This window comes from Mus musculus, chromosome 4 (assembly GCF_000001635.26).
Source record: "Mus musculus strain C57BL/6J chromosome 4, GRCm38.p6 C57BL/6J".
Classification (NCBI taxonomy): Eukaryota; Metazoa; Chordata; class Mammalia; order Rodentia; family Muridae; genus Mus; species Mus musculus.
In genome coordinates this window covers 12,016,613-12,137,500 of record NC_000070.6, presented here as the reverse complement: position 1 = coordinate 12,137,500, position 120,888 = coordinate 12,016,613, and the positions used below count along the sequence as shown (strand labels likewise).

General features: G+C 41.0%; 2 protein-coding genes, 1 long non-coding RNA gene and 3 pseudogenes across 12 annotated transcripts; 2 read left to right on the top strand and 4 right to left on the bottom strand.

The window, feature by feature from the left end:
- Gm11843 overlaps positions 1 to 6,680 on the top strand; it is an 8,581-nt pseudogene extending 1,901 nt beyond the window's left edge.
- A 3,371-nt stretch (positions 6,681 to 10,051) lies between these two features.
- Gm11841 (predicted gene 11841) lies at positions 10,052 to 12,411 on the bottom strand (annotated as a pseudogene).
- An 8,651-nt stretch (positions 12,412 to 21,062) lies between these two features.
- Gm11839 (predicted gene 11839) lies at positions 21,063 to 23,417 on the bottom strand (annotated as a pseudogene).
- An 8,465-nt stretch (positions 23,418 to 31,882) lies between these two features.
- Positions 31,883 to 48,131, bottom strand: Rbm12b2 (RNA binding motif protein 12 B2). Of its 4 annotated transcripts, none has more exons than XM_017320453.2 (4): positions 47,933 to 48,025; positions 47,774 to 47,838; positions 44,929 to 44,978; positions 31,883 to 44,386 (listed from the first exon to the last, which is right to left on the bottom strand). In XM_017320453.2, exon 4 carries the CDS (start codon positions 44,356 to 44,358, stop codon positions 41,854 to 41,856), a length of 2,505 nt encoding a protein of 834 aa, XP_017175942.1. In that variant the 5' UTR covers positions 44,359 to 44,386; positions 44,929 to 44,978; positions 47,774 to 47,838; positions 47,933 to 48,025; the 3' UTR covers positions 31,883 to 41,853. The 4 variants fall into 4 exon arrangements, with proteins under 4 accessions (XP_017175942.1, NP_945195.1, NP_001343492.1 ...); NM_198957.2 differs by having other exon boundaries at positions 41,230 to 44,386; positions 47,978 to 48,131; NM_001356563.1 differs by having other exon boundaries at positions 41,230 to 44,386; positions 47,996 to 48,131.
- Positions 47,481 to 98,146, top strand: Tmem67 (transmembrane protein 67). 7 transcript variants are annotated; one of them, XR_001784156.1, is made up of 30 exons: positions 47,481 to 48,215; positions 49,500 to 49,786; positions 51,501 to 51,589; positions 57,533 to 57,626; positions 60,066 to 60,165; positions 61,809 to 61,878; positions 61,972 to 62,046; positions 63,545 to 63,607; positions 66,898 to 67,052; positions 67,156 to 67,264; positions 68,010 to 68,087; positions 68,568 to 68,633; positions 73,671 to 73,827; positions 74,343 to 74,466; positions 75,641 to 75,746; positions 77,606 to 77,713; positions 78,924 to 78,980; positions 80,087 to 80,185; positions 82,372 to 82,470; positions 82,669 to 82,755; positions 83,727 to 83,826; positions 83,915 to 84,054; positions 85,973 to 86,113; positions 89,611 to 89,691; positions 90,187 to 90,303; positions 91,382 to 91,498; positions 91,602 to 91,706; positions 93,934 to 94,036; positions 96,724 to 96,866; positions 97,609 to 98,146. XR_001784156.1 is itself a non-coding variant. In XM_006538007.4 (29 exons), the coding sequence occupies exons 1-29, from the start codon at positions 48,073 to 48,075 to the stop codon at positions 97,687 to 97,689; spliced, it is 3,186 nt and encodes a 1,061-aa protein (XP_006538070.3). In that variant the 5' UTR covers positions 48,048 to 48,072; the 3' UTR covers positions 97,690 to 97,857. The 7 variants fall into 7 exon arrangements, 4 of the variants coding, with proteins under 4 accessions (XP_006538070.3, XP_006538071.1, XP_030109475.1 ...); XM_006538007.4 differs by lacking the exon at positions 77,606 to 77,713 and having other exon boundaries at positions 48,048 to 48,215; positions 97,609 to 97,857; NR_110955.1 differs by lacking the exon at positions 47,481 to 48,215 and having other exon boundaries at positions 49,494 to 49,786; positions 61,976 to 62,046.
- Gm52723 lies at positions 75,740 to 90,217 on the bottom strand. The gene is made up of 4 exons (XR_003955369.1): positions 90,133 to 90,217; positions 83,458 to 84,219; positions 83,206 to 83,354; positions 75,740 to 76,189 (listed from the first exon to the last, which is right to left on the bottom strand). It is a non-coding gene; the product is annotated as a predicted gene, 52723 (long non-coding RNA).
- Positions 98,147 to 120,888: the final 22,742 nt, after the last annotated feature.

Here is a 120,888-nt window from a genome sequence, read left to right as displayed (position 1 = left end):
ATGTCTGTGTTCTGATGTCTGTGTTCTGTTTCTAAGTTTGGTGCGATCGCAGTTTCAGTTTTGCGGACGCTCAGTGAGACCGCGCTCCGAGAGGGAGTGCGGGGTGGATAAGGATAGACGTGTCCAGGTGTCCACCGTCCGTTCGCCCTGGGAGACGTCCCAGGAGGAACAGGGGAGGATCAGGGACGCCTGGTGGACCCCTTTGAAGGCCAAGAGACCATTTGGGGTTGCGAGATCGTGGGTTCGAGTCCCACCTCGTGCCCAGTTGCGAGATCGTGGGTTCGAGTCCCACCTCGTGTTTTGTTGCAAGATCGTGGGTTCGAGTCCCACCTCGCGTCTGGTCACGGGATCGTGGGTTCGAGTCCCACCTCGTGCAGAGGGTCTCAATTGGCCGGCCTTAGAGAGGCCATCTGATTCTTCTGGTTTCTTTTTTGTCTTAGTCTCGTGTCCGTTCTTGTTGTGACTACTGTTTTTCTAGAAATGGGACAATCTGTGTCCACTCCCCTTTCTCTGACTCTGGAGCATTGGAAAGAGGTGCGGGTCAGAGCCCACAACCAGTCGGTGGAGGTCAGAAAGGGTCCGTGGCAGACCTTTTGCGCCTCCGAGTGGCCAACGTTTGGAGTGGGCTGGCCACCTGAGGGTGTTCTCTCTGCCAGAGTGGGAGTGGACGTGGAATCCCACCCCATCAGGAAGGGAGTCGATGTGGAATCCGACCCCGCCAGGAAATAGCGTTTGGCTTGGCTGGTTGTACAAGTCCAGGCGTGGACGAGTGTGCTTAGAGATACTGGTGTCTTCTTTTTCTCTGTTACTATCTTGTTTTTGTTTGTGGTTTACGGTTTTTGTGTGTGTCTTTTGTGTCTCTTTGTGTTCGGACTTGGACTGATGACTGACGACTGTTTTTAAGTTATGCCTTCTGAAATAAGCCTAAAAATCCTGTCAGATCCCTATGCTGACCACTTCCTTTCAGATCAACAGCTGCCCTGCCTCCCACTCCAACTCCAGAGAGCAGCCAGCGGGTCACAGTGGTCCCGCCCATGGACCTGGAGCCTAGAGAGAAATGAGCTCGGAAATCCGGAGCAAAAGAGGAGTGGTCCCTGAGAAGTCAGTGGCCTGGATGCTGTGGCTGCTGAAGAAAAAAAGAAGAGGAGGCTGTTCGAGTAGCCGGCCAAGAGCGTTGCAGGTTCCCAGGCAGCTTCTCATTCCCCTGTCCCTTGCATCCCGTCTCTTGTTAACAGAAAAACTGCTTTCACTTTGAGATATGAGTGGCCCGATACAGCCAGCTGTGAGAGCTGTACTCCCTTCCCTGCCCCACGTGTTTTCTCTTCTCAGGCGACCCCTCCCTGAGCTGCTGGCAGTGAGTCTGTTCCAAGTTCCAGTGAGGGAGGCATCCGCCCACTTGGGGCTTCTGTCCAAGGTAAGGAGCACCTGTGAGTCTAGCTGCCAGGCTCTGATGGGGGTCTCGTCTCTGTGGGACTAGAAAGTCCCAACAATCTGACCAAGGTAACAGAAAGTTACAAAAGCAAAGAGAAGGACAGGGTAAGTTGGTAAGAAAGTTAGTGTAAGTAGATAAGAAAGTGCAGAAGAGGAGAAACAAAGAAAAGATAGAGGTCTGCAAAAAAAGTGAGCTAAAAGCAAATCTTCAGCAGACTCAGGAGAGATAGATGACAGTGGCAAATAGAGAGGTTAACAGTAAAGAAAAGTGAAAATAAAGATAAAGGAGATTAGAGAGGTCTGAAATGAGAGAGATGCTCTGAATGAGAAATATTTAGAAGAAGAACCAGTAAATAAGAGTCAGACAAGAAGAAGAGTTAAGAAAACATGAGGCTGACAAAGACAGAAACCAGAGTCAGAATCAGAGCTGTGCTGTGAGACAAAAAGATAAGAGAAATAAAATGCTGGTCACAAAAGTCAGGAAAATTAGAAAACTTAGATAGTACCTGGCAACAAACGAAAGCTTTTGGCTAAAGATCAATGTGTTTAAGAAGATAACAAAAGGGGTGCTAACACAGAAGCTGAGTCTTTAGAAGAGTCCGGTGGCCTACCTGTTGAAGCAGCTAAAAAAAAGAGACTGTGTTTCATACTCCTCCACCGACCAGTGCAAAACAAGCTAAAAAGTTCCTGGGCACTGCGGGCTTTTGCAGATTGTGGATTCCAGGTTTTGCTGAGTTAAAGAGATAAACAGCCCTTCGTATACAAAAAAAAAAAAAAAGAGAACAACCTTGGATGGCCTTGGATGCCATTAAGACTGCCCTGATGTTATCCCCAGCTATGGGACTCCTAGATGTGACTGAGAACAAAGGTATTGTCAAAGAAGTTCTTACTCAGAGATTGGGACCCTGGAAAAGACCTGTGGCATACTTGTAAAAATTAGACCTGGTGGCTGTAGGATGGCCTGCTTGTCTGCACATAGTGGCTTCTGGTCAAGGACGCAGATAAATTGACTCTGAGACAAAACTTGGCACATGTCCTAGAAAGTGTGGTTCAGCTCCCATGACCGATGGCTGACTAACGCTCTTGAAAACATTATCCAACCGTCCCCCTGACCGATGGACACATTATCAGAGCTTTTTGTTGACTGAACGAGTGACCTTCGCTCCCCCTGCTATCCTCGATCTCACTACTGCCTGAGACTTCACCTACTCATCATTGTGCTGACATTCTGGCAGAAAAAACTCATACTCAAAATGATCTGAAGGATCAGATCAGCCTTGGCCTGAGAGTTTGAGCTGGTACATGGATGGCAGTAGCCTGGAGGTTGAGGGTAAGCGGAAGGCGGGGACAGCAGTGCAGTGGTGGACAGAAAGCAAGTGATCTAGGCCAGCAGCCTCCCTAAAGAGACTTCAGCCCAGAAAGCTAAACTTGTGGCTTTAATACAAGCTCTATATATACAGACAAAGAGAGCTGTTGACATCTGCAGAGAAAGACCTAAGATGCTGTGGCTAAAAAAAATCAGATGGCAAATCTAACCGCCCAGGCATCCTAAAGAGCAATGATCCTGACAGTCTGAAGACTATCAAGTTATAGACAAATTAAGACCTTCTGGTTTTTGTGAACGTTCTCAAAATAGATAAAAGCTTTTCCTTGTAAAACTGAGACTGCTCAGATAGTCATCAAGAAGATTATTAAAAATTTTTCCAAGGTTCGGAGTGCCAAAAGCAATAGTGTCAGATAATGGTCCTGCCTTTGTTGCCCAGGTAAGTCAGGGTGTGGCCAAGTATTTAGAGGTCAACAGACCTCAGAACTCAGGACAGATAGAAATAATAAATAAAACTCTAAACAGACCTTGACAAAATTAATCCTAGAGACTGGCACAGACTTACTTGGTGCCCCTTCCCCTTGCCCTATTTAGAACTGAGAATACTCCCTCTTGATTCAGTTTTACTCTTTTTGAGATCCTTTATGGGGCTCCTATGCCCATCACTGTCTTAAATGATGTGTTTAAACCTATGTTGTTATAATAATGATCTGTATACTAAGTTAAAAGGCTTACAGGTGGTGCAGAAAGAAGTCTGGTCACAACTGGCTACAGTGAACGAGCTGGGTACCCCAAGGACATCTTACCAGTTCCAGCCAGAGATCTGATCTACGTACACCTGCGTCATGCTGAGACCCTCAAGCCTCACTAGAAGGGTCCCTGCCTAGTTCTGTTTACTAATCTGCCTTATTCTGTTTTTGTTCCCATGTTAAAGATAGAGTAAATGCAGTATTCTCCACATAGAGATATAGACTTCTGAAATTCTAAGATTAGAATTACTTACAAGAAGAAGTGGGGAATGAAGAATAAAAAATTACTGGCCTCTTGTGAGAACATGAACTTTTTACCTCGGAGCCCACCCCCTCCCATCTGAAAAACATTTTTGAGATAAAGGCCTCCTGAAACAACCTCAAAATGAACCGGGTACATTGCCAAATGATAGGACATGACTCCTTAGTTACGTAGATTCCTTGATAGGACATGACTCCTTAGTTACGTAGATTCCTTTGGCAGAACTCCATAGTGATGTAAACTTGTACTTTCCCTGCCCAGTTCTCCCCCCTTTGAGTTTTACTATATAAGCCTGTGAAAAATTTTGGCTGACTGTCGAGACTCCTCTACCCTGTGCAAAGGTGTATGAGTTTCGACCCCAGAGCTCTGTGTGCTTTCATGTTGCTGCTTTATTTCGACCCCAGAGCTCTGGTCTGTGTGCTTTCATGTTGCTACTTTATTAAATCTTGCCTTCTACATTTTATGTATGGTCTCAGTGTCTTCTTGGGTACGCTGCTGTCCCGGGACTTGAGTGTCTGAGTAAGGGTCTCCCTTTGGGGGTCTTTCATTTGGTACATTGGCCGGGAATTCGAGAATCTTTCAATGTAGGCTCTGTTTTAAGAAGATTATATCTCTCTTAGTTCAACCTTGTTAACTAACAACTGCTTTCGACCTTTTCACCAAGCAAATGACCTGGTCCAAACCCATTTTCTGCTATTCCTCCCTCCTTTAGCAGGTAAACAACCCATTTTCCACACACTGTTTACCTTTTACTCTTACGACTTAACTACTTCATCCTTCATCCTCCCATGCCAACATGATTTACTCCTGCATTCCAGAATACAGGCTTTTTAAATCTAAAAGTGGTTTCCCTTCCACTTACTCACCATGGCGTTTCAAAACATTTCTCACTCGTTTTCATGTCCTTTTCTTAGAAAACCAGTCAGTCATATTGGGTTTCTTTCTGCCCTCTCCACTCTTTATTTATGGCTTGCTTTATCTCCTCTTTGCTGGCCCTGGGAAAGAATGCATGCCCCCTGTTGAAATGTCTGTTTCTGGTTGTCAGCTTGACTATATCTGGAATGGACTACAATCTGGAATTGGAGGTCTCACCTGTGATCCAGATCTTGAGGCTGGAAGACAGAAGTTTCTGACCTGGATCTTGGCATGGAGATCTTGAGGCACAGAGGCTATGAAAAGTTTAGGCCCAAATAAAGTAGTACTTGCCTTTAATCCCAAGAGGCTAACGCAAGGAGATCTCCTAGTTCAAGGTCAGCCTGAGACAAAATAAATCCTTTAATCTTGGCCACACCTTCTGCTGGAGACCTACATAAGGACATTGGAAGAAGGAAGATTCGCTCTTCTTCACTGCTTGCATTTACTTACCAGCACATCTGTTGGAACATACTTCTACTGAAGACCAGATGAAAAAACTAGTCTCGTGGAACTGAGAAACTACTAGATCCTTGGACTTCTAATTCACAGCTGACCATTGTTGGGATAGTTGGACTAGAGACTGTAAGTCATCACGAAAAAATTCCTTTAATATATAGACATTCCATAAGTTCTGTGACTATAGCGAACCCTGACTAATACACGTGTGAAGTTCTTCCAGCCTTCTAACTCAGTTCTTTACTCTTCTTGAACAAGAGAAAATTTGGTATTTTAAATGTCCTCTTTTGAGCATTTCCTCTTCTCTTACAGATATATTTCCTTTATATTTAATTTAAAAAAAACAAAAACAAAAAACAAAAACTTCTGGGTCTGGTAGCAGGAGAAGATGGCAGTCTCCACAGGAGTTAAAGTTCCTTAGAATGTTCGCTTGTTGGAAGAACTTGAAGGACAAAAAGGAGTAGGTGATGGTACTGTTATCTGGGGCCTTGAAGATGATGAAGACATGACACTTACAAGGTGGACAGGCATGATTATTGGGCCACCAAGGACAAACTATGAAAACAGAATATATAGCCTGAAAGTGGATCTAAATACCCAGAAGCTCCTCCATCAGTTAGATTTGTAACAAAAATTAATATGAATGGAATCAACAATTCCAGTGGAATGGTGGATGCACGGAGCATACCAGTATTAGCAAAATGGCAAAATTCCTATAGCATTAAAGTCATGCTTCAAGAGCTAAGACGTCTTATGATGTCCAAAGAAAATATGAAACTTCCACAGCCTCCAGAAGGACAGACGTACAACTAACTTTAGTGGATCTCAAACTTGTCTTAAATCAGCAACCTTCTACTCATGTTAATGTCTTGATTAAATATCACCATGCAAAAATGCCCACACAATAAGTAAAAGAATTGCAGCTGGTAAACATGACCTGGACAGTTGTAAGAATATATTTAATATATGTACACCTATTATGTTTTCAGGTAACAAGAGACGTGCAGCACAATTTTCCTTTCTCTTAAAGCACTGTCATTTAAACATGAACCTGAAGTACTCAAAATGGAATTCAGGCTTTCAAGACAAAAGCATGACAAAAGAGTGTCATGTGGCCATGGAAACATTTGTTTTTCTGGAAAGTAAAGTCTCAAGAAGGAAGAACAGAAATGGCATGCTTTATCATATTTAGAGCTGCAGTTGGAATTGTTTAAAGTAGCAGATACAATGACTAGTCAGCAATTGTGTTAATTCTTGAAGCGGTGTGGGTGCTGACTACTATTAGTACAAACATAGGTTCAGGATTGTTTTGATACCTGTATTTATAATAAAAGGTGTTGGGGTTTTGAATTTCTGTTAAAAGCTGTTCCCGTTTGTTACATGTAACAGACATAATAATTTGCTTACAGTCTTTGTTTAGTAAAACATGCTTAGATGTTTTAAGTGAAGTCAACAAAAAGGAAATAGGTGTATGGATATGTGATTTTGAGATGAAAGTTAGTCTTAAAATGTAAATAAAATATGGAATGTGTCTTAAAAAAAACTTCTGTTCTTACATTTCTTTTGCAAAATTCCTCAAAATATTTGTCTCTTCACTCTTATACCTCATTAACTATAACATTTATTTACTTTTATCTGCTTCCTCTTATGTTTTATTAATACTGCATGGCTTCTATCACAAACACTGTAATGAAATCATACCCCTAGATGTAAAACACTATCATTCAAATGCTAGTATGAAAGACTATTTCTCTATTTTAATGCCCTACACAGCATTTATATTGTTAGTAGACAAAACATTTAGGTTAAGCAACTTCTATAGCTTAACTGATGGAATTCAAATTTTGTTTCAGCAAATTGAAAGCAGAAAATTTAAGTGAAATTTAAATATCCAGATAACATTACTATTGATATTGTAAAGAGAGCAAAGTTTGGTGGCTACCTTGTAGTCAATACTCAATAGCACATACTTTTTTCCTCTGAACCCTTTCCTTCACTGGTATATTTCTTCTCAGCTGTCATACACACTCCACTAGTTTCTGGCACTTTAATGAATAACCCCTTCATCTCAAGTGGGTAGCATTGAGCTACATTGAAGATAATTATACTACTTACTCAGGGTTGTTTAAAAATGATTGAAATATATATTAAAATAAATTTAGCACAAGATATGAAAAACTATTTGCAAAATTAATTGAGGAGACATGAAATGCCTGTTGTTCAGCTCCTTTCCTTACTCATATCTTAAATTTGAAAGTTGTTGTCTGGTACATGGCAGCCACCTAAAATTAAGAGGGATGAACCAGTATGCTAAACAAAGATCAGTAGTCATACACCTTCAGACTTATCCTTTTTTTTTTCATTTAAGCTATTATGAATTGGCTGAGCTGCATGCTCTTCAATTACACACCAACAAGAATAATATAGATGATACAACCTCAAATTTATGCTTAATGGTTTTAGTTTATATTACTTCCTAGTGTTCTTATTGCCCAGTAAGCCTACAGTGTCTAGTTATTTTGAAGTTAACTGTGTTTCTCTATGTCAAGTCCTTGCACTACAGATAAACTCTATTTTCTAGAAGTTTTGTCAAGTTGCATATCTTCAAGGAAAACTGGAGTCAAAATGCACCCACAGCATGCTTGCAGATTAATCCAACCATTCTAACTCTCCTTTCTTGGTCTTCATTAATTTTAAGTGTATCCAGATAAATTATTTGCAGTTCAATAAAATAATGACTCAAAAGATTTTTTAAAAGGATTTTTCTTTTCAGGGACCTATTTGAGAGCATACAACTTTTGTCATACATTCTACAAACCAGACCAATGTTAGTCTTTTGACAAAGAGACTCAAAAGACGTCAAACGTTTTTAGATGCAGTTCCCACAGGAATTAAGAATATATACCAAGGGCAGAGCAGTGTTTTTTATTACAAATCCTTATCTTTTCTTAGTAAGCAAAAACCAAGGCAAGCTACTGATAAAAAGACAAAAACCAAAAGCAGTATGTCTGGCAATTTTATTGGGGAGAAAAGGATAAAGAGTTAAATACAAATATAACAAAAAGGACAGCAAAATAAGATTAAAGATTAAAAGCCATTTTTCATTTTGTCCTGGAAGCCATACATTAGCTATGACTGTCATGCCAAAATGTTTGTGCTGTCTGTAAGGGTGTTTACTTTAAAAGATAACATTCATATATGTGCAAATGTGCTTTTCAAACCAAGTGAGATGAGTTTATACACATGGGGGTCTATGAACAAACTAAGAAAGTAGAAAAACAAGATCTAATGGGAAAATCATTTGCCATAAAGATATTCTTGTATTGCATATAAAATCAGTGAGTGTTTTTTCTGTATTGCTTTGTTAAAACTCAAGCTAAGGAACCGAAACAACCCGTACCCTCAGTGGAATTTAAATAATGTAAAAACATATCGTATTTCCTTTGTTGGGGACTGTATTAGTCAGGATTCTCTAGAGTCACAGAACTTATGACTAGTCTCTATAGAGTAAAGGAATTTGTTAATGACTTACAGTCTGCAGTCCAACTCCATAACAATGGTCAGCAGCAGCTGTGAATGAAGACCAAGGATGTAGCAGTTGCTCAGTACAACATGGCAAGCAGTCGAAGGAGATAGAGCCTTCCTTCCTCCCTTCCTTCCTTCCTTCCTTCCTTCCTTCCTTCCTTCCTTCCTTCCTTCCTTCCTTCTTCCAATGTCTTTATATGGTCTCCAGCAGGTGTAGCCCAGATTAAAGGTGTGTGCAACCACACCTTTAATCCCAGATGACCTTGAACTCGGAGATCTCCCTGTCTTAATCTTCTGGAATTCATAGCCACTATGCCTCAAGATCTCCATACCAAGATCGAGGTCAGAAACTTCTATCTCCCAGCCTCCAGATTAGGATCACTGGTGAACCTTCCAATTCTAGATTGTAGTTCATTCCAGATATAGTCAAGTTGAAAACCAGGAATAGCCACTACAGGGATATTTTTCTAGGATAAACTCTCATCTACATGCCATTGCCACCCTCGATGAAACACGTACTTAAAGTGCTAGAACCAGGTATTTTCTGTTGCTGTAGTATTATTTCCTGACACACTAAATAGACTGTGTCCTAGAGTTTGAAATAAATTTTAAATAGCCACCCCTATATGTCTGATCCATCTTTACCTATGTGCATGGTAACCTAGCAACCTGGTGCCTCAGGTCTAAGATTATTTTTTTTCTGGACCTTATTATTCAATCAACTCAGAGGATCACTATTGAGGCTGCTGGGGAGCAGGATACTGCATACTGTGGGTATTGGTACCATGGTGACCCTTACAAAGCCTTAGCGACCACAGCATTCAAATGTTGTTCTTCAGCCTGTTCTTTAGCCCATCATGACACCATGTACCTTCTCTTGGGTCTCTACAAAGTCTCATGGGCACAGATCTCCATTCCTTTCTGGAGGCCAGAGAGAGAACTCTCAACTAGTACTACAAAGTCAAGGCACTCTCCTGTGCCCCATGTGGCACGTACAATGCACTAGGTGGGGTGGTTTGGGGGTAGATGGACTCTGAACAAAATGAAGCATTCCTGACAGTCAGATATCTTGTTAAAAGAATATTACAGAAAATGCACATGCACTAATCCTAAGGAAACAGTTTCGGGGGGGGGGGGGTGGTGTTGCAGTTGGCACACGAATGAGATCAGTAACCCTGGCCCTACCACCCTACCCTTAACACTTTCTTGACTCAGAGGTCATTGAATAGAGTTGTTCAGTTCCTTTTTTTTTTTAATAGAGATTTTATTTCCTTTATTTGAGAAACTTAAGTCTTGGGTACATCAAAACCAATTTCTGGGATGAGGGAAAAAAAAAAAAAAAAAAAACAGAACCCAAAATAGGAAAAAAAAAAAAAAAAAGAAAAGTTATCATCTGGGTCACAACAGAACCCAGAGAATATATTCTTATAATTGCAAAATTAAGGTGCTTCATAATTGACCTTCTGATACAAAATGACCTATTGAATTTGCACCTTGGTTCTTGGTGTGGAGGTCCACTGACAACTAGGACGTCTACTTAGCTGGATGCCATGAGGGGTTATTTGGCTTTTGAGTCTTATTCTTGTCTAAGAGGTAGCAGCAGCAACAGTGTCCACCTTCTGGGCAACTTCTTTCTTGGCATGATGAACCTGCAGGACTGCCACAGCTTCATCTACCTTGGAGCAGAGGGACTCCGGGGACTCCAGCATGTGCAGCAGCTCAGAGTTGTCAATTTCCAGCAGCATCCCGGTGATTTTCACAGCCAGGTTTGAATGCATTGTTCGGATAAGCGGGAACAGATGCTCCCCCAGCATCTGCTTCTGCTCCTGGTTGGGGCGCTGCAGCAAGCATGGAGGAAGTCAGGGGCTCCTGACCCTGGACATGGACTACAGGCTGGGGGGCCTGCAGCAGCTGGATGGCAGGGTGTGGGCTGTGGCCACTGGAGGCATACTTGTGTGGAGCCACAGCCCTGGGAGCAGAGGCAGCAACTGTGGCTGTAGGGACTCCTCCAGACTTGCAGCTGTCAGTCAGCCCTTGCTGGGCGGCACCAGCCCCACCAAAGTCCATAGCCAAGCCGTCCGGGCACTCAGACCCGACTCTCTGAGCAGTAGTAGGAAGGCCACGAGAGGCCGGAGCATTACCAGTTGGAGCCAGATGTCGAAGAGCTGGACGAGGCCCAGACATGCCCCGCAGGGCACTTGGCAATCCTTGGAAGCCTTGAGGTCTCCCGCCTTGCTGCCAGCGTGGATTAGGCCTCATCTGTGCTAACTGGTTAGGCGTGTAATATGGGGGTCTTCCCTGAGCCTGCGCACCTGCGGGCACAAAGTAGCCACCAGCTGCAGGCTGGAACTGATTTAAGATGGCACCGGCAGGGAGTACTCTCATCCCCGCCACACGCTGCATGTACTGCTTCGTCAGGTGAGCCTTCCGTTCTTCCTTCCTCTGGGCCAAGGCGACATACAGAGGCTTGGAGCCCACAATGCGTCCATTCATCTCGGTGACAGCTTTGGTCGCCTCTTCAGGAGAGGAGAAACAGACAAAGCCAAACCCTTTGCTTCTCCCATCTTCCAGCATCACCTTCGCACTGGTGATTGTTCCAAAGGGAGAAAACGCTTTCCTTAATTTCTCATCATCAATGGTGTCATCCAAGTTCTTAATGTAGAGATTCATCCCCTGGTACCGGCTAATCCTCTCCTGCTTCAGCTGCTCAAACTTCCGCTTCAGCTCAGCCTGCCTTTCTACCTTTTTCTGTGCACGGCCTACAAATATGGCTTTCCCGCTCATCTCGTTTCCATTCATTTCTTCCACAGCCTTCTTGGCATCCGCGTGTTTCTCGTAACTTACAAAGCCAAAGCCTTTGGACTTCCCACTGGAGTCTCTCATCACCTTGACACTTAGGGTCTTACCAAACTGGCTGAAGAGCTCTTTCAGATTCCCATCATCCACCTCTTCTCCGAAGTTTTTGATATAAACATTGGTGAATTCCTTGGCCTTGGCTCCAAGCTCCGCTTCCCGCTCTTTGCGAGACTTGAATCTACCTACAAACACTTGCTGGTCATTGAGAAGCATGCCATTCATCTTCTCGATGACCTTGTCGGCGGCCTCTTGGGTCTCGAAGTGAACAAAAGCATAGCCCTTAGAGCCGTTCTCATCACAGACCACCTTACAGGACAAGATGTTTCCAAAGGCAGAGAAAGTGTCATACAGTGCCTTGTTGTCTATGGATTTGTCCAGGTTCTTGATGAAGACATTTCCCACCCCAGACTTTCTCAAAGAGGGATCCCTCTGCGACCACATGATGCGGACTGGCTTTCCCTTCATGACGTCGAAGTTCATGGTGTCCAAGGCCCTCTCAGCGTCGGCTGGCTGCTGGAAGTTGACATAGGCATAACCCAGAGAGCGCCCGGTGATCATATCGCGACAGACACGGATGGACAGCACAGGCCCCACAGGGCTGAACTTTTCATACAGCATGGCTTTGGTGATGTCCGAGTGCAAATCGCCCACGTATAAGGAGGCCATGGGGTAGCTGCTGGCTGCAGCGTTCATCTCCCCACCCCACACGACCCCGAGCCCCGCCTGGAGGACTTCTGAAAACATGGCCTACTGCAGGACAAAAGGGGCTCCGAGGAGCTATGGCACACTCCGCTGCGCACAGGTGGCACTAGCGACGCCCGGGGAAGGCAGGAGCAGGGAGGCTCCTAGCCGGGACCCGAGTGCGGGACGACTTGCACTGGACTGCAAAAGCCTGAAGACAAAAGGCTCTCAAAAATAAAATGGCCCGCTCTTGGAGTTTGTACTCTCCAGCTGTCCTGGCTTGAGGCTTCGAAAATAAAAATTAAAGTAGGAAATCCCCTCGTAAAGGGGGCAAAAAGTTTTCAAGAGGCAATCAGATGCTCCGCTCACAGCCGCCTTGGGAACATGCGTTTCGCGATAAATATAGGCCCCGGGTTCCACGGGAAGGCGAAACCAAATCTTTGCGGGTGCCGGCGAAGGGCAGCGCGGACACGTGGTGCGGCCAGCCGGGGCGCAGGGCTGCCACGAGGAGCAGAGGCTTGCAGGGGCGGACAGGGCCCGGCCGAGGAGGATGGCTTACCACTGGATGGACAGACAGACACAGACGGACAGGCAGGCCGGAAGCTGTGAAAGTCACTTCCCTGCGGGCTCCCAGCGCAAGTTGCTGTCTGGTTCTTTTTCTTCTTTGTTCCCTTTTGCTTTTTTTCCCCTCTTCTCGCCTCGTTTCTTGTCTTCTCTTCTTTTCCTTCTTCTCCTACTCCTTCTCCTTCTTCTCCTTCTCTCTCCTTCTCCTTCTTCCTCTTTTTTTTTTTTTTAAGGTTTTTGAGGCTTTTGTATTTTTTTTTTAAGCTTTTTCTTTTATCTGTTTCAGGCTTGCTGAGTCCAAACGCAACACTGACTGCTGCGACCTGGGGCCGAGAGTGATGGCTGCAGCAGCCACTGCTCCATTTATACCCTCCAGCCCCAGGCGCTGCTGGTAGAAGGTGGTCTCCTGACCTAGGCGCAGTCGTGCCCGCCCACTCTGCCCCGGGGGCCCAAGGTGGGGCTGTCATGCCAGAGTGACCTGGAGCCCCCCCCCCCAAGGTGTCACAGCGTCCCCTTGCGTTTGGAGGACCAGCAGCACGCACCTGTACGATTCTCTTTCTGCAGTGTATGGATTGAGCCATGTCCTCCCCAAGACCCACACGCAGGTATACTGTTTAAAACATCCATGAAATGCCCAAATCTACACAAAGGGATGCTAACGTACAGCTATTGGGTGGCCCAATACATGGTTGAGCTGAATACGTAAGATATACGGAAGTTTTAAGAACATATAACCTTGAGGTTGGATTTTGTAGGTCATTACAAAGGGTGGTGGTATCTTAGGTGATGACACTGTTTTTGAAAAGATGAACAAAATTTGGCAAAGCTTTTATAAAACAAAACGCGACTGGCCTCTCCTGTTTTGTTCTGGTGGCACGCCTACAACTTAGTTTGTGCAAAAGGAGGAGGAAGAGGAGAAGAAAGGTGTATTTGGGCTCATGGTTCTAGGATACGGGAGCTACCTCTAGTGATGTCCTTACAAGGCATCTCGTGGTGACTCATGGCACAACACAAAGAGAATGCATTTGTGCATGTGAAACAATGTTTTTCTTACTAAGTAAATGCTAGTTAAGAGTTTACGCTTAGACGATGAAGGGTAATCGTTGACTTTTTACCCAAATGAAGGCTTCACTGACCATTTGAAGATCATGTTATCTCATGAGACTAACTATGTGGAGTTATAGCTGCATTTCCTTACTCCATAAGTGCCAGGGACCATTTTTTTTCTAGCCGTATATCCACTCAAACCAGAAATTAGCAAAAGGTAGAGAAATACTCTTCTACTGGCTGAAGTAAACAATTGAGGAAATGTAAGTATTTAATCAATCAATTCATTCCAATAAATGGCTAATCAGAGCTTTCCCCCAGCGGATCCGTGGTTGCCATGGTTACCATGGGATACAAGTAAGAGTCCCTCCCTACCTCTGAGAATAATTTCTGCTGACTATATTAAATAAAGAAGCCTTGCTAGGTGTACTGACTCATACCTTTAGTCTCAGCACCTGGGAGACAGATTCCCCACCCCCTCCCCCCCCCCCCCCCGAGTATTTGTGACCAACCAAATGGATATTGCAAGTTCCAAGCCAGCCAGGGCCACATAGTGAGACCTGTCTTAAAAAAAAAAGCCGGTCATGGTGGAGCACGCCTTTAATCCCAGCACTCAGTAGGTAGAGACAGGGGGATTTCTGAGCTCCAGGACAGCCAGGGCTATACAGAGAAACCCTCTCTCAAAAAAACAAACAAACAAACAAACAAACAAAAAACCACCACCAACAACAACACCAAAAAAACTATTAAAGAAAAAATCCCAAAAACAAAACAATCAAACAAACAAAAAAAAGCTGGAAAGTGGTGGTACACACCTTTAATCTCAGCATTTGGGAGGCAAAAGAAGGAGGATTTTAACAATTTTGAAGTTAGCCACAGCTGGGTGGGTGGTGGTGGTTCATGCCTTTAATCCCAGCACTTTGAAGTCATAGGCAGGTGGATGTTTGAGTTTGAGGCCAGCCTAGTCTACAGCCAGGGCTACACAGAGAAACCCGGTCTTGAAAAGCCAAAAAATAAAATAAAATAAAATAAAATAAAATAAATAAAATAAAATAAAACGATTTGGGCTTTATGGCTTTATTCCTCAGATATATTTTTCTGAAAATATTCCATAATCTAAAAAAGGGAGGATTCTAAACATTCTAGTCTCAAGCATTTTGCCTGTTTCTTCATTTAGTGTCTGTCTTTCCCTATACACAAGCCTTCTGAGAACAAGACCTTTAAATGACATCTAACATGGCACAGACTAAATGCTCAACACCTGTCTGTTGAATAAGCACATGAATTCAAGGCATAGATAAGCAAACGCCACATGCTTTTACGCTCATGACTGTCTAGTTCAGAATTTCCTGCCTCCACAACTGTCATCAGGTTATCTTCGCTGAATTTTAATCTATAAGTAGCCTAATAAAGTCTATTAACACAAGGGGTTGGAGAGAGACCTCAGCGGTCAAGAACACTTGCTGCTCTTACAGAAAGACTGGGTTTGTTTCCCAGCATCCATGTGGCAGATTATAATCCCTTATAACTCCAGGCCCAGGGAATCTGAATGCAATACATGTACATACAGGCAGGCATTCACATAAATACATGTAAAAGAATAAATCTAAAACAGTTCTTTAGAGCCTATTAATGCTTAGCATATAAGTACATATAAAGTTTTGCACAGGTGTGTAGAAGCTGTGTGTGGCGGTACACACCTATACTCTCAGAGTTTGAGAACCAGAAGCAGGGTTACTACAAGTTCAAAGTCAGCCTAGCATGCTCAGAGACCAGCTGGGTGTGGTGGGGCACACCTTCAATCCCAGCATTCCTTCCCGTGGCAGAGGCAGGCTTATCTCTGTGAGTTCTAGGCCAGTTTGGTCTACATAGCAAGTGCCAAGAAAATTAGGATTACATAGAGAGACCTCCACTGTTGGTTCACCCTTTTTTTTTTTCTTGTAGCTGTTTCAGCTGCTGTTGCTGTGTGGTAGTGGTCTCTCTGTCTCTCCAGTTTCCATGATTTTTAATGCTTTCGGTTGCTTCTGTTGTTGAAATCCAGCTTTAATCTATGGTGGTCTGATAAGATCGAGAGAGTTGGGCTGGAGAGATGACTCAGTGGTTAAGAGCATTGACTGCTCTCCGGAAGGTCCTGAGTTAAAATCCCAGCAACCACATGGTGGCTGACAACTATCTCTAATGAGATCTGATGCCCTCTTCTGGGGTGTCTGAAAACAGCTAGAGTGTACTTATATAATGAATAAATAAATAAATAAATAAATAAATAAATAAATAAATAAATAAATAAATCTGTTGGCCAGAGAGAGAGAGAAAATGTCGGAAGACACCTACAGTTTACTCACATATAATTAATGAATAAATAATTAAATAAATAAATGAATAAATAAATAAATAAATAAATATATCTTTTTTTTTAAATACAAGGATTTATTTTGATTTTCTTGTGTCTTCTGAGTCTTGCTTTGTGACTAAGTATATGTTCAATTTTGGAGAAGGTTCTGTGAGGTGCTTAGAAGGTACATTGTTTTGTGTTTGAATGAAATGTTCTGAAGATATCTTTTAGGTCCATTTGAGTCATAATGTCTGTTAGGTCCATTATTTCTCTGTTTACTTACTGTCTGAATGTGCTGGCCATTGTTGAAAGTGGGGTGTTGAAGTCTCCCACTATTAATGTGTGGGGTTCAATGTGTGATTTAATCTTTAATAATGTTTCTTTTACAAATGTGGGTGCCCTTGCATTTGGGAAATGGATTGAGACATCATCTTGGTGAATTTTTCCCTTTAACGAGTATTATTTCTCTTGATTAATTTTGGTTAAAAGGCTGTTTTGTTAGATTATTACAATGGCTACATGTGCAGGCTTTTTTGGGTCCATTGCATCGACAGTTTTTTCCAACATTTACTCTAAAGTAATGTCTATCTTTGATGTTGAATTGAGTTTCTTATATGCAGTAAAATGATGGATCCTGATTTTGAATCCATTATATTAGCCTGTGGTTTTGTTTGGTTGGTTGGTTGGTTTGGCTTTTGAAGACAGGGTTTCTCTGTGTAGCCCTGGCTGTCCTGGAACTCACTCTGTAGACCAGGCTGGCCTCGAACTCAGAAATCCGCCTGCCTCTGCCTCCCAAGTGCTAGGATTAAAGGGATGTGCCATCACTGCCCAGATAGACTGTGTTTTCATGGGGGAATTGACTGCAATGATCCTTATGTTAATGAGAAATGATGGTGAATGTGTGTGTGTGTGCATGCTCTTCTTTTCCTGTTGTGAAATTATTCGTTTTCTGTGTTTGCCAGGGTTTAGTTTACCATTTTGGGTTGGAGCTATCCTTCTCGTATCTTTTGTAGGGCTGGTTCTATGCTTATTTATTAAATTTGGTTTTGTCTTGTAATAACATGTTTTCTCCATCTATAGTTACTTAAAGTTTTGTTATATATAGTATCTATGGTCTTAGCGTCTACAAGACATTTGCTCAAGAACGTCTGGCTTTTAGAGTAGCCATTAAAAAGTGGAGTATAATTTTAAAGAATCTGCCTTTATATGTATCTTGGATTTTTTTCCCCTTACAGCTTTTATTTATCTTTCTCAGTTTTGTATGTTTAGTGCTTTAATTATTATGTGGTGGAGAGGTGGCCCTTTTCTTTTCTAGTCAAATCAGGTTGGTGTTCTCAGCTTCTTGTACATTTATTAGGCATTTTTCCTTGGGATAGTGAAATTTTCTTCTATGATTTTGTTGAAAATATTTTGTAAGACTTTGAGATGGAAATCAGCTCCTTATATTCATATCATTGTTAAGTTTGGCCTTTTCTTAGTTTTCCAGATGTCATGGAAGTTAGGAACATTTTAGAATTAACATTTCCTTTGACTGACATCATTTTTTCCTATCATATTTTCTTTGCCTGAGACATGTCTTAAATTCTTTTGGTGGTACTTTGGGTTTTTTTTTTTTTTTTTTTTTTTTGGATATTCCATCTCCAGGATTCCCAAAGTTTGTTTTATTAATTCTTTTTTCCATTTTAAAGAGTTTTATTCATTTTCTATGCCTGTTTGACTGTATTTTCCTGTATTTCTTTTGGGGGGTGGTTATATTTTATTAACATTTCAAATGCTATCCTCTTTCCTGGTTCCCACCCCCCCCCCTCAGAAACACCCTATCCCATCCTCCCTCTCCCTGCTTCTATGAGGGTGTTCCTCCAACCAACCAACCATTGCCACCTCCCCATCCTAAGTTCCCCTAAACTAGGGCATCCTTTAAGCCTTCATAGGACCAAGGACCTCTCCTCCCATTGTTGCATTACAAGACCATCTTCTGCAACATATTCAGCTGGAGCCACGTGTACTCATTTGTGGATGGATTAGTCCCTGGGAGCTATTAGGGGACTTGTGGGTTGGTAGTGTAGTTCTTCCTGTAGGATTGCAATCCCCTTGAACTCCTTCGCTCCTTTCTCTAACTCCTCAGTTGGGGACCCCATGCTCAGTCCAATGATTGATTGTAGGCATCCGTCTCTGGATTTTTAAGGCTCTGTCAAAGCCTCTCAAGAGACAGACATATCACGCTAGTTTCAATATGCACTTCTTGGCATCTACAAGTTTCTGGGTTTGGTGACTGTATATGGGATGGATCCCCAGGAGGGACAGTCTCTGGATGGCCTTTCCTTTAGCCTATGCTCAATAATTTATCTCCATATTTGCTCCTGTATTTTGTTCTCCTTCTAAGAAGGAAAGAAGCACCCACACTTTGGTATTCCTTCTTCTTGAGCTTCATGTAGTCTGTGAATTGTATCTCAGTTATTTGGAGCATTTGGGCTAATATCCGCGTATGAGTGAGTGCATACTCTGTGTGTTCTTCTGTGACTGGGTTACCTCACTCAGAATAAGATTTTCTAGTTCTATCTATTAGCCTACAAAGTTCATGAATTCATCATTTTTAGCAGCTGAGTAGTACTCCACTGTGTAAATGTACCATATTTTCTATATCCATTCTTCTGTTGAAGGACGTCTGGGTTCTTTCCAGCTCCTGGTTATTATGAATAAGGCTACTATGAACATAGTGGAGCATGTGTCCTTGTTATATATTGGAGCATCTTTTGGGTATATGCCCAGGAGTGGTGTAGCTGGCTCCTCAGGTAATACTATGTCCAATTTTCTGAGGAACCGCCAGACTGATTTCCAGAATGGTTGTACCAGCTTGCAATCCCACCAGCAAGAGAGGAGTGATCTTCTTTCTCCACATCCTGGCCTGCATCTGCTGTCACCTGGGTTTTGGATTTTAGCCATTCTGTTTTGAGGTAGAATCTCAGGGTTGTTTTGATTTGCATTCCCCTGATGACTAAGGATGTTGAACATTTTAGGTGCTTCGCAGTCATTGGGTATTCCTCAGTTGAAAATTCATAATTTAGCTCTGCACCCCATTTTTTAATAGGGTTATTTGATTTTCTGGCGTATAATGTCTTGATTTCTTTGTATATATTGGATATTACCCCTCTATCGGATGTGGGGTCGGTAAAGATCTTTTCCCAATCTGTTGGTTGCCTTTTTGTCCTATTGGTAGTCTTTTACCTTACAGAAGCTTTCCAAACTTATGAGGTCCCATTTATCTATTGTTGATATTAGAGCATAAGCCATTGGTGTTATGTTTAAGAATTTTTCCCCTGTGCCCATGTGTGGGTTCTTCCCCACTTTCTCCTCTGTAAGTTTCAGTGTATCTGGCTTTACATGAAGGTTCCTGATACACTTGGACTTGATCTTTGTACAAGACAAAGAATGGGTCGATTTGCATTTTTCTACATGCTGAACGCCAGTTGAACCAGGACCACTTGTTAAAAATGCCTTTTTCCACTGGATGGTTTTAACTCATTTATCAAATATCAAGTGACAATATGTATGTGGATTTATTTCTGGGTCTTCAGTTCTATTCCATTGATCTTCCTGCCTATCTCTGTACCAGTACCATACAGTTTTTATCATTATTGCTCTATACTACAGCTGGCGATCAGGGATAGTGATTCCCCCAGTTCTATTATTGTTCAGAGCACTTTTACCTATCCTGTGTTTTGTTTTTGTTTGTTTGTTTTGTTATTCCAAATGAATTTGCAAATTGCTCTAAGTCTATGAATTGATTTGGAATTTTGATGGGGATGTCATTGAATCTATAGAATGCTTTCAGGAGGACAGCCATTTTTCCTATATCAATCCTGCCAATCCATGGGCAAGGGAGATCTTTCTTTTCTTTCTTTTTTTCTTCTTTCTTTTTTCCTTTTTTTTTAAAAAAAGAGCTTTGATTTCTTACTTCAGAGACTTGAAGGTCTTGTCCTAAGAACTTTCCCTTGCTTGGTTAGAGTCACACCATGGTGTGTAATCTTATTTGTGACTATTGAGAATGGTGTTGTTTCCCTATTACTATATCAGCCTGTTTATCCTTTGAGTAAAGGAAGGCTACTGATTTGTTTGAGTTAATTTTGGTTTTTGTTTTTGTTTTTTTTTTTTTTTTTTGGTTTTTTCGAGACAGGGTTTCTCTGTGTAGCCCAGGCTGTCCTGGCACTCACTTTGTAGACCAGGCTGGCCTCGAACTCAGAAATCCACCTGCCTCTCGCTCCCGAGTGCTGGGATTAAAGGTTTGCGCCACTATGCCCGGCTTTTGAGTTAATTTTATATCCAGCCACTTTGCTGAAATTGTTTATCAGGTTTAGTTCAATAGTGGAACTTTTGGGGTTACTAAAGTATACTATCATATCATCTGCAAATAAGGATAGCTTGACTTCTTCCTTTCCAATTTGTATCCATTTGAACCAGTACTACAAGTACTCAACCAGTACTACAAAGTCTCGGCACACTCTTGTGCCCCATGTGGCACTTACAATGCACTAGGTGGGGTGGTTTGGGGGTAGATGGACTCTGAACAAAATGAAGCATTCCTGACAGTCAGATATCATGTTAAAAGAATATTTCAGAAAATGCACATCCACTAACACTAAGGAAACGGATCCCAGGGGAGGGGGGGTGTTTGCAGTTGGCACACGAGTGAGATCAGTAACCCTGGCCCTACCACCCTACCCTTAACACTTTCTTGACTCAGAGGTCATTGAATAGAGTTGTTCAGTTTCCTTTTTTTTTTTTTTTTAAGATTTTATTTCCTTTATTTGAGAAACTTAAGTCTTGGGTACATCAAAACCAATTTCTGCGATGAGGGAAAAAAAAAAAAACAGAACCCACAATAGGAAAAAAAAGAAAGAAAAGTTATCATCTGGGTCACAACAGAAGCCAGAGAATATATTCTTATAATTTCAAAATTATAGGTGCTTCATAATTGACCTTCTGATACAAAATGACCTATTGAATTTGCACCTTGGTTCTTGGTGTGGAGGTCCGGAGACAAACTAGTACGTCTACAGACCTTAGCTGGATAACATGAGCGGTTATTTGGCTTTTGACTCTTATTCTTGTCTAAGAGGTAGAGCAGCAACGGTGTCCACCTTCTGGGCAGCTTCTTTCTTGGCATGATGAACCTGCCTGCAGGACTGCCACAGCTTCATCTACCTTGGAGCAGAGGGACTGGGGGGACTCCAGCACGTGCAGCAGCTCAGAGTTGTCAATTTCCAGCACCATCCCGGTGATTTTCCCAGCCAGGTTTGAATGCATTGTTCGGATAAGCAGGAACAGATGCTCCCCCAGCATCTGCTTCTGCTCCTGGTTGGGGCGCTGCAGCAAGCATGGAGGAAGTCAGGGGCTCCTGACCCTGGACATGGACTACAGGCTGGGGGGCCTGCAGCGGCTGGATGGCAGGGTGTGGGCTGTGGCCACTGGAGGCATACTTGTATGGAGCCACAGCCCTGGGAGCAGAGGCAGCAACTGTGGCTGTAGGGATGCTTCCAGAGTGGCAGCTGTCAGACAGCCCTTGCTGGGCGGCACCAGCCCCACCAAAGTCCATAGCCAAGCCGTCCGGGCACTCAGACCCGACTCTCTGAGCAGTAGTAGGAAGGCCACGAGAGGCCGGAGCATTACCAGTTGGAGCCAGATGTCGAAGAGCTGGACGAGGCCCAGACATGCCCCGCAGGGCACTTGGCAATCCTTGGAAGCCTTGAGGTCTCCCGCCTTGCTGCCAGCGTGGATTAGGCCTCATCTGTGCTAACTGGTTAGGCGTGTAATATGGGGGTCTTCCCTGAGCCTGCGCACCTGCGGGCACAAAGTAGCCACCAGCTGCAGGCTGGAACTGATTTAAGATGGCACCGGCAGGGAGTACTCTCATCCCCGCCACACGCTGCGTGTACTGCTTAGTCAGGTGAGCCTTCCGTTCTTCCTTCCTCTGGGCCAAGGCGACATACAGAGGCTTGGAGCCCACAATGCGTCCATTCATCTCGGTGACAGCTTTGGTCGCCTCTTCAGGAGAGGGGAAACAGACAAAGCCAAACCCTTTGCTTCTCCCATCTTCCAGCATCACCTTCGCACTGGTGATTGTTCCAAAGGGAGAAAACGCTTTCCTTAATTTCTCATCATCAATGGTGTCATCCAAGTTCTTAATGTAGAGATTCATCCCCTGGTACCGGCTAATCCTCTCCTGCTTCAGCTGCTCAAACTTCCGCTTCAGCTCAGCCTGCCTTTCTACCTTTTTCTGTGCACGGCCTACAAATATGGCTTTCCCGCTCATCTCGTTTCCATTCATTTCTTCCACAGCCTTCTTGGCATCCGCGTGTTTCTCGTAACTTACAAAGCCAAAGCCTTTGGACTTCCCACTGGAGTCTCTCATCACCTTGACACTTAGGGTCTTACCAAACTGGCTGAAGAGCTCTTTCAGATTCCCATCATCCACCCCTTCTCCGAAGTTTTTGATATAAACATTGGTGAATTCCTTGGCCTTGGCTCCAAGCTCCGCTTCCCGCTCTTTGCGAGACTTGAATCTACCCACAAACACTTGCTGGTCATTGAGAAGCATGCCATTCATCTTCTCGATGACCTTGTCGGCGGCCTCTTGGGTCTCGAAGTGAACAAAAGCATAGCCCTTAGAGCCGTTCTCATCACAGACCACCTTACAGGACAAGATGTTTCCAAAGGCAGAGAAAGTGTCATACAGTGCCTTGTTGTCTATGGATTTGTCCAGGTTCTTGATGAAGACATTTCCCACCCCAGACTTTCTCAAAGAGGGATCCCTCTGCGACCACATGATGCGGACTGGCTTTCCCTTCATGACGTCGAAGTTCATGGTGTCCAAGGCCCTCTCAGCGTCGGCTGGCTGCTGGAAGTTGACATAGGCATAACCCAGAGAGCGCCCGGTGATCATATCGCGACAGACACGGATGGACAGCACAGGCCCCACAGGGCTGAACTTTTCATACAGCATGGCTTTGGTGATGTCCGAGTGCAAATCGCCCACGTATAAGGAGGCCATGGGGTAGCTGCTGGCTGCAGCGTTCATCTCCCCACCCCACACGACCCCGAGCCCCGCCTGGAGGACTTCAGAAAACATGGCCTACTGCAGGACAAAAGGGGCTCCGAGGAGCTATGGCACTCTCCGCGGCGCACAGGTGGCACTAGATACGCCCGGAGAAGGCAGGAGCAGGGAGGCTCCTAGCCGGGACCCGAGTGCGGGACGACTTGTACTGGACTGCAAAAGCCTGAAGACAAAAGGCTCTCAAAAACAAAATGGCCCGCTCTTGGAGTTTGTACTCTCCAGCTGTCCTGGCTTGAGGCTTCGAAAATAAAAATTAAAGTAGGAAATCCCCTCGTAAAGGGGGCAAAAAGTTTTCAAGAGGCAATCCGATGCTCCGCTCACAGCTGCCTTGGGAACATGCGTTTCGCGATAAATATAGGCCCCGGGCTCTATGGGAAGGGGGAAACCAAATCTTTGCGGGTGCCGGCGAAGGGCAGCACGGACACGTGGGGCGGCCAGCCGGGGCGCAGGGCTGCCACGAGGAGCAGAGGCTTGCAGGGGCGGACCGGGCCCGGCCGAGGAGGATGGCTTACCACTGGATGGACAGACAGACACAGACGGACAGGCAGGCCGGAAGCTGTGAAAGTCACTTCCCTGCGGGCTCCCAGCGCAAGTTGCTGTCTGGTTCTTTTTCTTCTTTGTTCCCTTTTGCTTTTTTTTCCCATCTTCTCGTCTCGTCTCTTCTCTTCTTTTCCTTCTTCTCCTACTCCTCCTTCTTTTCCTTCTCCGTCCTCTTCTTCCTCTTTTTCTGCTTCAGGCTTGCTGAGCCCAAACGCAACACTGACTGCTGTGACCTGGGGCCGAGAGTGATGGCTGCAGCAGCCACCGCTCCATTTATACCCTCCAGCCCCAGGAACTGCTGGCCGAAGGGCACCTCCTGACCTGGGCGCAGTCCTGCCCGCCCACTCTGCCCCGGGGGCCCAAGGTGGGGCAGTCATGCCAGAGTGACCTGGAGCCGCCCTCAAGGTGTCACAGCGTCCCCTTGCGTTTGGAGGACCAGCAGCACGCACCTGTATGATTCTCTTTCTGCAGTGTATGGATTGAGCCATGTCCTCCCCAAGACCCACACGCAGGTATACTGTTTAAAACATCCATGAAATGCCCAAATCTACACAAAGGGATGCTAACGTACAGCTATTAGGTGGCCCAATACATGGTTGAGATGAATACGTAAGACATACGGAGGTTTTAAGAACATATAACCTTGAGGTTGGATTTTGGAGGTCATTACAAAGGGTGGTGGTATCTTAGGTGATGACACTGTTTTTGAAAAGATGAACAAAATTTGGCAAAGCTTTTATAAAACAAAACGCGACTGGCCTCTCCTGTTTTGTTCTGGTGGCACGCCTACAACTTAGTTTGTGCAAAAGGAGGAGGAAGAGGAGAAGAAAGGTGTATTTGGGCTCATGGTTCTTGTATAAGGGAGCTACCTCTAGTGATGTCCTTACAAGGCATCTCGAGGTGACTCATGGCACAACACAAAGAATGCATGTGTGCATGTGAAACAATGTTTTTCTTACTATGTAAACGCTAGTTAAGAGTTTACGCTTAGAGGATGAAGGGTAATCATTGACTTTTTACCCAAATGAAGGCTTCACTGACCATTTGAAGATCATGTTATCTCATGAGACTAAATATGTGGAGTTATAGCTCTATTTCCTTACTCCATAAGTGCCAGGGACCATTTTTTTTCTAGCCGTATATCCACTCAAACCAGAAATTAGCAAAAGGTAGAGAGATACTCGTCTACTGGCTGAAGTAAACAATTGAGGAAATGTAAGTATTTAATCAATCAATTCATTCCAATAAATGGCTAATCAGAGCTTTCCCCCCAGCAGATGCCGTGTTTGCCATGGTTACCATGGGATACAAGTAAGAGTCCCTCCCTACCTCTGAGAATAATTTCTGCTGACTATATTAAATAAAGAAGCCTTCCTTGGTGTAGTGACTCACACCTTTAGTCTCTGCACGTGGGAGACAGATTCCCCCCCCCCCCCCGAGTATTTGTGACCAACCAAATGGATGTTGCAAGTTCCAAGCCAGCCAGGGCCACATAGTGAGACCTGTCTTTAAAAAAAAAAAGGCGGGCATGCTGGCGCACGCCTTTAATCCCAGCACTCAGTAGGTACAGCGGATTTCTGAGCTTCATGACAGCCAGGGCTATACAGAGAAACCCTCTCTCGAAAAAAAAAAAAAAAAACAACAACAAACAAACAAAAAAACCACCGCCAACAACAAAAAAACTATTAAAAAAGACAAAAACAAAACAAACAAAGCTGGAAAGTGGTGGTACACACCTTTAATCTCAGCACTTGGGAGGCAAAAGCAGGAGGGTTTTAACAATTTTGAAGTCAGCCACAGCTGGGTGGGTGGTGGTGGCTCATGCCTTTAATCCCAGCACTTGGAAGTCAAAGGCAGGTGGATGTTTGAGTTTGAGGCCAGCCTAGTCTACAGCCAGGGCTACACAGAGAAACCCGTCTTGAAAAGCCAAAAAATAAAATAAAATAAATGAATAAAATAAAATAAAACGATTTGGGCTTTATTCCTAAGATATATCTTTCTGAAAATATTCCATAATCTAAAAAAGGGAGGATTCCAAACACTCTAGTCTCAGGCACTTTGCCTGTTTCTTCATTTAGTGTCTGTCTTTCCCTATACACAAGCCTTATGAGAACAAGACCTTTAAATGACATCTAACATGGCACAGACTAAATGCTCAATACCTGTCTGTTGAATAAGCACATGAATTCAAGGTATAGATAAGCAAACGCCACATGCTTTTAAACTCATGACTGTCTAGTTCAGAATTTCCTGCCTCCACAACTGTCATCAGGTTATCTTCGCTGAATTTTAATCTATAAGTAGCCTAATAAAATCTATTAACACAAGGGGTTGGAGAGAGACCTCAGCGGTCAAGAACACTTGCTGCTCTTACAGAAAGACTGGGTTTGTTTCCCAGCATCCATGTGGCAGATTATAGTCCCTTATAACTCCAGGTCCAGGGAATCTGAATGCAGTACATGTACAGACAGGCAGGCACTCACATAAATACATGTAAAAGAATAAATCTAAAACAGTTCTTTAGAGCCTATTAATGCTTAGCATATAAGTACATATAAAGTTTTGCACAGGTGTGTAGAAGCTGTGTGTGGCGGTACACACCTATACTCTCAGAGTTTGAGAACCAGAAGCAGGGTTACTACAAGTTCAAAGTCAGCCTAGCATGCTCAGAGACCAGCTGGGTGTGGTGGGGCACACCTTCAATCCCAGCATTCCTTCCCGTGGCAGAGGCAGGCTTATCTCTGTGAGTTCAAGGCCAGTTTGATCTACATAGCAAGTGCCAAGAAAGTTAGGATTACATAGAGAGACCTCCACTGTTGGTTCACCCCTTTTTTTTTTTCTTGTAGCTGTTTCAGCTGCTGTTGCTGTGTGGTAATGGTCTCTCTGTCTCTCCAGTTTCCATGATTTTTAATGCTTTCGGTTGCTTCTGTTGTTGAAATCCAGCTTTAATCTATGGTGGTCTGATAAGATCGAGGGAGTTGGGCTGGAGAGATGACTCAGTGGTTAAGAGCATTGATTGCTCTCCCGAAGGTCCTGAGTTAAAATCCCAGTAACCATATGGTGGCTGACAACTATCTCTAATGAGATCTGATGCCCTCTTCTGGGGTGTCTGAAAACAGCTAGAGTGTACTGATATAATAAATAAATAAATAAATAAATCTTTTTAAAAAAATACAATATTTATTTTGATTTTCTTGTGTCTTCTGAGTCTTGCTTTCTAACTAAGTATATGTTCAATTTTGGAGAAGGTCACTTAAGTATACTATCAGATCATCTGCAAATAGGGATAGCTTGAGTTCTTCCTTTCCAATTTGTATCCATTTGAACTTCTTGTGTTATCTAATTGCTTCAGGAAGAACTTCAAGTAGTATACTGAATAGATAGGTAGAGAGTGGGCAGCCTTGTCTAGTCCAATTTTAGTGGAATTCCTTCAAGTTTCTCTCCATTTAGTTTGATTTTGGGTATTGGCTTGCTTTATATTGCTTTTTACTATGTTTAGGCAGGGGCCACGAATTCCTGATCGTTCCAACACTTTTAACATGAAGGGATGCTGAATTTTGTCAAATGCTTTTTCCCACTTATAGGGTTTTTTTTTGTTGTTGTTGTTGTTGGTTCTTTTTTTTTTTTTTTTTTACTTTATATAATGTATTACGTTGAAAGATTTCCATATATTGAACCATCCCTGCATCCTTGGGATAAAGCCTACTTGATTGTGGTGAAAGATCATTTTGACGTGTTCTTGGACTTGGTTGGCAAGAATTTTATTATTTTTGCATCAATGTTTATAAGGGTAATTTGTCTGAAGTTCTCATTCTTGGGTCTTGGTGTTGTTTAGGTATAAACAAGTGTGGCTTCATAAAATGAATTCGGTAGTGTTCCTTCTGTTTCTATTTTGAGGAATAGTTTGAAGAGTATTGGTATTAGTTCTTCTTTGAAGGTATGATAGAATACTCCACTAAACCCATCTGGTACTGGGACTTTTTTGGTTGGAAGACTATCAATGACTGCTTCTATTTCTTCAGGTATTATGGGACTGTTTAGATGTTTTTTGTTTTGGTTTGTTTTTTGTTTTGGTTTTTTTGAGACAGGGTTTCTCTGTATAGCCCTGGCTGTCCTGGAACTCACTTTGTAGACCAGGCTGGCCTCGAACTCAGAAACCTGCCAGGTGGTTTTTGTGATCCTGTTTTAACTTTGGCACCTGGTATATGTCTTGAAAATTATCCATTTCATCCATATTTTCCAATGTAGTTGAGTATAAATGTTTGTAGTAGCATCTGATGGTAGGATCCATGGTTTCTGTTATGTGTCCCTTTTCATTTCTGTTTTAATTTCTTTGGATACTGTCTCCTGGCCCTCTGGCTAGTCTGGCTAAGGGTTTATCTATCATGGTGATTTTCTCAAAGAACCAGCTCCTGGTTTTGTTGATTTTTCTTTTCTCTTCTCTTCTTTTCTTTCTTTCTTTTTTTTTTTTTTTTTTTTTTTTGGTATAATTCTTTTAGTTTTCTATTTGGTTGATTTCAGCCCTGAGTTTGATTATTTCTTGCTGTATACTCCTCTTGTGTGTATTTGCTTCCTTTTGTTTTAGATCTTTCAGATGTGCTGTCAAGCTGCTAGTGTAAACTCACTCCAGTTTCTTTTTGGAGGCACTTAAGAGCTATGAGTTTTCCTCTTAACACCGATTTCATTGTGTTCCATAGGTTTTGGTATGATGTGTCTTCATTTTCATTAAATTCTAAAAAGTCTTTAATTCCTTTATTTATTCCTTGACCAAGATATCATTGAGTAGAACATTGTTCAGTTTCCATGTGTATGTGTGTCTTTTTTTGTTTTTGTTTTTAAGACTAACCTTAGTCCATGGTGATCTGATAGGGTGCATGGGATTATTTCAATCTTTTATCTGTTGAGGCCTGTTTTGTGACTAATTATATGGTCAATTTTGGAGGTTTCACAAAAGGTTCTATAAATATATAAGATAAATTTGGTTCATAACTTCTGTTAATTTCACTGTGCCTCTGGCTAGTTTCTGTTTCCATGATCTATCTATTGCTGAGTGCGGTTTTGAAGCCTCCCAATATTATTGTATGGGGTGAGATGTGTGCTTTGAGCTTTAGTAAAGTTTATGAAAGTGGTTGGCCTTGCATTTGGAGTTTACATGTTCAGAATTGAGAGTTCATCTTGGTAAATTTTTCCTTTGACCAGTATGAAGTGTCCTTCCTTATCCTTTTAGAAAACTTTTGGTTGAGAGTAGATTTTATATGATGTTAGAATGGCTACTCCAGCTTATATATTGGGACCATTTGCTTGGAAAAATTGTTTTCCAGCCCTTTACTCTCGGGTAGTGTCTGTTTTCAACACCAAGGTATGTTTCCTGTATCCAGCAAAATGCTGGGTCCTGTTTACGTATCCAGTCTGTTAGTCTATGTCTTATTATTGGGTAATTGAATTCATTGAAGTTAAGAGATATTAAGGAAAAGTGATTGATACTTCCTATTATTTTGTTGTTAGAAGTGGAATTATGTTTATGTGGTGATTTTCTTTTAGGTTTGTCAAAAGATTACTTTCTTGCGCTTTCTAGTGTGTACTTTTCCTCCTTGTGTTTGTGTTTTCCATCTTTCACACTCTGTAGGGCTGGATTAAAGATATTGTGTAAATTTGGTTTTGTCATGGAATACCTTCATTTCTCCATTTATGGTAATTGAGTTTTGCTGGGTATAGTACTCTGGGCTGGCATTTATGTTGTTTTAGAGTCTGTATGACATCTGTTCAGGATCTTCTAGCTTTCATAGTCTCTGGTGAGAAGTCTGGTGCAATTCTGATAGGTCTGACTTTGTGTCACTTGACCTTTTTCCTTACTGCTTTTAATATTCTTTCTCTATTTTGTGCATCTGGTTTTTGACTATCATGTGACAGGAGGATTTTTTTTTTTCTGGTCCAATCTATTTGGAGTTCTGTAGGCTTCGTGAATGTTCATGGGCATCTCTTTCTTTAGGTTAGGGAAGTTTTCTTCTATAATTTTGTTGAAGATAGTTACTGGCCCTTTAAGTTAAGAATTTTTGCTCGCTTCTAAACCTATTATCCTTAGGTTTGGTCTTCTCATTGTGTCCTGGATTTCCTGGATATTTTGGATTAGGAGCTTTTTGCATTTCATCTGTTGTGTCAATGTTTTCTATGGTATCTTCTGCCCCCAAGATCCTCTATCTCTTGTATTCTGTTCGTGATGCTTGCGTGCATGACTCCTGATCTCTTTCGTAGATTTTCTACCTCCAGGGTTATCTTCGTGATTCCTTTGTTTCTATTTCCATTTTTATATACTAGACAGTTTTATACACTTCCTTTGCCTGTTTATTTTCATCATCATGAGAAGTGATTTTAGATCCAAATCTTGCTTTTCTGGTGTGATGGTGTAGTTATGGTGAGAGAACTGGGTTCTGATGCCATGTAACCTTGATTTCTGTTGCTTATGTTCTTATGCTTGCCTCGTACCATCTGAGTATCTCTAGTGCTACCGCCTTTTTTAAAAAATATTTTTCCTCATTTACATTTCAAATGCTATCCCAAAAGTCCCCCATACCCCCCCTCACTTCCCTACCCACCCATTCCCACTTCTTGGCCCTGGTGTTCCCCTGTACTGAGGCATATAAAGTTTGCAAGACCAAGAGGCCTCTTCCCAATGATGGCCGACTAGGCTATCTTCTGCTACATATGTAGCTACAGACACGAGCTCTGGGGGTACTGGTTAGTTCATATTGTTGTTCCACCTATAGGGTCGCAGACCCCTTAAGCTCCTTGGGTGCTTTATCTAGTTCCGCCATTGGGGGCCCTGTGTTCCATCCAATAGCTGACTGTGAGCTTCCATTGCTACCTCCCCTTTCTATCTGAATGGAGCCTGTCCTTCCTGTAATCCTGGTTGTGTCAGAACTCCTCATAGTCCATTTGTCTCTGTGATCCTGAGATTGTGGGTACACCAGAGTTCCTGGGAGTCCAGGTGCCTCTGGGACCCTGAGATCCTGGCTATGTTAGAGAGCTTAGGATTTGAGCCTCCTGAGTGCTGTGGGTCTGGCTGCAGTTTTCCTCCAAGGTAAACCAATGCAGGCTGGGAGGAACCTGAGCGACTGGTCAGGTAGAGTTCCTGAGTCCCTGGATCCTACTTGTCCCAGTTATTTCCGGTGGTGGTGTTGGAAAAGATGTGTCCTACTCACCCCTGATCCTAAGATTCAGGGCATGCTAGAGCACCTGGGAGGGGAGTCTCCTCTGGGTGCTGTGGGACTGGCTGCAGAGTTTGTGCCCAAGGTAAACTGGTGCAGACTCTGTATTTCTTTTTAAGAGATCTCATCTTTAAAGGCTTATTAAAACATTGGATTTAAGGTCATTTTCTTGTGGATCTGCTGTACTATAATATTCAGGACTTGCTGAAGAGTGATGGGTAGACTCTGGAGGTGACATATTTCTCTGGCTGTTGCTGTGTTCTAATGCAGCCCTCCAGTCATCTGGATTTGGATACTGATTTCTGAATTTACCTTTGTTAGATGGGTGCCTTTTGGATTGGTGCTTGGCTCTGGCAGGCTTAGGTATATCACACTATGTTTTGTGACTTGACTTATGACTGCTCTTAATAAACTAGACACTAAGTATATGTGTGAACTTCTTTCATATATGAGCATTGAACAAATTAACCTTATAATCGCTATGAGATGGAAATTATGCTCCTTACATCCTAAGATGTCTGAGAGATAACTGCAGTACCTATTAAGCCAAATGCCATTCCAAATGCTGGAATTATAAGAAATTGTTTACACTGCCAAGGCAAATTACCAGCCACCAGCAATGAGAAAACAAAAATTCTTTTAACATTTACGTTGCAGTTCCATTATATGTGATATGTGTTTGAGTGATCAAAGTTCCCAGTCTTTTTTGTGTGAATGTATGTCCGAAGTTTTTAGATTTTTATTGAATAAGGAGCAGCTTGCATGAGTAAAACCAGCTTTGATTTTGTTGTTTTTTTCTCAAGAACATCCTCAAATGTCAAGGCTCTACCAACATATGATACAGATACAATATAATACATATTGAATGTGGCTGTGGGAGAAGATAAACACAAAAACTGGCTTTATTTGCATGAAACATTTCTCATAAATCATAGTTATTGATTCTATGTAAAGACAGGGTGTAGAGCACATCAGGATTCCATTTGTATACTGCAGTATTAGAAGGCTCACAGCAGTGGTTCTCAAACCTGTAGGTCACCTAAGACCACCAGAAAACAGTATTTTGCATTATGATCTGTAACTATAGAAAAATAACAGATATGGTTAGGAACAAACATTTTTTTTTGGTTGGAGTCAACCACAACACAAGGTACAGTATTAAAGAGTCAAAGTATATGGGGACAGCCTTTAGTCTTAGTTTGCTTCTTTGCTTCCACAAATTGGGGATTGAGTTAGCATTCACTAGGGGGGGGGGGGGGAAGGGAGGAATGGGAATTAATTAGCACCATTTATTTGGAATAGTTGCAAAGATAAAACAGAGTTCCCATTCACTAGAGAAACTTAAGACTAGTTGTAGAGACATCTGAACAAAAATAGTATCATTACAACTACCCTTAAAAGTAAGACTTGGAGCTGCTAGCTACTGGATAGGGGAAAGACAGCACTTACCTTGGCTCTTAAGGAGTGGTAAATTTAGAGATATATCCTGTCAAGGGACCAGCATTAAATAGGCAAAGTATAACATACATTCCCCACGTAAGTCTGGTTTGTAGAATAAAGAGTGTTCGATTGCTGTGGATAGTCCTTGTTTGGAAAGCCCTGCCACAAGGAATGCTAAATAGCCCTACCTTGTGTCAATATCTTGAATAACAGCCAATGGAAAATATTCACAAACAATTTTCCCAATCCATTATTTGTCACTATATGGATGACATCCCATTGGCTGATCCAGATAAAAATATTGTGGAAAAAAATGTTTGATGAAGTAAAAAACAAACAAAAACAAAAAAACAAACCAAACCAAAAAACCCTAGTATTGCTGGGGATTGCAAATTGCCCCTAAAAAAAATACAAAAGGGGAATTCTATTAATTATCTAAGGTATAAAATAAGTCTAGAAAGGGTTAGGTCGCAAAAGGTACAAATAAGGAGAAACCAATTAAGAACGCTTAATGATTTTCAGAAGCTACTGGGATATAATAACTGGCTATGGCCACTCAAAAGCTAAACAATTTATTTCAAACCTTACAAGGTGATAAAGATTTAAATAGCCCAAGGAAACTATCAACTGATGATGGATGAGTTAGCTTGTTATAAAGGAAATTACAGGATTCACATCTAGATCATATTGACACAAAGTTGGCCTACATCTTAGTTATCTTACCTTTTACTCATTCCCTACAGGAATTCTTTTGCAGAGGGAAGATTATATCTTAGAATGGATATTTTTAGCACATAAACAGAGTAAGAAACTAAAAACTACATTAAGAAGGTCTCTAAATTGATACTAAAAGGAAAAAAAATGAGACTTTGACAATTAGTTGGAAAGGATCCAACTGAAATTGTGGTACATTTTACTTACACAGAAATTGCCTCGTTTTGGACACAAGATGAATATGAATAATGAAGCATACAATAACTTCTTGGGAGAGATTAACAACAGATACCCTAAAAGCAAGTGGCTTCATTTCATAAAAGGAATTAATTGGATTCTCCCTCATATAATAAAGGGAACTCCAATATCTGGAGCTGCTACTACATTTTACACTGATGCCAGTAAATCAGGAAAGTCAGGATAGGAATCTGAAGATGTAAATAAGGTGGCTGAGAGTCCTTATAAGTCAGTCTAAAAATCTAAATTATATGCAATAATCATGGTGTGACAAGATTTTCAAGAGTCTTTCAGTATAGTGACTCTCAGAAAAAGTTTTACACAAAGAGACTGCTGAACTTATTCAGGATGATTCTAAATTGACTATTCAACTAAAACAAATGATCAAAAATAGGAGTTATCCAGTAATACATAAGATCCCATACAAGTCTGCCAGGCCCTCTGGCACAAGGTAATAATGAATTTGACCAGCTATTGATAGGAAGTATACTAGGGGCTTCAGAATTCCATTAAAAAAAAAAAAGCACATTTACAACAAAGGTTTAAAGAAAGAACTCTCTATCACTTGGCAACAAGCCAAGAAAATTGTGAGACAAGGTCCTACTTGCTCATTATATAACCAAATGCCATTCATTGCCTACCCGAACTCTACGGGTGGCCAAAGAAGTGACATTTGGCAAATGGATGTGTTCCATTTTATAGTTTGGTATATGTGCACCATACTATAGACACATATTCATTCAGCCCTAGCATCCAAAAAGGCTGCTGCTGTAACTACACATTTGTTACAAGTTATGACCATCATGGGAACACCCATACAAATTAAAACGCACAATGGCCCTATGTATATCTCTAATAAGATGAAGCGGTTTTTCACAAATTATAATATAAAACATGTTACAGGCATATCACACAATCCTGCAGGACAAGTGATTGTGGAGAGATCTAATCAAACTCTAAAGGAGATGCTTAATAGACAATAGGGATCAACAAGAACCCCCAAAGATAGATTACATAGTGCTTTATTTACCTTAAAATTTGTAAATGCTGATGAACAAAACACCACAGCTGCTGAAAGACATTAGATTATGGAAAATCTATTCATCTAAACCAACCTGTTTATATTAAGGATATTCTGACATCAGAATGGAAAATGTGTTATGCTGGGAGAAGAGTTATGTCTGTTTCCAGAGGAAAAGAAAAGCTTTGGGTTCCTTTCAAGTTGATAAAAATCAGATATAACAAAGGAAGACCTTGGCGACAGAGAAGAAAAGGGAGACTAACATAATCAACAAAATAGGTGATGTATAAGGGGGGATATTTATGTCTATGCATATGGAGACATCTCTGGAACTGGCTGAGACTAAAATGTCTATACATAGCCAATAACACTTATTGGGTACAAATTTCTCATGACTTATTACATACCATCTTTTACAATGGCATGTATACAAAGTTATATTACAGTTTATGTGATCACACTAACCTAAAGAAAGGCAGTGATCTTTATTTTTCATTAATCAATTTGCACACCCTGCACACTCCATTTGAATGCATTTACAGAACAATATGTTGCTTTTAAGTTTTGTATACTACAGGATGAAAGAAGAGAAAGACAGCCCTGAAAAGATTCACAATCTGGGATGCAGAGATTCAGGGACCTTCCATTCCAGCTTCGCATTTGATTCTACCTCAACTACACCGAAGCTTCTTTTTAAAGGCTTGATTCCATAACTTTTCCAGAACACCTAGCTTGCCTCTCCAGACTTTCAGACTGTCATAATCAAGATATCAGCTAAACAATGAACTTTCTCAGCACATCCAAGTAGCTCTCCTTTGATAAAGCCAATTTTCCTATTTCCCTTTGGGGCCCCAGAAGGGAATTGTTCACCCAAATTCAGCTGGAAACAGACAAAATATCATCCATCAAGTTCCTTATGTTGGGGTGGATGGTTCTGGTTATTATCTGAATTATGGACATGTAGTCATTAAGTGATACTTTACAAAAGTAGCTTTGGACAGGAATGAAACTAGAGAGCTTAAACTCAGGAATTTCTACCTTTCCTCTTCTCTATCCTTCCTTCTTAGGTAAAAAGAAAGGGGGTAGAAGAAAAAGGGGGAAGATATAGTAATATCATAGAAATTATAAAAATAGACAAATAGAGATAGGTTAGCAAATTTACTCAAGCAAAACATTACATAGGTATATCTTACATTGGTAGAAATCCTTATAATCGATACAAGTTGAAGTTATAATCTCTTACATTGGTGGAGAATTTGTTTCATACAAATGTAAATATTCTATTGGTATGAATTTATTGATATAAAATTGGGATTAATATTGTTACTCTCAAATAGGCATTGTACCTATATAACACGTTTATGAGTACAAGACTTAGACCCTGTCTTAGTCAGGGTTTCTATTCCTGCACAAACATCATGACCAAGAAGTAGTTGGGAAGGAAAGGGTTTATTCAGCTTACATTTCCACATTGCTGTTCATCACTGAAAGAAGTCAGGACTGGAACTCAAGCAGAGCAGGGAGCAGGAGCTGATGCAGAGGCCATGGAGGGATGTTCTTTACTGGCTTGCTTCCCCTGGTTTGCTCAGCCTGCTCTCTTATAGAACCCAAGACTACCAGCCCAGAGATGGTCCCACCCACAAGGGGCCTTTCCCCCTTGATCACTTATTGAGAAAATGCCTTACAGCTGGATCTCATGGAGGCATTTCCTCAACTTGAAGCTCCTTTCTCTGTGCTAATTCCAGCTGTGTCAAGTTGACACAAAACTAGCCAGTACAGACCCCTAATAACTTGAGATCAAGTTCCTGGGGGTTAGGTAGAGTTAAGATTGTATGTATACATTAAAGATATTCTGCAACATCTGTCTGCAGCAATATACATGCACAACACAACCACCTCTGATGTTCAAACATTGCCCATTGTATCCTGGGTGATGTAAATCACCCTCAGAGAAGCTATAAGTAAGATATCTAAGGGAAACGAAAGATGTATAGCTAGTATTATCTTTTCAATCCATAACACATCATTTCTATTATCAGCATTGCTGCTGTCAAACAGACTTACCTGGTTCTACCATTCTCTTTGATGATTATCAAAGTGAAAGGCTGTTTAAATTTAACTTATTTTAACTTACCATTTAATTCACAATACACAGTAATGGTATTTTATGTTACTGAAGGATACTACTAGAATCGGATATAGAAATAGAGACTTCAACCTTAAAAATCACAGGGATATTTTCTGAAATATTTGTTCTATAGTCCCTTTCTCATAAAAACAGGTAAAAAGATGCCAGACATGTAAAAAAAATATTTTTTCGTGTGTTATTTTTCAACAGATATCCACCTGCCGAACAAGGAAGGACCAACAAGTAGAAGATGAAGATGATGAAGAATTAGATGTTACAGAAGATGAAAACTAATTTACACAAAGAATTCACATTTCTGTTTACATGTCATCTAACTTGCAAATGTAGAATCACTTTAAACTCACTTGACAGGTTAAACTGTAAAATGAAATGCTACTATGAAACTGGGGGCGGAGGGAAAATTAAAGGAAATTATGCTGATTAAAAAAAAGATTTTTTTTTCTGGATTACACAGTCTTTCTTTCATCATCCTACATATGGTAGTGTATATTTTTCTATATATGTTCTATTAAAAAAGATTGTATTTCTAAGCATTTCAGATTTAATGCACTATAAATACATGTGTGACACACAAAGTATGTGAGTAACAAAAGATTTAATAATGCCTCATACTTTCTTTTAGGATAAAATTTGAGGTTTTGATTACCAGAAGAGGTCAGTTAATAATCCTATGCCCTAATGCCTTAAGTAAAAACACTGCTTCTTTTACTTTTATTATATAACCTTATGTTTCATCATCTGGTATGAAAATTTAGTGTTTTTAACTAAAATTGAACACAGTAATGATTTGAGATACTGATAACAGGTTTTATAAGTGTATATATAAATGATTACATTCTAATTTTAAAAGGCCACATTCAACCTTTCGTGTTTTAAAACAAAACTGCTCTCACTCTACAGCTCTGCACATTCTACTTGTATAAGTTATTAATAATTGGAAGGCAAGTACTTTGCTAGAAATGTTGCCTTATCTTAGAATGCCATAAAGCATTAAACACACTCTGCTGTCTTATCAAGCCACCACTGTCAACATGTATATGCTTTACTCCTAAAGCTACAAAATGTTTGTTATATCTTACCATTTTCTTTTGGTAAAGAACCATGCTTTTGTGACTCTCAAAGCAATGATCAAAACAGAAGTTTGTTTTCAACAAAGAATTGCTTCCTGAGAATACTTTTAAAATTACTTTGGAACATTCTAAGTTGAAATGCTTAAGACTACTTTAAAGCCCCTAGGCAGGTATTAAGGAAGTGAGGTTGTTACTGAAATTTTATATATTCTTGGTCAGTATTAAAATTGGATGTTCGGAGGAAATAGCTATGGTATTTCTGATGCTGCTCAACAAACAGTTCTCTCAAGCATCAGCTGACTCACCAAGTTAATGTCTAAGGCGCCGCAACTGTGGGCAGTCGCTGTTCTTCAGAAAATGTGCTGAGAGCAAGTGTGGTGGTACAGCCTGTTCTCCGACTACTGAGAAGCCAGAAGCAGGACGGTCCTGTTCTCCGACTACTGAGAAGCCAGAAGCAGGACGGTCCTGTTCTCCGACTACTGAGAAGCCAGAAGCAGGACGGTCCTGTTCTCCGACTACTGAGAAGCCAGAAGCAGGACGGTCCTTTTCTCCGACTACTGAGAAGCCAGAAGCAGGACGGTCCTTTTCTCCGACTACTGAGAAGCCAGAAGCAGGACGGTCCTTTTCTCCGACTACTGAGAAGCCAGAAGCAGGACGGTCCTTTTCTCCGACTACTGAGAAGCCAGAAGCAGGACGGTCCTTGGCTTCAATGAGTTCAGGACCAACATAGTCTATGTAAGACTGTCAAAACACAGAGATGAACATAATAAAAGGAATATTATACATCACATTTTGTGGGCAGCAAGGCAAAAATCAAGCTATTTTATGACACAACCAGTAACCATGTAACTACATTAAAAATGTGAAAACTGGGCTGGTGGTTAGCATTTAGTCTAAAATGCATTTTGAGGCCCTGGGATTCATTCCCAGCACGCCCTAGCTCCCCCAAAACAGGCAACCGCCAATATGTTAAAAAGCCTATACTTTTACATCTCTAAGAAAACTAAAGTTATCAGATTGATAGTTCTGAACATCAGCTGCTAATACATAATGTAAAAATAAAGTGACGGGGGCTGGAGAGATGGCTCAGCGGGTAAGAGCACTGACTGCTCTTCCAAAGGTCATGAGTTCAAATCCCAGCAACCACATGGTGGCTCACAACCATCTTTAATAAGATCTGACCCCCTCTTCTGGTGTCTGAAGAGACAGCTCCAGTGTACTTAGATATAATAATAAATAAATCTTTAAAAAAATAAATAAATAAAGTGACAAGGTCACTGCTTAGTAGGTAAGAAGGCTCAAAGGCCACTGCTTTTTAACACTATTCTTAGCTGCTTGGTGAATGAACACTTCTAGGATGGTTCTACATATCATACAGGATTAAGTTTACTTTCTAGGTATGTTTTACTCTTTTTGATGTACATTCTGGAAAGGAAAAAAGTATCACTTGAATGCAAACTGACATTGGGTGTCTTGTTAAAAGGAATACACAGCCAGCATACAAACTATCCGTAGAGCAAATACTGTTCAGGAAATTACTGGGGCTGGGGAATGCAAACATGAAGCCTTGGACTATTCTCTCATGTGTCTGGCACTGCTGTGTTCCGTTCCCACGAGTTGATAAACAAGAGAATACTGTGACTTGCTCCATTTACTAAGTTCCAGGGTATAAATATTACCTCCCATGTATGATAGCCAATTGAAGTTAAATCTACATGTTACATGTTAGACAAGGCAATATGAGAGAGATGTGTAATAATAGTTCGCATTCTTCTATTTAGGAGACAAGTTTCTACAATAAACGTTTATAATGAAGTTTACAAAATAATAAGTCTGGAGCTGACGGAGGGCTCAGTCAGTAAAATGTTTACTGCACGACCAGAAGAACCTGAAAGCTTCGAGGAAGCAAATACAGGAAGATCCTGGAGATTTGCTGGCCAGTCCATCCAGCAAATTGGTGAACTCCAGTTTCAGTGAGTTTTGCCTCAAAAAAGTAAGTGAGCAAGATACCACCTTCGAATTCTAGCCTCCATACAAGTACACCAATACATGTATAGTAAGCTTGATAACTGAGAAAATAAGACAGCCACAGTACTTATTTCAAATCAAAGCACAGAACTGGAGAGATGGTTCAGTAGCTGCGAGCACAAACTGCTGTTGTAGAGCTCACAACTGTCTGTAGTTCCAGTTTCAGGGAATCTCATGAACTCTGCTTAGCTCCACAGACACATGGTTCACATACACACATGCAAATCACTGACTCATATAAAAGATTAAGTGAACAAATATCAAGACACAGTGCTTCTGTTTACCAGCTGTTCTCTGACTGCCCTACCATTCCACCCCAGGCCAGTTTGAGAAGCAATTACATGTTCAATAATCTTTCACATTAAGCTTTATCTTAGTTGTCTCATTGTGCTTGGCTTAGGCATTCCAAATTTTTCACTCTACCTTTAAATCCTACTAGTTTGAAGACCATGTCTTTTTTTTTTTTCAACAAATTTACTGATTTATTCTAAGTAGGATATTTATTAGTAAAAACAGAAACTTAATGAAGGTTTCTCAGATTTCCTTAAGTTGCTGAAAGTAGTCTATATACTTCTGCAATAGCTAAACAATATACAATATAAAAACAAACTTTGTTCATAATACTCAGTGTGGGAAGTGTCTGGATGAAGGAACTTAGTAAAACTGTCTCATAAAACTATGAAAATCATAAAATGAAAACAAAGAGCTTTGATTTGGAAACCAATATAATGTATCCCTGCTCCTCCAATTATAAACTCTTAAGTTCTTTTATCCCTAATTTCTTTAGATAACAACGTTTTGAGTATCATTAATAATTATAATAATAATAATTTTTTTATTATTCTTTAAATGCAACATTAAAAGTAGAAGGAAAAAATATTTACTTAGAATATTTTTGTCATGATGTTACTAAAATTAAAAAATAGAATGTAAGGAGGTGACACAGAAAAACATATTTATCAACAGGGTAAAATGAGGGATCTACTGATGTTGAAATTTGTTCTCTAAGTATGACTGCAGACATCTTGCTTAACTATTCTTAACTTCTCATTTCTCATTTATAAAATATAGATACAATAAACATTGAGATCATACATATGAAGTGCATATTGCCTAACATAAGTCAACTAGTCCTGTAACTGTGGATAAGTTAAAATCTAAGTGAGTATAAGCAAAATATAGAGTATCAAAAAAGCCAAAATTCACTTAGAAATCTGTATTTAGTGAGCCTGTGAGTAATTACAAAATATTGAAGCTAAACTGAATACAATGAGCCACTTAAACACTTCCTGGGAAAACTGTCATATCCTTTCCCAGCCTGAGAGTTCCCATTGCCCTAAACAGATTAGTTTACTGTCTTCTGAACGTTTGTGTTAGTCTTTGCAATCTACTTAGGGTATCACCTAGAGCCCAGTGCTAAGATAAAATGGTGTTGAAGAAATCACAGACCTGTCCATCATTAGTACAGATTAGATGTCCTGCTCAGCACATACTATAATATAGCTGCTGAGAGGCTCATACTACCCAGAGCAATTCTTCTGTCTTTGTTCTTGTTACACAAATACAAGTTAGTAAGTATTTCAAGAGCAATTTTATTTTTACAAAAGTTTTCAAAGTTGTGAACACAAATATTGAGAATTTCCTAAGGCTTCACATAAGTAAATTTTATTTCACAGTAAGTTCATTTTCTGGACTATTTAGTTTATAGGAGACACTGGCACAATGTCTTCACAAACAGTTCTACAGGCAAGTAGCAATAAAAGTGCCAAACCTGATTAATCAGTTAGCCTTCATTTCTTTATATGGTCTGAGTTGTTAAAATAAAATCAAAGATAAATTCACCTTCCACAAATATAACTTCCACTTTTCACAAGACTGAATTTATAACATCAATGAACCGAATGAATTCAGGAATCTCCCCTTTCAAAAACAGAATGTATGCAATTTTAAATCATTGAATAAAAGCATGTCCATTAGTAAATAAAAGGAAACCAGACTTACATAACACATTTTTCTAATCACATTTTTAAATTTTTAAATAATTAAAACTAAACTTAAAAAAAAAAAAAAACAAAACCTATACTTTCACTGCATCAATACTGTGGAAGAAAACTGTTTACTTAGAAAGGCATTCTATGTGGGGGATGGGGAGTGTGGAAGATGTCCACTGAAACAGGAAAAAAAAAAAAAGGCCTCCTAAAGCAAACTAAGCTTAACTTTGCGGGGACCAACTGGTCTACCACTTAGATCTTTAACTGCAGATAGAGCTTCATTATAATTTGTCATAGAAACGATAGCTTCTCCTAAAGGCAATCCTTCCTCATTATACTGTATTGAAACGGAATCAGGGATGACTTTATAACCATGAAAAAAGTCTAGAATTTCATTAGCATTGGCTTTGAATGGAAGATTCGAGATCATAACACGAATTATTCCACCTGAACCACAATTAAACTTTAGGTCAGGAACAAATTTTCCGTCATGAAAATTTTCCAATTTATACTTTTCAAAATCAAATTTGCCACCTTGTAGATGATCAAAGTTCACAAAGGGATGTTGACCTCTGAAATCAGGTGGGGTCCAAAACTCCTCTCCAGAAGATCTAAAATTTTTAGGAAGTCGAAGGTCCTTCTCTGGAACTTCCCTGAGGTCTTCCACAGACACCCGCCTAAAGTCCTCATCAGTGGGATATCTCAAATCTTCTTGGGAGATCCTGAAGTCCTCATCAGAAGCTTGCCTAAAGTCTTCATCAGCCACATGCCTGAAATCTTCCTCTCGGGAACGCCTGAAATGTTCTTGGGGTGGCCGTCTAATGTGCTCCTGATAGGATCTCCTGAAGTGCTCCTGGGATGGCCGTCTGAAGTCTTCTTCCCAAGGGCTTCTTAGCTGCCTATGATCTTTCTCATGACACTGCCTAAAATCATCTTCCTGTGGCCAATCCTCCAGAGGCAGTCTCCAGTCTTCCTCCCTAGAGTGGCTGGTATGCTCCTCCCAGGGGTGCCTATAGTCTTCTGGGGAGTGCCTGAAGTCCTCAGGAGAGCACCTGTCAGACTGCCGGAAATACCCTTGGGGATGCTTGAAATGACCCATTTTCCTTAAGTCTTTTGGATGATAACGAAGGCTTTCAGACTGGCCAAATGAACAGGATGACGGATCTTTTAAGTCAAACAAACAGGAACAGTCATCTCCATCATGTGACCTGGAACAGGCTTGTGTCCTCTCATTAGACAACCAGGAAGACTTTATACCAAACTCCTGCATTTGTTCCTCAGATATAAGTCTTAACAACACCTCTATCCCCAAGAATCTTTGTCGGTTCAAACGTTCAGCTTTCATGGCTTGTTCTTCTGATTTAAATCTCACCAGTGCTTCTCCCAAACCAACTCCCTTGTCATCACAAAGCAGATAAATGTCATCCTCAACAAGAGAAAAGTCTGCAAAGAACTTCTGCACTTCACCCTTTGTAACATCAAATGGTAAATTTCTTATATATATGCACAGCTTCTGACCAGAGCCAGAGAAGCCTTCTTGAGAGTACTTTTGTGAAACACGTCCTGGCCTTTCCTTCTCTAAAGACTCTGGTCTCTTCTTCTCATAGCATTCAATGATTCTCACCATTTCCTTCCTAGACACTGGATCAATAAGGACTGGACGATATTGTAAAACAGTCTTATGCAAACCCAGGGCAGTATTATAGTCTTTTTGATTCTTGAACATCACAAAGGCATAGCGTGTTCTTCTTTCATCTTTATACACAAACTTAATCTGGTCATTAGTCAGGTCAGTATCTCTAAAGAGATTCCTTAAATCTCTTTTGTTAGTATTTAAGGACAGATTTTTTAAGTGAACATAAAATCCAAGAGGAGAGCGAGAACGTGCTCTAGGAGATTTTGAATGAGACCGTTTCCGAAAATGTCTACCATTAATCCTTCTTGAAGGAGAATGCTCTTCAGATCTCATACGAGGAGTGTCACCGCCCTCGGTTGCAGTACCACCAAATTCAATCCACTGTTGTTCTGAACCCTGCATGACTTCTATAAATCTTGAACCCATGAAACTTCTATGGCATTTAAGACCTCCTGAAGCATCAACACATGAAGCAAATTTTACTATAGCATCACCATTATTTCGGCCATCATGATGTTTTAAGAGAATTACTCCATCTACACACAAACCAGAGAAAAAGACACGGACATCATCTTCATTTACTAAGTAAGGCAAACCTCGTAGAAATAAGTAAGGATTCTCAGCCTTCAATGGCCTGGTCTTTCTTGGCCTTAAGTCAAGTCCTGTACCATTTGTATGAAACCCAGCATCTCGATTAACCGAAGAGCCATATCCAGAATAACTTTCTTCTTCCTTCAGAGCATCACTAAAATGATACACGTTGCCAACCCCTGATGCCCCGGATCCTGGTCGCCCTCTTCCTACTCGAGCAGTTCTTTTCATTTCTATGGTCTTCTGCATTTCTACCTTGCTACTAAGAAAAAGCTCTACAGATGAATCCTTGATAAACCCTCCTGAGCGACTTATAGCACGTCTTGCATCTTCATCTGTTGCAAAAATTATAAAAGCCTCCCCAACTTTCCCTCCAATTATATGCACTCCTCCATCAGGAATAGTCAATCCCTTGAAGAAGTGACGGATATCCACAGGACCCGCAATAAAAGGAAGCCCCAGTAAACGGATGACTACAGCCATGCTGAGCTCAAGCCACAGCAATAATGACCTGCAGACAAAAAGGTACACATAATAGCAAGTCTTATTTTGCAGTGCCTTAGCACAAACTAGCTTAATAATACCTGGTTCCTGCCTTCTTCAGCATTCATAAATGGAAAACAAAATACTAATCCACAGAAAACCTGATGTTATCTAACTCTTAAAACAAATGCATGTTCTCCTATATAAACATACAAATAAACCAACTGCCTTAAATATTTTCACATCACCTACCCTATTCAATAGGATCATCAAAATATCAAATCTTCCTTTGTAAGTCTGCCAAATGCTACTTCACAACAAGACAAAAGTACTTTCAGACCCTTTAGAAGCACTGACTCCTATGCAGTCTGCCTCTCACTAACCACAATAGAGTTTACATATCCAGAAAAGCCAACTACGGTCAGAATACAACTTCTGCTCCCGATATTCAGCTGCCTAACACTTTATCAACTGGTCACCATGTAAAAAACAGAATAATGAGTACAAGGATCCACTAATCTATCTGATTTCGTCACACTACTGTGGAAGCCTTACACTCTGATCTCTTACCTTTGCCTTTTATTTCTTGGAGACCTGTTTATTCTGTAAAAGCAACTTAACTGTGGAAAGAAAATGAAATATAATTAATCTTTGAACTCTACAATCAATCTCAATGCCTGATATCCATTTCAGAATTACCTATTAAAGTAAAACAATATAAGGTATCACAAGTACAGCCATTATAAGTAGTCTTTTTTGTCCTAAAGGGAAACTGATTATACTTCGGCAAAAGGAACTATAACACCAGAACAGACAATTGGGAGGTACAATGAAAAAAAAGAAAAGTGTGATCAAAGTTATACTACTTGGTTGGAACTTGCTTGAAAAGAATATGAAGAAAGTATTAGATAGTTTGAGAGTAGTGGTCTATACATGAGCATATAAATATTTCAAAGCCCATTGAATTCTATTATTAAATAAAGTCCTAGCTTATCACATGCTAATATACTGAAGTTTTACATGTACTTAAAATCTATTTCAGGAGTAAAACATCAGTTTTGAGACCAAGTATTTTTAACAGCCTCACATCACTTTACCTAACAGTGATCCAAACATGTAGTTCATACTTATATCCAACTCACATGCCATTCTGCACCCTTCCAAAACATAACACTAAATTGAACAAAGCAACAATTCAAAATACTATAGTAAGAAAACTACCAAAGTTCCAAAACTATCAATATTATACAATAAATCCAAACCAATGGCTACCATATGGATCCAAATTTTAGTTCTGCATACTACCAATACAGAAATAAATGTCATTATGTTGTAATTAAGGAAAATACTATACCTTCCCTAAAGAAAAACTTAAAATATTCAATGTCACTCATTTCATACACTTACTACTAGACTTACTACTAGACTACTAAAATTTATCTCAGGCATACACAAAAACACACACTGTACCAACTTTGAGTTCAACTCTACCAACAGACACTTTAAAAAAAACTATCCTGCACACTTACATTATGAAAGCCTTACTAATAATATAGAAAAGTAAATATATAGACTTACTAGTTTTGAATATTGGAATTGCCAATATCTATTATTTAAAAAAAAAACCAACTCAGCTTCATATTGTCTAGGAAAACTTACTAGTAGCACTTTCACAGACAACCAAACAATATTTACCAAGTATCTTTTTAAAGTTGAAAAATAAATCATTGTAACTACTATTAGTTTACAAATAAAAATTGATCTTCAAGTTTGAAAAGCTGTCTTTAACAAACAGGTGGGGAGGGTCTACAGATTAAATGCTTAATCCAAAAGTTAATCAGTAAAATAATGGAACTACACTGTATGTAGCACACTACATATGGAAATTATTGAGCTTTGTTATTAAAATCTTTGCAGTACAAAATATAAAGCATACAAACACTAGATCCAAACAAACGAAAAGAAACCTGTAAGTTTGATTTCAACAAGTCAATATTCACAACCTTCAAAGAAAACTAAAAACGGCTCCTTGAAACCTGTCCACATCCAAATTCTAAGACTCCTAGGGAAACTGACTTGGCTGATTTCAACTTGTCTGTCTTTAAACTTTTTCAAATCCAAAAAGAGCGATATACCCCGAGGATAAGAATTCGGCTACAAATACATAAATTCTGAGAGAGTCAAGGAAAAAAGCACATACCAATTTAAAGTTGCCTCTCACAACACATCCTGACTTAATAATCACCTTTTCTGTTTGTCTTAACTAAAATCTTCTTCATTAAGCAGTTTCACAGGCACGAAGTGATTCAATTCCAATCCAACGGACCATAAGTTTGTTCTAATTTGTCAAATAAAAGCTAATGTTTAAACTTTCATGTCCTTGCCATAGCAGGGTAAGGTATCATTCGCCCACAATCAGGACCGTCTAAGAGAACATCTCAGAGACTCAAAGTATACACTATTTCCTTACAATCTCCAGAAAGTCTACTGACACATCAGCCTGCTCCAAAGTCAAAGCACAAATTATCCTGTCCTAGTTTTGGATGCCATTGCACAAATATCGAACAACACAATAACCCTGTTGTTTAGTGATGCCACTGCTGTCAGGCCTCTATTGAACTGCTACGAAAAGGGAGGGGATCCTTGAAATTTCATTTAATGATAAACATAAGTTAATCAACGTTGCTAATTTTACCAAGCCATCCTTCCATTTAGATCACCTTAAATAAATGATCTTATGTGTGCATCTTTTAATCATGATGCAGAGGACATCAGTAGGCTGGACTTAAGAGCTGATTTTAACGAACATAGCCATTTTCCAGACCTGGCAAGAGAGACAAGTTTTACTATGTGCCTCCAACGTTCTTACTACCCAGTATCAAGAACCATTAAAATCCTAAATAAGAATTTTCCTTGCAGAAAATCTACCTCAGTCCACAAATATCCTCTGATAAGATCTGCCTTTTATGATGTAGATGTTTAAAATAAAAAGGCGTCATGACCACATAGGGCCATAGTTCCGGGTCAGGAACCGTTAAGTGAAGACGATTCCACAGGACACACGCTTCCCCCGTTATCCATCATCATCGATGGGGAAATCCTCCGGAGACTGCGATTCGACTTAGTCCACGCTCCGAGCCAACGATCAGAGTTTCCTTCTTTTAGCGCCAGGCCAACATCCTAGGTCGGATCTGATACTGCCCCCAGACTCGGTGCCCGACGGCTTTCAGATTAACCAGGACCGCCCAACCCGCGTTCCTTTGCGCTCCGCGGTCCTGAGGGCAAACGCACCACCCCAGCTCGCCCGAGGGGACTGGCTCCCAACCTCACCGCGCCGCTCTGCGCACCTCCAGCCCGAGAAAACCGGCCTTTCCCGCGCCGCTACCAACGTGGACATGGCAAAGAAAAGAAATACCTAGGCGCTGCTCCGAGATTTTCGCTGTCAAGATCCCAGGAAGCTCACTCGCCGCCACACGGAGGCTGACAGGAGGAAGTCGGGGGTCAGCGAGCGCCGCCCTAACCGCACCAGCCGCGCTCGCCCCCCGCCCAGCACGCCCGTGCTTCCGGCTCTCACCCCCTCCCTTGCCCCATGCCCGGCATCCTGAGAAGTGCTTCGCACCGGGCAGTCACCACACACCACACAAACGGAGAAGGGACGCTCCTCGACGCCGCAGTCTCCGCACGGCCTACCAGGCCCAACACGGCCGGAAGAAAATGGAGACCACACTCCCCTCCGGTCCGGACAAACCGATGCACCGTCTCTCTGCTCATGCGCAATCCAGGCCCAACCAGCCACCCCTTGGCGCTCTGAACGCGCGTGCGCAGACGTACTGCTTCGGTTACAGTGATTGGCGGGTGTGAGTGAGGAAGGCTGTTCTCTGCAGTGTAGTATGGTTTTGTGCATGCTCTATTTCTAGGCAATCTGTGAGCCCCTGACCCACCCCTGAAAACTTCCACTGGGGGGCGGGGATGTGAGGCAATTGTAAAATATACAAATCAAAAAGGTTTCTTTTTTTTCTTTTCATCATAATGAACCGCTTTGGAAGTGGAAAGCTGCAGAGTTTTCCATCCTCTCCTGTGATTTCTGTTAAACCTGAGAAAAACAGGGCAGTTGCATAGGCAGATAAAAGCAAGCTGTATTTACAACAGGCCTTCGGGCTGCCTTACCTAAAGTATGTATTACAGAAAGCATCCCTTCAACCTTTTATTACTGTGCTGTTAGGTGTATGTGACAATTCCCAACAATCACACTATGTGGCAGTTCTCCAGTCGGGGGTTTATTGGGATGGGAAATAGAGTTATCCTCTGGGAGAGGGAGGAGAACCAGGGACAGGGGAGAAAGGGAGAATGAGGCTTTTATTAGGCATTGTTGCGCTAACAGTCTGCAAGGCTGTGCACTTTAATAGGCAATATTCATGTATATCCAAATTTGGTTCTCAAACCAAGTGAGATGAGGTGTATATGTAGGGTGCTTTATGCACAATACAGAGAAAGTATGAAATCAAGATTCAGTAGGCAAGGTTTCTCCTAGACTTTTGTCATAAAGGTATTATATATAAAATCAATGAGGGTTTCTGTTTGTATTGCTTTGCTAAAACTCAAACTCAGGACTTGAAACAATCCCTACCCTTAGTGTTTTTTAAATAATGTAAAAACAAAGCCGGGCATGGTGGTGCACGCCTTTAATCCCAGCACTGTAGAGGCAGAGGCAGGCGGGATTTCTGAGTTCGTGGCTAGCCTGGCCTACAAAGTGAGTTCCAGGACAGCCAGGACTATACAGAGAAACCCTGTCTCGAAAATCAGAACAAAACAAACAAAAAAAGTAAAAACATAGGGCACCTCCTTTGTTGTCAAAATTAATCCCCTGGGTAAACTGTCATGTAGGTGTGATTGCCACTTTCATGAAACACTTTTAAGTGCTAAAACCATATATTTTCCATTGCTGTAGTAGTATTTCCTGACACGGTAAATTGACTGCGTCCCAGAGTTTTAAATACATTTTAAATAACCGCCCCTAATTTATTTAGCATATGTCTGATCCATTGTTTCCCGCGTGCGTGGTAACCTAGCAACCAGGCGTCGCAAGGTTGAGTTTTTTTTTTTTTTTTTTTTTTTTTTTCTGAACCCTGTTGTCCAATCAGCTCAGCGGACTCACCGAGGAGGCTGCTGGGGAGCTGGAGACTGCGGACCCAGGATATGGGTACCATGGTGACGCGTACAAGGCCTGTGGCGGCCATGGCGGTCAGATCTCGTTCTTCATCCCGGACTGGCACCGCCTACCTTCTCTTAGTTCTCTGCGAAGTCTCATGGGCACAAATCTTCTCCTTCCCTTTCCGGCGGCCTGAGACCTGCGACTTCAACCAGTACTTTGACATCTCGGCGCTCTCCTGTGCCCCCTGTGGCGCCAACCAGCGGCGGGATGCACTAGGTGAGGCGGTTTGGGGGTGGATGGACTCTGACCAAAATAAAGCACTCCTGACAGCCAGCACTCCAGACATTTTATTTGGAGAATGTTTCAGAAAATGCACAGCTATCAAACCTAAGAAAGGGTTTCCTGGGAGGATACGGCTGACACAATGAGATCAGTCACCCAGGCGCCACCACCCTACCCTCCTCCAGGAACTCATTCCCCGGAGTCAGTCTCTGGCAGGGAATCCTTAGGATGGCACCTGAAAGCCGCCTAAGAAAAGTAGAATAGAAATAGAAAAGAAATAACCTGAGGCGTCTAGTGAGGTACCCTGACAGGAAAGCAAGGGAAGAAATGTGAATTAGTAAACTCTTGTGACCATTAATTCTACTTCCAAATTCAAGATATTTAAAGCTGTTTGCAACTGTGACTATAATCAGATTTTGTAAGCAAAGGAAACTGAAACCGAGATGTTGTGACATCTGTGTGACATATACTGGAAACTAAGAGAACTCTTGTCTCTTCCTCACTTTCTTTTTTGTTTTTTGTTTTGTTTTGTTTTTCGACACAGGGTTTCTCTGTGTAGCCCTGGCTGTCCTGGAACTCTCACTTTGTAGGCCAGGCTGGCCTCGAACTCAGAAATCCGCCTGCCTCTGCCTCCTGAGTGCTGGGATTAAAGGCGTGGGCCAGGACACCTGGCTTCCCTCACTTTCTACCTCTGCATTCCCAGCGCGTGGCTTTGCATCTGTGGTTACATATTCCCTTAGGACCTGTCCCTTTTATTGTTGATGACTTCTGTTTGCTCACATTGTCCTTTTAGACTTAATTGCATCGATTGGTCTAGTTCTCCCTTAACTACTCAGAATGAGTCTTTTCCTATTTACTGAAGTCTAAAATGCTGTGAATCTCAGACTGGTTAACTCTCCTGCTTTAGGCCTGGTAGAGTCTCACTTAAGGCAGTGCGGATCACTGTGTCAGAAGATGGAGTGTGAAGAGCAAACGTGTTCTGCATTGTATTGCTTTCATGACAATGAATGAAGACGTGTGTGTTGTACATAGACTCCTACAGGTGCTGGCTCTACTTAGTCCTTAGAGAATTCTTTCTTTAACTAGCTGAGTCTACTTGTAATTACAAACAACATTTATTTTCTTTCTAGAGAAAGAGTATTTGAATGAAAGCAATTTTCCAATAAGATATTGACAAAATTAAAACTCACTAAACACACATACATATGGTTTAGTGATGCAGAAATGTAATTCCTAGAGCAAGTAAGTAGTTTTCATAGTTCAATAATAATTGCAGTTTAAAAAGTAGCAACATGATGCCAGACATATTTCTAAACTTTGACCCTATTAGGTAGGTCCTGTTTTTTTCTCCATTTTACTAAACAAGAAGCCGAAGTATAGAATTCATTAACCCACTCAGTGTTTGCATGTATACGCACAGACCCATAGACACATATACATGCACAGACAGACAGACAGAGAGACAGACAGACAAAGACACCTGTTGTCTCTCATATAATGCCCAGTCTGGCCTCGCACTGTCTGTGAGCAGGGATACCCTTGAAGTACTGCCTGAACTTCCTGCCTCTTCCTCCTAAATACTGAGGTTACAGGTATACACCACCACTCCAAGCTTCAAAATCCTAAGAACTGTTAAGTTTGTGTCTTGGAGTTTTGTTTGCTAAGGACAATATCAGCTTTGTTTTTTTTTTTTTCTTTTTCTTTTCAGGAACTTCCTGTGTATGTCTACCAGGATATCATATGATCTCTAATAATGGAGGACCTTCTATTATTTGTAAAAAGTGTCCAGAAAACATGGTATGAATAATTTATTTTAAAATAACTTTTGAGAAAAAGTCATAAATGTCTATCTCTCAGACTTCAGTATAATTTCCCATTTGTTCACATACTTTAAACTTTTTTTGTTTTGGGTTTTTTGTTGTTGTTTTTTTGTTTTGCTTTTTTTGTTTTGTTTTTTTTTTTGTTTTTTTGTTTTTTTGTTTTTTTTTGGTTTTTTGAGACAGGGTTTCTCTGTGTAGCCTTGGCTGTACTGGAACTCACTCTGTAGACCAGGCTGGCCTAGAACTCAGAAATCCGCCTGCCTCTGCCTCCCAAGTGCTGGGATTAAAGGCGTGCGCCACCACGCCCCGCTACTTTAAACTTATTAAGGTAATTTTATTAGTATACATTTTGAGAGATCAGTAAAGCAAAGAAGAAAACTTTGGGGAAAAAAGACAAATTCATTTTGTTCTGAAAGTGGTTGAGTCAGATATCCCAAGTACAAAGCTGTGAAAAAAAATCTTTCTGTTTGCCTCACAGAATAACTAGGGTATAAAGAGAAGCTGAGTATTCCCTATGTAGAGCCATTCGGGGTAAAATGTCTTTGCTGTAGATGGCATTCGCTGTCTTAGATGTACTGTGCTGATCGTCTTAAATGATGCTTGATCCTCCTAATGCTACATGAGGTTCAGCAATCCTCATGCTACATTAGGTACAGCAAGTCGATGCATTGCCGGTTGCATCAATAGAAATGGAATCATTCGAAGTTTGCTTAGTTTCCTCATTACATAATGGTTCAGGGAAATTCGACTAGTGGGCAAATTTTATGGGCTAATTACCAATTAGTAGAAATATGTTTTCTAATCATTTAAGCTAATTAGGAGTGTATAACAGTTCTATTGAAGTGTTGTTTCTTATTCTATTAGAAAATTAAATCTAAGAATCTATTATCATTAGGGGTCATCCTTTGAACTATTCATCCTGTAGATCTGATTGTTATATTTATATTTAGTTCATGTTTTGGAAGTACTAGTTGTAGCTAAGTGATTGGTAATGAAGGGCTATGGGTAGAATATTGTTCCAGGGATAAGTTTACTTAAAGTCTAAAAGTTTATTAAAGCTATTGTAGGTTTTTAGTGTTATGGAAGCATGCCAAATATAAAATCATTAATAAGTCCAGTCTCTTCAACAAAATCTAATTTGTGTCAGTTTTAGCATTAGTCTCTACTGACTTCAGTTATAACTATAAGCATGTGAGTGGCCAGGCCCCTCCCCTGAGGACGTCAAATCGCCAGGTCCTATCCACAGAACACACTAACTGCTCTAACAACTGGACCCAACCCCACCCTAAAGAGAAAAAAAGCCCAAGCTCGGTACTTGAAATCCCATCAATCCCAACCCTGGAAATTTTCACCCTGGAAAGTTCTGCTGCCAAGAAATGTTATCTAAACCCTGTCTTCTGCTCAGTTCTTTGCTGCTCCTCATTCAAGCAGAGGCAGCTGCCCTCCTTGGGTTTTTCCCTCTCAATAAATCTCTTGTGTGAGATATGTTGCATGGTGCAGTGTGACTCTGTGGTAGTCCTTGGTTCCAGACTGTCAGGATACCTTTCCCGTGATGTAATGTAATGTAATGTAATGCTTACATTGGTCCCGAGACTGGATAAGTCCTCCTCATGCCTATAGCCCCCTTGCAGGTCGAAGCTTCACTGGAACCACAGCCCTCTTCTCCAGTCTACCCACAGCAGACTCACCTCCCAGCTCACTAATGGCTCAGCTCCTTACCTACCACTTAGTTCCCCTTCGGTTGGTGTAAACATTTCCCCAGATCTGAGGAAGTTACCCTTGAGTGTCCAGCACCCCTCTGGTAGTTTTGGAATCAAATGTACCTCACAGCCACAGTCTTTAAGGCTATGTCTGCCTCCTTCACCTTCATCCTGCTATTGTGCCCCCTTCTGCCCTCTTCTCCCACCTTCCCTTTGGAGCTGCCTGTAATCCCACAGCTTCCCTAGGGCCTCATGGCTTTTGTGACTGTTTTCTAACCCTTCCCTTTGGATGGGACCCCACTTCTAGAGCTGGATTTGTCCTTGCCTTCTGGCTTCTATGAAAGCACCTCTGTTCTCAGGCCTTGAGTCTCTCTTCCCGCTTAGCCAGCTAAGGCCCTGATCCCCACTGAGTACAGTGACAACCCAGTGAATGGCTCGTCCTCCTTTAGTGCTGGGGACACCTGCAACTAAAAGTTGCAGTGACATTTTTCCTCCCCTGCCTCTCATCCATGGGAACAGTGTCTTCCATGCCCTGTCATTCCCACTTGGGATGCCTATTGGAAAACTTTCAGCATGTCCACCTAACACCAGACTTAAAGGCCCCTAAAATTGATCATTTTTGCAATCAAATTTGGCCTCAATATCCCTTAGTCAGATCCTAATATTATTCAGGGCCTTTACAAATACTGAAAGTGATAGAGGAAGTAAAAATAAGATTCTCCTTTCCCTATTTCTCTTTTCTCATTTCCAAGCCCTTTGTTTTTGTCTGGTCTCCCTAATAGACACAGTGTAAATGTCCATTACCATTAATGGATCTGTAAGTTTGTTGCAAAGTGGGAGCCAGGAGCCTGACCTACCAGGACAGGGAGAAGCAAAGAAGTAGGCCAGTGTACACATACTCTTTGCTGACTGATATGTCTCTCAAGTCCCTCCTGCAATAGCCTCTGTCTATAGCCAGGGCTCAGAATTTTCCCATCTCTAAGGATTGTTTATTCTCAGCTTACTGGATTCAGTATTGGAGGGATTCTGGCATGTTTTAGGTATGCATGATATTAGACTGTTGTTTTGTGCTGCCCAACTTCAATTAAAAGCAGGCTCTGGAGTTGGGGTGTGACTCCCCTCCTCTAGATCCACCTGTACTTGTTTAAAGGTTTCCTCCAAAATTTCTGTCTCAGATCAGGTGAGCCAGCTGCCTAAGTGTCAGAGAAAGGAGAACAAAACAAAATAACAGGACAGACTATTCCCAGTAGGGACTATCGCTACTAATCTCGTACTCACTTGGTTTGGGTTTATCTCTAAAACTTTTGTAAGCATATTGGATATGATTTAAAAACTTATAAAAATCTGTAACAAACAGGTCAACCTAAAACTGGGACTCCCAGGTTGAGAGTTAAAATTTATACATAGGTAATCTTAAACAAAGCATGTGGCTTGCTGCTATCTTAGCTGCTGTCCCCTCATCTGGATGAAGGCTGACAACCACCTTTCTGGGGTTAGAAAAGATGGACTTGCTATGTGATCTCACTCTCAGCTTGTTTAAAAGTGACCAAAGGAAAAACAAAGCCCAAGCAAGATGATCCCTCCACTATTTTTGATCATGCTAATGAGCCTCACCCTTATCAGCCTCAACCCACAATTCCTTCTTTCCCTCTTCAGTCTCCCTTCCTCTCGCCACAGTTACAGGCTGTCCAAATCAGTCCTCTCCAGCACTCACTTTCCCCACTCTTCCATGTGACTCTCTTTACCTCCTCCTACCCACCCTAAACCTAGAGGGATCTTCTTCTCTGGGAGGTTGCGCAGGTGAACAGCTGGGTCAGGGAGCACATCCCCTTCTCATTAAGTGAACTCTCTCAAAAAGAGAGCGGGATCTTACGTTCTAATTCTTCCGCCTTTGTTAAAGATTTCCAGTATATCACCCAATCTTACAACCTTGCCTTCCGTGACCTTTATATGACTCTCACCGACAACATTCTCCCCGAGGAGTGCAAGCAAGTCTGGGATCAGGCTAAGGCACATGCAGATGAAATCTATCCAACTAATATTGCCCACCCAGTCAGGGCTGAGTTAGTCCCTGACCAAGACCCTGAATGGAATTATCATACCCACAGGGCATCATTGCTATGGATAAATTTATAACTTGCCTCCTGACTGGTCTCCACAAGGCCACCCCTTAAAGAGATAAATTATGAAAAAATCCAAGACAGCATCCAGAAAACCCACCTCTACTCCTAGACTATCTTACAAAGACCCTCTTACAGTATGCCGATCTGAAAATCAACTCCTTATCACCTACCTCTCCCAGAATTTCCCTGATATTAGGGCCAAACTTAAATGTCTATAGAAAGGACTCCTGATGCCATAGAGAAGTCTTAGCGATGGCCTTTAAGATGTAGCATGGGAGAGATGAAAAAGCCTGAAAACAAAAATACCTGATGCTGACTAAGGCCTATCAGTCAGCCATAGCTGCTGCACAGCCTCCCAAAGCCCAAGAGCCTCTGGGTCCCTGTGTCAGATACTGTTAGGAGGGTCACTGGCCTAGTAGTCTGTCTAAACCCTCACAAACCATTCCAGTCATGCCCCAGTGCCATCAAGAGGGACATTGGGCTGCTGATTGTCTTTATGTCCTTTGCCATGTGAGGACATCAAGCCCAAATCACCCTCTAGCTGACCACGTAGATCTGGCCATGGATGACTAAGGGGACCCTGGCTTCCTTGGCCTGACCACAGCCATGTCCAACAGGAGCCTCAGGTAGTCATAATATGTGAGTGATCCATTTGCTTCCTTCTAGACACCAGGGCCGCTTCTCAGTAATAAGAGTTCTGGGGAACCCATCTATTCTTCTTGTTCCTCTGTTATCAGAGTAGAGGAACATCCTTACCAGCTTCACCAAACCCCACCACTTAGCTGTATTTGTAGGGGTATTCCCCTTACCTACCCCTCCCAAGTGGTACTAACCAGTCCTGTCCCCTTACTGGGAAGGAATATCACAGCTAAAGTAGGAACCTGTATTTCTTTTGCTTCCCCATCCACTTGATGGCATGTTCACTATCTGTCCACCACCACCACCACCACCATCACCACCACCCCACCCCCCAGCACCTTCTCCTCCAAACCACACAGTTTGACACACCCTTTCCATTATCAGCTTCCCAGGTGGGCCCCAGGGTATGGAACACCCAGACTCCTCCATAGCCGAGCACCATTCCCTCTCATCCAGTTACAAAACCCTTTCACTCCCATGCAGGGCAAAAGGCCAGACAGCCCACCCACCCAATTCTGGTTTGGAACGTTTTATCTGTCTGCTCTCTAGGTGCAGATGGGTCTGTGTATACATAAGATTTGTAAGCACTGGAGCCAAGATGCAAGCCAAGATGGCTCAGTTGGCTATATGAATGATGTGGCAGCCACCCCATGTTCTGTTTCTGACTATTGTTGTTTGAGTGTGTGAGCTTTCTGGGTTCATTGGGTTTGAGTGTGTGAGCTTTCTGTGTTCTGTGCTCATTTGGTTTGTTTTTGCCTTCTCCTTCTCCATTGCTGTCCATCTCCTTCTCCATTGCTGTCCATCACCACCAGTAACACTGCTTGCCATGGTTGCTTTGATGGCCAGAACTTATCCTTGGGGTTTCTGGTTACTGGAGTCAGTTTACGAAAGATTGGATTTGAAAGCAATGCTTGTTTAATAAGGTATTACAGCTACACCTCCCTGCATTCATCCACAAGAATGTACCTCTAGTCAAAGCCGGACTTCTTATATTCAAACCAAGGAAGTTAACCTTCTGGTCATCTATTCCTGTCTTCTCTCCTCATCACCTGTGTAACTTCTTAAGTTATTCTAGAGTTTTCCTAAACCATGTGATATGAGGTCATAATGCCAAGCCTTATTAAAACCTTTGTTCGTAACTTTACTAAGTGACTAGATCAGTATTCTACTGGTTTCTTAAGTCAAATTAATAACTAGACAATTGGCATGTAATAAACCCACTTGGAATCATAACTTAAAATTTAAAAGCCAATAAACTTCAATTTTAAAAACATTAGAGTACTTTGGAATCAGTAAGAGTAAGCATAACTGGATTCTTATTTACTAGATTGCGTTCAGTTTTGTTGTATTTTATACTTGTAAGTAAATATAAATGTAAAAATTAATTTTGAATTTATATGATCAACTAAGAATAAAATAAATTAAAAAGAAAAATCTCCTTTTTTTTTTCAATTTTAGAAAGGCGTTACTAAAGATGGCTGGGACTGCATTTCTTGTCCTAGTGGCTTAACTGCTGAGGGGAAGTGCCACTGTCCCACTGGCCATATATTAGGTAAGAATAATATTTATAAAATAATGGTGATGAATTTTTGTGTTTATTTTATAAAGGATATTAATTTAAATGGCTTTGTAGTTGTGTAAAAAAATGTTGTAGTGCAAAATGTCATGATGCTTAACACAGCAGACAATGAGAAGAGAAATTTTAAGAATTCTTCCCAATTCAAGAACATGAATTAGCATGTCTGTTACTGTCAATACTTGGAAAAGGATAGAAACTGTTAGACTCAGGTAAGAGCTGAAAGTATTCTTCTGAAAGAATGTTTTCTAAAAAGTCATTACTTCAATTTAAAATCACTGTATATTTGAAAAACCCAAGGAAATCATTAAAAATTCCTATAAAATACAGTTTCTCAAGTTGCAAAATTAATATGCAAAAGGTATATCTATATAAAGATCAAGTCATTAGGAAATGTGATATGAGAAAATAAAGAGCATTAAAGCAGCCCTTTAGAAGAAATGCTCACGATTACTGAATTAAAGGGGTATTCAAATGAACTTGGAAGGAAGACTTTCTTTTAAAGCTAAGAGCAATTTTATTAGAGTTTAAGAGAAAAACACCTCAGAGCCAGCAAGTTGTAAATCTCAGCCGCTACAGTCTACAGCTGAAAAAGAAGAGACAACAACAACAACAAAAGATAAAAGGAAGTCTGCAGGTCACATAATCATCATGGCAGCTTTGGACGGACTGCCAAAAGCAAGCTTTCATAATGAAAATATACTCTTCATATTTGGTTGAGATGATTAAATATTATAAAAACTGTCAGCTGTCCTGCTAAACTGTATTAAGGAATGGTATGAATAATAAGTTCAACCAGCATTTATTACACACACACACACACACACACATATATGTGTGTATGTATACACAAATTCTCAAGTTTATACCACAAAATACATTGAGAATTCTGAAAGAGGAAACTATACTGTCAGATATCATGTGTATTTTATGCTTTCGACTTCAGCTATTTGTAGAACTCAAGACAATCAAAATGAGTCCAATCAGTGTGGCAATTTGGAGTGAAAAAACTGGCATTTCCATCAGTGAGGGTGAGAATGACTGCTAGCTGGTGCTAAGACAACACTGAATCAGGCTTCTACCTAAGTCCTTAAATTCCAACTAAATCACTAGTTAAAGATTTACTGTAAAGCATAAAAAGTTTTAAAATAAAGACAAACTTACATTCTTTGCATGTAAGTTTTTCTAAGTATAGAAAAACAACAACCCTTCCCTCAGCAGGAAAAATTGATAAATTTGACTGCATAAAAATTGTTAAATGCCATAAAAATAAAAATACCAAAGCAAAGGTCGGAAGATGTGGCTGGCTAAGTGGGTTAAGTACTTGAAGCCATACATGTGGACCTGTGTTTGGGTCCCCAGAACCCATGTGAAAGCCAAGTATGTGCACACATGCATAATACCAGCACCAGGAGTGGGTGGCATGTGTGCACATGCACGCAATTTGGCAAGAGACTTTGTCTTAAACAGTAAGGTAGAGCATTATACAGGAAAACATTGTTGCAGTATGGTTTTAGGTACTTCTGTGTGTGTATGTGGGCAGATGTGACTGTGTATTGGTATGCACTGACCATACTGCAAACTAAGGAAAATTTCATAATGTGGATAAGGGTTAGAGGTCCTAGTTCTTCAATAAATGTAAGGATCATCCTACAAATTATTAACTAAGATATATAGTATTTTTACTTTTTACCAGTTAAATTTGCTGATTGACAGTTTTGTACATGGATATAGCATATTCTAACTATACTCAACCTCCACCTTCTTTTATCTGTCTTGTGCCCTTGTAGCACCTCCCTCCTCTCTGCCCATACAATGTATACCATCTTGTTTGTTTTGAGGCAGGGTCTCTTGTAGAGCAGGCTGGCTTAAGACTCGCTGTGTAGTCAGGGATGAACTTGAACTCCTAATCCCCCTGCCTCCACCTATTGAAAACAAATAATCATAGGTGTCTCACCATTCTGCTGCTTTGGATATTTCAGTTCTGTTTTACACTTCAGTGAATGGTGTTATGTACTGGTACATGTACGTTTATAGGTTTGGTGTCTAAAAATAAAATTTAGTGTTGTGTGGGGAATATGGATTTGGAGGCTATTAGAAGCCCTCACAATTTTGACAACCTGCCAGCAATCTGTGAAGACACTCTCCTCATCCCAGCATGTAAGGAAAGATGTTGAGAAATTTGGCTTAGGGAAAATGTTGGTTTGCTGTTATAGTCACTTAGAAAACTAGTTCTATGTGTTTTCAGTTGGAATGGAGAAGATTTTTTTTGGTATATTTTATTATATATATGCTTGGCATGCCTTTCAAGCAAATGATGCTACTTTGAGAATTATTATTACACTGATAATTACAGGGACATGTGAATATTTCAGAGTATATAATACAACACTCACTCCTTTATATCTTGCACAGTGGAAAGAAATGTTAGTGGGTCTTTGTTAGCCCAAGCAACTTGCGAGCTTTGTGATGAAAGTGAAAACTCATTTACAAAAGCCAATGCTTTAGGAACCAGGTGAGTAGTGTACTGAAAACAAAATTCATTGATGTCCTACTTTTATGTGCCATCTGTGTATCCCAAGAAAAAATACAGGTAGTCATTAAAGGGGCTGAGATTCAGAATCCATGAAAACGTGGGCTCAAGTCTTAAATTAGCTTTCTAATAATTTGGTGTTAGATAGTTAGAATCTCCTGTATTTAGAACGGAAGTACACTCTCCATTGCATAGGTTTCATAAGCTTCTCTGTCTTAAAATAAATAAGCAATGTCTGAGCATAGTGCTTTACTAGCTGCCTAGCAAAAGACAGCTACTTTTTGGTATTATGAAATTTACACATGAGCTATAGTATAATATGTATAGAGTAGGACTCTAAAGCCACTTTATATTGTAATTGTAATGGAAAGACGTCTTGGTTACTGATCTTTTGGTATGAAGAGGAGCCATGACCAAGATAACTCTTATAAAAGAGAGCATTTAATTGGGGGTTTGCTTAGAGTTTTAGAACAGGAGTAGGCGCTGAGAGCTTCGTATCCTGATATGCAGGCAACATAGAGAGAAAGACTGAGCCCCACCTGCGTTTTTGAAGCGTCAAAGCCCACCCCCAGCAACACCTCCTCCAATGAGACTCCACCTTCTAATCCTTTCCAAACAGTTCTATCCCCTGATGACTAAGCATTCAAATATATAAGCCTATGGACGCCATTCTCATTCCAAGCACCACAAAGGGGATATTAATAAATGTTATCATAACTCAGGCACACTGATTTACAGCCCAGATATGTTGCTTCTGTTCCCTTCTTATATACACATTTACCACATGCACTCAAATTCTTAAGTGCATCCCTTTGCATGCATGTTCCTTCAGTATAAACACATTATACCTACTTCAGTCTTTTCAGTTTTCAGAAGTATACATTGGTAACTTGCCTCTTGGCACTGTTTTTCTCTTTACTTCCTAAATTTATTGTAGAAGATAACAGATCTTCTTGAGAAAGTTAGCAGCATATTATTTATAAACTCTGATTGACTTGAGCTAAACCAACCAAAATTTGGCCCTGGGTTGACCTACCAGTTTGCCCCTCTGGTCCTTCCCTAAGTCTGATCTGAGTTCCATGCCATGTGGTAGCCTGCTTCTCAACCTCATTGTTATAGGTAATTTATGTCCATATCAGCCCATCTGAATTCCCAACTAGTCCAGAACACTCTATCTCATTCCTTAGTTGAAAATAACAAAGACAGTAAGGTGTTCTTGCAGTTTTGATGGAACTGCTAACATGTTCATGCTCTCAGCTGACACTGAAGAAGTATATTAGATACCTTCTTATACAAGCTGACTTAGCACTGTTTATATGAGTTTGTTGGGCTCTGCTGTTGGTTAGTGACTTTATAACCTTTGCTGTTTAGTGTATTTAAATGTATCATCCTATACATCTTCATGTATGTAGTTAAGAAAATGGTCCAATTTCATTTATACTTTGCCTTATAAAAATGACATAAAGCTCTTTAAAGTCATACTAATGTTTTGAACTTATATAATTAATTGCTTGGCTCTCTTACTATGTTCTAATGTGTCACTTAACAAGACAAGTTCTCAGTTAAATCAGGTTCAGTGTAATGTATTAACATTTAAAAAAAATTATCTTTGTTCTATTGACCAGGTGTGTCCGCTGCGAACCAACATTTGTGAATACAAGCAGGTCCTGTTCATGTTCAGAGCCTCACACTTTAGTAAGGACAATCAAGTGGATAAAGTATATATTTTTAATTCAGTAGATGATATATTTCTATAATTGGATACTTTTCTCTTATTAATTTGTGAAGACAGGTGGATTATGTTTCAGCAACACAGGGAATTTTCATCAACGTGTAATTTCCACTGCACGTTATGGAGAGCTTGTGAGTATAGTTCTTTGTTTATTTGGGTTCTTTTTTTTTTTTTTTTTTTGGTTTTGTTTTGTTGCATATTTGTTTAAGAAAGGTTGCTCTCCGTTTCTTCCTTTGATTAATTTCAGACAAATTGAGGAAGATTTATGTGTAATTCACTGTAAAATACAAACAGCTAAAAACCAGAGTTGGCTGGCTTGGTACTACATTTTAAAAGTGTTCTTCTTCTATATCTTAGCTCATTCCTTTAATTTATATGCATTTACTTTTTCACGTAAGTAAAACTGAAATAAATTTTCTAAAAGGTCACAACAACATGTCTTGAAATTGCCAGATTTTTTGAGGCTATATCGTCTTATTGTTTTTCAATGTGAGACAAGTCCTCAGTCTTTCCCTGTCTTTCATGAACTTGACAGGTCAGGTTCCAAGACGTAGCACCTGTGGGATAACTCCCAGCCTACATCTGTGCTGTCTTTTGTTACAGTCAATGTGTGCTTTGTAAGAAAGCCATGGAAGAAAAATCAGTGTGCTCAACTCAGTACATTACACCATGTTAGAGAGCATGCACTCTCTGTCTACCTGTCCCATCACTGAAACTCTTCATTTAGCTGTAAGCATTAAGCTAGCATGCTTACCTGAACTCTCCATTTCCTCAAAGGACTCTCCAAGCCCGACCCTGCTTACCCTCTGAGATCAGGAGCAGTCAGGGTGGCATGGCCACAGATGGTGTGAGAGAATTTCAAAGGTTATACTTCACTAGCTGGTAACATACGAACTTGTCTCCTTTTGTGACTCTTTTCTTTAACAACCTTCCACATTTATTAATTGACATTCTCTCATAGAAAACATTTATGCATGTGTGAATATGTATGAGTGTGTATATGAGTTATTGTGTGTGTCTGTTTTCTTCAACCTTATTCTGCACATTTACTCATTTTCTTAAAAGAGGAAATTTTCCTTATTGAAGAGATGAATACCATACCTTGTGGTTTTATTTTAAACATGTTTGATAGCTGTGATGCCATACTCTAGCTAATCTGCTTGTGTCTCCTCGGTTAATCTCTTGTTACTCTTGTGTTCTCAGTGTCTCAGCTTTTAGCAAGATGTATGGGCAGACCTTAAAGTGTTGAGTCTTGTCCAGAGGCTTATAGCTCTAGCCCTCAGAAATCATTTATGAAACAGATCTGATGACACACGTCTGTGGTCGTAGCACTTGAAAGTAGAGGTAGGAGGATCAGGAGTTCAAGGTCATAGCTGGCTATGGAGTGAGTTTGAGACCAGTCTGGTCTTCAAGAAGCCTGTCTCAATCAAACAAAAACCGTGTATGCCTGCCTTGGTCTTCTGGCGATCCTGGCGATTCTGGTTGGTTTTAGATAGTTGTGTGTTTTCTGATTTTAGGACCTAGCAAAGGTTGTTCTCAAGCCCTTTGTTGTTTACAAAGCCAGACTAACTCATAAGGTTAAGGAATCTTCCTTTGAATTTAAACCTGTCTTTCTCTTTCTGTTTATAGGGCATGTCATTAAATTCAGAATGGTTTGCCAAGTATTTGCAGGCAACAGCAGCTGCATGCTGGGTAAGCTTAAATGTTTTTTAAATTAATTTTACATTGATGAATTGTAGTGTATTTTTAATTTAAATAAATGTTTTCTAAGTAGATATATACCTTTATATTTATGTTCTATAAGAAGAATAAAGCCTTTCCATTGGGTTGAAATAGAATACATAAGATATTATGCAGTTTACATATACAGACTGTCTCCAGAGTTGTTTGATTGTTGTCCTAGTTACTTCTTAATTGTTATGACAAAACACCATGACCAAGACAACTTATAAAAGATGGCATTTCCTTAGACTTACACTTCAGATTATAGTGCATGATGGCATGGCATGGTGGCAGGAACAGCTGAGAGCTCACGTCTTAATCCACAAGTAGAGGACAGAGAGAGAACACTGGGAACGGCAAGGAGTCCTGAAACCTCAGTGTACTCCCAGTGACACACTTCCTCCAACATGGCCACACTTCCTAATCCTCCCCAGTTTCACCGACTAGGACCCTAGTATTCAAACATATGAGTCTATTGGACTGGTTCTTATTCAGATTACCACAGTTGTAATTTACTGTCTGGAGAAAGTGAATGTCCTTTAGGAAGAAGGTAACATGGTATGTGCCAGGCCCATTCTTAGCTTTGACATGCAGAAGAAGACAGAAAAACTTCGTCATATAAGTAATTACAATGTACTTGCCACTCTTCTACATTTGTTCTAAATAAATGGCAGGCTGTTAGTATGTATCAGTAAGTATTAGAATAAAGAACAAAGAACATAAGAGAGTGTGTGTGCGAGAGTGTGGGGGGGGTAGGTGGGTGTGTTATGTGTATGTGGTGTGTGTGGTGGTGGTGGTGTGTGTGTGTGGTTAAGAATCTGTGAGTAGCGAAGTATCCACCAGAGCTGTATCACTAGCTGCATATGTAGCAGAAGATAGCCTAGGCGGCCATCAATAGGAGGAGAGGCCCTTGGTCTTGGGAAGATCATATGCCCCAGTACAGGGGAATGCCAGGGCCAGGAAGCAGGAGTGGGTGGGTTGGGGAGCAGGGCAGGGGGAGGATATAGGAGTCTTTGGGGATAGCATTTGAAATGTAAATAAAGAAAATATCTAAAAAAGGAAGCTGGGTGTAGGTAGGAGAGGCTGAGCAGAGTGAACAGGGAAAATAGAGGCAAAGTCACAGCTGCAGGGAGTAGCTGGCTCTCAGAAAGACCTGGCTCCAGGCTTTGGAAGTAGCCATAGCATGAAGAATAGATTTGCTGGGGCAACAGCAGGAGATCCTCTGGAGTCATCTTAAAGTAATTTGAATGAGGGAGAGCATGGGGCTGGACGGGGCTGGAGAAATAAGGAAAATGTTGAGCTCTGCCTCATGTGAAGACTGAGCAGCAAGGCTCACTAAGAAGTCTGATGTGAGAAAGGGAAAAGATAAGTTTTTTCTAAAGTTTTTTACTTGAATAACAAAGTGGCTTATTTTTTGTTGTAGTTTTTTTTGTTTGTTTTGTTTTGTTTTGTTTTCCAGATAGGGAAAACTGGGAAAGAAATGTGAGCAGTTAAACTCAACTAATGATCTTATTTTGTTGTTCTTAATTACTCAAGCAAAGTGGAATAAGTTCTATTTCAGATGTAATATACAACCATGGTATACCCTAAAATGTAACTATTTTCTCTAATAGTTTCTTTTTGTTTGTTTGTTTGTTTGTTTTTCTTTTTTTTATTTATTATTATTTTTTAATTAGGTATTTTCCTCGTTTACATTTTCAATGCTATCCAAAAGGTCCCCTATACCCACCCCCCCAATCCCCTACCCACCCACTCCCCCTTTTTGGCCCTGGCGTTCCCCTGTACTGGGGCATATAAAGTTTGCAAGTCCAATGGGCCTCTCTTTGCAGTGATGGCCGACTAGGCCATCTTTTGATACATATGCAGCTAAAGACAAGAGCTCCCAGGTACTGGTTAGTTCATATTGTTGTTCCACCTATAGGGTTGCAGTTCCCTTTAGTTCCTTGGGTGCTTTCTCTAGCTCCTCCATTGGGGGCCCTGTGGTCCATTCAAAAGCTGACTGTGAGCATCCATTTCTGTGTTTGCTAGGCCCTGGCATAGTCTCACAAGAGACAGCTATATCTGGGTCCTTTCAGCAAAATCTTGCTAGTGTATGCAATGGTGTCAGCATTTGGAAGCTGATCATGGGATGGATCTCTGGATATGTCAATCACTAGATGGTCCATCCTTTCATCACACTTCCAAATTTTGTCTCTGTAACTCCTTCCATGGGTGTTTTGTTTCCTATTCTAAGAAGGGGCAAAGTGTCCACACTTTGGTCTTCGTTCTCTTGGGTTTAATGTTTTTAGCAAATTATATCTTATATCTTGGGTATCCTAAGTTTCTGGGCTAATATCCACTTATCAGTGAGTACGTATTGTGTGAGTTCCTTTGTGATTGGGTTACTTCACTCAGGATGATACCCTCCAGGTCCATCCATTTGCCTAGGAATTTCATAAATTCATTCTTTTTAATAGCTGAGTAGTATTCCATTGTGTAAATGTACCACATTTTCTGTATCCATTCCTCTGTTGAGGGGCATCTGGGTTCTTTCCAGCTTCTGGCTATTATAAACAAGGCTGCTATGAACATAGTGGAGCATGTGTTCTTCTTACTGGTTGGGACATCTTCTGGATATATGCCCAGGAGAGGTATTGTTTTTCTGAGACAGGGTTTCTCTGTGTAGCCCTGGCTGTCCTGGAACTTACTCTGAAGACCAGGCTGGCCTCGAACTCAGAAATCCACCTGCCTCTGCCTCCCAAGTACTGGGATTAAAGGTGTATACCACCACTGCCCAGCTAATAGTTTCTTTAAAATCACATTCTCTATATTTGTGCTTCCTTCAGGTAACCATGCTAATATTTTGCCTAAGATTTATAATTAAACTATTGTTATTATTCATCTTCAAGTATTAAGAGTTTGGGGCGAGGCTAGAGATATGGCTCAGCAGTTAAGGGCACTGACTGCTCTTGCAAAGTACCCAGGTTCAATTCCAGCACTCAGGTGGTAACTCACAACTATCTATAAATCCAACTCTAGGGAAACTGAAGCCTTCTTCTGGACTCTGTTTGCATGGGGCATGTACTTGGTATAGACACACATGCAGGCAAAGCCCACAGACATATAAATAAAAATACTTAAACGTTTATTGTCTACTTGAGTACAGAAAAAGTATTACAAAACTAAAGAAAATATAAGCTAATTAGTAGATTAAGTACAATTAAATAATTTTTCTATTAACTTTTGCTTACATTGCTAATGTGCGCTGCTTCCTTGTGTAGACTCACGCCAACCTGACATCGTGCCAAGCTCTTGGAAATATGTGCGTGATGAACATGAACTCTTACGACTCGACCACACTCGATGCTTGTCGACTGTTCCATTACATCTTTGAAAGCACTGCTGGATTGATCAGTGTGCATTCTGTTCCATTCTGGTGAGGAAATTTGGATGTGTTAAATACTCCAGTGGTTATTTCATGAATGTTAATAATATGAACTATTTCTTCCACTTATTAAGACGATTCTAATTGTTTGTAGGAGACAGAACCTTCCTTGGCTGTTCTATGGAGACCAGCCAGGATTGGCTCCTCAAGTTCTCAGTACTACACCTCTTCCTACAAATTTCAGTTTTAAAGGACAAAACCAGGTACAAGTCCCTGTATCATAGGAGCAGTCACTACACATAATCTCTGAACTTTAAGATTTAAAAAGTAACTATGCCTGGAGATGGGGCTCAGCGATGGTATGCCTACTGACATACACAGGCCCTGGCTTTATTCCCTCGGTTCCCAGTTTCAGAAAAAAGACACAGTCACTAGTCACACTTGTTAATTTCCAAGAATATTTTGAAAAATTTACATACTCAACTATGTAAATATCAGCTATTCATAGAAACTGCAAAGTAAAGGGTTGGGCTGTTTACTTTACTGCATAGACATCTGGATTGTGTAGATATGGTGCCACTTGGAAGGTTGAGGAGGGATTTCATCACCTAATGCAAACGTCTCTCTGTCGTGCACCCATAATTTTAAGATAGCTTCCAGAAACTTCACAGCATGTCACAGCTCCTATTTCTCACCTCTCATTGTTGAGCTTTCCAGAATGATGTCCTGTCCCCACACACATCCCATGTAACAGATTTGAGAGGAAGGTCCCCGCCACAGTGCTGCTCCTAAACCCTAAAATAACACTTCTGCAAAACACCAGTCCTGTTTAAAGTGTGTTGAATTGTATCGGTAGTGGGATTAATTTACATTCAAATAAATTTAGTGGAATTTAAAATTTTCAACAAAACAGTGCTAATATTAAAAAGATAGTCAATAATGAAAGATACCCTCCAAGGAATATTTAACATAAGTTTACTGTTGTTCTTCTTTAACCAAAACATAAAGCTGAAGTTTGTTGCTGCTTCCTATGATATACGAGGAAACTTCATCAAATGGCAACCTTTAGAAGGTGGTGTTTTACAGGTAAATGATTCCAGCTAAGATACTGCTACTAATTGTCTGAAGCAGAGACTAGAGGAACAGACTAGAATATTGCTTGAAGAGAATAGTGGGAGGGTTCCTGACGCTTTTAATGAGAACTTTAAAATTACAGTGTGCATGTGTGTGTGTGTGTGTGTGTGTGTGTGTGTGTGTGTGTGTGTGCATGTGTGTGTGTTCATGCATACATTTAGCATTTGTGAAAGATAGAGGACAATTTGTGGAAATCTATTCTCTCCTTCTGGTCCAAGAGATTGAAGCTTGGTGGCGGGTGCCTTTACCTCCTGAGCCATCTTGCCAACCCCAAGTTGGAATTTCTTAACATTGTTTTCAGGTTAATACTTCCTTAGCTTTTTGTGGTCCTCAAACATTAAAAAAAGTAGAAAATAAAGCATATGTTCACAGAGGACTCTTTCAACAAAGACATTTATGAGAGACATTTATCAGCTGTGTTCTCTGTTGAAGCTTTGTCCAGACACTGAGAGAAGGCTGGATGCAGCGTATGCTTTTGGAACAACGTACCAGCAAAATGTGAGTGTGACTCTGTTTGCTAGACAGCCTGTATTTTCACTTCGTTCTACTGACTGGAATGATAGGTGAATTGTTTTTTTAATTCAGAAATTTATTTTAATGGTAATAACAATGTTATGAATTAATAAACTTATTGTCTGGGCACAGAAAATATTAATCATCAAGACAAAGGTACATTAGTATCTACAGTTTTAAATAATCTACAATTAAATATTACAATGTTCAATTTTCATAGTCAACTGTTTAACTGCCTCTAGGCTTATGTGTCTTAAACAAAATGCCACCGCTGAGCACTTTATAATAAAGTTAAATTACTATTTTATGTTTAGAGGCTACTAAAAATGTAATTCCCTGTTCAATTTACCACCCAATAAAATAACAATGCTTCCTTCCATTTCTTTTAATACATTCCTGTTGTGTGTAGTTTTTTTATTATTATGTATTTTTTTTCCTTTTCCATTTTTTATTAGGTATTTAGCTCCTTTACATTTCCAATGCTATACCAAAAGTCCCCCATACCCACCCACCCCCACTCCCCTACCCACCCACTCCCCCTTTTTGGCCCTGGTGTTCCCTTGTACTGGGGCATATAAAGTTTGCGTGTCCAATGGGCCTCTCTTTGCAGTGATGGCCGACTAGGCCATCTTTTGATACATATGCAGCTAGAGTCAAGAGCTCCGGGGTACTGGTTAGTTCATAATGTTGTTCCACCTATAGGGTTGCAGATCCCTTTAGCTCCTTGGGTACTTTCTCTAGCTCCTCCATTGGGAGCCCTGTGATCCATCCATTAGCTGACTGTGAGCATCCACTTCTGTGTTTGCTAGGCCCCGGCATAGTCTCACAAGAGACAGCTACATCTGGGTCCTTTCGATAAAATCTTGCTAGTGTATGCAATGGTGTCAGCGTTTGGATGCGGATTATGGGGTGGATCCCTGGATATGGCAGTCTCTACATGGTCCATCCTTTCATCTCAGCTCCAAACTTTGTCTCTGTAACTCCTTCCAAGGGTGTTTTGTTCCCACTTCTAAGGAGGGGCATAGTGTCCACACTTCAGTCTTCATTTTTCTTGAGTTTCATGTGTTTAGCAAATTGTATCTTATATCTTGGGTATCCTAGGTTTTGGGCTAATATCCACTTATCAGTGAGTACATATTGTGTGAGTTCCTTTGTGAATGTGTTACCTCACTCAGGATGATGCCCTCCAGGTCCATCCATTTGGCTAGGAATTTCATAAATTCATTCTTTTTAATAGCTGAGTAGTACTCCATTGTACTTGGGAGTCCTTGGTAGTATATAAAAACATTTTAACATCTTGTATATGCATACACAGAGAACAAAACCACAGTGAACAGTGCCTTCATGAGAAATTCATTGGAAGATCCATTGTGTAGATGTACCACATTTTCTGTATCCATTCCTCTGTTGAGGGGCATCTGGGTTCTTTCCAGCTTCTGGCTATTATAAATAAGGCTGCTATGAACATAGTGGAGCATGTGTCCTTCTTACCAGTTGGGGCATCTTCTGGATATATGCCCAGGAGAGGTATTGCTGGATCCTCCAGTAGTACTATGTCCAATTTTCTGAGGAACCGCCAGACTGATTTCCAGAGTGGTTGTACAAGCCTGCAATCCTACCAACAATGGAGGAGTGTTCCTCTTTCTCCACATCCACGCCAGCATCTGCTGTCACCTGAATTTTTGATCTTAGCCATTCTGACTGGTGTGAGGTGGAATCTCAGGGTTGTTTTGATTTGCATTTCCCTGATGATTAAGGATGTTGAACATTTTTTCAGGTGCTTCTCTGCCATTCGGCAAAGTTTCTGCAAGGCAAAAGACACCATCAATAAGACAAAAAGACCAACAACAGATTGGGAAAGGATCTTTACCTATCCTAAATCAGATAGGGGACTAATATCCAACATATATAAAGAACTCAAGAAGGTGGACTTCAGAAAATCAAATAACCCCATTAAAAAATGGGGCTCAGAACTGAACAAAGATTTCTCACCTGGGGAATACCGAATGGCAGAGAAGCACCTGAAAAAATATTATGTATTTTTATTAGATGTTTTATTCATTTATATTTAAAATGCTATCCCCTTTCCTAGTTTCCTCTCAGAAAATCCCCTGTATCCTCCCCCTGCTCCCCAACACACCCACTCCCACTTCCTGGCCCTGGCATTCCCCTATACTGGGGCATAGAATCTTCACAAGACCAAGGGCCTCTCCTCCCATTGATGGCCTACTAGGCCATCTTCTGCTACATATGCAACTAGAGATACAAGCTCTGGGGAGTACTAGTTAGTTCATTTTGTTGTTCCACCTATAGGGCTGCAGACCCCTTCATCTCCTTGAGTACTTTCTCTAGCTCTTTCATTGGGAACCCTGTGTTCCATCCAATAGATGACTGTGAGCATCCACTTCTGTATTTGCCAGGCACTGGCATAGCCTCACAGGAGACAGCTATATCAGGGTCCTGTCGGCAAAATCTTGTTGGTATATGAAATAGTGTCTGGGTTTGGTGGTTGTTTATGGAATGGATCCCCGGGTGGGGCAGTCTCTGGATGGTCCTTCCTTCAGTCTCAGCTCTGAATTTTGTCTCTGTAACTCCTTCCATAGCTATTTTGTTCCCCCTTCCAAGAAGGAACAAAGTATCCACACTTTGATCTTCCTTCTTCTTGAGTTTCATGTGTTTTGCAAATTGTATCTTGGGTATTCTAAGTTTCTTGGCTAATATCCACTTAGCAGTGAATGCATATCATGTGTGTTCTTTTGTGATTGGGTTACCTCACTCAGGATGATATTCTTCAGATCCATCTATTTGCCTAAGAATTTCATAAATTCATTGTTTTTAATAGCTGAGTAGTACTCCATTGTGTAATTGTACCACATTTTCTGTATCCATTCCTTTGTTGAGGGACAACAGGGTTCTTTCCAGCTTCTGGCTATTATAAATAAGGCTGCTATGAACATAGCGGAGGAGCATGTGTCCTTATTACAAGTTGGAATATCTTCTGCGTATATGCCCAGGAGCGGTATTGCTGGTAGTACTATGTCAAATTTTCTGAGGAACTGCCAAACTGATTTCCAGAGTGGTTGTACAAGCTTACAATCCCACCAGCAATGGAGGAGTGTTCCTCTTTCTCTACATCCTTGCCACCATCTGCTGTCACCTGAATTTTTGATCTTAGCCATTCTGACTGCTATGAGGTGGAATCTCAAGGTTGTTTTGCTTTGCATTTCCCTGACGATTAAGGGTGTGTAGTTTTAAAAACACACTACCACCTTTGCCCATGAGCTGCTGTGCTACCAGCCCCTCCCAGCTCCCTGGCTCCCTTTTGTTCCACCTGGCTTAGCTCTAGGATGGCCGTTGCCAAGCCTAACCTAGCCTCTCTTCTCTACCTGCCTCCGGGTCCAGGGTCTCACCACCAGCTTCCACTCAAGATCCTTGAGTCCACAGATAAAAGACACATAGATAGCTCTGTTACTTTACAATTTGCCCACTAGGCACAATTACTGGGTGCAAATATCTCCTGCCTGGAAATACATGCCCTTACCGTTTTAGTATCTCTGTCTCTCCAGTAGTGGCTTGCTCCAAGTAGCCCTGCCAAGCATCTTTAGCCACCCGCATGTAGCAGAGGCCACAGGTCCTAGGTGTCCTTGAGGCCTTACATGATTGCAGCATCTTCTTTACTCTAAAGCATGGCAGAAAAGCCCCTTCTCTCCTTCTCCACCTCTTCTTTTCTTCTTGGAACCCAGATGTCCCTCCTGTACGTTTTGCCCAACAATTGGCTCCCGGCCTTCTTTATTGACAAATCAAGACCCAATTACGGAACTAGACCTTAGAATCAGAACCTCCCCTTACACATCCCTATCTCCAAACTTTCCTTTCTCCTTCCTGTCATGACTTTCTTTCACTTTGACATTACAGTATGGTACAAAAGAATATTATGAGCCATTTAACATTTGTAAGATCCTTGGTAGTATATAAAAACATTTTAACATCTTGTATATGCATACACAGAGAACAAAACCACAGTGAACAGTGCCTTCATGAGAAATTCATTGGAAGAAACATTTTTATTATTGATTAATATTGGACAGTTGTGCCAGAGATTATTTTTGTTTATATCCTATAATTTCCAAGTTTTCTACCATGAACATGAATTTTATGATCAGACATGACTTATAGGGTGTTTTGTCATCTTTTTATAACAATGTGGACTACAAGAAGGGAGACTCTGGCGATGTGCTCATCATTCTCTCAATGATGTCCCATTCAATTCGTGAAACAATTGTGTGAGGAACTTGGTGTCTGTGCATCCATGGGACTCAGTAATATTAGGTTATTTCCAAAACAGTTGCATCAGGTAATTAGGTGTAAAGCCATAATTACTGCAGTCTAACTGACCGTTATGCACAAAAGTAGTTCATAGCTCAGTAACGACACTAGCTATATAGGCAAAGAATGGCAGAGTCTATGATACTCAAGGCTTACAGTGAACAGAAGTTGGATGGAACATAGTAAGCAAGGAATTTATGAAGAACCCACACTTGTAGTGTTGGGAAGCTAGGAGGGCCTAACACATACATGGTAAGGAACTGTACTGGGTTGGTATGAACACATGAGTATAGACTGGTAGGGAACAGTCAGAGATGAGCTTAGCCCTCATGAAGGGAGCCAGTCATATGCATGATTATACAAAACATGATTATACAGGAAAAACAAACAAACAAGAAAAAAACCTGTTCTTCACCCCAAAGGACAACACTGGTTTTAAGCCTCTTCTTTGATATGTACTTAGTGTTGGAAGTGAAAGCCAATCTCCTCATGTAGATTAAAAACAGAAAAATTCTTTACTGGTTGCCTTTTTTTTCTTTCTTTTTTTGAGTAGTACTTTTAGAAATTTATATTTTGGAAATCTCTTGAAAGTACATGCAAATAATATAAAGACACTTTATAAAATTAAGAAAAGACATGTTTAACATGCTTTCTAATTTTGATTTGTGGTGTGTTTATTTTTATTTTACTTCCTAGTGTGAAATCTCTCTCTCTAAACTCCTGGTTGACTTCAGCAGCCCTGTATTTTATGATGTTTACCTCGAATACACTGATGAAGAGCAGCACCGTTACCTTTGGCCTATCCCAGTGTTAAACCTAAATCTTCAACACAACAAACTGTTTGTGAACCAAGGTAAGACATTCGCCCCTGCTTTCTCAGAGCTGAATCAATAACGGAAACCAATATGATCATTTCAGGAAACCGGGGGTGATGTGCAACTTTATACACATGAGCCAAGGTACAAGGTACATCAAGCTATCTCTGTAGCTTTAGGACATTTATTAATTTGATTTTTCAGTACTTTAAGACATCATACCCTTGCTGAGAGTATATCCCTAGGAAAATAAGTAGAATTATGAATTGAAACTTTTTTCTTTTTCCTGTTTCTGACCCTCTTTTGGGACAAACTAATTTCTTTTGTTGTTACCCATGCTATAAAATGTGACCTAGGCAGGGAGCAGAGATGGCTGACAATTTCCTACAGGAGTAGCCCTTAGTGCTCATCTCACATAAAACAAAGGTCTAGGTTTTAATATTGATTTCTTAACTAAGTGTTGTGAGTGCCATCATAAGCATTTTGAAGGTAGCTTTCCTAATGTCACTCTTTCCTTTTTTTCTTTTTTTCTTTTTTTTTTTAATAATGAAAGACAGTAGCTCCAGCAAGTGGCTTCTGACTCGGCGCATTTTCTTAGTGGATGCAGTAAGTGGGCGAGAAAATGACCTAGGAAATCAGCCAAGAGTAATTCGAGTTGCTACCCAGATTTCACTGAGGTAAAAAACTACCTAATGACTAAGTAGAATTGGGAGTATGTGAGGAAGGTATTTACTAGTTGTTATCAGACTGAAGCAATAGGTAGAACCGAGCTGAAGCAACACCTAAGCTTTCCTGTAAGATGAGTAGATTGGCAGAGTCCAATAAAGGTTAAGGGCTAAAGCAGAAAACTGATAGCAGCCACTCTCAGGAGTTTGTGCAGATTCATGTTGTTGGCTTCTCTATTGCTAGGGAATTACAGTAGGCTGAGAGAGGACGGGAGGGAATATCAGTGGCTGCCATGGTACTGTAGTAAGAGCTTAGGAAAGAGTGTGCTCAGCCTCTCTAACCCCGTTTCCTTCCGTGGCTCTCTGTCTAAAATCTTGAGTCTAGATTGACCCAGGTTAGCCAGCATCCCCCTCATTCTAAATACCCCACCTTAGCATGCCACCATGCAGCCTGTGTTCTCTTTTCCATGTAATAGTAAGATCTTGATTGAACCCCCACTCCACCATGTTGTAATGTATGCTGTGAACACATTAACTTTACACGGGAAGCACTTCATGTGCTCATCATTTTCTCGCTGTTCGTTTGGTCTCATGGCAGTTGTATGAGTTGGGCACTGTGGGAGCTTTCCCGTACTTCATGTTAACACCCATGTGCACTGTGCTTCACCATGGGCTCAGTCTGCCAGAGTAGAATTCCTAATAAAGATGAAATCAAACCTAATCAGGGTAGGCTTGTCCTTGGTGAGGCCATGCTGGCATTTTTCTTTTTGGGCTCACTAACTCTATGGTACTAATACTCTGTAGTTGCCAAGTTATACTGAAACAAAACTAAATGTAACATGTGTTTTGGTAAAAATTCATCTTTCTTATCTGAAAATCCACACTTTATCTGCTTTTGTTTAGGTGTCATGTAGTATAGCTCTTTCTGATGTTCCTGAAGTGTGTTTCATAGTGCTTCTGTTATTTCATATGTACATCTCAGAGCCTAGATCTTGTCTCCTGGGGTATACTTTAGTATTAAAGTTTTTAACCAATGAGAATGAACTATGGTTTAACTCTTAGCTTATACAGAGCCTCCTCTAGTCCTTACTAAAACATGAAGACAGTCTATACAAATTAAAAAGAAATGATATATGCCTAAAATGTTAAATATATTTACAAGTTTGAGTATATTTTCTTTTAACAGCATACGCCTTGTACCCAACACAAAAAATGGAAACATATACACTCCCCTACTTACCATTGCCTACAGTGACATTGACATCAAAAATGCTCATAGCCAGTCTGCGAAGGTGAGTTCTTCATTATTCAGTGCCCTTGTATTTATAAATACTACTTAAATGTTGTTGTAGCTTATCCTGGTCAAAAGGTAATATTTTTTAAAGTTTTAAACAAATCCCTTTGCTTATATATTCAAATCTTAATTATTGGTGTCTAATAAAAGAGAGAAGCTGAGCTCTTAAGGATGTTGAATATTAAAAAACAATAGTGAATGACATTTTTTTTTATTAGTAGTATATGTGTAGTGGGGGAGGGGCGGCAAGTGATGGCAGGCTCCCATGCAGACCAGAGCCATTAGGTTCCCCTGTAACTGAGCTGCAGTGAGGTGGAATTGACGATGGCTCACTCAGCCTGGGAACTGGGAATTGAACTCAGGTCGTCCTCTGCAGGAGCAGTATGCACTCTTGACCACTGAGCCATTCTTTCCGTGTCTCGGTGGAAGGATTATCAGCAGCTGATAGAGATGATTCAACAGACAGACAGATGAAAATCATCAGCTTTGTAACTAGCAGGATAAAGTTGAACCAGAAAATGAAGTTTGGACCTGCAGCCCTGATTCACTAAAGAGTGAAGGCCCTCAGTGTCCAAGAGGGCCCACCTATGAAGGACAGAGAGCTCGTACACCCAAAAGGCAGGCTGTACCAAAGAATAACCCTGGAAAACCCTGGTCACACATGGCCAGTGCCTCCCTCGGTCCGTCCCTCGGAGAGAGCATTCCTGCTCGGAGGACAGATGAGCGAGAGAGGGACAGAGTGAAACAGGAAATTCTGGGTGCTTTATTTTCTTCTGGAGATTTGTAGATCACCTGTCCTCTGGGACATGGGAAGAAGGAAACAAGCTTTCCTTATCACCAGCACTCACTAATAACTTTTCATGTCTGTCATTCTGCTTTTTATTATTATCTATATTAATAGTCTTCTGTGTTGCTTAGCAGGTGTGGTGCTCTTGCCCTGCTTGTGACCAGGCTCTCATAAAAGAGCCATGGTTCTTGACCTTCCTAACGCTGCGACCCTTTAATACACTTCCTCATGTTGTGTGAGTGTATGTGAGTGTATGAGCCCCCTCTCTGCCATAGGTAGGGCTCAAAGACACACATAAATCATTCTTGTTGCTACTTCATAACTAATTTTGCTATTGTTATGAATTGGAAATAAATAAACTGATATGAGACCCCTGCGGTGGTAATGGCCCACAGGCTGAGAACCACTGCAAAAAGAGGGACATAATACAACGTACATGAGACCTTTTCCTCATTTGTAGTACTAAAAACAATTAGGTCAGATCAGTTTCTGTTCACTGGATTTACATACACTAGTACTGGAGAAGACAATACAGAAACATGCCAAGTTACAGGATCCTGCATTAAAATTTCCTAGTGAGTACATTTATTTTAACACAAGCACTCTTTCTTTAAATATTATTATTGCCCATAGTTTACAAACTAAGTCTTGAGAAACTGTAATATAAGAAATAAAAGAGGAGCGCCAGCTGGTTCCTCAGTGGGTTAGGGTGCTCCGCAGACACCGGACAGCACAGCTCCAAAACCAGAAGAGCCTAATGGTGGAAGGAGAGAACTGACCACCCAGAGTGGTCCTCTCTGACCTTCACATATGTGACATGGCATGCATGTGCCCCTACACACACACACACACACACACACACACACACACACGCACATGCACGTGCACGCAATCAATCAATAAATATTAAAGATAGAAGAAAAAGAAATTTAGAGTAATGAACTACCTTGATTTGATGAGGCTCACCTCAAATTTATTGTAAATGGAAAATATACAGTTGTTTGATAATTTTAAATTATAATACATTTTAATTAAAGTATAATTATGTCCTCTTACATTCCTTATGACAGCCCTGACAAAGGCTGTGTTTGAGTTTTGAGCACCCAGCTGTCCTTCACATATGTGACATGTCCTCGGTAGCCTCAGCAGCTGGGTCCACTTCCTGACTCACCAAGCAGGTCAGCAATCAACAATAGTTCCCTTGGGTTTCCTCTTTACCACCTAAGAAAGGACTCTGCACCTTGTCTCCTGGTCTTGTTTGTCCCCTCCTCAGCTAACCTTGTGCCTGTGTGATGTCCCTTTCAGACAGCATCTCTGATAGATCCTTTCCTTCGCTTATAAAACTCTTGGGGTACTTCACCTTAAAAACACACTAAAGCAGCTAACAGCCAGCCAGCTCTTTCCTCGGTGTTGCGAGCTCCTCAGCCTGCACTGGTTGTTTTCCTTCCACTTCCCAACCACTTCACTCATTGCGTCCACTCCAGAGCTTGACTTTGGTCTTCCCTGAAAATCTCCCAGGAAGGTCAGCCATCTTTACCTTGGTACTCTACTTCTGACAATGCACTCCTGACTCTGCCATCCTTCCCCGAACTCACTCTTCTGTAACCCTGAGAAAGCCAAAGGAACTGCCTCTCCCACCTCTCATACGCCAGTTTTGTCTCCTGTATCTTTTTTCAGTTTCCCTTCCCTCCATTCTTCCCAGTCCCCCACACACCTCCCCTCTTCTCCAGATGCACTCCTCCTCAGTTACCTTTTAAAAAGGCAGGCACAAATTTTCCTATCAAGGCTGAGTGAGGCAACACAGAGGAGGAAAAAGTCCCAAGCACAAGCAAAAGCATCAGGAATATCTCCCCCACACACTCCCGCTGTTAGTCCCACACGAACACTCAGCTACACAACCATAACATACGCAGAGGACCCAGCTTAAGCCCGCACAGGGCCTGTGACGGTCCCTTTGGTCTCTGTGAGCACCAGTGCTTTCTCTTGTATTGTAATGCCATGCAGTCCACAGGATTCCTGTTCAGACATTTGAGTATTCTGCCTTCTTAGGGGACGGTTGATAAACTTGTGATACAAGGTCAATCATATGTCTTAGCAACAAAAGCTTGTCTGGAAGTGAAACCTGATTAACTTGGCTTGGACTACTGCCAGAGACCTGGGTTCCCAAGAAACCCTCTTTCCTCTCATGCATGTTCAAGAGAGAAATTTAGTGAAGTGTAAAAGTTCTCAAAAAAAGCATCTCTCTCTGTGTGAATAAAGGCCAACATCCGTAATAGGGACCGTTAAAAATATAGCGCTCTTGGCAAGATCTGGCCACAAATTTATTATGAACATAGGTGTATGGTACTGAATTTTAGTCTGACTGATCTGTTCTCTTTACAATCCCAGATTTCCTTCTCAGTGAAGTATGAGATGAATCAAGGAGACGCATCTGTGCACACAGATGTGAGTACCTTTTAACTTGTTAAATATTTACATTCATTTTTCAGATTTAAAATGTGAACATTAGTAAAGTTGTGAAAGTAGATTTTCATGTGCTTTTGTCCTGGCTTCCCTATGATGCAGTGATAGTAACCAGGCAATTGACAGTGACGTAGACCTACCTGCATAATGTTTGCTATTACAGATTACAAGTTTGTCTCTATCGCTTTTCTGATTTTACAGTGCTTTCAGTTGTCACATCTGCCATATGTCCTCCAGTTCGTGACAGTGCTCCAGTGTTTCTTTGTCTTTCATGGCCATGATACTTTGTTAGCATTTTTTGACCATCAATTTGGGTTTTCTGGAAGTTTCCCATGATTAAATTGAGTTTGTGTAGTTTTGTTAAAGATGCCAAAGGAATGTATCAGGCCTTGCTCAGTGTCTGGAGTCAAATGTGTGTGTGTGTGTGTGTGTGTGTGTGTGTGAATCTATAGATTCTATAGATCTGTAGACCTTTTTCTTTTTTAAGAGAAGTCTCTCACTGAACCTTGAGCTCGCAGATTTGGCATGTCTAGCTGACCAGCAAGCTTCAAGGATCCTCGATCTCTACCTCTGCAGCATTAAGACTGCAGTCACAGGACACTGCTTTTTATGTGGGTGTTACATGGGTTCTGGGGACCCAACTGTGCGGCAAGCACTTCCTGAGCCATCTCTACAGCTGCTGCCCTCTAACCCTGGTGCCCACTGGGATGCCTGTCTGCAGAAAGCATCCCGGCGGTGGCGTTTGCCTGCTGTGTTTCTTTCCTTTCTTCTGAACTCATAAATTGGAACTTTATTATAAAGCAAAACTTTACCCTTGCCCTCACAAATTATTTATTCAATTTTTTGTTTAAGTCAGTATGATCTCATGGATATTTAATTTGGGTGATTTTATATTCTATTGCTATTCATTTTTCTTGCTCAGTTTCCCCCAAACTTAGCCAATGGAATCTCTCTCAGCTCCCATGTCATTTCAAGCGCTCCCCCTTCAGTGTTTGAGAAAATGTCACTTTCGGTTTACAGGGGTTTTCAGTACCAATGAGAGGAAGTGTATTCTAAATGTTGTTTTTTCTGTCTTCTTTTTTGTTTAGATTGCGTTGGGTGTGTTGGGTGGGCTGGCTGTGCTATCATCTCTTTTGAAGACAGCGGGATGGAAGAGGCGCATCGGGAGCCCCATGATTGATTTACAGGTACACTTTGGTTTTAGGTGAAAACTTTTAATCTTTTGACTATTCTGGATCTTTCTCATACAGCTAGAAGATGAAGAAGAAAGTTGCCTTTGATTTGTCTGGAGTTTAAGTTAGGAAAACTATTTTCAGGTCATAGAACAATTGCAAGCTCGCTTCCTTCCTAGGATCCCGTAGAATCCCCATTCCCACACCATTTTTATTTTTGTCTTTGCCAGTGCTTGGAATGTTTCAGCCTTTCCATTTTGTCCAATATAATGGCATACATTGATTGTATTTTTTTGATTTATTTTTTATGTACTTTAAATTTTTTATTTTATGTGTATGGTGTTTTGCCTGCATGTATACCTGTGCACTACATGTGTGCCTGATACCAGAAGAGGGCGAGGACACCAGATCCCCTGGAACAGAAGTTATGGGTGGTTGTGAGAGATGGGCGCAGGGAGCAGAAAGTGTTGTTAACTGCTCAGCCATCTCTCCAGTCTTGTGTATACTCTCTAGATGACTGGGCTCCCTTTCTTGTGAGCTATTTAGATCTCTTGTTTGTTTTTCTATTAGGTTTCTTCTTTTTCTTATTCATATGAAGGAGTTTGTCTTTTGAAAATATTAATCTCCTTTTTCTTTTTCATGTTGAAATCTTTTATGCAAATTTATGAGCTACCTGTTACCACACCTTTCACAGTCAATACATAATTAGCATTTAGTATTTATTTAACTTCCACACTGTCAAATTAATTTTGTGTGTGCTATATATATTATATTTATTGTGTTTAGAAAACTTGCCTATCTCAATGCCGAAATATATTATTCTTCCTTTTACTCCATTAAATTTATAGTTTAGAGTCAGCTATTGGATGGAGCACAGGGCCCCCAATGGAGGAGCTAGAGAAAGTACCCAAGGAGCTAAAGAGATCTGCAACCCTGTAGGTGGAACAACATTATGAACTAACCAGTACTCCGGAGCTCTTGACTCTAGCTGCATATGTATCAAAAGATGGCCTAGTAGGCCATCACTGGAAAGAGAGGCCCATTGGACACACAAACTTTATATACCCCAGTACAGGGGAATGCCAGGTCCAAAAAATGGGAATGGGTGGGTAGGGAAGTGGGGGGGGGGTATGGGGGACTTTTGGGATAGCATTCTAAATGTAATTGAGGAAAATACGTAATAATAAAAAAAATTTAAAAAAATTTATAGTTTACTTCTCATTTAATCTTTGAGGGTTTTTTTAACTAACATTTGTTGACTATTTACTGTGCACCAGGCACATGTTTTTATTAGATATTTTCTTCATTTACATTTCAAATGCTATCCCGAAAGTCCCCTATACCCTCCCCAACCCTGCTCCCCAAACCACCCACTCCTGCTTCCTGGCCCTGGCATTCCCCTGTACTGGGACATATGATCTTCACAAGACCAAGGGCCTCCCCTCCCAGTGATGGCCGATTAGGCCATTCTCTGCTATATATGCAACTAGAGACACAAGTTCTGGGGGTACTGAGCTTGTGTCTCTAGTTGCATATATAGGGTTCCTCCTATAGGGTTCCTCCTACAGGGTTGCAGACCCCTTTAGCTCCTTGGGTACTTTCTCTAGCTCCTTCATTAGGGACCCTGTGTTCCATCCAATAGCTGACTGTGAGCATCCACTTCTGTGTTTGCTAGGCCCTGGCATAGTCTCACAGAAGACAGCTATATCAGATTCCTGTCAGCAAAATCTTGCTGGCATGTGTAATAGTGTCTGGGTTTGGTGGTTTTTTGGTAAACCGTGGGCTGCACTCCATGAGTTCTAAGCCATTTTGTGTTCCTCCTGCATGGTCCTCAGCAGGTTCTACTCCTGGAACATACATGATGGTAGAAGGGGAGAACTGACTCTATAAAGTTGTCCTCTGACCTCTAAATAAATACATTCCACGGTACATACACTAATGCACACAAATCATGCCTACACACACGCATACCTGCACATACACACATGCACAGATGTATACACACACATACACACACAGAGAGAAGTATCTTTATACTTTTAAGTTCTTAAAATAAAAGCAGTGCTTTTATTATTTCTATTTTATATATGATGAAAGTGAAATAGAGCTTATATTTTCTGCTCAATTGTTTAGCAGAAATAAATGTAATGATCAGGTAACAAATTGAATCTTTAACAATTGTAATTCTTTTTAAATTGCAGACAGTTATGAAATTCCTGCTGTACTATGCTGGTGATCTGGCCAATGTGTTTTTTATCATCACAGTGGGAACAGGTCTTTATTGGCTTATTTTCTTCAAAGTGAGTGAGTTTCTGAACTTACCCTAAATGTCAATATCTGATTTTTATAAGAGACCTAATTCTGCTCAAGCTCACAGACAGCTGCGAATGCCCCACCCTTTGGTGTCCCGTTTGTGGAGATCAACGTGACTTGCTGTGTGTGTGCTTCCTTTGGTTTGTAAGTTGTGTAATAAGAGCCTTGTGTGATTGTTACTGTAGGCACAGAAGTCAGTCTCTGTTTTGCTGCCGATGCCAGTTCAGGAAGAACGTTTCGTTACTTATGTGGGGTGCGCCTTTGCTATGAAGGTAGGTTTCAAAGAACAGCTTACCCAATTTCAAAAACATGCTAAAAACCCAGTCTTTCAAATTCAATTAAAATTTTTGGTGTAAAATTGTCTTGGTTTTGAAAGAAAGCATCAGTTATTTTATTGTAGATAGGAAATGTGCCTTTATTTATAAATGTGCCCATTTAAAGTTATACCTTAAATCATGTCTTCAAAGAAGTTATAAATTTGCATTAGCAATCATGACTTACAGCTAATTTGACAAAATGATATTTCAGTGTTTAACTTTTTCTATAAAATTACAATGGGATGAAATAGTGGATTTTGTCTCTTTGTTAATGAGGATTAAAAGCTAAGTCTGGTGATGTGTTGGAATTGTAGAAATCAGTATTAACTTTCCCTCCTCATCCTTCTGTGGCAGCCACCCCTCCAGCTGTGCCTTCCCCCTTGTAGCTGACAGCTCCACACATACCTATTTAGTAGCCACATCCCATTGTCTTTTGGACGTGAAGTCTCTGCTTTAGCCACTGAGAGAGGAACTCTTCTGCAGAGTTACCATCCTGTACTTGGTCAACAATGCACCCAGGATGAGAACTCGGTGTAGATGGACCGTTCCTGTAACTGAGAGAAAGATGTTCCAACAACACACGGCTTTCTAGCTCAGTTCCAGAGACAGGAAAGACAGCAGGGGTATCTACTGCTTCTACGGGGCTTTGCAGCTTACCTTTGTATAAAGAAGTCAGACAATGTGCAGAGCCTAGAGGAAGGGAGTCATTTATGCAAGGGTCCTGTAGGAGAGGGGGAGGGAGGATATCTCCTCTTTTCTCATGTTCCTATTTTAAGGGGGGAAAAAAAAGAAGGCGAATTAATAGGTGTGTGGCTTGGTATATGATGTGCCCTTGTGATTATACTTGCTTTGTAAAGAGTATGTAGCTTTATAATTGCTCTTGAGTGATGATTCTTTTCAAGTGTTTTGTTGTATGTTACTTTTAGGCTCTCCAGTTTTTACATAAGTTCATATCCCAGATTTCCATAGATATATTCTTTATTGATTGGGAACGGCCGAAAGGAAAAGTTCTTAAAGCTGTTGAAGGTAACTGAAATTGGTGTTTGTGCCATAATTCTCTTGCTGCCTGCAGCGCAAAGGGAAAGTGCTGTACTCACGTGATCTCCCCTCCCAGGTGAGGGTGGTGTGCGGAGTGCCACTGTTCCTGTGAGCATATGGAGAACGTATTTCGTGGCAAATGAATGGAATGAGATTCAGACTGTGAGAAAAATTAATCCACTCTTTCAAGTGCTTACCACACTCTTCTTCTTGGAGGTATGTATGAGCTATCATATAATCATATGATGCTGCTTATTAACACTGCATAAGTGTTATTATCATCTCAAGTAATTTCTCAGACAGCGCAGCAGTTTTCTGTGGTAAAGTATTGTTGGCAAAACAGTATAAGGAAGTGTCCTTAACATTCCCCCTTTGTCCTTCCTATAAAACAAAAAAAAAAAAAGCAAAACTTAAATACGATGTGATGGGGCCTTAGAAAGTTGCCCATCAGAACCACTTTTAAATGCGGAGGTCAGTGCTATAGGTATATCCACATTGCAACAAATTCTCACCACATCTGCCTCCAGAGCTCTGTCTTACAACCCAAGCTCGTTGTGCCTATGCAACAGTTTAGAAGCCCCCATTTCCCTTCCCTGCAGCCCTGGGTACCACCATTCTACTTTGTGCCTCCTAAAGCCAGAGTACCAGTGATCTGTGGCAGAATTGCTAGTGAACTTGTGTAAAATACCTGTGTTGCTTATCATTACAGATCAGTTGTAGTATCTTTCAGGTGATCCCCTCTATATATTATCAAAGCCTTCCCTACTATAGGATCCATATTCTCACCCCTGCCTTGGGACTATTGTACTATTTCTACACTATTGTACATTTTCTACTTGGGAATTTGAGGTGAAAGTGTCACAAGTTCAAGCTCTTGTCTGGCCTTGAGAATAAGTTCAAGGCTAGTCTGGACAATTTAGTAAGACCTTGTCTCCAAATAGTTATGGGAAGTGGGGCATGCTGTGCAGGAGATAGCTCAGTAATAAAGCATACTCAGCATCCAGGAGGCCCTAGGTTTACTCTCCAGCATATCCCTCCACACAGGTAATGTGTTTATAGTATACAGCATGATTTGTCAGTATACATATATGTTGTAGAATGTACACATATATTTTAGAATGGCCAATCAACATGTCTCTTGCTTCACATACTTATCTTTTCGGTAAGCAGTGTTTTGTTTTGTTTTAATACTGTTTGATGAAGTCAGGTATAGTATTACAAGATTGTAACCCCCAAGTCTCTGAAGGGAGAAGCAGAAGAGAGTCAAGAATTCAAGGTCTACACCTTGCTGGCCCAAGCCTCTTTTACTATGCCCAGTGTTCCACTCCTGAGGGTGGAGTCCTCCTGTCTTAACCCTCTCTCACTTTAACACTGTTACGTTGAGGGCTCCTTTCTAACACATGCTTTCTGGGATTTACTTTCAGACCATGACACGTAATATTATGAGATGATACAAGCTTGCAAGATGTCACAGTTGCTAATTACAGGCCACTTTTCAAGGTAGAGATTGTTAACAGCAGCACTTCTGTTCCTCACTAGTCAGTGACAACAATGTGTTCACCTTTGTGTCAGTGTTTCCAGTGTGACACTAAAAACAAAGGCACATAGCAAGTTCTAAAATAGCCTAGCCTAGGCTAAGGAGACCCAGCTTTAAATAAATAAGTAATAAAATTTGAATATTTGGTGAACTTGAAAAGGTTCTACATGATTCTACGGTTAACTTTGCAAAACACATAAATAAAGGTTTATGGGAACCTTACTGTAAAATTTTTTAAGCTCTTTGTTTTATTTTACATGGGGATGAAGCATGGCAGTCAATGTAGTATACTCACCAAAGTTATTTAACTACAGCTTCATTTCATCCAGAAGGTACATTTCTTGGAAGGCATTTTGGAATATATTGTTTTGAAATACAGAAAGTATTTAGCATAGTGTCTGGTATGTGTTAAATACTCATGAATTGCTACTTGTTTGTTTAATTTATTGGTAGATTTAGGTTTGGTTTGTGTCTAAGTTTCCTACGGCTCCTAAGCTTGTTTTTCAAGGCAGGTAGGTAGAGAAACGTATTTCATTTTCCATCTAGAAACTTCTCTTCCTATGTCTGTTTAAATTCTCATTTTTCCTTTTCCCTCAGGTTGTGGGATTCAAAAATTTAGCGTTAATGGATTCATCCTCCAGCCTTTCTAGAAACCCATCAGACTACACAGCTCCTTACAGCCGCATTCTGAGATATGCCGTGGCTACTGCTATCTGGCTGGTGATTGGAATAATACAGGTAGACGGCATTGCCAGTTTGGAACCCTGCTTGTGTTCCTGTGTCTCTCAGGTGCTGAGTTTCACACAGAAAGAAGGCACAAAGCAGTCATAGAGCTCTCTGTGCTGATTGTATCATGATCCAGGCATGTGCGAATCAGTAACTGCTTTATACACGCTAACTACTGTGCATAGACAGGTTAGTCAGCATCCTCCTGTGACAAGACAGGAGACAGGAGGCTCTGGAGAGTTGACAAGTTGCTAAAGGTCACACACATGGGAATGGCAAAACTGGAATTTGAACCCAGGCAGTTTGGGGTCAGAGTTCATTTTTTATCACTTGTGGCCTCTTTTTAGAAACTCAGATCCAGGGCAGATGTGCACTATATTTTCTTTCTCTTGTTTATATTTTTTATATAGAATTTTCTTTACCTGTTTGTTTAAATTATCATTTTCCTTTGGATTGGATTCATGTGGCATTCCACAACCTGAGGGTGGACTTTTCCCCCATCCTGAGAACTGATTTTTGGAATGTACATTTTTTGAGCATTGGTGATACTGTTCAAACTTGAAGCTACAGGACTGGAGCTAGTGAAAACTAGTAAACTTAATACCAGGAGAGAGGACACGCATACAATAGAATTTGAAATAAGACCCTTTGATGAGTGTGAGTTTGATGTTTGGAAGTATTGTGCACAGTCCACTGTGTTTTGTGAACATGGCTACTGCATCTGAATTTAAAATAGTATCATTGGAGGGAATTTCATGGAATTCCATCTGAAGCATTTCCCATTTCATTAAATGTAACAAGAAATATTTCCTTCCCCTTCCACATTCTTGTGAAAGAGCAGAAGCCATAGTGTCAGCTTGCTGTTGTCATCAGGGCCAAGGAGCCTGCTCTCTGCCATGTGGAGCCTCCAGCCCCGAGTCCATCTCCTGGGCTAACGGCCGATGGATAGAAGGGAATTAAATGGGAGTCTAGTTTTTTCCTCTCCCTTTTTGTGTAAGTCTTGGGGCAGGAGAAATGACTCGGTGGTTAAGAGCACATTCCATTTCGACTTTGTGGCTGTGACATACACCAATGACAAAAACAGCTTAGGGGACAAAAGATTTGTTGGACTTATACTCCCAGGTCACAGATGATCACAGAGAGATGTAAGGGCAGAAAATCCAGCAGGAACTTGAAGCCTCCCTGTATTGCAGGGCTGCTTGCTGGCCTGCCCGTGAACTCATGCATGACTAAGTTTCTCATACAGCACAAGACCACCTACCCAGAGAATGGTGCTGCCCAGAGGTAACTGGGCTCTCCTACATCAGTTAATAATCAGGGCAGTCCCCAGCAGACATGCCCACAGGCCAATCTGACCTGGGGAGTCCCCAAATTCTGGGTCATATTAAGTTGGTGATTTAAGCTAGCTAGACTCACCTTGGTACTCCTACAGAGAACCAGAACTGCAGTTTCTAGAGGATCGATGGCCTCTCTGGCCCCTGTAGACACCTGCATGCACATGCACATATACATGCTCACCAGCAGATGCACACACACTTAAAAGAAGTAAAAATTTTCAAACAAACCAAAAGAACAAAAAACAAAACACCAAAGAGCTTTTGTGAAGTACCACTAAGTATCTTCTTGGCTAGGAGTCATTCCTATGGCCATACCTAACTGTGCTGATGCCCTTCAACTGGGCATCAGTGTGTCCTGACCATAGTACAGGTCTGTGGCTAAGAAGAAAGGAGAAGGTGGCTAGGACAGTAACTGGCAATCTTGCCACCGCCTAACCTCATCCTGTGTTCCCACGTTGCCTTTAGACCAATAAGAAAGAAAGCCTTTCTGTCTATTCTAAGGATATCCCTCAAATATCTGTGAGTTCCTTTGCCTGTTCAAAAGCGGGTCTAATTGTAAGGGGAGATTCTGATACTAAGGTCTAGTTCCCTAATTGGTTCTTGATTTGTCAATAAAGAAGGCTGGGAGTCAATTGCTGGGCATAAGGTACAGGTGGGACTTCTGGGTCCCAAGAGGGAAAGGAGCCACAGGGAAGTACAGAAGGAGCCAGGGGGCTTTTCTGCCATGCTTTGGAATGAGAAGAAGGCAGCAATCATGTAAGGTCTCTGAGCAGCTAGGGCCTGTGGCCTCTGCTATGGGCAGATTGCCAAAGATTTTTGTCAGGGACTAGGTAGAACAAGCCACTAAGATTAGGGCGGGAGGAGAAACGGAGATAATAAATCGGTAAGGGCATGCCTTTCCAGGTGGGAGGTATCTACACCCAGAAATTGTGCTTAGCAAGTTAAAAGGTAACAGCTGTGTGTGTGTGTGTGTGTGTGTGTGTGTGTGTGTGTGTGTGTGTGTGTGTGTGTGCGCGCGTGCGTGCGTGCGTGCGTGTGTGGTGTGTGTGTGGGTGTGTGCGTGTGTGTGTGTGTGTGTGTGGTGTGTGTGCGTGTGTGTGGTGTGTGTGTGTGGGTGTGTGCGTGTGTGTGTGTGTGTGCGTGTGTGTGTGCGTGTGTGTGTGTGTGTGTGTGTGTGTGTGCGTGTGTGTGTGTGTGTGTGCGTGTGTGTGTGTGTGTGTGGTGTGTGTGTGGGTGTGTGCGTGGGTGTGTGTGTGTGGTGTGTGTGTGCGTGTGTGTGTGTGTGTGTGCGTGTGTGTGTGTGTGGTGTGTGTGTGTGGGTGTGTGCGTGTGTGTGTGTGTGTGTGTGTGTGGTGTGTGCGTGTGCGTGTGTGTGTGTGCGTGTGTGTGTGTGGTGTGTGTGCGTGTGTGTGTGTGTGGTGTGTGTGTGTGTGTGTGTGTGTGTGTGTGTGTGGTGTGTGTGTGTGTGTGTGTGTGTGTGTGTGTGTGTGTGTGCGTGCGCGCGCTATTCGGCTATCTGGGAGCTTAGTTGGATGGAACAAAAGGGAGCCAGGAGGGGCTGGTAGTGCTGCCAAGGTCCCAAGCGAAGGCAGTAGTGTTTTAAAATTACACATAGCATCTAACATCTTCACAAGTGGTCTAACTTGTGCAGGTTTAGTGTTCACTCCTTTTATATTTTAAATCTTGACTGTCAGTATTTTATGTTCTTTAAAAGTATATGTGTTGTTGTTGTTGTTTAACGACATACTATAAATAAGGTGCTATGGAGTCTCTAATCCATCCTTAGGCTCAAACTTGTTTTATGTAATAGACAGTTGAATCTGTGTGAAAGCCCCAACTCTAACAAAAGCTAACTAGAGTGTGGCAAGTGCTATAAGGATATTTTACAGGAATGTGAGATAGCTCACAAAGATCAGTAGAGGTTAGGATAGGAGGATGGTGGGGAGGATCCAAATGGTCACTCAGGAACTCTTGACACAATTCTAAATCCTGCTTCCTTTGAGGATAGACTCGGAACAGGCAAATGGGCTATTATCCCATGGAAACCTTTAGAGGCCACTGTGTTCTTGGTTGGAACTTCTGTTTTCTTAAAACACTGCACTGTGGTTATTAAGGACGGTGGGCATCCTGAGGGAGGCAGCATGCATGACTCACTGTGACTTATTGTTTCAGGTTGTTTTCTTTGCTGCCTTTTATGAGAGATTCATAGAAGACAAAATCCGGCAGTTTGTTGACCTGTGCTCCATGAGTAATGTGAGTATTTTCTGATAGCATCTCGAAGCTGTTACCTTTCCACTTTGGAAAGACACAGGTATGTGTCGAGAAGCACTAAAGCGCACGCACATTTCACCAAGCAGTTCTAGAGCAGCTTAGTAAGTTGACTTGTGATGGTTGAGTTGCTAATCTAATTTTTAACCAACTGTTAGTCTGAAGAATAGATATACTGTCCCACAAGTTAATACTCCTGCCTTACTTTTTTTCTTCTTTATCTGCAGTTCTTAATTATGAATAATTAATGATTCATTCATCCTGCAGCCCCTGAGGTTTTTTCATACATTCTTAAAAAACAGCTCCAGTCTTCTTTCCATCAACTTTATACAAAGCAATATTATTTTCCTTGCTACTGTGGGGTACACTCCCTAAATTCCATCCTTGCTATTTTGGGTAAAGGGGGACAATTTTAACAAAACTTACTTGGTAGGTTTTTGGAAAAGCTCCTGATTGCTCCTTTTTCTTCTCTTTCTGCAGGTGTCAGTGTTCCTGCTGTCCCACAGATGTTTTGGATATTACATTCATGGGAGGTCAGTCCACGGCCATGCAGACACTAACATGGAGGAAATGAATATGAACCTTAAGAGAGAGGCGGTAAGAACGGATTCTACGTCTTCTTAAAGTTGGAAATGTAATCCTCACAAATGATTTTTGAAAGTTGCTGGATTACCAAGTCATGGCCTGAGTGTGAACAGAGCCTGGGTCTGTCCTGTGGTTCGCACATGAACTGCATTTCAGAGCAATATAGTGCAACAGGAAAGCTCTTCCTCAGCAGGGAGAGAAGGAGGACATTAGAGTTAGAAGATCACCATTTCACTGTGACTAATAGATGGGTGAGAACAGGCTGCAGTCGTCAGTGTTACCAGGAATATTTTTGCAAAGGGAAAATGTTTTGAGTAGAATATGCCAGGAACTTCCTGGGACTCTTATAGTCTGACTGATTATATGGATTTTAACTTGAGGAAAATTCAGAATACAGTAGCTACTTAGAGTCAAAATTTTTACACAAGAAGGAAACATGTAAATGTTTGAGACTATTATGTAAGTTGGTTTATCTTTACTTGTTTTGGATCTAAAACAAGTGTGTGTCAATGGCGGACTCTATGTCAGGCTGACATAATCTGGACGCAGTGACTCCTTTTAGTAAGTTAAATATGAAGCAAGTTCTGAAGTAGGTGACCAGGTGTCACGGAGCCAGGATCTGATGGGGCCATGAGACTAGCAAGGCAGTGAGCTAGTGCAAAAAAGATGAGTTTGTGTTTGTCAGTGTGTAATCTTGTGAGAAGGCGACCTGTCCATAACTTTCACTGTTTGGTCTTTTCTTACAAACATTAAAGAACAGCAGGGTTATCACATGAAAACTAAGAATACCAAATATACAGTGGACTGGGTGGTTAAGTAGAGCAGAGTGGAGGAGGAGACGGGGGCTACAGGGAAGCTGGAATGAGAGTGGAGAGGACTGTGGTTGGATCAGGCCAGCGGGGAGCCTTGAGTAATAATCGTCTTTGTCTCAAGTATCAACAAGATTGCACTAGGTTAGTAAACCTTGTAGCACGTGGTACAAACTGAAGGAAAATGGTAGGCTCTTTTTTTTTTTTTTTTTTTTTTTAAAAGAAAGGCCGTTTGCAATCATTTCTGTCTTAATTTAAACCCTTTTTTTTTTTTTTTTCAGGAAAATTTGTGCAGCCAAAGAGGTTTGGTGCCCAACACGGATGGGCAGACGTTTCAGATTGCAGTTTCTAGTCAGATGAGACAACACTATGACAGGATTCATGAGACTTTAACAAGGGTTTGTATAAAGTATTGCTCACATGTGTTTTATCATACTTAAGGTCATTTCAATTCCAAAACAGAAGGCATGTTATGTTTATAATTTCTCTTTTGCATATCAGAGAAATGGCCCTGCCAGACTGCTGAGTTCGTCGGGGAGTACTTTTGAACAAAGCATCAAAGCATACCACGCAATGAATAAGTTCCTTGGCTCTTTCATTGACCACGTATGTATTCCGATGTCTGTGTGCAAGCCATGGTTGCCTGCTGATTCTGAAAAGTTAAATGGGAATTCAGTTATGTTTTCAGTCAGCCGTGTCAGAGAACTCCATGTTTTTGTTTTCTGTCACATTTAATACTTAGGAATATTTTTAAAAGCATTTATAGTCACTAACAAGTTATAGTTTAGACATAAAGTTAGATTATCTAAAAGAAAATTGTGATTTTAATGTGTTCATTAGCAAATGATGACTCCCTTATATATGTTCCATAAAATTCTATAGTAGAATTTTATACTATACTAGAATTTTATGTTACCAAAATGTTATTTCTCATTGAAATTCTTATACTATGATTGTATTTTTAAAAAGCATCATATAAATTAGTTTTCAGTGTATTTAGCCTTAAATTTAACATTTTTTTTTCTTTTTTTTTTTCTCCATTTTTTATTAGGTATTTAACTCATTTACATTTCCAATGCTATACCAAAAGTCCCCCATATCCACCCACCCCCACTCCCCTGCCCACCCACTCCCCCTTTTTGGCCCTGGAATTCCCCTGTACTGGGGCATATAAAGTTTGCAAGTCCAATGGGCCTCTCTTTCCAGTGATGGCCGACTAGGCCATCTTTTGATATATATGCAGCTAGAGTCAAGAGCTCCGGGGTACTGGTTAGCTCATAATATTGTTCCACCTATAGGGTTGCAGATCCCTTTAGCTCCTTGGCTACTTTCTCTAGCTCCTCCATTGGGAGCCCTATGATCCATCCATTAGCTGACTGTGAGCATCCACTTCTGTGTTTGCTGGGCCCCGGCATAGTCTCACAAGAGACAGCTACATCTGCGTCCTTTCAATAAAATCTTGCTAGTGTATGCAATGGTGTCAGCGTTTGGATGCTGATTATGGGGTGGATCCCTGGCTATGGCAGTCTCTACATGGTCCATCCTTTCATCTCAGCTCCAAACTCCGTCTCTGTAACTCTTTCCATGGGTGTTTTGTTCCCAAATCTAAGGAGGGGCATAGTGTCCACACTTCAGTCTTCATTCTCCTTGAGTTTCATGTGTTTAGCAAATTATATCTTATATCTTGGGTATCCTAGGTTTGGGGCTAATATCCACTTATCAGTGAATACATATTGTGTGAGTTTCTTTGTGAATGTGTTACCTCACTCAGGATGATGCCCTCCAGGTCCATCCATTTGGCTAGGAATTTCATAAATTCATTCTTTTTAATAGCTGAGTAGTACTCCATTGTGTAGATGTACCACATTTTCTGTATCCATTCCTCTGTTGAGGGGCATCTAGGTTCTTTCCAGCTTCTGGCTATTATAAATAAGGCTGCTATGAACATAGTGGAGCATGTGTCCTTCTTACCTGTTGGGGCATCTTCTGGATATATGCCCAGGAGAGGTATTGCTGGATCCTCCGGTAGTACTATGTCCAGTTTTCTGAGGAACCGCCAGACTGATTTCCAGAGTGGTTGTACAAGCCTGCACTCCCACCAACAATGGAGGAGTGTTCCTCTTTCTCCACATCCTCGCCAGCATCTGCTGTCACCTGAATTTTTGATCTTAGCCATTCTGACTGGTGTGAGGTGGAATCTCAGGGTTGTTTTGATTTGCATTTCCCTGATGATTAAGGATGTTGAACATTTTTTCAGGTGCTTCTCTGCCATTCGGCAAAGTTTCTGCAAGGCAAAAGACACCATCAATAAGACAAAAAGACCAACAACAGATTGGGAAAGGATCTTTACCTATCCTAAATCAGATAGGGGACTAATATCCAACATATATAAAGAACTCAAGAAGGTGGACTTCAGAAAATCAAATAACCCCATTAAAAAATGGGGCTCAGAACTGAACAAAGAATTCTCACCTGAGGAATACCGAATGGCAGAGAAGCACTTGAAAAAATGTTCAACATCCTTAATCATCAGGGAAATGCAAATCAAAACAAAATTTAACATTTTTAAGATTTAAAAATCTTAATTTTATATTAAATTAAAATCTTAAAATTTTTCAATCTTAAATTTAAGAATTTAAGATTTAAAACATTTCTAAAATAATTTTTAACATTTAAAAATTAATATTAATTTAAATTCTAGTGTAGTGATTCACTTTACACAAGTTTTTCTTTGAATATTATTCATTCCTCAGTTTATCTACTTCTAACTTTTCATTAATTAGGAAACATTTGTTTCATTACAGTTTTTTACATGACTGTCTTCTCAAACTAGGTTCATAAGGAAATGGATTACTTTATAAAAGATAAGTTGCTTCTTGAAAGAATCCTTGGGATGGAATTCATGGAGCCCATGGAGAAGAGCATCTTCTATAATGGTGATTCCCTATGTCCCTGCTGACCATGTCCCTGCTGAGCTTGGGGGAGGCGGGGACTGGTACTGATGTTTTTCACTGATTTTTTGTAATTTTATATAGAAACAACTGGGACTTAATTAAGTCAACCTGATGGAACTATATCTGTGTTCCATGTTATTTTGGTGTGTGTGTATATATATATATATATATATATATATATATATATATATACATATATATATATATATATGTGTGTGTGTGTGTGTGTGTATGTGTGTATACACACACACACACACACACACGAAAGCAAAGGGCCACATTCTGCAGTAGCCATATATCTCAAACAGATAGTAAAACAAATATATTAAATTCAGATTTTATTAGAATATTCATTTATTGACAGACTTATAAAATATCTAAAGAATACTACGTTTATCTTCCATATCTAGTTCATTTTTAGCCAAAGTCTTAAAAAATGACTTATGCTAGTACTAGGAATAATTTTTAAATATTTTATATATTTAATTTTTATGTCTATAGGTATTTTGCTTGATATATGTCAGTGTGCCGTGTATGTGCCTGGTACCTACCAGAGCCAGATGAGGACATTGGAGCCCCCAGTTACAAGACAGTTGTGAGCCACGTCAATGGGTGCTAGGAATCAAGCCCAGGTCTCTGAAAGAGCAACCAGTGCTCTTAGCTGTGGAGCCATCTTTCAAGCCCCATTTTAAAAGAGAATTTTTAACTCCTTCCATGAGTGTTTTGTTCCCAATTCTAAAAGAATTTGTTTTGTGAGTTTCTCTTTATATTATAGAAATAATATTTAATTTGCACCATCAGCTATATGTAAATTGATCCATGGAGGTATGAAATACTAAAATTACTTCATAAATGTGTCATTTCATTATTCTTAACCTGTGTTTTTAAAGGTAAAAAGATCTGTCTAATTTGAGAGTATCTTAGCAGCATTTGATTTTGGTGAGGACACATAGTGAAAGCCACTGCTAATGGAATGGCTACTGAAGTGTGTACACTGGTCCAGTGTAGAGGGTGGGTGAGTTACCATGGCAGCATGGCGCAGGCTGAGTTAAAGAGATGAGCCAGCCATTGGGAAGATAGTTTCAAAGACTTCTAGCCTTTAGTTTAAAACCCAACTCCACACTCACTATCTTTGTGAACTTCAAAATGTTGCTTAACCTTTCTGATCTTTTAAAGCCCCTTTCTCTGTAAAGTGTGACCTTTAGTAAGACCTTCTAAAGGTTTTATGGAATTATCACATGCAAAGAACTTAAAGCAGAGCCTGTTAGGGGTAGGTGCTGGGTTAGGGGTGTTAGGGTACACGTTAAGAGAGGGGGTTGGGTACACTGGGAGAGGGTGTTAGGGTACACTGGGAGACAGTGTTAGGGTACACTGGGAGACGGTGTTAGGGTACACTAGGAGAGGGTGTTAGGGTACACTGGGAGAGGGTGTTAGGGTACACTGGGAGAGGGTGTTAGGGTACACGTTAAGAAAGGGGGTTGGGTACACTGGGAGAGGGTGTTAGGGTACACTGGTACAGGGAGTTAGGGTACACTAGGAAAGGGTATTAGGGTACACTGGTAGAGGGAGTTAGGGTACACTAGGAAAGGGTATTAGGGTACACTGGGAGAGGGTGTTAGGGTACACTAAGAAATGGTCTTGAGTATACTAAGATAGGTTGTTGGGTTCAGTAGAAGAAGGTGTTAGGGTACACAGAGATAGTGTTAGGGTACTCTAGTAGAAGTTGTTAGGATACACTAGGAAAGGGTGTTTGGTACACATCACTACTACCACCATCACCCATGACTTTTTTAAAAGAGAAGAGTAGAAGACAAAAATTACCTAGATGTCTAGATGTAATTAGTAGTGATGCTTTTCCTTAATCAGGGTATGCAGGAGGAAGACAAGGTTTGAGAGAAAGGACAAAGATTGTGTTGCACCTGAAGATAATTTGAGACATGTAGGAAAAGGTGTCATTAAGGAAATGTAACACAGCAGCTCTTGGGAGGAAGGGTCAGTGCACATTTGGATTTTTTTGTTTATTTTCCATGGTAACAGGGTCTATAGCACTTACAAGGTATTTTTAAAAGGTGTTCAGATTGTCAAAAGAACAGAATTGCCGGGCGTGGTGGCACACACCTTTAATCCCAGCACTTGGGAGGCAGAGGCAGGCGGATTTCTGAGTTCGAGGCCAGCCTGGTCTACAAAGTGAGTTCCAGGACAGCCAGGGCTATGCAGAGAAACCCTGTCTCGAAGAACCAAAAAAAAAAAAAAAAGAACAGAATTGTGTGTTGAATGCAAAGAGGACAAAACTATAGATAACTGACACGGGAATTCTCAAATGCTGGTGCTATGACTTGGATTTTTATCTTTTGTTCTTTATCTTAGACACTATCTCTAAGATTATTTTAGCCTTTACTTCTACATGCAGAGGATGAATATTCGCTAACTTCTCTTTAAAGTCATTCTTAGCATATGCACACCATAGCAATTATCAACATTTGCTTTGATGTTAAAACTACTACTTTTGAGTTTTTGTGAGTGCTTTGACTGAATTTTAGACTGGCAATTTTAACACCTTTTACTTTAGTGTGAGCCATAACATACTTCATGTTTAATCTGCTGTCACCAGAGGGTAGCACAGACCTTTTCTGACACTGTTTGACACATCTTGCACATGTTTTTTGTAGATGAAGGCCATTCTTTCAGCAGTGTGCTGTATTATGGGAACGAGGCCACGCTCCTCATCTTTGATCTGTTGTTCTTCTGTGTTGTGGATTTGGCTTGCCAGGACTTTGTTTTAGCATCCTTCCTCACATACCTGCAACAAGAGGTAAATCTAGCAGCATATCTTGATTTCTTCTCAAGCAGAAATGTTAGAAGTGGGGGTATTTATTTTCTTAACAGAATGGTAAGAGTATCCACTTTCAGTAGGGTTTGGTGAATGTTTAGAATATAATTAACACTACCAAAGGAAAGAGGAGCCACTCAACAGACCCCAGTGCACTCTGTCCCTGGGGTCAATAAAATACACTAGGATCCAGTAGAAGGAAGAAGTGGCTTTGTCACCTAGGAAGATACTTAACTGCCACCAGTCTCCCACGTACTAAGTAAGAGTGAGCATGAATTTTCCTAAATCCCATTCAGATAGAAGATGCAAGCACTGGGGATGTGGTCCAGGGCTGTAGCCAATTGCACACAGCCTTACTGTGTGGACTATTTCAAGAAATGGCACCCAAACCCTCCTGTGCGAGGAATGCATGAGTTACTCCATGGTTTATTATGCCTGGATTTAGAATCATAGACAAATTCTGCCCTTACCAGGGAGATATTTTTGATCTTTCCATAGCTTCAGAAGTTACATTCCTTGTGTGTTTAAAAGCATATTCTTGTGAGCATGAGAAGTATATATTAATTCATAAAACATTTCCTAATATGTGTATTTTAAAATAATTGTATCTAATAATGAAAATATCTCATTCATGATATGAAGTGGTTGGGAAATTAGCTAGTTTAATTTAGATATTTTAAATTGATTTGCATATTTAATTTTCTTAATTGTTTTGCCTTTCCAGATTTTCCGATTTATCCGAAATACAGTAGGACAAAAGAATTTGGCAACCAAAACACTAGTGGATGAAAGATTTCTGATCTAATCTGTGAATACAGAACTTAAGGACTCAGTATAATATGGCCAAGACTTGATGTTGCTATATTTTTTAAAACTTGTAATACATATTATTCTCCCATTTTTTATCTACAGAAAGATTTATTTTTATAGCTTGTGAAATATGAAATATAGTAAAAACACTCTTTCCCCATTATATGTTGTATTTAATTTACTAAATAGTACATTAACACTGACCAGGAGGCAAACATACAAACAAACAAAAACAAACAAGCCCCTCCCAGCCCCACTTTCTGTGCTGTCCCGGGTCTTGACAGCAGGCTGAAACTTGCCATTGTTTCAGAACATGACCTGCCTGCTTTTCCTCACGGTGTCAAATCTATTTGATTCTAGGCTCAAAACTACAGTTCTGCTCCGTATTTTCATGTTTTATTTATATTCAAGGTTAAATAAATTTCAAAAGGTATTTTCAAATTTACTTAAAATTTTGGTTTGCGTTATTGATTACTCTAATAACTCAGGCTGTCTGTCACTGGTCCCCATTAGACACAGCAGGGTGTGGTACAAATCCAGTCCTTTATGTATCTGGTTTCTGTGTCATTTACATTTGTTAAACTGGGTGATACTTTTCACAACATAGGATTTTTTCCACACATTTTGATATTTTAAAGAGTACTCCTCCAAAGTGTTGCTTTTCAATTATAACTAAATATTAAAAATAATAGGCTGTAAATAGATTATCTTATGTTGACTACTTTATTGAAAGCAAACTTTGGCTTCATGAGTCAGTAGATTATTTTCTACTAAGGAAAAAAAATGGGTTCAAGATACGTTTAAAGTCCCTTCCGGTCTGGGCTGGTGCCCTGAGCAGACCCTGGGCTAAAACACCACAGCCAGTCCCACAGCACTCAGAGGAAGCTCTACTCCCAGGCACTCTAACACTCCCAGGATCATAGGGACCCAGGACTCAGGAACTCTGCCTGAACAGTAGCATGGGTTCCTTCCAGTCTGGGCTGGTACCCTGAGCAGCTCTTGGGTGCGAATGACATAGCCAGTCCTACAACACCCAGAGGAAGCTCCACTCCCAGGTGCTTTAACATGTCCAGGATCCCAGGAGCTTGGTCATACTAGCATCTCAGGGTCCCAGAGGCAGCTTGAGCTGTGACACACCCACAATCTCAGGATCATAGAATCACAGAGACAGCCGAACTCTCTGTTCTGACACAACCAGGATCACAGGAAGGACAGGCTTCATATAGCAAGGGCAAGTAGCACTAGAGATAATCAGATGGTGGGAGGCAAGTGTAAGAATATAAGCAACAGACACCAAGGTTACATGGCATGATCAGAACTCAGTTCGCCCACCATAGCAAGTCCTGGATACACCATCGCACTGGAAAAGCAAGATTCCGATCTAAAAATCACCTCTTATGATGATGATAGAGGACTTTAAGAAGGACAAAAACAACTCCCTTAAAGAAATACAGGAGAACACAGGTAAACAACCTGAAGCCCTTAAAGAGGAAATAAAAATCCCTTAAACAATTACAGGAAACACAACCAAACAGGAGAAGAAAATGAACAAAACCATCCAAGATCTAAAGATGGAAATAGAATCAATTTTTTTTAAATCACAAAGGGAGACAACTCTGGAGATAGAAAACCTAGGAAAGATTAGGAGTCATAGATGCGAGCATCACCAACAGAATACAAGAGATAGAAGAGAGAATCTCGGGTATAGAAGACACCATAGAAAACATTGACACAACAGTCAAAGAAAATGCAAAAAGCAAAAAGCTCCTAACCCAAAAAATCCAGGAAATCCAGGACACAATGAGAAGACCAAACCTAAGGATAATAGGTTTAGAAGAGAGTGAAGATTCCCAACTTAAAGGGCCAGTAAATACCTTCAACAAAATTATAGAAGAAAACTTCCCTAACCTAAAGAAAGAGATGTCCAGCTGGGCGTGGTGGTGCACACCTTTAATCCCAGCACTTGGGAGGCAGAGGCAGGCGGATTTCTGAGTTCGAGGCCAGCCTGGTCTACAGAGTTCCAGGACAGTCAGGGCTATACAGAGAAACCCTGTCTCAAAAAAACAAAAAAGGAAGGAAGGGAAGGGAAGGGAAGGGAAGGGAAGGGAAGGGAAGGGAAGGGAAGGGAAGGGAAGGGAAGGGAAGGGAAGGGAAGGGAAGGGAAGGGAAGGGAAGGGAAGGGAAGGGAAGGGAAGGGAAGGGAAGGGAAGGGAAGGGAAGGGAAGGGAAGGGAAGGGAAGGGAAGGGAAGGGAAGGGAAGGGAAGGGAAGGGAAGGGAAGGGAAGGGAAGGGAAGGGAAGGGAAGGGAAGGGAAGGGAAGGGAAGGGAAGGGAAAGGGAAGCAAAAAGGAAAGCAAAGGAAAAAGGAAAGGAAAGGAAGGGAGGGAGAAAGGAAGGAAGGAAGGAAGGAAGGAAGGAAGGAAGGAAGGAAGGAAGGAAGGAAGGAAGGAAAGAGATGCCCATAAACATACAAGAAGCCTACAGAACTCAAAATAAATTGAACCAGAAAAGAAATTCCTCCTGTCACATAATAATCAAAACAAAGAAAGAATATTAAAAGCAGTAAGGGGAAAAGGTCAAGTAAAATATAAAGGCAGAACTATGAGAATTACAGTAGACTTCTCCCCACCTTGCTTCTTGGTCATGGTGTTTCATTGTAGCAAAAGAGACCCTAACTAAGACACCCACTTTTTTAAGTCCTGTGCTCTGCTCTGGCACATGCTTTGTTTCCTTTTGTTTATTTCTGTAGCACCTTTAACACTTTCACCTATTTCCTAGCAGCCCTGGCTATATCTTCCACTTATACCACTTCACAATAAAACAAACCCTAGAGAGCTCTTTTAAACTTTTGTGTACTTTGTATCCTTCTCATCGGCAATCCCCTAAAATACTTGTATAAACAGCTTGCTGCCTTTGGAGAAAGCCAGCCTGGGGACCTCACAGGTCAAGATGACTTTTAACTCAGTGCTTTCAAACAGGAAGCTTGTGTCTGTTTCCTGTATGTAAATATTGACTGGCCTCATCTAAGGGGAAGTCCACATTATATAACAGGAAGTAGGAAGCAAGGCAGCTTAATGACCATGTGCCAGGTCTGCCAGAAACAGCTGGGAGTTCAAGTGAGAAATTATTCACTTACCAGGAAAATTGCTACATCTTTACCAGATATAGCATTCTTGGCTCACTACTTGGAGTTTCCCAAAGAGTAATTAATATACTAAGAATTTATATTACTATACAACAGGAGTGGGGGGCGAGGGTAGCTCAGTGGTAGAAGACTTGCCTAGTGTATTAATCTTAGTTCTCTAGAGGAACAGAACTTACAGAATGACTGTATCAGTAGCAGAAGTAATTTGAATAGAATAGACATACTGGTTTTGATTTATGTTTTTTCGTTATACTATGAAGTGTCAGCTCCTTATTCTTTCTTGCTAGGAGATCCTGCTCCTCCTAGAGCCAGTTCGTAGAACTAGAGAAATTAGGTAGGAGCATGACTGGGGTATATTATACAGACTAATTCACCCTAAGCCCCACTTCAGGAGGCATCATTCCGGGGCCAGGAAATGAGGAATCTCCGGTGGCTTAGAACCCTATTCATGTTATGCTGTCCTAAACCAATTGCCTGCCTTGCATTGCCTTTTCCTTAGAAATCCCAAATACAGCTGTGACTCCCTTCATGCCCCCATGGGTGCTTTCCCGTGTGTTCCTGCACTCTGCCTTCTGTTTCTAGAGCCTGATGGTAGAATACTCATGTGTTACCCAGCTGTCCATCACACAAAGGAACACAGGACAGTGTCAGGTTTGGGAAGATGAGGTTGAAAGAAAGGGTAAAAGATCCCTACATCATGTCTCATCTCAACCACATGTAGAGTTAGCCAAGCTAATTTTCCTGGCTGAATTGTATATGAACCACGCCTCCCAAAATCCCAGGTGTTGAAATCTTGGTTCTCAGTGATGCTAATGAGAGGTGACTGGACCATGCAAGTCTTGACTTCTCAATGGCTTTATCCATTAATGATTTCATAGGAGATGGGTTATTAGGAATTGGTTTTTATTGGGAGGGGTGCTTCTGCAGGGCCCTTAGCCTCCTGCCTCAGCTTCCTAGAGGCCTTGAGGTGAGCAGCTCCCTGCTGTTGCAAGCTCCTACCATGATGTTTTGCCCCATCAACCAAACAGTGATTCCAGCCATCTGTGAAATAACACCACTGAAAGCAAACTCAACCAATCAGTCCTTTGAGCTTTCTTGGGTATTTTTTTTTCATGGTGACTGAAACCAACACACCTCTCCTACCTTCAAATAAATGCAGTCAGCCCTCCAGAATCTGAGATCCAAAGATTTAGATATGTGCCAAATTTTCTTTTGTGTATCCAAACTGAACACGTGTAAACGGAAACACCTTTTCTCTCTTTCTTGTTTCCGAAACAATACAGTCTAACAACTATTTACATTTCACTTACACTGTAATAGGTATCATGTCACTTATGCAAGCTTGAAGTGTGTGGTGAGATCTGAATGGGTTGTATATAAGTTCTATGCATAAGTGCCTGGGAACATGGTCAGCCTTCTTAGTGAGCATGAGAGTGGAGAATAAAGCCAGAGGGTGCCACCAGGATGCCACCAAGATGGAAACAGTTTTAAAAGTTTACCATGCATTGTCAGCGCTGTTAGAACAGATGAGCTTTCATATTGTTTTCTCTACATGAAGTCATCGTAATCTGAAACTTTCCAACTGACCATTGTGAAGACTTCCCTGAAATTAACAGCAGGTGGCAGTGAAGAGCAGACTCAGCTTTTCAGGGTCTCAGCTTTTCTAAAAAAAATTAATAGAAACATGAGGAAGGTGTGTGCTTTCTGGATTACAGAAACTCAGAAACTGGCTGCCCTCTAGACCCCGGCTTTCCCATCTGTCAATCCTCACTTTACTGGCTCTCTCCTTATTTCGTCAGAGTGTTGGGCAGCTCAGCCAACCAGCACATTCTGTCCCTACTCTTTCTAACCCAGGTTTTGAATTAAACACTAATACTGTCATCTACTGAGGAAGAGAGTCACAGCATAAGTCTAGCCTCAGATCACAGAAAAGCACATTCTCTAATGCTTATAGAATCTCTTTCAACGCATTTTAATGCAATACCCACTTGCATTAAAAAGATTTAATTAGGCTATTATGGAGTATTATTATATTGAGTAATGCCCCTAAATCTTACTTTAATAATTCAATGTATATTTTAATGTTGCAACTTGAAACATCTACAAGGCAATATAATCCCAAAGATTATGAAGCATACCACATTTTCTTCGAGGGACAAGCCACAGTCAGAGATAGCAAGACCAACTAACACCAGAGATAACCAGATGGCAAGAGGCAAGAGCAAGAAAATAAGCAACAGAAACCAAGGCTACTTGGCATCATCAGAACCCAGTTCTCCCACCACAGTGAGCCTTGGATACCCCAACACACCAGAAAAGCAAGATTCTGACTTAAAGTCACATCTCATGATGATGATAGAAGACTTTAAGAAGAACATAAAAACTCCTTTAAAGAAATACAGGAGAACACAGGTTGAAGCCCTTAAAAATGGAACACAAACTTGGGTGCGAACTCAGCGAGCCCTACCACACCCAGGATCTTGAGATCCCTGGTGAGTGGAATGCAACATCTGTTCCAAAAAACCCCGAGGGTCTTGTGCCAGCAGGAACAGGGACAAAGGAAACCACCCAACCAGTGGCTGGGGTTCTTTCCTGGCAGCACCAGCCCTGAGCCATCTTGGGCGCGAACTCAGCAAGCACTAGCACACCCAGTATCTTGGGATCACTGAGACCAGTCCACACAGGAGAGCACGTGGGTGGCAGAAGCAACAGAGCTTCTTGGACAGGGTCCCTTCAGGCCTTCATCCTCAGTCAGGAGGCAGAGCTGAGACCCAGACCCCTGGGCACCTTCCTCACCAGAGGAGAGTCAGCCTCCAGGGAGGGCTCTGACCCCAGGACTCAGGAGATGGATCAGAGCTCCAGACTTCTGGACACCTTCCCTGCCAGAGGAGAGATTGCCTGCAGAGAGTGCTCTGATCACTGGGACTAAGGAGAGAGTTCGACTCCCAAGAGTGCTGACAGAGGCTAAAGAATCACAGGAGGAACAAGCTCCAGCCAGAGACAGCTAGAACATCTAACACCAGAGATTACCAGAGGGTGAAAAGGCAAACATAAGAATCTTACTAACAGAAACCAAGACCACTCGGCATCATCAGAACCCAGTATGCCCACCACAGCAAGTCCTGGATACCCCAAAACACACAAAAAGCAAGATTCAGATTTAAAATCGTATCTCAATCTCATGATGCTGGTAGAGGATTTTAAGAAGGACATTAATAACTCACTTAAAGAAATACAGGAGAACACTGCAAAACAGGTAGAAGTCCTTAAACAATTAAAGGAAAACACTGCTAAACAGGTAGAAGTCCTTAACGAGGAAACACAAAAATCCCTTAATGAATTACAGGAAAACACAACCAAATAGGTGATGGAATTGAACAAAAACCATCCAAAATCTAAAAATGGAAGTAGAAAAAATGAAGAAAACCCAAAGGGAGACAACTCTGGAGATAGAAACCCTAGGAAAGAAATCAGGAATCATAGATGCGAGCATCAGCAACAGAATACAACAGATGGAAGAGAGAATCTCAGGTGCAGAAGATTCCATAGAGAACATGGACACAACAATCAAAGAAAATGCAAAATGCAAAAAGATCCTAACCTAACACATCCAGGAAATCCAGGACACAATAAGAAGACCAAACCTAAGGATAATAGGTATAGATGAGAATGAAGATTTTCAACTTAAAGGGCCAGTAAATATCTTCAACAAAATTATAGAAGAAAACTTCCCTAACCTAAAGAACAAGATGCCTGTGAACATACAAGAAACCTACAGAACTCCAAATAGACTGAACCAGAAAAGAAATTCCCCCCAACACATAATAATCAGAACAACAAATGCACTAAATAAAGATAGAACATTAAAAGTAGTAAGGGAAAAAGGTCAAGTAACATATAAAGGCAGACCTATTAGAATTACACCACACTTCTCACCAGAGACTATGAAAGCCAGAAGAGCCTGGACAGATGTTATACAGACACTAAGAGAACACAAATGCCAGCTAAGGCTACTATACCCAGCAAAACTCTCAATTACCATAGATGGAGAAACCAAAGTATTCCATGACAAAACCAAATTTCACACAATATCTTTCCACGAATCCAGCCCTTCAAAGGATAATAAAGGGAAAACACCAACACAAGGAGGGAAACTACACCCTAGAAAAAGCAAGAAAGTAATCCTTTAACAAACCTAAAAGAAGACAGCCACAAGAATGGAATCCCAACTCTAACAACACAAATAACAGAAAGTAACAATTACTTTTCCTTAATATCTCTTAATATCAATGGACTCAATTCCTCAATAAAAAGACATAGACTATCAGACTGGATACATAAACAGGACCCAACATTTTGCTCCTTACAGGAAACCCCACCTCAGGGAAAAAGACAGACACTACCTCAGAGTAAAAGGCTGGAAAACAATTTTCCAAGCAAATAGTCTGAAAAAACAAGCTGGAGTAGTCATTCTAATATCGAATAAAATCCACTTCCAACCCAAAGTTATCAAAAAAGACAAGGAGGGGCACTTCATACTCATCAAAGGTAAAATCTTCCAAGATGAACTCTGAATATCTATGCTCCAAATGCAAGGGCATCCACAATCATTAAAGAAACTTTAGTAAAGCTCAAAGCACACATTGTACCTCACACAATAATAGTGGGAGACTTCATCCCACTTTCATTAATGGACAGATCCTGGAAACAGAAACTAAACAGAGACACATTGAAACTAACAGAAGTTATGAAACAAATATATTTAACAGATATCTACAGAACATTTTATCCTAAAACAAAAGGACATACCTTCTTCTCAGCACCTCATGGCACCTTCTCCAAAATTAATTGGTCACAAAACAGGCCTCAACAGATACAAAAATATGGAAATTATCCCATGCATCCTATCAGATCACCATGGACTAAGGCTGATCTTCAATAACAACATAAATAATAGAAAGCCAACATTCATGTGGAAGCTGAACAACACTATACTCAATGGTACCTTGGTCAAGGAAGAAATAAAAAAAGAAATTAAAGACTTTTTAGAGTTTAATGAAAATGAAGCCACAACATACCCAAACTTATGGGACACAATGAAAGCAGTCCTAAGAGGAAAACTCATAGCTCTGAGTGTCTCCACAAAAGAAACTAGAAAGAGCATACACAAGCAACTTAACAGCATACTTAAAAGCTCTAGAACAAAAGGAAGCAAATTCACCTAAGAGGAGCAGAAGGCAGGAAATAATCAAAATCAGGGATGAAATCAACCCAGTGGAAACACAAAGAACTATTCAAAGAATCAACCAAACCAGGAGCTGGTTCTTTGAGAAAATCAACAAGATAGATAAACCCTTAGCCAGACTAACTAAAGGGTACAGGGACAGTATCCCAATTAACAAAATCAGAAATGAAAAGGGAGACATAACAACAGAACGTGAGGAAATCCAAAACATCATCAGATCCTACTACAAAAGGCTATACTCAACAAAACTGGAAAACCTGGATGAAATGGACAAATTTCTAGACAGATACCTGGTAGCAAAGTTAAATCAGGATCAGATTAATGACCTTAACAGTCCCATATCCCCTAAAGAAATAGAAACAGTCATTAATAGTCTCCCAGCCAAAAAAGCCCAGGACCAGATAGATGGGTTTAGTGCAGAGTTCTATCAGACCTTCAAAGAAGACCTAACTCCAATTCTACTCAAACTATTCCACAAAATAGAAACAGAAGGTACTCTACCCAATTCATTCTATGAAGCCACAATTACTCTGATACCTAAACCACATAAAGACCCAACAAAGAAAGAGATCTTCAGACCAATTTCCCGTATGAATATCGATGCAGAAATACTCAATAAATTTCAGGTAATTCCCCATCTCAACATTCTTAATCACATTTGCAAAGTCACTCCTACAACATATCAGGGTATAGGCATTTTTTAAGGGAGGAGACATTCTGCTCACCAGAAGTGCAAACTTTCTATGGAGTACAAGGATACAAAATATGAAACTAGCATTCCTGAGTAGCTTGAGTGGTCTGGAAAGGGGCGTGAAAAAGCTACTTTAATTTAGACAAAAGATGAACAGAAGTGAGGGATTATAAGGTATGAATAAAGTCAAAGGTTTATGTACAGTAGGAAAAACATGTGAAAAGGCCTACAGAGCCTTGGATGGACCACTAGACAGTGAGCAACACAGAGAACAGATGTGCTCAGAATCAGGCACAAAGCAAGAAAAAACAAAACTTGCTATTTTATCCATCTCATCTGTGCCTTTGACCTCTCCCACTGCCACAGACAGAGTGAGTCTTTGTTTCAGGTTGGACTTTGTAGCTAGCTAACTGTGGCTCAATACACTGAATATTTTTCTTACTGGAGCCTCCCTCAAAGCCTTCACTACATGGCTTTAACAGACCATTATCTAGAGGTGAGAGAGACCCAGATCAGAACTCAAAGCCCACGCACACCACTGAGCCAATCCTGGTTTGGAAAGGTCTGCTTCTGGCTGGGGCTACTGTGGTTTTGACTCTCAATGACAGTAGCCTGTCGCTGTTGTATTTTACTACTTTGTTCTGAATGTTGTTGTAAGAGGGTCCGGAAATGCCTTAAACAGAGTTGCAGGCCGGAGAACCCACAGAAGTCCAATGTAACCCACAGCATGAAACTAAATCAAAGACACAAAATATCCCCACATTCACTACAATGTGCTAAAGGCCACCCATCAAGACAACATGGTTTTCTGCTTCTGAGAACAACCAGTCAAGATCTAGAAAAACCATCTCTTCATGGACAAACTTCCTACCAAGGACTTTGACCACTTTGCTCAGTCCTGACCCTCTTACATGTAGCCTATATAGGAACAGGGTCAACCATGTGTGCCTCCTCCGTCCCCAAACCATGATATAACACCCTGACCCTTAAAACCAGAGAACATTTTCCCACTTGCTCTCTAGCCACATTGCTGGTGGCTTGGAGCCATTGTATCATTTGCCACAGTTCAATCAGCCATTCATTTCAGAGAACTCTTTGTCACAGACCTTAATTTAACAATATATCATTTGCCGTGTTCCAAAAATAAATCATTTTTGTTATCATCATCAACAATGGCATAATAAAAGCAGTAAGTAATAGTAATATCTACTGTGCTCCTTACAGGACTTGGTTTAACTACTAAGCTTCAAACAACACTACTAAATCCAGGGACGTTCATCCAGTCCCGAAACTGCAGCAACTAGAATGTTCTTGAATGGTGCTTTCAAGAGTTATATTTATTACCTCATAAAGCCACATTTAAGTACTAAAAAGACAAAATCATTTTTGTCTAAGTCTCTTTTAATTAGAAAAAACTTAACACTCCATGCTAGATATGTTTCATTAGTTATTTTATGGCTACTTACCTTCTTTCATTCCAGAATCTTTAAGAAGTCTGTATATGTTACATCTATGCCTACTCGGTCAGACTTGAGAAACATCTTAATTTTTGGCAGTTAGTCAATTCATGCCTTTACTTTGCTTTTATCACACAGAGTTTGCTACATTTACAGCTTGTGGGATGCTCAATTAGCATCAGGATGCTACTCCACTCTAATACTTCTCCAAGGAGAAACACCAGTTCTATTTTGTAGAATATATTTACTTAATGATACAGTTTCTAGAAACATTTGCACTCCTTTTAAGAATAGACAAATAGTTATATTTTTCCTTCTCTCTCTAGGGATTTGTCTTCTTAGGTCCTTGTCACATGAAATAAAGCACCTTCGTGAAGCTCTCTTACCCTAGCCTTCCCTCCAAAGCATATGCATTGTACTTCTCTATGTATCCCTGCCTTTAGATTTATCTACCTGCTTTACTTGCCCAGTGCCAATGCTTGCACTGTATCTTAACCCCTGCTTACTGTGGGTCCCTGGGCTCCCTCCGGGCCTGGCCTTACCCAAGCCCAGACAATAGCTTCTGGTTATATGGGGCCACAGTTAGTTGCCTCTTTAGTGTCTCTACAGTTTCCAGAAGTTCTTGGTGCTATATCCCCAGACCTTATGCTAATAGAGTATTTTCTGCATCTTATTACAAATATTATACACAAGGTACAGAAGTCCTGTCTTCATAGAATCACTTCAAACTCTTAATCTAAACTCTAGCCTTAAAAGTGAGCATGTCAAAAAAGTACCACAGCGTGCCAGCAAGTCAAAACCTTCCTAATTCTTTGTGAAAGTTGCCAAAGGAGAATAACCTACATGGAAATGGAAGCTAAAGGACCTATCTCAAAGTTGCCGCTGATGAAAACACAGTGTTGTTCCCTAGATTGTATATTGATGAAGGTTGAGGTGAAGGGTTTAACTTGTAGGGAAAGTAATGATACTGTGTCAGACTCTAGATCAGTGCTTAGCCCAATGTTCATAGAAAGGCTTTATTCAGCAATTGATGCAAAGACCCTTAACCAAACATTAGGCAGACCTCAGGAAACCCTGTAGAAGTGGGAGAGGGGCAAGGTTTGTTGGAGCCAGATGGGTGGAGGATACCAGGAGAACATGGTCCATAGAATCAACTAAGCCTGCTCACAGGGCCTCACAGAGAATGAAGCAACAATCACAGACTCTACATGGGTCTGGGCTAGGTCCTCTACATATATACATTATGGTTCTGTAGCTTGGTATTCTTATGGGACTGCTAACAATGGGAGTGGAGGTGTCTCTGACTTTTTTGCCCACACTTGGGACATTTTTCCTCCTCCTTATCTCACTTTGCTATGAGGGTGTATGTGCCTAGTCTTGACTTGATATGCCATTTTCAGTTCATATCGCTGGGAGGCCTGGTCTTTTCTGAAGGGAAACAGAGGAAGTGTGGGTCTGGGGGAGAGAAGCAGATGGGGGGGGGCAGGAAGAGTGGAGGGAAGGGAAACTCTGGTCCAGATGTGTGAGAGAAGAATGAATCCTTGTAGGAAAGGGCTGATGGCACTGTGTGGACATAGCATCCCTCCTCTTGCCGTTAAAACCCCCACTCTCTCTGCTTTACCTCCTTCCCTCTCTGTAGAATCATTTCCTTCCAGAATTTCTTTTGCATAGATCATCAAACGTTCCCTCCAGCTATGCCTCAAACAGAAATCCAGCCTCAGCTCTCCTACTGTCCAGGTTCAGGCATTCCTTTGCAAAGCCTGTAAGATTAACATTATTAGTATTCAAAGATTAGTCTTCACTCTCCTATTAAGATACTGTTAAGTTCTACAAAGAGGGAGCAAAATTCTAAATCAACAGGGTTATTGGGCCCACACAGTGGTTGCTTACCTCTCTTATTAGCGACTCTGAAAAACAGTGCTGTAGAAGGCCCTAGGTCACTGGCAAGTTCCCTCAGGACTGATCTACTGTAAGCTGTTTACTCTACTCAACAAATGCAGCCTGTGTGGCTCACAATTCTTCTAAACATGGCTTGGACTCAGCATTGATTCGCAACCTTCTTAATATTATGACTTTTAATATAGTTCCTCCTGTTGTGATGATCTCCAAACATAAAATTATTTCATTGCTACTTTGTAACTGCAATTTTGTTACTGTTATGAATGTTAATGTAAATATCTGACATGCTGGATATCTGATATCATGACCCCAAAAGTTGAGAACCACAGGTTGAGAACCACAGGCTTAGATGTCTAAGTTGTATGCAAATAGAATGATTATATATGCAAACATACGTACATACATTGGTTGCACAAGTAAGGTTTATCTGGGAATAAGGAAAATTATGTTGTATTGTCAAAAGAAAGAAACTATCATTTGGATCATCAGGAGAGAAAAAAACAAATCTAGAAGAGTCTGGAATTTGATCTAAGTTACAGCACCAAGTCTGGTGACTTCTTCAGAAGTAATAATATTTATTCTTTGTAGAAGTTTTAGGAAATACAGAAATGTACAAAAAATACCATCTCTTTAGATACCCACAATTACATTTTGGCTTAACATACTCCCCAAACAGTTTTCTTTATATTATGCATAACATATGCCTTATTTATACTCTTTTGCATAATGGAATTATGTGATACATATGTCTTGCTTTTTAAAATACTAAGGAAAAAGCATATTTTACATAATTGAATATCCTTCAGAGATTGATTTTAAACAAATCAGTTTATATAGAGACATTTTTTATATTTTTATGTTACATATTTTCCCATAAGAATGAAGCCTATGTAGGTCTGGGACTTAAAGACCAGACTGAGCAGCACAGCAAGACCCTAGTTATTAGGGCTTTTTTTTTTTAATTTGTTGGTGGTTTTTTTTTTTTAATTGTAAAGATTTTACTCTCTCTCTCTCTCTCTCTTGCTCTCTCTCTCTCTCTCTCTCTCTGTATTTATTTATTTTTTTATTTCTTTATTTAATGTGAATAGACTGCCTTCAGACCCACCACAAGAGGGCATCAGATCCTATTACAGATGGTTGTGAGCCACCATGTGGTTGCTGTGAATTGAACTCAGGACCTCTGGAAGAGTAGTCAGTGCTCTTAACCACTGGGCCATCTCTCCAGCCCCCTACCCCTTTTTAAGTGAATAAATAACGATTTCTTCCTACAGAGTAGGCAGAAAGATTAACCCATTTACTGAACCCTTGAACCGTTGGTGATGACCTCTGAGAGGTGATTCAAGGTCAAGTCCAAATACTACCTTGTAGCCTCCCCCAGCCTTGAGCAGGCTGGTTCAGACCTTGCTGCCACTGTGAATGAAACCACCTGGGGTGGAGCCTTCTGACCTAGGTGGTTCTATTGTTCTGTCATCAGCACTGTTCATCTCCAAGACCCTGCTACCTGCTGAGAGGCTGAACCTGCCTTCCTGAGAAATTCCTGAGACAGCAGGCAACCCAGTGATTGACACCTTCTGCCAACTTAGTGCTGTCAGACAAATGGCTTACAGGCTGGCGTCAGGCATCCAGAATGGATCATCGGGAGATGGGCTTCCCCCTTTATAAGCACAGAATTTTAGTAAACATTGGGCTTTGATCAGCATCTGTCTTGGCCTTGTCTCTTCTCTCGCCGGTCTCTCTCTTACAGCTCTGGCCTCCCACTCAGGAACCCAGTTCGTGTGGCCTCAGGCAGCTACACTACTCCATCCTTCCCTCTCCTCACTTCCATTCACACAAACTCTAGACACTGCAGGCACAGAATCGACATCACCCAGCAGTGTGCTGTCTGTTTCCCCAGCTGACCTTCCTTCTGGAAGCTTCCAAACTATCATGGTCTTTTTGGGGGAACTCTCTAGCTTCAACTGCTTGACCTGTCTTCTATCTGTGAACTCGGGTTTCCCCCAGAGGCTGCCATCACTCTGGGAACCAGGCCATGGTTTCTCCATCACCATAGCTTCTTTACTACATGGTCACAACATTTATCACCATGTCAGCCTGAACCTGCTCCATCTGCCCCTCGGCAGGGCTGACACCTTTGTCAGGGCACAGGCGATGCCTGCTTAGGCTGCTCACACTATTACATCTCTAGCATGAGAACCGTATGCAGTAAGGCTTTATATAAGATTAATTTGATATTACCCAATTAACTGATTTTGATAGATTTTTATGCCACATATTTTCCTATGGGGATAAGGAGTGTATGAGAGGGGTTTTGTCTATGTGCTACTGTATAATATGTAAATCCAGTGCCTAGAAGTCTATCACCTTTCTTTCTTTCTTTCTTTCTTTCTTTCTTTCTTTCTTTCTTTCTTTCTTTCTTTCTTTCTTTCTTTTTTTTCTCGAGACAGGGTTTCTCTGTGTAGCGCTGGCTGTCCTGGAACTCACTTTGTAGACCAGGCTGGCCTCGAACTCAGAAATCCGCCTGACTCTGCCTCCCAAGTGCTGGGATTAAAGGCATGCGCCACCACACCCGGCTCTATCACTTTCTTAAAGAGTTTCAGTCCACAGCTTGCCTGTCTGTGGATGGGTGTGTGTGTGTGTGTGTGTGTGTGTGTGTGTGTGTGTGTGTGTGTTGGTTTTTATAGTAAAAGGTTACTATGCCCTTTTTCTGTTTCCTGCATCTCTCATTCAAATATATACACACAGTGCATAAATATCTCTTCATGAAAATATTAAACATTTTCTCAAACTATCTTTCAATGCTGTATCTTTTCCTTGTTTGCTACTCTAAACTCTTTAATTATTTGTTTACATCCCAACCACAGTTTCCCCTCCTTCCTTTCCTCCTAGTCCCTCCCCTCCCATCTCCCTTTTCCCCCAACCTTTCATTTCTCTTCAGAAAAGGGAGGCCTCCCACGGATATCAACCAAACATGGCATATCAAGTTGCAGTAAAACAAGACACCTCCTCTCGTATTAAGGCGATTGAGGCAACCAGACTAAGGAAAAGGTTCCCAAAGACAGGCAAAAGAGTCAGAAAAGAAGGAGTAGCACATGAAGACCGAGCTACACAGCTCTAACATATATATGCAGAGGGCCTAGGTCAGTCTCGTGCAGGCTCCATGATTGTCAGTTCAGCCTCTGTGAGCTCCTATGGACCCAGGTTAGTTGATTCTGTAGGTTTTCTTGTGGTGTCCTTAGCCCCTCTGGCTCCTACAATCCTTCCTGCCTGGCTTCTACAGGATTCTCCAAGCTCCTCTTACTGTTTGTCTGTGGGTCTCTGCATCTGTTTCCATCCGCTGCTAGATGAAACCTCTCTGATGCCAAATGCACCGGGCACCAACCTATTAATATAGCAGAACATCATTAGGAAACTCTTACTGTATACTAACCATTTAAAAGAGCAGTACAGTCCATGAGAATAAGATCTCTATGGTGCATTTACACGTTGTTCTCAGAAGGTGGCACAAGAGAGTCTCCTTGGGCTCCTGGAAAGGCCTACTCTGATGCATCTAGAAGCCCCTCTCCCCGGCCTCCTTTCTCAACTTCTGCCTTTTTATCCCTTGTTATCTCCCTCATTTTCTCTCCTTCCAAGTTCCTCTTCAGACCTGTGGCTCAAATTATGAGATTTCCCATTAATTCTGGTTTGTCCTATAATGGAGCTGGGGAAAGGAAGCAGGAAAGTGGTTCTTCCTAAAATGACCCTTCCCCCATAAGTGTTTGCATATCTCCTCTATTGTGTACCAAGGCACACCCTATTTAGAGAGCAGTAACCCCAAATATGTGATATGTGTTGCCCTTTATTTAAGAAATGCTAATTTGTTTAATTCATAAACTAACACACACACTCTCTCTCCCTCTCTCTCTTTCTCTCTCTCTCTCTCTCTCTCTCTGTGTGTGTGTGTGTGTGTGTGTGTGTGTGTGTGTGTGTGTGTGCGCGCGCACGCAAGCATGCACTTGCATGAATATTGTATGGTATTAGCATGCACATATGTACCTATGTGTGGAGGCTAGTGTCTTCCTCAGTCACTTCCCACCATGTTTTTATGACAGTCTGGGAACTCACTGAGCAATCCCAGGCAGGTTTACAAGCCCCATGGGCCTTGTCTCCTCGGGGCTGGGATTACAGTCACACGATGCCACATTGGCTTCTTATGTGCATGCTCAGCGTCTGAGCTCAGTCCTTATGCTTGCCTCCCAAGCACTTTATCAACTGAGCCATCTTCCCAGTCTCCAATCCACAAGCATTTGATGAGTTTATTTCCTTTAATAAAGTCTGAGAATGACCATTTAGCTAAAACTTTATACTTATATCAATTATATACGAATTGAAAAGGCATATGCATTTTAAAAGATATATTTTTAAGCAGAACAACCTCCTTATCCAGTATTATTAAATGTCGTCGTATTCTACAGAGCCAACTGCTGAAGAGGATAATGGCTGAGGCAGCATATGGATTGGCCAAGCTATCTTCCAGCCTGTGATTTTCTCAGTAACTGGAGACTTGAATCCTCAGAACTACACTTAGCTTCTATTTCTCCTTCTCTTTTCCAATTATTAAACTGAAAACTATTTTTCCACAGTACTTACAGCTTTTGACAGAATTTGTTTCAATCTTCTGGTTTGAGCAGAAATGAGAATTCTTCAAATAGGTACTGAGCATGCCACCACACATTAGCCAGCAGAGACACCCAAAGTGATACTTTTAGATTTCGGACTTGAGCCTTGAAGAAGCTCTTCGCAGGATCCAGCTCATTCTGTTTGAGTGCTTCCTCCCTGGTCCCATTTACTCATAGTGCAGAAAAGCTTATTACAAAGAATTTCTTTGGGTTTTTCCAATTTACCATATACTAATTACAAACCATTTTTTCACTTAATGTATTACATTTTATGTTGTATAGTATACATTCTTTATTGTTATAATAAACTTTATTCCATAGTTGGAAAAAAAAGATGTATTTTAAGTCAGATGACACATACTACCAAATAGCTTTCTGTAAAGTTTGTACCAAATGACATCCCAAACAATAATGTCCAGTAGTGTCCCTCACCATCAAGAATAACTTGTCTAGTAGACTGTAGTATCTCACTGAGGTAATAATGTATATTTCCCTAAAGTATATGTCTTTAAGTAATAGGGAAGTGAGAAGTGGTTTGATCTTGTATATTTTAATAATGAATAATTTCAAAGTGTATATTTCTCTTAGTAAAATAATAATAACATTTTAAAATCCTTTAGACTAATTCTGAGATCATCATAGACTAGGAGACACCAAGGTCTTAAATTCAGTCTTAGAACCACAGGCCACAGATATTCACAAGTAAAAAGAGACACGATCACTTAAGTATCTTTATTATTTTATAGCCAAAAATACTTAAGGTCTAGTTATTAAGGGAAATGTATTCCATGAGAGCCATGGTAGTAGAATCAAACAGAAAATGAGGTTTATCTTATAGTCTTATGTGTCTTCAACTTAATCACTATTTTGTAATATATGCTTTGTAATAGGTGGCACAACACTATCACACACACACAAACACATTCACACACTCACAGACACACTGACTTAAATACAAACACAGACAGAGAACATCAGAAAAGATTTTGTTCAGGGAACTAATACACAAAAGTAGGAGATTAATATTAACGAACAACTTCGGTAAGATGCAGAGCATTAATTCTGAGAATATATAAATGAAGTGAAATGAATAAAAGATGTTGATAACATTCAAGTTTATAGAAATGGCATACAATGGAAAAGGGTAAGAAAAAAGTCTTTCATGGGTGAGATGATAAGATGCTTTCACATTCTGAAGAAAACTCACACAGAGTCATCGCTATCTGCTCTTCCCGTTTATCTGAACCTGGCTGTGTAATGGGAGAGGAAGTGCATGTGCCACGGAGTTCCTCCCTGTGGCCTTGAGAACTGACAGAGTCAGTGGACCCAGGGGCACCAGGTTGAGATGAAGCAATATATTCCATCAATGATCACTCAATACAGCTTATTCTAAACCAGGTTCTATGGAAGATCTACTACCATCAAGGACAAGGTCTCTACCTCCTGGAAAAGTTCATCTATCAGACAAGAAAGACAAGTAACAGCAGGATGATATGAGCTGTGACCATCTCATCAGAACCATTGTTGATCAGTCCTTGGGTATTGTCAGCGCCGAAAAAGCTAGGAGTAGAGTGAGGTCAGATGCCAGAGAAAGCAAGCAACAACTTTGCCTGGGGACACAATCCTGGCTTGGGGCTGAGGTCTGATAACTGTCCCTAGATAGAGTGAGTGAGGCAGCAGGGCTGGCTGGCAAGCTGGAGCAAGAAAGAGCCTCAAGGACAAATGTGAAGTCAGAAGTGGGAGGAGTCAGGGAGAGTCAATGCAAAGACATGATAAAGGTGAAAGAACCAGACTAGAAGAGTTTGTAGAAGAACAATTCGAATCTGTTATGAGAAGGGATGTTCTTTTTTTTTTTTTTTTTTTTTTTTTTTTTTTTTTTTCGAGACAGGGTTTCTCTGTATAGCCCTGGCTGTCCTGGAACTCACTTTGTAGACCAGGCTGGCCTCGAACTCAGAAATCCACCTGCCTCTGCCTCCCAAGTGCTGGGATTAAAGGCGTGCACCACCACGCCCTGTGAGAAGGGATGTTCTTGAAGACTTATTGACCAGTCCCAGAAAAAATTTCATGCTGATCTTAAGGACTTTATTATCTAACCATGTATCTAACTAAAGAGGCAGATACTTATGGTGCTGTGGGAAAGAGTTGGTCATCAACTGATATTTCTAAGGCTTCATAGAGAAAGGAACAGCTTGGGTTCTGGTCTGCCTCTGGATAGAAGAGGAAAGGGACATGGTGTAAGATGAGCCTTCTGGCTAGGGATACTGTTGCTGTGATGAAACAGCAGGGTGACTAAAAGCAGCTTGAGGAGGAAAGGGTTTATTTAACTTATACATCTTGAGTCTATTGAGGAATGTCAAGGCAAGAATTCAAACCAGCAGGCAGGAGCTGATGCAGAGGTGATGAAGGACTGCTGCTTACTGGCTTGCTCCTCATGGCCTGCTCAGCCTGCTTTGTCTGTTTGCTTGTTTGTTTGTTTGCTTTAAAGATATATATATATATATATATATATATATATATATATATATATATACTGTTGCTGACTTCAGACACACCAGAAGAGGGCATTGGATTCCATTACAGATGGTTGTGAGCCACCATGTGTTTGTTAGGAATTGAACTCAAGTCCTCTGAAAGAGCAGTCAGTGCTCTTAACCACTGAGCCACTTCTCCAGCCTGAGCCTGCTCTTATTATAGAGCCCAGGACCACCAGCACAGGTATGGCACGCCTCTCACATCAATCACTAATGAGAAAATGTGCTACCACAATGGTTCTCAACCTTCCAAATGCTGCAACCCTTTAATACAGTTCCTCAGGTTGTAGCAATCCCAACTACAAGATTATTTTGTTACTACTTCATGACTGTAATTTTGCTACTGTTATAAGTTGTAGTGAAAATGTCTGGTATACAGGATATCTGATATGCAACCCCCAGAGGGATAGAGACTCACAGGCTGAAAACTGCTGCCCTACAGGCTTGTCTTACAGCCCAACCTTATTTTTTCAATTGAGTTTCTATCCTCTCAGATGACTTAAAATAGCCAGCACAATGAGACTGTTAAATTGTTACCAACATCCAACAGTACAGAGCATTTCTGCATCGTGTGCATTCTCTTGTTAAGGCCCAGGACGACACCAGGGGGTACAGTGCATTGATAGCTTTACTCTGCAGATTAAGAAGCTGAGGCCGAGAGAGCTCGCATAACTGATCCAAGGTTTCATGCTAGAATGCAAGCTCTGCCTCAAGCTGAACTCTAAAGCCAGGAAGAAGCTCTAAGGCACAGTTATAAAATTTTCTCCAGACTGAAAGCATTGGATTTCTGAAGACAATGGTGATACAGGCTTGGTGGTGTGGCTCAGTGTCATCCACACATACAGAGTCTTCAGAATTGGATTCAAATCTCAGCTCTTTGTATCTTTGCAATACTATTTGGTCAGTATGATAACTTAAGGCTCAGTTTCCTGTTCTAGATTAGAATAATGACATTATCATCTTGTTAGAATGTTGTGAGATTTACTGGCCAACACCCCAGGGTTGGGAGCTCACAGGCTCCTGGACTGAACCTGATGCTATTATTCTGCTAAAGCATAGTGTCTGTCTGTCCTTAAACTTCATCCTCTGTATTCACAGGCTAGCACAACTCTCGAACCTCATCCATGCAGACACTCACAGCTGGTCAGAGTGCAGAGAAATAAGCATCAGCCAATGGGGTGCTCGGCCACAAATGTTACATCTGTACCACATTCTTCCTCTACAATGTCTCAGGGACCATCAGAGAAGAGGGGCAAAGGGATTGCAAGAGCCAAAAGCTGAGGAGGACCAGAGCAAAAGTGTTTTCAGGACATGACAGGGTCTGTATTTATGAACACACACAGCACTGTGGTTGCCTGTACAAGACCTGCCCAAGACTAAGCCAGCAGACATTGTAGCACAGAGCTGGGGAGGGCCTCATGAGTTCTCACTCCAATCTGCGGAGGAGGGGAAGTCAGGGAGGCCCCTGGTAGGCAGACCACATTCCAGTGGAGGCCTGGCACAAATTGACTTGGTAGGTTATTTTAAAAAAGAGAGCAAGAGAACAGCTAGCAGCCTGGGTAGGGTGGGATGTGGGAAGTGTGCGCTGCAGTCTGGGGGAATTAGCTGGGAGGGGGGTAGAAGGTGAATATGATCAAAATACATTAAATGGAAATCTCAAAAATTAACAAAATATCCTATTAAAAGAAAGCTTGAGATAGAATATTATGAGATCTAAGTGTGAGAATGTACAAGAAAGCGGTTTGTTGGCTACAAAGTTGCAACCAAGTAGCAACTGTTATGATTTCTATTGTGGTTTAGAGAATGGTCAGGGTGGCCATGCCACAGATTGCTAGGAGAGTTGATTGGAGTCTTGTAATGGTGGGCGAAGATTGATGAGCAGGTCCCACACCAAGCCAGGGGCAGTAGGGATGGAGAGGAAGACCATTTAGAGGTAAGTAGGACAGCTCACAGACAGAACTGACTGAACGTGGGCAAAGTAGATAAGAGAGTTCGGTGGGGTTCAGAGCGTTGTGCTGAATCATCAGGAAGGTGGTGATGTCATCAATTAGGAAAGAAGAGTAGGCATGGTGATGTGATTTATTCCAGGAATACTCCGAGGAGGTGTGTATGAGACATCCAGCAAGCGAAGATGGGAGAATGTGAGTGGGCCTGTGTGTGGGGGCTCAGGAAGTAATGTGCTCTGAATTCAGATAAGGACAGCATTGGGCGTTTGTGAGGCTAAAACTAGGAGTTGATGTGGCCTTCTTATGAAACCTAACTCTATGGAGTGAAATCTGTAAGGCCATGGGGGTGGGTGTACCCACTCTCAAAGGAAAGCAAATCCCTATGTCAAAACACAATTTGCAAAGCGAAACAAAATTGGCTTTTTCTGGTTCAATCCAGAATGAGTTCATGGGGCCCATTTTTTGACGTAGCCTTGGGATGGGGTTCCCTTGAATCCAGTTTCAGAGCTACCATCTATGGGGAGGAGAAAATGGCAAGGAGAAGAAAGGGTTAACTACCACACCAGAGCTGAAAGAATGTGGTTACAAGGTCTCAAGCAAGGTCAGTCCCTAACTTTAGCTGGGAGGGTTGTTTGCTCTTTAAAGCACTCTTGAACCGTGAATTCTTTTGGAAGTCTCAGCTAGTCATAATCTGTTCTGAGCCTTTCCCATTCAGATGTCTTTCCCAGCAGCTAGACAGCAGGCTACCGTGTCCAGAAGCCATACAGCCACCCAGGGTCAGCTGAGTGCTCTGGCTAATATTGATCTGCAAGTCTGTGTACAATGGTGTTAATGTGTATCGGCAAAGAGTTGTCATGTACACATCTGCTGAGTCATTAGTGTGGAGATAACCATATTTGTCAAAGTTCCCAAAGAGAATTAATCACATGGGACTTAGATGGTTACTTTCTACTCAAACGGTTGTTCAACAAAAATTATCTTAAGTATTCAAATTGCAAGATTCTGGAAAAGTTGAATTGGTTAAACTTTTTCTCCTAATTAATCAAGTCTGATTGTCATTTCAACATAGTGAAGGCTTTATTCCTACGTCCACCTACAGACACCTTAATTTAGTCACGGAGACAGAACTACAGGCTAGGGGGATGATTCCATGGGTAAATGCTTACTATGAAAATATTTGAACCTGAGTCAGATCCACAGCACCCATTTAAGAGCTAGGCACACTGGCATACATCTGTAAGTCTAACCCCAGGGATGTGGAGACTGGTGGATCCCCAGAGCTCACTATCCATCAGTGTAACTCAACCGAAAGATAAGGGGAGACACTTAGTATAAACCTCTGGCTAACATACACACACACACACACAGACACACAGACACACAGACACACACACACACACACACACACACACACGCACATGCACACAACACAACACACACACACTGAGAAATAATAGGAACAAGAAAGGGGGCAAAGATAAAAGAACAGGCAATGGACAATGTATTGAGAGCCACTAGACATAAATATTCAAACTTTATTGACTTAAGATAATGAAATTTTATTTCTTAACTTCTCAAAGTTCACAGTCACATGCACATATATGATTGGCATGTGGCCACTTGTTT

What these genes read in the sequence shown, in the direction of transcription:
- Rbm12b2 (NM_198957.2), bottom strand. Translation starts at nt 44,358, where the DNA reads ATGGCTGTAGTCATCCGTTTACTGGGGCTTCCTTTTATTGCGGGTCCT.
- Tmem67 (XM_006538007.4), top strand. Translation starts at nt 48,073, where the DNA reads ATGGAGACCACACTCCCCTCCGGTCCGGACAAACCGATGCACCGTCTC. An exon ending in ATTGGCTTATTTTCTTCAAA is followed by an intron (nt 82,471 to 82,668) that starts GTGAGTGAGTTT and finishes TTGTTACTGTAG; the next exon opens with GCACAGAAGTCAGTCTCTGT. An exon ending in GGTGCGCCTTTGCTATGAAG is followed by an intron (nt 82,756 to 83,726) that starts GTAGGTTTCAAA and finishes TGTTACTTTTAG; the next exon opens with GCTCTCCAGTTTTTACATAA.